Source organism: Melanerpes formicivorus, unplaced genomic scaffold (assembly GCF_026170545.1).
Source record: "Melanerpes formicivorus ecotype bairdi unplaced genomic scaffold, bMelFor1.0.p_v2 SCAF_1, whole genome shotgun sequence".
NCBI lineage: Eukaryota > Metazoa > Chordata > Aves > Piciformes > Picidae > Melanerpes > Melanerpes formicivorus.
In genome coordinates this window covers 15,123,073-15,255,782 of record NW_027142353.1, presented here as the reverse complement: position 1 = coordinate 15,255,782, position 132,710 = coordinate 15,123,073, and the positions used below count along the sequence as shown (strand labels likewise).

The window sequence follows — 132,710 nt, the reverse complement described above, 5'->3', positions numbered from 1 at the left end:
TGGCAAAGTTAATGTGTGTGGGGGTGTAAATTTCAACCCACCACATCTGTACTTGGTGTTTGTCTGCATGATCTGTTGAGCAAGCACTCCTCCTTGAGGAAAAAGCAAGGAGGCAGATGAGTCAAATTTTGACTTTGGGTGATCTGAGTAGGACCTTTCTTCACTTTTAAATAAGACTCCAGAGCCCTTCATTTAATGTATGCTGTGTAATATCAGAAGTAACACAGTATGATTTTTTTTTTTTCATTTTTTTCTAGAAACTTCCTTGCCATAGAGAGTTTTGGCTGCTTTCTGGGTCTCTCCTATGATCTCAAAGACCCATTATGTAGATGAACATAGGTCATTTAGATGCTGTACACTTGCATGAGGAGACAGGTTACAGAGGTATAACTGCAGAGGAAAGGAAATAGAGGCAACAGGGAGACACATCTGGCAGCACTTGATGTGGAAATATGCATCTGACTGCCCAAAGCCACTGGTGAGCCAGATTTTGCCCTTGTATTCACATACTAACAGCAGAAATAATGCAACACTCCCATGGACTTGATTTTTTATTTGTTTGTTTGTTTGTTTTTTACCCAGCCAATTAACTCCTGCTTTATTCTAAAACCATACAATACTGCTCCCCTCATCAAGTTCTGGGAATGTCTCCAGGCCTTCTGTAGTTAATTTTTCAAAGTCTGAAGATACTCACCTGGAAGGGATTGTTTAAATTTGAATTTTCTTGTAAATTTCAGTCCTGCCTTGTGCCTCCTCTGTATTAGGACAGCACTGTTTTTAATAGGAACAGATTTTTCCCTTGATGCCACTTCTTTCTCATCTGCTCATTGACAACACCCTCCTCACTCCTCATCTGGAGGTCATCTGCTGCCTGGTGAAAGCAGTCATTAAAGCTGAACTCTCGCCTGAAGTCTCAAAGCTTGGGAAGAACTTCATCTCTTGCAAAGGAGCCCTCAGTCTCGCCACAGAGTGTTGTCTTACATCCTGTGGTCCCTCTGCCATTTCTAGCTGTCTGTTTAGAGAACTCAATGCCATCTGCTATTTTTTCCTTATGGCAAGGAAAGAGATCTTGAACTAATTCTGTGGAGCTTTTTATAGAGCAAAGAATGTGATGGTCTTAATTTACCGAACTGGAAGTTTTACAGCAGGGCTGCCTTTACTCAATCTGTTTGGGGCTGGTTACTACACAGACAAGTGAGGAACCAACCTAAGATGGTTGTGTTAAGGATGAGCACACCACTCTCAGTGCTACAGGTTTTGGTTTATAGTTGCCACCATTCAGCAAAAAAACTCAGAGGACTTTTTCAATAGATTTGAGGGTTTGTGGGATACTTGGTTATCCCTTGCTGTAATATTATTTGCTTAGGATTAAATTCTGTAAATTCTTGTTCAAGTAAAGCTTCTGATGCCAGGGAGAGTTTTGTCGTGGTGTGGGGTAATTAAATGTTTGGAGCATAAGAATGCAAGATCTGATTAATGGTATCCTGTTGAAGACTCTCCTTGTTTCTGTTCCAGTTGTGGAAAAATGTGGTGTTTCTTTAGAAGCAATTAGTTTTGCAACAGTGAATATTTAGAAATTAGTCTTTGAAGACTGTTATTATAAGTAACTTGACCTTACTGAAAGACATCAGTTGGAAGAGTCTCTAATGACATGCCAGTCACCTTAGAATCACAGAATCGTTTTGATTGACCCTTAAGATCATAGAGTCCAACTGTTAACCTAACCTTCCAAGTCCACCACTAAGCCATGTGGTAGCAAACTTGGTCTTGTACTGAACTTAACTGTACAAACGCAAAGGGCAAAACAAAGTCTGTTTCCTTAACTGTTGTGCATGCAAACAAACAAAAATATAATGAAAAACAGCTCTGTGTCTGAATTAGTCTACAGACTGTTGATGACATTTTTGAAACCGTAGTTAAAAATGTCAGTTGGTGACCACAGGGTAAAATTCTATTTTGTTGGAGTCAGTGGGATTTTACCTTGGACTGTAAGAGATACATTATTTCATCATTTCCTCAGGGCTCTTGTGCACTTGGCATTGTGCTTTTTCTTTTTTAATTTTTTTCTTTCTTTTTTTCTTTTTTGTAATTTACATAATTAATTTGGGTCTGAAAGGGATAGTTTGAAGCCTCCAATTTCACGTGGATCTAATCAGCGTCTGTGTGCTGCAGTATGCAATGGATTTGAAAACTCAGTAGGTTTGTCTAAGCAAGAATTGAACCCTGAGTCACCAGTAGTATGTATTTGTTTAAAAAGATCTATTAAGCTCTTATATTTTCTATCACGTCTTTGTAATTGCTGTCCACAGTTATAAATGGGATGAAAATTCAGTGCCGATGTACCTGTTCTATCTTGCTGTGCACCTGCTTCACAGGCAAATATGTGTTGGCTGTCTCCTAAGCAGAACTAGGATGTTGATTTAGCGCTCCTTTTAGACTTCTATAGAGCAATCTGAATATTTAATAAGCATCTTCTTCTAGTCAAAAGTCACCATTAAGTCCTTCCTAACTCTCTAAAGAAGAAGCTGCTGGCAATGTGCCCCTCATGATTTCTTTAGGACATCAAAAATAGTTCCTGGGTTTGATCTGCAGAAGCATAAACTAGCATTTGCTGTCTTTTGAGGATACAAAGCAAAGTTTGACTCTGAAGGAAGAGTTTTGGCTTCTTTTGTTAGAGGGACACTTAAGTGTGGCACATTTCCTCAGCTTCACTTGCCATATAAGTGTGTTTTGTGGAGGTGAGAGGGGAGAAGTCCCAGGAGCTTGAAGGGAAGTAGACAGTCTTAGCAAACCCTTTGTTGTCCTGCTGCCTCTGCAGTCATGAGTTAGGAATGGCACAGGGGAAGTAGAATTACAATATCTGGAAAGTACCAGTAATGCTTACAGCTATGAATGATTTGCCTGGCAGATTTAAGGCTATTCAGAAAAGATACTTTGTGCTGACTGTTACAACAAAGTTGAAACTATTCCCCACCAGCACCATCAAAAAGAAGAGTCATCATCACTTCATGCATTATAAGCCAGTGGTGGGCCAGGCAAATAGTCTGTTGGACTGCTTCTGTTCAAGGACACAGTCTCAGGTGGAGAGCTGGGGTCTCAGTATTTGACCCTACTTGGGGAAAAAAGAAAATTATTTTTGAAGTTGTTTAAGGATCATGATTGCAGCATTGCAGCTCAGGTGGAAGCTCACAGGACAGATGGCATAGGGTATAGGAAAGCCTCATCAAGTGAAATGTGTGCTGTGAGTAACAGTATCCCGACACAGAGCTTGGGCTAATCCAGCACTACAGCAGTAGCAATCCTGGGTGATTACAGCTGGAGTTACAGTCTAGGTTTTGTGTCTCTTACCCACCTTCTCCTCTGTCCCAGAGCTCTAACCTGCCTGCCTGCAGTCTTGTCGCTGGGAGGCATACTGCCTATATACCCCTGCATGCTTGGGTGGTGGAGAGTGAGGCTCATGCCTGTGTGAATGGAGGTGACATGCTCTAGTGTTACTGCTCCCAGTGATATCTTTTTGCAAGGAAATTATTATTCACCTATTTCCATGAGAACACTGTGCCACTGTATGGAGGCCTTTATGTTATTCCTCTTTCTGGTCAAATCCAGAAATGTATTGCTAAGACTGCAAACAGCCCTCTCCAACTGTTTCACTTGGGAACAGTTATTGTGGCTGCTATATAGTAAAAGTTTTCCTATGCAGTTATTCACACACAAGTTATGAAAATCAATTAGAAAAATAATAGTCTTATTTTGGTTTCAATTACCACCTGTTATGCAATGCAGCTCTCCTAAAGAATGTGGTTAGTGGCAGTACAATGTGAGCTGAGCCATTTTTTTCCTGCAACAACTTTCAAAGACTTAAAAAATAAATAAGAATCGAGCTTTTCAGTATTAGACTCATTTATGTCACATCTTCTTTGGCTCAGGTCCTGGAGCTAAAATTTGAGGAGCTCAAATCACCTTGGTTCAGTTTTCATCAAATTCTGTCTAAAGCATGGTCTAGCCAAAAGGAAAAGATGAGCAGAAATGAGTAAGGAGCAGAGACAGGAGACATCATCTGCTATGAACAAGATTTGTTGTTCTAATTAATGTGGCTTATCTGTTTTCAAAATGTGTAGTTGTTGCTTGCATAACTCTCCTGAGGTGCCATTGTTGCTGCAATATTCATTACAGTGGGTACATCTCATGTCTACGTAAGTTAATGCAGCTGTACTCTCTTCCACTGTAATCTCCTATTGCTCCCAGACTGATTTGTCACTTGAATGCTGGACCCTGCATGTTTCCATCAGTAAAGCTCTTCTTCTGCTGGATGCTGAGACTTTCTCCTGTATCTGTGGGTTTCAGGAGGCAGCAAGAAAATGGGTGTGCCTGCTTGTTGCTGATGGACATTATTCTCTCCCAGCTGTTGGTCCTCCTGCCATGTGCTCACAGATGTGAGGTACTTGTGATGCTTTTTTGCTGACCAGATCCTGCAGTGCCATGCAGATTCTGGGGAGAACAGAAAAGCACAATAACATTCACACCTTGGTGACATTCTGTCAGGTTCACAGTTTGGTGACAAGAGCAGCTGCTTTCCTCCCACCCTCCTGGCAAGGCTTCTTTTTTTTTTTATTGACACTTGTTGGTAAGACATGGGAGGATCTGGATGCTCTTCAGGGAGTACCCTGATTAGCCTCAGAGCAATACATGGTGCTCTCATTTCTTAAACCTATATTTAAGCACCACCAACAAAGAAATTCAATATATTAATGCTGTGAGCAGACTAATCCTGCTGGAAGTCAAGCATGTGCTGAACAGGGGTAGTTCAATGTTGAAGAGCAGTAGAGAGTGCTGGGGAACAAGGATGGTTAGAACTTTTGCCTAGGGCTCTGGAAGCATCTGTGCTGCCCATGTATAAACACTGCCATTCCTCATCTCCTTTCTACAATGTGAAGGGGAGAGAGAGACCTTTACAAGAATTTTTTTGCATAAAGGAGTGGCTACTTCTTTCTTTTCCAACCAGTGATAACTTGTGAATTGGTTCAAGTGAATCCAAGTGCCAGGAAAGGCCAATTTGCTGTCCCGGAAACCTGCATTTATGCAGGGTGTGTCTGTGCTTTTAGCACCCTGGTCTGCTCTAGAACCATTTGAGTCTGGTATTTTTCACAGAATCACAGAATTTCAGGGGCTGGAAGAGACCTCGAAAGATCATCTAGTTCATCCCCCTGCCAGAGCAGGATCACCTGTTCACAGGAACACATCCAGATGGTGTTTGAATATCTCCAGGGAGGGAGACTCCACAACCCCCCTGGGCAGCCTGTTCCAGAGTTCAGTCACCCTCACAGTGAAAAACTTTTCCTCCTGTTTCCCTGGAACTTCCTATGCCTCAACTTCCACCCATTGCCCTTTGTCCTGTAATTGGGCATCACCGAGGAGTGCTTCTGAATTTTGATGCCAGGAAATCCCTTGGCTTATAAACAGTAAGTTGGATTCAGAAGCTGACTACGGGAGAACAGAATTTACCCCCTTAAGTTAAATTATTATTTCAGTGGGAAGGTAAGTTAACATACACCCACAAATATAAAAATGCTCTAGATGTTTATTCCCTGTCCCTGTGCAAACTGCTAATTTAGAGCTTCCATTCTTGAAACAGCTGGGATGGTGTTCAGGTATCTCAAATAGCAGGGTTACCCAAAACCTGTTACTGAGTTCAGGTGTCATCTTTGCTCTCCTGTATTGCTCACTTGGTTGTGTCTGGAGCTGGCAATAGCATCATAGAATCATCAGATCATTTTGGTTGGAAAAGATCTTTAAGATCATAGAGTCCAACTGTCAACCTAACACCACCGTGGCCATTAAATTATGTCCCAAAGCACCATGTCCACATCTTTCTTGAACACCTCCAGGGATAGTGACTCCACCACCTCCCTGGGAAGCCTATTCTAACTCTTGAGCTGTCCTTCACTAAAGAATTATTTCCTAATATCCAAGCTGAACCTCACCTGGCACAATTTCAGCCCGTTTCCTCTCATCTTATCATTTGTTACTAGGGAGAAGACCCACCTTACTGCAATCTCCTTTCAGGGAGGTGTAGAGAGCAATGAGGTCCCCCCTCAGGCTCCCTCCAGATTAAACAATGCCAGTTCTCTCAGCCTCTCCTCATAACACTTGTCCTCCAGACCCTTCACCAGCTTCACTGCCCTTCTCTGGACATGTTCAATTAACTCAGTGTCTTTCTTATAGTGAGGGGCCCAAACCTGAACACAGTATTCAAGGTACAGCCTCACCAGTGCCAAGTACAGGGGTACAATCACTTCCCTGTTCCTGCTGGCCATGCTGTTCCTAATACAGGCCAGGTTGCTGTTGGTCACCTGAGCACACTGCTGGCTCACGTTCAGCAGGCCGTTAGCCAGAAGCGCCAGGTCCTTCTCTGCCAGGTAACTATCCAGCCACTCTGCCCTAAGCCTGTAGCAGTTCCATGGGGTTGTCATGACCCAAGTGCAAGACCCAGCTCTTGACCTTTTTGAACCTTGTACAACTAACATCAGCCTGTCCAGATCCCTCTGCAGAGCCTTCCTACCTTTGAGAAGATCAACTTTCTCATCCAATTTGGTGTCATCTGCAAACTTACTGAGGGGGCACTCAATCCTCTCATCCAAATTGCTGTTTAAGATATCAAACAAGCCTAGCCCCAGTACTGAGCCCAGGGGAATGCCACTTGTGAGTGGCTGCCAACTGGATTGAACTCCATCATCTTGGAACCAAGATTCCCTTTTATCCACATTACTCCTTGCCCAATATGAAATAGCAATGTGTCATTAAGGGCTTATTGGAAGGGAGTGCATTATCCTTACACCTCCTTATTGGGATGAAATAAGAGCTCAGAACTATGTGAATTGCTGTCTAGAAAGGGAAAGACATTCTCACATACAAGAGCACTTAAGAGTACTTATGTGCAAAGACAACTCTGTATATTTGCCAAGTGAGTCTCTTTGTAAAGTCAGAGAAGATACGATAGACACTTAAGCATGAGAGACATCCACACTATTCTCCTGTGCTGGGGATGATCCCCGTTAATTTCTGTAGTCCAGCCTCAGCTGTGGTGGCTCCAGTGCAACTCAAGATTTCTCTGTCTGCTGTCCCTCCCTCTTTGCTACTGTGCACCAAAGCAGAGTAGAATTTGTTCTTGGCTTAAAAGGCCAGCAAAACCTGTGTACTCCAGTGATAAATGTTACTTCAATTATTCAGAGTCTCAGCACACATAGTGCCACTCTGCAAAGTCTATGCCAATCCAAAAAAGAAAATCATTTAAATTCAGTGAATATTGAAACAAAACTCCTAAGTGTCTCTTGAAGAGACTGGGTGTGCAGTGAAAATACAAAATCCTAGCAGTGGAGCTGTAAATAGTAAGAAAGTACTGGGGCACCCAGGATGGGCACTGTTAGTGTGTGAGAGTGAAGCTTGCATTGCTTTGCTAGGGTCACCAGGTTAGAAAACTGTTGTGTAAAATATGGAAATTTTATCATCAACCTCCAGTACACTTGTCAAGCCAGAAAGCAGCATGTAGTGCAAAATTAGCACAGGGTGAATTGGTGATGCCTGTGTGAGCTGATGGTGAAGCCATCACAGCCAATAAATGGGACAAAAATCCTGTGAATAACATCAATGCTCTCCCGTTCTGAGAGGCATTGGAGTGCCTCTGGTACTGACCATAATGGAAACAGTCTCCCAGCCATCTTTAAGACACTGGGCAGGATGCAGTGGCCTAAATATGGGTGCCTAAAGCCCTCTGAGACAGCCCAGTGTGTCCTGGGTAATTCTCTGGGGCTGATAAGACAATACATGGCAATGCTGAGAGACCCCTATCCTCCTGAAGCAGCAACTGGAGCCCAGGTGGGGTACTCAAGATTGTACTAGAAACCCATATATACATCACTTAATCCTGCCAAGGGAGGAGATTCCATTGAAGGTGAGAATACCTAAATCCAGGAGTCAGGGTGGGAGTTCTGTTCCCTCCAGTCCATGGAGATATATTCTGTATGATCCATGAATGTAGAAATAATTACTCTCTCTACAACCAGGACTCAGTTGCCTAAAAGCAGGTGTCTAATGCTATTTTAAGTGTTGTGGAGTATTCCAGTTGGCATCCCATTGCTGCACCAAAAAGAACGTGGGCTTCCTTCATCTTCCATCATGTCTGCCAGCCCCATGCCAATGTCGCATCTGCCCTGGAGTATCAAATAGCAGAAGGAGCCAATGTTAAGTGAACAGAAGACTATCCATGTTGATAGGTCATCCAGATCATCCTCCAGGCTCCCTTTGCATCAGTTAGATCTCTGATGACTATATTAGGAGCCAAGATAAATTTTATGAGAAGATATAAGCCTGACTCCCCAAAATAAAGTTATCTTGCTGATAAAATCACAGGATTTGGGACAGTGAAAGTTCCCTTTTATCTGCATTTGGATAATTTATGGGTGTCTCTGTACCACTTTTCTCTTAACCCCCAAAACAGCAATCCAGCTTACAGGAAGATGGTTGTTTTCCAGTCAGCTTTTCACAGCCCCTCCCATTGTAACTGTATGCCTTGGGCATCCCTTACTAACTAGAGAAGGGTACCATGGCATGCATTCAACCAGGCAGTCAGCTGTAAAGTCTGACATGAGGCAAGGGGTAGGCTTAAACTTCAGTCTTTCCTTTGCAAGGTAAAATAGTTGGGAAAGTGTCTTTTTGTGGAATCCACTTGAACTGCAGCACCTAGATTTGACTAATTGTAAGCATGGCCAGCAGCCGATGAGATGGGGATTTTACCACGGAAACAGAGCTACAGTGTAGATTTCAGCAGAGACACCCAGCAGCTCAAGTGGGATTCACAGGATATACAATTTAGGTGTAGTTGCCAAGTGAGGCTCACAACTGCCATTTGTGATTCAGATTTTGTTCTGCCTGTGTCAGCCCTTGGGACAAATGACAGGTAAAATGGGACAGAAAATATATCTTCTTAGTTACTAAGCTGAAAGGGCTTATCTTCCCAGCAGGTCAATATTCCCTTTCTTCCAATCTTCTCTTCTTGGGGAAGATACCTAGGTAAACTTAGAAAGGTTCAAGTGCAACAGAAAAATCTGCATATTGAATATAATTTTCAATTTGACCACTAACTAGAACCTGTACTTGCCATCCATGTCTAACCATCATGTAGCATAATTTCGTACAAGTCTCAGAAAACTGGGTCGCAGCTGCTTGCAGAAGGATTTGCTATGTCATCCACCAGTGCAGACACTTTTGCTGGCAGAAGAGCACATGGAAGGAAACTTTGCTTTGGTGTGGCTGGTTGTTTGTTTGTTTGTTTTATTCCAAACTGCATCAGCCTGAAGACTGCACAAGAATGTACGCACTCTGCAAGCCTGGAATGAGATCCTGCAAATGAAGCTATATCCAGCAAAGCTTCGTAGCCAAAATTATCTCCAGCATCTCTACAGGAAACATGAGAAAGGACATTCCCTTTCTGTGGTCTGCAATGTTGCTAATGAGGGTAAGGCTGCCTCCACTCCCTCTTGTCAACTCCCCCATGCACACTCAAGCCATTCCATCATTTCAAGCCCTCCCCAAACTGCTAAGCACTCTTTTCTAAAGGCTACCATCTAACAGGCCTTGTGTTCTGTAGTACACCTGTAAAAGCAAGACGACCTTTGTAATAGCATTCCCTGTGGTATCTGCCACTCTCATTCTGTGGAAAGCCAGATCACTGGTTTGTGTGTTGCTGGACTATAAAATAAACTTCCCAACAATTTCTCTGCTGCACTACTGATGGGAGAATTTGGGGCCAGTTAGCCATAGCCTTAGTCCTTGGTGGTAAAATGCATCTTCAATATAGGACTCTGGCATAACTATCTCAAGCATTGCAGCCCAGCTCTTTTCAGCCAGCTGCTAGCTGGGACTAGGAGATAATAGCCAAAACCAGCAGAGTCAACTGAGAGTATACTGAAAAAAGCATAAAACCCCTTAAAAACTACCAATTTCAATGTTTATTTAAAAATGTTTGACAAAAGAAATATAGCCTCAGATGAAGGCAACAATTTCTGCAAACATACTACTTAAGTAAAAGTGTTTGAAAGGTTTACTTCTGCATTTCTAATTCAACATCTGGCTGTGCTGCTCTGAGAAGATCTGCTCCTATGCTGGAAAACTCCTTTAAAAGGGAACTTAGGTTTATTTGGTTTAAATTACAGCTCACAAAACATCAAAATTCTTATCTGCTACTAAGAAATATCTAATAATCAACAGGGGAAAATTATACATCCAGCTCAGCTTGTTGTGTGTAATATTTGTCTTTTTGATTAAATTCACCAGTGAGTGATAGGGACATATTATTTAGGAGAATGCCTTGCCGGTGTTGGCTAATCACTCTTCCTAACTGCAACAGACCTGCATGGTCCAACACACTGTAAGTCAATATCCAGGTTCAGTGCAAGGCAATATCCTGAAAGAAAAACTACTTTGGCAGTTTCTGATCACCAACTTGAATTACAGCCTTGGTGCTCTGAACATCACACCACTTCATTTAAGAAGCATGACCACATGTTTGCAACGTGAGGACAGGTTTTTTATTTCATTGCAGAAGCCAAGTTAGAAACCATAACAGCAGCACGATAGCAACAGCCTGACTCATCCAGAGGAGGAAAATCAGAAACTCTTAAGAGGGAAATAATTTTATATATATATATATATATATAAAATGCTTTATATATCAGATATAATATTAATTATAACATTGGGCTAATGGCTGTTTAATAAGAAGCTTCCGTGCATGTTCCATTGGGCCAGCCTCTAAACACAAATGTGGTGTCCATTTTTTCCATTGTTGAGTACTGATTTGTACCAATTTATTAGAAATATTTAAATGATTGGTGTGTCCTGTCTCCAGAAAGGTCCCTCTGATGTACATTGGGGTCAACATCATTGCTGAAAGATGGAGCAAAGGCCAGGATTCCTCTTGGTTTGTGTCCCTGTTGGTGATATGAAGGAAGAGCCTATGACCCTGCAGGCTTTGCCCTTGCAGCCAGAGCTGACCTTGGCTGAGCCTGTGGGGTTAACCCAAATGATGTTCAGCATGTGCAGGGAAAACCTCCTCTGGTTGTTAATCCAGAGAAACAATGATGGGTGCCAAACAAAAAAGGATGGGCCGTTTGGCAAAGGCAAAATAAATCAGGAAATCCTTCCTCCCTCACCCCTTGGCAGGAAAGGCAGGGTTGGGAAGGGGGACACCTGGATTGCGAACAAGCCAGATAATGCAAACCTCACATCATGTGCCAGGTGAGGAGCTGCTCAATCACAGAGGAAAGCCATCCTGGTCCTAGTCTCCTTCCATACACACCCAGTGCCAGACCTGCTGTCTTCAAGGCATAATTAGCTCAGGATTAGTTTCAAATGAGCCATGAGACCCTAATGAGTGAAGCACCACAATGCTGATCACAGCTGAACAGGTCTGACCTATTTAGCTCCCTGTGGGGCAGGAGAGGACAGCCTGCATGGGCACCCAAGTGGGTTCCCAGCAAGTTCTCCAGGAGTGGGGAGCACCAGCAAGCCAGGAGTTGGGGAGCATGACAGTGAAGCATCCTTCAAGAAGTGGACACCCTCAATAGAACTAGCCAGCAGCTCCCCATCACTGCAAGCAAGGGGTTTTGCTCCCTGTCGCTGTGCCTTTCTCTGCAGCCATCTCCCAGCGTTTAGGTGGCCTGGCACTCTGTGGCCGTGAAACCATTGAACTTTGTAACCCTCACCCCACAGAAGGGGGATTTTCTGACAGAGAAAGTCTGCTTGTGCTACAATGGCCAATCAGCACCCAAGTGAGGGCAAGGAGACAGTGGTACTGTTTGGCAGGAAGCAGTAGGAACGGGAACAGAAGTGAAGGAGAAGGAAGAGTGACATTCTCATTTCCATTCACTGTCCTGTGTCCACACCCTACCAAGAGTCCTGCATTTGACTCATTTAAATCAGCTTTATAGGGTACTCATACTACAGGAATGAAGATTGTGTTTTGAGGGTTTGTCCTCTGCAGGAGTGCTGTAGTCTCTCCTCCAGCCAGAATCAGGGGTACCCAGATCCAGCACATTTGCATTGTATATGGACAGCAACAGAGATGTTGAGAAGTCTCCTCTCTCACTTATTTTACCCCCATCCTTCTCTTTACCCTACTGTATTTCCAGGACACTTTCCTCACTTCATGGCTAAAAAAGTCCACTGACACTGTTTCACATGAGCAAAGACTCCTTCCACAGGAATAGGAGCTTTACTAATCTTGTCCTCTCCATGCTTTAAAGACCTGCACTTAGACTTCTGTCCAGGTGCCTAATTAGTTGTTGTGGCTATTATGACATTTCTAGTTCAAGATAGTGAGTAACACTGCCCTTTTCTCCTGAGAAGCAGTCACACCACCTTACTTAGGCACCTCTGTCAGGTGGCTTAGGAATCCAGGTACCAGGATTCCTACAAAAGGGAACTGTGGTTCCCCGATGGAAAGCCATGACCAAAATTAGCCAAAATGTAATTTAAACACACCTAAAAAGTCTCCAGGTGTACTACGTACAATGTAGCATGGCTTCATCAAACTGGAGGCTCTGGCCCTTCCAAGCCTGCTGCATGGTATCTAAGCCACTGTGTTATTTTCATCTTTCTACTGTCAGCTACTTTCTCTTACCAGCTCAAGCAGTGCTGAGTTTTCCAGGGTAGGGGCCATGCCTATTTGCCTGTAAAGGCACTCAGTATAGCCAGATTTCCATGGACAGGTGTCCTTTCATCCCAAACTTTTGTAGATATCCCCTCAGGACAAGGATTTCACCTCCTTCTTCAGACACAGGGAATAATAGGGAGATGAATCCTTTGAATTACAGACTTCAATATACAGATGCTGTAATGTCTCCGATTCAAAGCTGCTTAGCACAATGGGACATATTTGCGCTGGAATGGAAACAAAGTCCTGTTAGACTAACTTTCTTCACTCCACAGACTAGGCCTTCTAATTCAATGATTTTCTTTCACTAAGCCAGCACCCCAAAATCTAACTCGACAAAGTTAGTGCCCTGCTCTGGGCAAGTAACTCCTGACACACTCAAATAATGGATGTGCTTAAGAGCTTGTTTTACCTTGGCCCCCAGCAGCAAACTCCCTTGGATCTGATGTGGATGTAATGTAGCTGTAAGCAGTCCCCTGTTTGGTTAAATATGGTCTGGAAATCAGCAGCTGTCTAATAAGCTGCAGGTGCACTTAGGGGTCTTCATATTAAAGTTTATTTCTTATTTTAAAAGAGCCTGGGAGTGTTTATTTGCATCCAAGGGTACAATTCTTCACAAGTAATTATTCTTGCACCCTGGAGTTTCCTAGATTCCTTCAGCAACTTTTTCCTTTGACTTTACTGTATAGAAGAATCCTCAAAGTGTTGGGAATAATCTGTTCCCTTACCTCATTGCACTTAAGATGTATAGCCCTCCATGGAATAGCCCCATTATCAAATTTAATGCTCTTGACTATATATACACCTAAGAGAAATTTTCAGCTGGAACACGTATGTCCATATGTGTGCACACAAACTCTACACACATACACGTTTCTTTTTAAAAAGCCCTCACAAAGCTTTCGACATGTATCTGTTTAAAAATGTATAGTTAGCATTTTGAACCCAGATGAAGGTGTCTCACTTCAATCATCCCCAAACTTACCTGGCTTTTGAACTCCACAGCTGGATCCCTGTGGCACAGGGAAATATTCTGAAGCTGGACACCTGACATGTCAGGCCAGCACTGTTACTGATTCTGCTCCCCACATCTCCGAGGAAAGAGGAAATACCCTGGCATAGTCCTGCCCTGGGAAACTGAAACCTGAAGTCAGAAGCATACATTAGAACCCTGCTGTTGCCTCAACTACCAATCCACCGGGATGGTGCCAGAGCGTTGTCTCTGATGTCTGTCATAGTGTCAGAGGTGTTAACATCAGTTGCAGGAAGAAATGAACTCTGCAACCAAGGCAAAACTTGATGCTGTCTTTCTGTAGGCTGGGAGGCTTTTGTTCCTGGGAGAGAGGTATTTTGGTCAGTTATGAAATAAATAAATTCACTGATATGTGTTTCCATTAAACTGGAAGTGGAGGCTTCCTTTAATGTAAAGAACAAGGGCCTTTATACACAGAAATATTTTGCTAATACATGAGAGTGAGCAAATGAAAATCTTTATCAAAGACTAAAGTTATCTTGATCAACATCTGAGAACTCCCTAATTTTGAGAAACATAATTTATCTTTCTCCACTTTTATTCTGTTCATTTTACATGTCCATTGGCATGGGGTTTTTCCTCACATTTTTTTGAGTTTGTGTTGACTGAAACAAAACCAAAACCAGCCATCACCATCCCAGGCAAGGAGGTGCTGCTCTCACCTCCAGGACAACAGCCACACAGATTTTGCCTAAGCTGCACATCTGATGCCTGTTGGAAGCCTGGTGTTCCTTGCACACAAACTTACTTACATATTGTTGACAGATTGACAAAACCACCCAGGGATGTTGGGGGGATATGCAATACCTGGTTTTGCTCTGTAGATGTGCCTTCAAGCTCGTTACCCTAAGCACTGCTGTCTAGCTTCCTGCAGCAGCATGGGGTTGAGTCTAGGCTTCATACCTACCACAAAAATGAAGAAAACAGCTCAAGCTGAAGTCCATGCTGCAATGTTTTATGGGTTTGATGTTACCGACCTAGATGCTATTTTGATGTACTTACACAAAATGAGGGCACTACAGACATGTCTCAAGCTCTTTACACAGCACCACTGCTTTTTCCCTTCTGATGGGTGTTTTGATGGGGATTTCTGCCATCCAGTGAATACCTGGAGAAGAATTTTCTGAAGGCAGCAGCTGACTGGCCAGGGATCCAGCTGCCCTCAAAGCTGTCATGTGAGATTTTTCACAGGATGCCAGAGAGGGCACTGAAATCAGCAAGATCACAGGTTTTCCAGGCATGGGTTCCCAGTCACCCTAACTGTGACTATTAACACAAGCATTACTTCACAGTGAATGAACTCTATTGGTCCGCTTGCAGAAACATGGCATGAGGCAACATTTAATACTACTTAAGCTCTCAAAATAGGGCTTTTACAAGGCTTAAATGCTGGTTTTGTGCTAGACCTTCCAGAGGGAAGCTCATTTTATCCTGCTGGACTAACACTCACAAACTTGAAAGCAGCTGTGGTATAAGTAGGAGGAAAAAAAATGCTCTTTTACATGAGCATAGGGAGATTTGCCTATTTTTGTGGGTATTCCTATGTGCTCATATTTGAAAATGCACTCCATTAAGTTTCTGGCTAAAGTTTAAATGGCATAAATATAAATAAGAGAAGAGCTTGTTTTAATTTCTGCTGTATTTTATTGTCTGCAATAAGCATGACGTTAGCACTGCCACTGAAGAATGTGAAGATTCAAGACAGTGAACACATAGCCCACCAATGTGCCCATATTGTAAGTCTCCATCTGTACCCACACTGCACAGAACAGAAAGCATTACCAGTGATGCCTGTGGCCCCTTGAGGCTCAAGATCCTCTAACTGTGAAGTCTCCATTTCAAGTTCCCCAAAGTCTCTGGGTGTTTGGCCAGTGGGCTAGTGATGAGACCTCTCTGCAAGTTCTGCAAGTCACCACTTGGTTTCACACAGTTATGACTGTATCCAGTAGAATGGGCTGGCAGAAGGGACACTTGGCTGCAGATCGTTTGACTAGCATTTTCACCACTTTGGTAACAATGTTGGGATATATCTCAGAGATGACAGTGTGTCATTTCTGACCACTCTGTTACCCCAAAATGTGGAGGTGGGTCTATAAAAGTCAAAGAATGTTTAGAGTTGCAGAAAAAAATTCTTCTTTACCAAATTCTTCACCAAACCAAATGAGAAAAAGGATAGGGAGACAGACAGAAAGAGGTCAGTCTAGGAAAGAGAATGTCCCAAAATGGCACATCACATCTGACGGACTGAATTTAGTGAGTAGAACCTCAAGCAATGCTCAGCTGATAGAACGAAATGTTTTAGCTCTTGTGGGCCATAAACCCTAGGAACAAACTGCAGCTGTGTAGAGAGAAAAAAAATTTAGCTGATTACCAATGGTCACTGTTACTCAGGGAAGCTACACAACGACTTGAAAATTAGAGCTGGTAAACATTGCAATAGAGTCTTTTGTCTTCTGTCTGAACTTAGATAAGAGATGTGTGATCGTTTGTCTTTTGTCTAACACCTCTCTGAGCCTTGCCAAGGGATGTGTGTTCCCTGGCATTTTCTCGGCGGCCAATCATGAATCTGTAACTGTCACACGGACACATCTAATAACCAATTACTAGCTGCTTTTGATTATGTTAGCCTGTATAAAGAAAAGACTTTGTACAATAAAGTAGACACTTTGCTTGTATCAAGCTTTTGTCCCATCTCTCAACCTTGGTATATTCACCTCTAGTTACCCAAGAGCCCTGGTCACAAGTCAGCACAACCTGCTCAGGCTAGGCTATTCGGGCTGCCCATGAACTGTGCCAGTCTGCAGAAAATGTGCCTGCCCGGCCAAAAAAAAGGAGAAATGTTCTTGAGAGCTGAATAAAGACAATATGAAACTGTAAGTGCAGTTCAGAATTAAACATTATCAGACATTCAGTATAATACAGGAAAGCCATTAAAATAAATATGCACTGACCAGCACTGTGCATGCAAAGAGAAAAGCAATCCATTTCAGAAGATACTTAGTTGATTGCATAGCAAGCCGAGGCAGAGGGGCAAAGGACAAAGATCTGATGTTTATGCTGTTCTTTAATGCAAATATAAGCCTACAGGGAATAATAAGGCTCAAGGGACTAAACAGATTATGCTGTGGTTCTGTACTGTCACAGCATCTTCCCCTATTTGGGGCTGTGTTATTGCTGCCATGATGTGGTCTAAAAAGTTCCTGACAGTGACCACGTTGAATGTCATACAACACAGCATCAGCAGGGACAGGATTAGATTCCATGGGATCCCACTAATATATATTGAAAAAAAAGATTGAAGCATTTTAATAGATCAATTCATTGATGCCAAATTTATGCAAACACGTTTGTTGCTTCCAAATCTTCTTTCACAAATCAACTGGCCAATATCATTGATCAACAGATTTGACCTCCTTTGCTGATACAAATGCATGCCTGACTTTTGGTTTAGATAGGGTACAGACCATACAAGTGCCTATAATCTCAGCCCAGCATTTGAACAAGGCCAAGAGATCAAAGCAAACAGAGCACCCAAGAGAATTACAAGTTTTTGAACACAGTTTGCCGCCACTGGGTCCTAAGACCGATTTGGCCACAGCACAACAATGGGATAAATATGATCTTGATTCAAACTGATTCAATCTGATGTATCTCCCTGGATCTGGAAGTGATCATTTTCTTAAGGGTTAAAATTCTAAACTCGCTGCCCAGAAACTTGGTTGGAAAAAAATAAACCAAACCAACAACCCATAAAACCAATATCAAAAGGAAAACCACAGAACTGAAAGGACTGAAAGCAGCAATTAAACCACAAAACAAATAGCACCATAAATTCAGTTCTGTAGATGACTTTTTCCTAGGTCCCCTTTTCACCACCCCTTTCATTAGCTCTGCCCTTGTCCATCACATTACAAAGTGCAAGGCCAAAACTTGACTATGTGCACCAGTGCAAGCTGGCATAGGCATGATGCAGTTTGCCAAGCCTGCCTCCTTCTGACTTGATTGCCAGCTTGCCTCTTGACTCCAGGGACAGCGTGCCTGATGTCATGGCTCAGATATCCTCATCCTGATTTGTTGCCATTGGCAAAGACCTACAAATTCCTTACAGAAATGAGTCCTCCATCTTTTGAGTGTAATGTTACTATCCTTAGTGTTTTCACAGAAGGGTAAAGAGCAATGAGCTTTTTTGTGTGGTTGATTTTCAGCTAATGGGATTAACTGCAGAACAGACATGTGAGAGACCTGTGATCTTAGATCCAGTCTCCAAAGTAAATGATTCAGCTTTGCTTGTTGAAGTAACCAGGTGATCAAGGCAAGGATGTATGTTCTAAAGTTCAAAGGCTAAAACTGAGATGACCAGTCCCACATAAATAAAAGTTGTGTAATGCTACAGGATCTTTGAAGTACTCACCACGGATGAAGTCTTGTGCTTCATCGTTCTTCTAAACTTATTCATGTCATGTAATCTATTGATTTACAAGTGCTGAGGAAAATAAGTGCCAGACACGTCTGGGGCTAAAAGCTGTCATGTGGACTGCAATAACTTGTTGCTCTTGCAGCATCTCATGTAAGATTTTCCACTCAGCAATAAAGCAGTCCTTGCATATAAGGACAGCAGATTTTGTGACATGCAACCTATAATTTCAGCCTTAACTTCACATTGCAAGAAGATAAGAGAAGTAACAGCTTAGCACACATTTAGTAGTATTTATGAGAAGCTCTTAAGAGGCCCAGATTTATTTAAAATAGGAATTTTAAATGTGGATGTTACAGCCTGCACCATTACCAAATATTCCCTTCCAGCCTATCAAAGTCTTTGCAATCACTGCAAAGAGCCATTCCTGTACCACTTTATAATGGCTTTGATCAACCAATTTTGGTCAGTTACAGCTGACAGACCCCAGCACAAGAAAGAAACAGTATAGGCAGAGCTGGTCCTTCAGCCTTAATCAAAGCGTGCTCATAGTTTACTCACCATTTTTCAAGTTTCTGTGTATGTCTTTCACAAGACTGCAGAGAACAAATGGCTGAGGTAGCTATCACTGCCACCATATTCCTCCATTGCTTTTCAGGTAGCTGTAGAAGATGTGAAGCACACTTTTAAGAACTGAGTTGACAGTACAGGGATTGGAAGGTCCTGAACATTTTTTTCTGGCTGGCCTTTCCTTGGGAGAGATACTGCGGAGGGAGGGTGAATATGGGACAGTTGAAATGGAAGAAATAAAAGTATACAGAAAGCAGGGAGTTACTGCTCGGTTGGAAGAGTATGGATACAATGGTGCAGGCGAAAGACCTAGGGAAAGGCTTTTCAGCTAGTGATGAAGCTGGCAACACAGAAGAGCTGTAAGGCAGCCCTCTGCACTTGACCAAGTATGGTCTTTTTTATTTAAAAGTATATAGCTGGCAGCAAGCTAGATCTGTTGCATACGTAAATTCATGACAACATACAAGTTAAAAGAGGAGAATAAGGTGAAGCCAATAATTAAGCCTTTCAGTTTTACTCCAGTTCCTAGGTGCTATTAAAGCACCTGGTTAAGTTGTCTCAAACCAAATGATTTTTCCTCCTACCTCAGTGTAGCAGATTTAATGAACAGCAGCAGAAGGAACACAAGAATAATAAGAGTTGCATGCACTCCTTTCTGGAACTCACTATGTCTAGAAATATCTTGGATTACAGAATAGATAATGCACTTCTTAAACATACAAATAATGAGAAGCTAAGATGGATTGCAGGAATTTTAGGGGAATGGAATTGGAATGCAAACATTGGCATAAATGATAGAAAGGATCTGGAGGAATTACAATTGAGGAAGGTACAAGAGACATTTGCAGAGCCTCAGGGTTACTCTGCAGTTGCCCATGCTCTGACAATCTATGGATAAACAAAGGACTTCATTTTCTAATTTGTGTGAACCTGTGTGAATTATAGGTAAAGGGAGGTACAATGTCATTTTCTCCATCTTAGAATGAATCAGAAAATGGCCTAGCAGCTTGCAAGAAGATTCAAAATGTACTGAGCTCCTGTATTTAGGGGCTGTAACATAGTGTTTATAATTATAAATAGCAATACTCTCCAGATAAGTAATTCACCTGGATGTCTGATGACATGACTGCAGAGGTTATAAATTTTTGGACTGAGAATTAAATGTTACAGAGCCTCATATCTTAACATGTTGTTCACAATAAAGGCAATCCTGGCAGCAGCAATGACGTTGTTTACCATATCCAGCCATGCTAATCTTTTGAAGAAGCAACAGATAGAAACAGAGTGAAACTTCAGAGTGAAAGTATACAAGGAATTGAGTTCGACATTCAAAGATTGTATGAACCTGCCAAAACCATTAATTCTTCCTTTGCAGCAGTGGAAGCAGAAAGGTTAGTCCCACTGGCTCCTGACCAGGTCAGTACACTGTCAGCCAAGGGGAGACAATAGCCAGAGTGACCTCCTGACAGCAGTCTCCTGTGCAGTATAAACACCCAAATGAACTGCAACAGCTGCCACTGGAATACAAAGTGGTTGCATTTATCAAGAACAATGATGAAATACAAAATCCCTAACAAAGACCCTGAGAAATGTATAGCATCCAAAAGTTGCCATCCAGAAGCACGCATCATGATGACACCTTCCTTAATTAAAGTAAGGACCTTCCATTTAGCCCCACAATTACAAAGCCCAAAGTGTTCACAAAGACACTTGTGCAGTTTGAAAGGGAGAGAAAGTTTTTATGCATTGCATGTTACCTGACCTTATCTGCACTGCAGGAGTATGTACTTGGTGTAATGCTGCGAAAGACACCAGTCCTCTCCACGTCCTAGTTTTGTAAAAATTGGTATCTAACAAATACACAACAGTTAATATGCTGCTGTTACAGTTTGAACAGGCTAACTAATGACAGATGGGCAAAACAAGAAAGCTGAGAGCAAATGAAAAACTAGAATATTAACGATACTGTTATTAATGTCAGATGAGTAAATCGCCCAATAGACACATTTTATCAGACTGAATTATGGAATTACCAATAATAGAAAAGGTTGCAGTTTGGTTTGACCACCTTCTGACTCACCTAAGGTCTCAAAGGAAGTTACAGCCAAGATGATTTCTTACCTCATTGCTGGGCAACATCTGTACCTGCAGAATGTGAGCATCTTCACACTTGCTGGAGAAAGCCATCAGTGCAAATGGTTGAGTTCTTCAGCTTATCATAATGACACAGGGATTTACACACATCACACTAAAATTCTATATTGCTCTGCACATTTTAGTGGTATCACTTCCTCTTTTACAGAGGACCTCAAAATCTTCTCAGACTTTCAAGAAGTATGATACAATAGTTAAAAATTAGTCAGCATTATAAATATCACTATCTTTTAACTCAGTGTCATGGGCTGAATTCAATTTTGCTGCATATTCTCACCCAAAGTGAGATTATTTCATGGCACACAATAAAATTCTCCATCTTCCTGGAGATGGCTTTCTATACTGGCTAGTCAAATAACAGCTTGCAGATCATTTTCAGAAAATTAGTAAAGTGCTTTTGATACCAGTGCACAGAACATGTGCATGTACTGATGTGCATCCACAACCCCAGGAAAAATAAAAATTAAGGGTCTTGGTCAAAAGTCAAGTTTCTAATTTAGAGTGAGAGTAGAACTTTTAAAGCAAACATGTATGTCTCCAGCTTAAAACAAAACAAATTAAAAAATCTCTTTTTTTTTGTTTGTTTAAGAAAAGTAATTATGTTGATGATCCTCCTGCTCTTCAGCTTTTAGTCACTTGGCACTGAAATATAGGATTTTTTAAAATTGTATTTAAATTGATAATTGATTTTAAAAATGTATTTTAAAAATTATTTGTATACATATTTTTTATAAGCAAATTTTTTCCAACACAAGATTAGTGGGAAAGTTCATCTCTGTCGTTCCTATTGCATATATAAATCTAAGTCTCTGGTATGTGTTCATAATCCAAGGAAAAGAACAGGGATTGCCTGATGCGCTACCAAAAATTAACAGGTACCAAGTTTAGACTGGGGATAATGTCATTCTTTGATATACAGCCACTGTTTCTTCAAACCCAGCTGTCTTTGGCTTATCAAATCTGTCAGAGGTGCTTACAGCAGTGCATAGGTTATTATAACACACAACATATATTCTCACTGAGGCATGTGAAATCACACCCCTTTCATAATTTTTACATTTGACGACAAATGTAGACTATTATTGTTTCAAAAACAAATTTATATTTGCAGGAGTGATGCAAGGTTAAAGTTATAAAATTATTCCATGCATCTAAGAAACCATGTTTGCCTAGAGAAGTTGTGGATGCTCCCTTCCTGGAAGTGTTCAAGGTCAGGTTGGATGGGGCTCTGAGCAGCCTGATCTAGTGGATGGTATCCCTGGTCACAGCAGGGGTGTTGGAACCAGATGACATTTAAGGTCCCTTCCAACCCAAACCATTATGATTCTGTGAGTCACACCTTTATTTGCATTTCTTTGGAATCTACCAGGTATTAGCCACCCTACCTTGAACACTGAGCTTATGCAGAGAACAGTTTTAAGCATTGCAAGGAGAATGGGGCTAAGAAAATTAACAGGTAAAACAGGAAGTAAACTGGTAGAAGCTTGCTTTATGCGGAAAATGAAAGGAAATATTTTTCCAGTACAAAGGGGTCACACATGGATAGATTTAATGAGATACATATTCCTCAAGGACTGCTCTGAAAACAGTGTGAATGAAAAAGGAGAAATACAGTAGGTGTACAGAAGAGGGAGGAAAAAGTTATTAAAAAAAAGAGAGAGAGAATTTAAAAATGAGACCAGGAAAGAAGCAAAACAACACTGAAAATATAAACTGTATCAGAGCACAAAAGCATACTTTAAGTACAGAAGAGAAAATAACGAAAGAGAAAAAAACAAGTAAATTAACACAAAGTCTTTCTTAACTCTCTTCTTGCATTCCTGTGTTCCAGATTGAGGTTGAGGTTGTAACTGCTGCAGCATAACAAATCTCAGTTTGCTAAGTATGCAATTTATGAAGGCTTAATTGGTGTTAAGGATTAATTGGAACAGTGTGATCTCCACCCAAGAAAAATCTACCTGGCATTATTCTGAAGCATTTTCTTTCCCCTAGTCTACTGAATTCATCAAATGTGAGCTATGGCTCAAGGAATCACTACCTTAACAACATATGCAGTTCAGCTCCCAGGCTATGCTGGTGCCTTTCACTTGGCTTTATGATGTCCTGAAATCTCATTGTAACATGACATTTTGTAGGCAAGGTAGAAATTTAGACAGACAAGGCTCCCTATGTTTTTCACCTTGATTACTGGACTTCAGCTGAATCTCTCCACTTCTGCTCTTAACACTTAAATTTTACAATAATGCAAAATGCCTGGGCTGGCAATTTGCCTGTAAGGGTGGCATTCCTCAGACAGCAGAAATGACCACCAAGATAATGGGTACATTCCAGCTGCCCTGTCAGGTTCACTTCTCAGAGGGATGCAATATTTTCATCCCAGTGTTTGGCAATATCCAGCCAGTGGAGACACTGGAAGCACAAACCAGAGCTTATCTTCCAGCAGGTGAACACATGAAAAACAAAATTCCACTTGGTAATGGCATGTTCAAACAGTTAAGTAATAGGGCATTCTAACATATACATCAAGAGTTACAGCTGGGCCAGCCACTAGATGAGTGACAGATGCTATTAACCCCTCCTCCCAGAAGATGAAGAAAAAAGGCAGTAAGGGAGAGAGGCTTACGAATTGGAACAGAAAATTAAAACTTCTTTAGTGAATACAGTAACAATAAAATGAAATACACAGTGTCAAACTTAATCCCCTGAAGGCAATTTTGTCACTGTAACCTGTAATGATGTGGGCAGGCACTGAAGAACTCCCAGACTGGACTAAGTGGCAGATGGGAACAGGATTCAGGAGTTGGATTCAGGAACACAAAGTCTAGGGTTGTAGGCAGAATGGACAGAGTCCTCCTCAGCTGCTGGTCACTGAAGAGGGCTTGACCCTCATGATCCCTCAGCTTTACAGTGGATAGGACATATATGGAATATCTTGTTGGTCCATTTTAGGTCACCTCAATTTTCCACTCCTCCCTGCAGGTGCAGCCTTTTTACTGTTGGTATACCCAACATGGCAATAAAGATTTAGCAGTGACCTTGGTCTCCATAAGAGTGAGTATAAGCAGTCCTTGGTAGTAACTATAAACACTAGAAGCAGATGCTCTTTGTGAAAATATGCCATTAACTCCAGAAAGTGAGTTACTTACAAGAAACTGAGCTGACAATCCAAATAGAATTTGTTTTGATCTAACTCAAACCAGGACCATTTTATACACTGATAATAGCAGAAAACGTGATTTCTGACTAAATGCCTTAGCATAGAAGTTCTTAGAATATATTTTTTACTTATTTGTGAAATACCCAATATAAAAATACCACAAGCATTGTATACTACTGGTGCTGTCTTCTACCAGTTTAAGGCTGTGTCTTGAATATATGAACACACTAGGTTTTCTGTTGTACAGTAAAGCACAGCCCAGGAATAGTTGTATGTTTGTACTTAAAATGCCAGCCACATAGTATGTCTCTCCTGTTCGTGAGTGTTATGTAGATACAGTGCACTGACTGCAGCCAGAAAAAACACCTGATGTTGCCCCAGACACCTTAGGTAAGGATCATATCTATACTCCTTGAAGTCAGTGAGAACCTGACTTTGCATGCAATTCCCAAGTAATTGGCTTTATTTCTTCTGATTTATCACTACAGTGTATGTTTCCCATGTATAGGTGAATAAAAACTATTTATAGGGAGTGGTGTAAACTCTCCAGTGTAACTCAGACCTAATTAATTCAGCAACTATGTAACTGTTATACTTTAAAAGCTCTGCAGTTACTATAATTATGGCAACATTTGTTAATAATTTATTAATATTACATGATGAATCTAATGAAGTTCAACAAGGATAAGTGTGGAGTCCTGCACCTGGAGAGGAATAACACCCTGCACCAGTACAGGTTAGGAGTTGACCTGCTACAGAGTAGCTCCACAGAGAAGGACCTTGGAGTCCTGGTTGAAAATAAGTTATTCATGGCACAGCAATGTGCCTTGGTGGCCAAGGTAGCAAATAGTATACTCAGGGGCATTAAGAGAGTCCAGCAGGTCAAGGGAGAGCCTCCTCCCCCTCTACTCAGCCCTAGTTAGCCCGCATACTGGGCTCCCCAGTTCAAGAACAGGGAAATACTGGAGAGAGCTCGACAGAGAGTTATGAGGATGATTCAGGGACTGGAGCATCTCTCTCACACAGAAACTGAGAGACCTGGGGGTTTAGCCTGAAGAACAGAAGACTGAGAGGGAACCTTATCAATGTCTACAAATATCTGAAGGGTGGCTGTCAGGAGGATGGAGCCAGTCTCTTCAGTGATCCTCAGTGATAGGATTTTCTTACTGTGAGGGTGACAGAGCACTGGAACAGACTGCCCAGAGAGGTTGTTAAGTCTCCTCTAGAGAGCTTCAAAACCCACCTGGACGTGTTCCTGTGTGATGTGCCCTAAGTGGTCCAGCTTTGCAGCGGGGGTTGACTTGATCTCTGGAGGTCCCTTCCAACCCCTTAAATTCTATGATTCTGTGATGTTGCTTCATGGTATATCAACAGGTTTTTAAAATACAGTTACTGGTGCCTGATGCTCACACACGTGACTTAACCACATTAGTGGGGAGAAGCTAGTAATTCAGGCACTGTCGACACCCTACACGAGTACCGACTTCATGATCTTTTCCAACCTTAATGATTCTATGATTACAGGTATCAAGAAGTTGCCCAAATGTACCGGCCTATACTAGAGGTGCCTTCTTGCCAAGCTCCACTGTCGGCACCTCCCCACACGCTCAACCTAACCTCCATTCAAAATTCCCTCCTGGCTTACCCCGCTGCGCAACCAGACGCCGCCGGAGCACGTCATTATCTCGCCTCAGAGCTTCCCCGCAAACCGGACTCCCAGTCCCGCCCTCTGAGGCGGGGCCAAGACGTCTGCGGACCAATCACACAGCCCACGGAAAAGCCCTCCCCGAGTGTCGGGGGGGCGATGGGTTGGGGGTGTTACCACTCTTGTGATGTCACAGGGCAGGGGCTGGTATGAGTGCGCCGGGGGAGGTATGGCCGCGCTTTTCTGAAGTCAGTTGATCCAATACTGGGGCCCACCCGTGGGGCGGTTAAAGGTGGCTCTTCTCGGCCGCATTCTGGAGAGGGGTTCACGATGGCCCACGATGGGAAGGAGTCCTGCGGCCTGGGGGGCCAGAGGCCCCACAGTGGTTACCGGTCCTCGGGGTGACCCCGTGCTTCTCTAGGGGGGCCGCAGGTCTGGTTCAGCGGATGCGGCTGGTGGCGGAACAACCGCCTTTAGGGTCAATGCGCCTGTTCTGTGCCTGGATGTGGAAGGGCTTGCCGTCTGTGGCACTGCCGGTCCCCCCTGAGGGGCCCCTAGAGCTGGGAAGGAGGGGGTGGAGTGGGCGTGCTTCCTTGCCAGGAGGGGTGTAAACATGCCTGTTGTCCGTCTGAATCCCGTCTGGCCTGGTTTCTTCTCAATGAGCAAAGGTCCAGTGGTTACGAAGCGGCAGCTCTGGCTGTTCACACTTCTGCCCATCTCTGTGGCTCAGCCTGGCATCCTCCCCTTATTTCGGCTGTGCAGAGATTGCAAAGGTAGCAACTCTGTGAGGCCACTGACCACCTCCTTCCCTGTGCAGTGGTTCTACAGGACCACTGCCAAGAAGAGCCTTTGGCTTGTGGGAGAGCAGCAGTGGTGTGAAACTGTTTCATCGTGGCCCCGGGGTGCTTTCCTTTTTGCTTTCAGAAGTTGTAGTGTGAACGGGGCACGTCTGTTGTCCAGTCCCCATTCATTCAGCTCAGCATCAGCTGGCCTTGCATCTCATTCATCTCCAGACGTCTGTAATGACTAGAGGCTCTCTGCCAGCTTGATAGTGGCTTTGTATGAATGTGTGCTGTGTCTTTCCTGTCCTTGAGGAAGTTCAGTCTTTGACTAGACACACGCTGCTGCTCCACTGCGTGTGTACTGCTGTCTAATTTGTAAATGTTTGCTGGGCTGTGTCTTCGTGTCATATTTCTGTGGGTTTGGCTGCTAGTTAAGAGTATACATGAAATATGTATCTCGTGGTATCTGCCCTCAATTATTACTGAACACAATGAAAAAGGTAGTTCCTGCGGGTGGTTTGTTTTGTTTTGTTACAGTTGTATGTAATACCTAAAAGTACTGTATTCAAATCCATGTTTTCATAATACTCTGTTTTGGCCTTTTCCCTATGAAATAAACTTGTACATGGAAACTACAACTACAGAATTAAACAGCTGCTGCCAGCATGGAGTAGTCTTAATATTCCATATAGGTCTATAGAAGCAAAGTAATTTGATTGTAATAAATGTTTAGGGGCTTCCTTAATTCTGTTTGTAATATCTATGAGTGATGGTAGATAAAAATACCTTTTCTATTATAGGAAAGTATAGTTATAGAAGAGCTTGTTACTTATTTTCAAATCTTATGGAAGATACTATTTGTTTTTCTTACTGTGGAAGACATTCAAGTCAAGTATGGCAGTTAGCTCTTGAATAGCTAGGTTTAGAGATGATAAGAAGCAAGGGGTTCTTCCTTTTCTACTATTGTAAGTAGAAAATGAAATAAAATAGGACAATGAAACAAATAGAATATTTATAAATGAATATGGAATAGAATAAGTCAGTGAAACAACTAGAGCACAGTGTGGTGTGCTAAAATGACTTACCCATTATTGCATGGAATATCACAAGCCCTATGAGGAGAGACTGAGGGAGCTGGGGTTGCTTAGCCTGGAGAAGAGGAGACTCAGGGGTGACCTTATTGCTCTCTACAACTACCTTAAGGGAGGTTGTAGACAGGTGGAGGTTGGTCTCTTCTCCCAGGCAACCAGCACCAGAACAAGAGGACGCAGGTGGTGTTGGATGATAGGTTGGACACGATGACCTTAAGGGCCTCTTCCAACCTGGTCTATTCTATTCTAGTCTATCTTGAGACAGAGGTAGAATTATACATTTAGTATCATAGTATCTTAAAAAGAAGAAGTAGAGGTGTACTTCCAGGTTTCCTTTCTTTCTTAATTGTCAGATTTTTCTTCATCATAATGTGTGCACTGGGAACTGACTTTTTTTTTTTTTTTAAATTATATTTGTTTGTTTCATTTCTAGGTTAAAGTGAAAATACCTTTTGGAAACAAATACCTTGATGCTGTCTTTTCTCTCCCAGAGAAAAAATCAACATATGGGGTGATTCTTACCCATGGTGCTGGAGGAGATATGAATTTCCCTCACTTAGTGTCTTTGGCAGCCTATCTTGCATCCCATGGAGTTCTGTGCCTGCGGTTTACTTGCAAAGGCCTTAACATTGCCTATAGAACTAAGGCCTTCAAAACAGTTGTGGTAAGAAGTGACCAAATTCTGCCAAGTATAGATCTGTGGAGATCTTCTGTGTTTTTTAAATTATACCCAGAGATAAGTCCAGCAACAATGGAAAAATCAGAAGTGATGGTGGTTAGCTAAATGGAGCACTGTTTGTAAAAAGAAACTGCAGGAACAATTTTTATACAAGCAGTAGCTGAAACAGCTGCAGCAACTATGTGGTTTTGAGTTTAGGGAGAGAAAGGCTTGAGGAAAGGATGTGAAGAGCAAAGGTGTTTTGTGGGAAAGCTTCCAGCTGGGAAAAATTATTTAGGATGGAAACAAGATGTAGGTGTTCTGGGAGGGCTTTGTGAGGGGAAGGGGACTAAGGGATACAGCTTTGTAAGAAGTTTTGAGATGAAAGAAGCTGGCTTGAGAATTATGCTAGGTCTCTCAGGGTTAGCAGCTGGGAGAAATAGAATTTGGGGAAAGATTAGGGGACTCTGGGTGGCAGGAGGAGTTGAAGCAAAAGAGATTGGGAGTGGCATATGAGAACCCTAGAAACTAAATATTCTTTGATTTCAAAATCAGTTTAAACTGCTATATGTGTGCTTTTCTCTTTCTGCTGCTATATTATTTAAGCCAGCTTTTCTATACCCAGGTTTTGTTAAAATTAGCAAACTTTTGTTGTAATAGTATCAGCATGGAGTATCTTCCTCTTCTGAAGCATGTAGGAAGGAGGGGAATTTTTTGTCCCAGTTATCTACTTCTACTGCAGCATGGGAAAGCAGCTTGAGTGCTTTGCATCACACATATTTACAAGGGATCTAAATCCAGTTCTTAAGGAATTCATTTGTGTAATGCTATTGTCATAATGTGTACAAAAATTTGAAGTCAGACGTTGCAGCCTGTAATATGGATCTGTCCTCCATTCTTTTTTTTGAAGAAGCATAGTGTGAGTTTAAATTACCTTACACAGTATCATATTAATATAAAGGCCTCTGCTAAGATAGCATGTGATTAGTTATCTGCTAAAAACTGAAAAATTAGTTGCTGAATTTTTTTATGTCAGACATAACTGTGACTTAAACTTTTCATTGTCAGTGACCTCAGCGAAGGGCATTTTTACTAACCGTATTTTCCTTTTGATGGGGTAGGAATATGAATGTGGTCTGTTACTGTAATTAGGTTGATACACAGTAACCATTTATGTTGAGTAACTTGATAGGGCATCTGAAATTTTAGACTTGTTAAGAACTAAAGTGAAATTGCTTATGTTTATTTTGCTGTTGCTGCAAAATGTTATTCATTCATGTGAGAAAACGAGAGCAGCTTGTGTGTTTCTGTTCTTTGTTTAATCTACAGTGCTAAAAGAGACAGTTTGTGTTTGGTAGCTATAAACAATTCCCCAACCCTCATCTGTCTTGATTCTAACTTGTAATGCTTCTCTTTATCTTATTTCTTTAGGAATACTTAAAGCTTTCAGATGATTATAAACTTTCAGGTGTCTTCCTTGCAGGTATTGTTTTTATTATGTATTTTTTTCTCTCTTATATTGCCTCTAATAATAGCAACCTGAAGCTACTCCCTTTCTGAAGTCTATCTCACTTTGGTAAGAAGTGCATGAACATCTGTGGATCAACAGGTTTCAGCTATCTGATGACAGTTGAATGCTCTGTAACCTTCATTATTTGATTAGCAGTCCAGTGACTGCCATGGGAACATAGGTGTCATAGGTTTGCATTTGGGCATCTGAATACTACCAGCCCTGTCTGATGTGCTGCTCAGCTCTCTTGTGGCTGGATTGAGCAGCACTGTGTCTTCAGGTCATAAATGGGAACACCCAGCCTACCACTTTCATTGAATTACTTTAGGAGCACGATTGTCTAGACTATTCACCCTTCTCGTGATGCCACAGGTCTTGATCCAGAAGGAAGACGGAAAAAGTAAGAGACCATGTTTTCCAGATGCCTTGGGACAAAACTTTCTTGTCCCTTGAAAGTGACTGGGCCTGAGTTCTCTAATAATCCATGTGCACTTTTTAACTGCAGGTCTTGAAGAATTCTTGTTACTGCTAAGTAGGAAACTGCTTTCCCAGAACAGGTTTAGGTAGATAAAACCTAGCGGTGGATAAAAATATCAATTGTGTTATGTGAAAAGGGAGGTAGATGAGTGTCACAGTATCACCAAGGTTGGAAGAGACCTCAAAGATCATCAAGTCCAACCTGTCACCACAGACCTCATGACTAGACCATGGCACCAAGTGCCACATCCAATCCCTTCTTGAACCCCTCCGGGGATGGTGACTCCACCACTTCCCTGGGCAGCACATTCCGATGACAAACGACTCTCTCAGTGACTCTTTCTCCTCACCTTGAGCCAAGAGTGATTAGGAATAACTTGATATAGGGAACTCTGGATGTTCTCTGACTAAGTGAAACCAAATCTGTGCTGATGCAATGTAATCCTGCTGTAATCGGCTACTTCCAACACTCGGTTACAGAGCGTTGCCACCTCATTTTTTGCTTCTTTGAGGAGATATTTTGATATCCCCTTGCTGTTACTGACTAACCTCTTGCTACCAGTTGGTGTTTTATTTATTTCTTCTCCTTCTGCTTATGCTATTAGATTAAGTTTGAGGTGTATATAAATGCTTGCTGGGTTGGTTTTGGAAGTAAAGTGCATAAAACTTTAATTTGAGCAGATCTTCAAATTGCATGAAAAAAAATCATACGAGATAACATTGCTATCAAATTTCAAGCATCTGGAGCATAGCAACTGTCCCTTTCTTCCCCCAGGATGGGTTACTATTCCTTACAGTATTGCAAAAGATTCCTCTGTGGGTTTTGGTGGGGTTCCCCTCCCCCCCCCCCCCTTTTTTTTTTTTTAATGGAAATGTAAAATCACAATATAACCAGATAAATATTTTAGCAGAAAATGTTAAAATTAGGATTTTTCATGAAGTAGATTAATAAAAGCATTACTAGTGTTTTGTGCTATTGGTGCACTGAAATGCCCTCAGTTGGATTTGTGTTAGAGGTTGTTTCCTCAGAGTTGGATGAGGTGACAGAGAATATACTTTTTCCTTTAATATGGGAGAAAGGTCGATCCATGGGGTCACGAGCTGCTGCTTCTGTGATACGTCAGCTTAGCCAGGAGGATGATGATGACGACTTCATTCAAGGTCTAGTGTGTTTATCTTACCCATTGCATCGACCAAAACTTCAGTCCAAGCTCCGTGATGAAGATTTGTTATTTGTCAGATGTCCAGTGCTGTTTGTCTCAGGATCCGCAGATGAGATGTGTGAAAAAGTGAGTACCCCTATAAATCGTGCTACAGAGAGGCAGTGTGGCAGAATAGTAATGAGTCTGAGTGACATCTCTACTTACATAGATAGCTGTGATCCTGATTAACAGCCTTCTCTGAATATCTGTATATCTGTCCATCTATATATCTATCTGTATATATCTCTTCTGCAGGAAGCCAAACTGCATTTGACATAAAGAACCCTGATAGCGCTTTCTTTTAGTTGCTTAAAACTTCCAGATCATGCCTGATCATACACTTTAGCAAACTCATCCTTGGGCCACTAAAATACTGCTGATTGAAGTGTTTTGGCTTTTTTCATAAGATTGTACAAGTTAAAAGCAGCCTGTGGAAGGAGCGAGCCATTTGCTAATTTGTTTGAACCATTTCAGATTATAAAGCACACCTTGTGCTGTGCTACTAATTTCTCATTTAGTCACATTTTCATGACAAATTATTCTAGCAAAGTAGTTCTACCTCAAGTCAGACTTCAGTGGCAGAAAGCATGTTTTGTGGAGATTAAGAACAGGTGTGCAGAGGTGAGAACAGAATGGGTTTCTGTATTGTCTTCATGCAAATAGGTATCTGCTGTTCTTGAACAGTTCAGCTTGAATGTGGAAATGTGTGCAATTGCTACTTTCTATGCTTGGAACAGTTTATAAGGAGTCAGGATGCTTTTGAGTTGTCACCAAAGTCAAGACTAGCAACCAGCAGATCCTTGGAGTGCTGTTTTACTGGGGAAATTGTTGAGACTTTCTGAGCTGGTTCTTAGATCTGTTTGTTGAGAAAGCTCAGCACATCAAAACAGCTCTCTAGGGAAATATGTTGCTTCTCTGACACTGCCACTTATTGGTTGTAGTACCCTCTGGCAGCAAAAGTGGCTTCCTTGATCAGCATGGGGAAGGAGCTTCGCACAGTGATGTGACCTTTGCAGGTTTTTTTATTCTGTTTGAGTGAAGACAAACCTTTGAGCAGATTTCAGTACTGAATGCAGTATCATCACACTTTTTCTATCAAGATGTTTTTAATGTTCATGCAGACCCATTTGTTTTTACGAGCTGCCTGTTACAACATTGCATAGACCAACTGGGAGACCTCTAGGAGTTGCACAGTTTGTAGCAGCTGATTCACTAGCTTTTTCATTCTTGTTTTTTTCTGTAGCAATTGCTGGAAGGTGTGGCAAGCAAAATGAAAGCCCCTAAAAAAATCCATTGGATTGATAAAGCAAACCATGGGATGGCAGTCAAAGGACGAACAACAGATGATGTCATGGAAGAAATAAATGCCCAAGTTTTCTCTTGGCTTAGAGAGAACACTGAACAGAAGCAGAAATGATTTACAGTGTTTAAGCAGTATATTCATTTAGCTTTTCATAAATGCAGCAAATCAAAATTTATTATTTTAATGGCTAAGTATAAGTGCAAATAAAACTTTTAGACATACAATAATTGAAAACAATAAAAGAGTTTTTGAAGGAAGGACAGAAAAATTAGAAAATATTTAATACCATGGCAGCATTGTTTTCTGTTTCTATTGAATAGAATTAACCAGGTTGGAAAAGACCTTTGAGATCATTGAATCCAACCTATCATCTAACACTATCTAATCATCTAAACCATGGCACAAAGCACCCCATCCAGTCTCTTCCTAAAGAACTCCAGTGATGGTGACTCCACCACCTCCCTGGGCAGCCCATTCCAATGGCCAATCACTCTTTCTGTGAAGAACTTCTTCCTGACATCCAGCCTAAACTTCCCCTGGTGCAGCTTGAGACTGTCTCTTGTTCTAGTGCTGGTTGCCTGGGAGAAGAGACCACCCCCCACCTGGCTACAACCTCTCTTCAGCTCGTTGTAGACAGCAATAAGGTCTCCTCTGAGCCTCCTCTTCTCCAGGCTAAGCAGCCCCAGCTCCCTCAGCCTCTCCTTGTAGGGCTTGTGCTCCAAACCCATCAGCAGCTTTGTTGCCCATCTCTGGACACGTTCCAGCAACTCAACATCCTTCCTAAACTGAGGGGCCCAGAACTGGACACAGGACTCAAGGTATGGCCTAACCAGTGCTGAGTACAGGGGCAGAATGACCTCCTTGCTCCTGCTCGCCACACTGTTCCTGATCCTGGCCAGGATGCCATTGGCATTCTCAGCCACCTGTGCACACTGCTGGCTCATGTTCAGCCCACTATCAACCAGTACCCCCTGGTTCCCTTCTGTTTGGCAGCTCTCCAGCCACTCTGACCCCAGCCTATAGCACTGTATATAACACTTAGTGACACATTACACTATGAAAATGCTTTTTACTAATACTTGAAGTAATATACTGGAAAATACCTACTTTGACAGGAACTCTTCAGATGTGTTTAGTATCTGAGTGTATTACTGATGCCATACTTGTTTGAAATTAAAACCTGATGATTTGAAGAATGCGTGAACACGTCCCCTGAGGCTGGCCAGGGTGGATTATACTACTCTGCCTGGGTGCTGTGCCCTGCCACTCCAGTGTGCTTCAAAACGTGTGATGCAGAGAGAGGAATCTCTTTTCATTTACAGTGCCACTACCCCAAGTAGCCAAATTCTGTGTCTGTGAGGGGAGGAGGAGGTAATGTAGGCATGGTTGTGCATAAATAGCAAAATACATGGGTCTGTTACGAAAAGTTGTCAGTCTCCAGCAACTTACATTGTGTAAAGGATTGGTCAGAGAGTCCCTCTGAAGAGATGATGACTGTTAAATACAAACTAGTAAAAGATTATGTTTATACTGGAAGAGAAACTCCTAGAGGAGGAAGCAGGTGTGTCTTTTTGCACAAGGCTTTCTGCCTGAAGGGTGCTGAAGAGGTAGGTGGGGCGGCCTGGGCCTTCTTACCCATTACCAGGAGCAACTGGAGTATTGCAGAGTGGATGAAACAGTTCATGTGTACTTGCAGATGCAGCCTTCTCTATTATGGGCTATGAGTAACCTCTCAGTATAGCCAAAGGTTATAGCAAAATTCTAATTGCTTTTAGCCAAGTCAGCAGCAAGTATCGGCTGAATGATGACCCCAGAGATGAAATGGCTGGTTGGTCCTGAGAAAAGCATCTTGACATTTTCTCCTGAGATGCTGGTCTCATCTCCACTGTGAACAGTTCCCCAGAACCTTCTTTGGCCAATTCTGCATCTTTATGGCATGTAGCTTGCTCAACATGAGCAGGCAGAGCTGCTGTGTGTGACAGTTCAGAGCTGCTTAATGTATGTGTTGTCAGCCCTGGTTAACTGAGAGGGTTTCTGATGTTTTGGTCAGGTGCTTAGATCAGCTAGAAGAAAAATCCATTCACTAGATTAGTATAGTTATATATTATTTGCCACATGAGCAAAAGGCTTGCTTTTGCTACAGTAAAAATAATAGGAAGGTCAAAGTAAAAATTGTTAATCGGATACAATATTCTTCTGCTGTTTCTTACAAGATGCCTCAAGAATTCTGATCTCCCAGCAGTAATGAGGTTAAATAACCACAGCAGAAATACAGCTGTACAAGAAAATAGCTATATGGATTTAAAATTGATTGCATTACAGAGAAAATAAATACCCACTTTGGACTGGAAACACAGGTGTTAATTTTAGAATCTGACTGATTTAGACTTTAAAAATCTACCTATGAATCCTTTTCAGATGATGTTGAGTTGCCCAAATGTAACACAATTATGTAGGTATTTTTAAAATAGACTAAACTTTAAAAACAATGATCAGTTTGGTTTCAGTAATCACAGTTCTATGCTACTTATTTTCACATTGCCAAAGAGACTGAGCTTCATAGACAAAGTGTCTGTGAAAAACTGAAACCTAAAACTTTTACCTAATATTCCTAAAGTGTCAATAATACTGTGTTTCTCCTTCAGGTTAAGGAGATATACTATAGACCATACATCACTGTCCTTGAGAATGCTGATTCAGAAGGAACAAAGTTATGGTCTGAAAAAGATGACTTGGGATAGATACATGGTGGGGGGGTGGGTATAAACTGACAATTCCTATTTGTCCTTTAATAGACTTGTGAACAGATTCAGTAAAACAAGTGTGAGTAAAAAGTATCTGCACTTCCGAGGTATCTCAGGACAGTAACACATGGCTGATACAAACATGGATTTTATTAAAATAAAAAAGTTATAAAAATGTTTTTGAACAAGGCTCTTCAACCACTGCATAAGAAGGAAAAAGGGGGTGCCTGGTTTTCTTCCATATGAAGATCATGATACAGTAAACTTCATAATAGTCATTGGCATTATCCATTGATATTTTAATGCATGTCTGTCCTTAAGATGACAGTCTGAATGTAGGTAAATATTCAAAAATTGTTTCCTTCAGAGTTCATCTTTGGCCTGCATTCAAAAAGAAGAAATATTTTTTCAGTTAACTGGCACCTCAATTTTTAACAGCAAATCCTGCAAATACAGTAAGAAACGTTTCTAAATTTGACAGGTGTTAATGGTCTAACCTACTGCCTAATACCACGGTGTACTTAGTGATGCCTGCTCCCATTTGGTTAAGAACTGAGGACATCAGCCCTTTGCATTTAATGCTGTATGTACCATACCTTTTTTCTGTGGCAAGTGCATGGGAACAGGTCATCATCAGGCTGCTGTACTTTCTCCATCCCCTCTCTGATTTTTGGCTCACTCATTTGCAAGCTGGCATATTCCTAGTTTTAAAGAAAAGATTGTATTGTTAATTCATAAACTCATTAGATTGTCTACCCTGACTGTAATGACTGCACTGACTCAGCTGTGCAGTTCTATAGCAATGGGGGCTGCAGAACCCGTGACTCCAAGCTATGTCACAGACTGGGTAAGCAGATACTCAACTGCAGACAGGAACCCCTGTGGGTGTCTCACTGGAGCTTTAGTATCTCAGTGCTAATGCACAGGTATTTCCAGCTGTGGTTCACAGGGTGTGCATCTGATGTGGAATTCTTTGATCATTGTGGGCAACATACTCCTGCATATTAGAACAAGATTTGTGGGATCAAATTGCTTCTCTCAGAACGCCAGTATGGTCTTAAGTGGTTTTGTAGGAAATGATAGCATTCAATATTTGTAAACCAACTGAATTTCTTAATTGCTGCTGCTTGCTTTGTGGCCTTAGTACTAGACTGGCCAATTTCCAGCATTTCCTTTTCCTTGAACTCTTTCTGTGGGATTTGTGTTTTTGTGGTGGAAGCCACTAAAAATATACTAACCTGGAAAAGTTTGAAATAGTAACAAAAAATGTGGTCTCCCATGAGATTGTTTCTTGCAAATTCTTGTCCAGATTTTGCAATGTTTTTTGCCTGTTGAAGAAAATACAAATTATTTTCAAATTCTCAAAACCAGCAGTTATTTCAGGGTGCCAGTATTGCTTGTGGAGTTTTAGTGCTGCCAGTTAAGGATAACTGATTTATGTACGCCTTCTTAATTTTAGAAGTAAGGGAGTCTTATGAAAATAATCTTAATTTTTCCATAGTTCAATTTAATTTCAACTTATGGGCAGTGCTATGTATTTTTTTTAAAGTGCTCTAGAGTTGATGACAGTAACTTTCAAGTCCTTTTAATAGATTGTTTTAAAGAAATGCTCTTCTTGCTCTACTTTGTCTAGAAACTTTTCTGATTACTTCTAAATGTGTATTTACCTCTTCATCATGCTCTTTTGCCCACTGTAGTTTTTCTAGTAGATCACTCAGGTCACTTTTAAATGGAATATAATGTTTCCAAGGCTGCAGCTCATTATAAAAATGCTCATAGTAGATGGAGTCTTGCTTCAGCACCACACTGTTTCCTGCTAGTAGATAAGGCAATCTGTATGCTGCCACTGTGCCATCAATATTAATTTGATATTTATACTGGAAAGGAAATGACCATAAATTATTAACAAACAGAAGACCCAAGGACCTTGGTTAGGTTGTATTATTCTGAGGGCACTGGTATTACTGACTTGCCGATACTGAGAAATGTGGGATTGGCTAGGCAAGCATCAGTGCTTAAGTAGCTTTTATTGTTTAGTTTGGAATTCATCACAGTGCAGGGTACACAGAGATGCCCTCTTCATCAATTAAGTTCTCCAGAAATTCTTAGGCGCTCATCCTGGGATGTGAGGGTAGATGTGTCACTTCATCCACTGATTTTCCCACTATGTTAGTTATGTTAGTAGTCCTGATCGCTGAATCAGGAAAAAGAAATAAAAAGGAACTTGGTATTATATAGATTACACAAGGTTCTACAGAACCTCTAGCTATAAATCAAACATTATTATCCTCAGTGTTAAAGCCACATAGCAGTTAATCCTATGGGAAGGATGCCCATTCATGCGTGTTATTAGCGTGCTAAAAAACTACAAACCTCTTCATTACCAATAATATATACAAAGTTATTTGATAATGGGAAACATTGAGAAGCTAGTTGCCCAAAATTGTTAGTGGCTTACCTTAAAAAAATCAAAAAATGAAATATGCTTGACAATGGGGCCATAGAGACTTTCATCATGTTTAAAAAAAAAAAAGTTTGTGAAAGCAGCATCTATGATCTCTGGATATTTTCTGCTGAGTTTTACAAGTTCAAGCCTCTCTTTGCAACTGTCACGTCCTCTCCAGAATGCTGTGGTATTCTTGTCTTCCCATGATGGGCCAGTATTCGCCTGAACTGACATCATGTCCAGACTGACTCTGGGGGACAAAGAAATGATTTAATAGTGAAGCCTACTGGAAGGCTTTTTAACTGCAATCACTTCAGAGAGTTTACAATACCAACAGGCAAATACCAGGTGTGAAGCTAAGTGGTAAGTACAACTGCATTGTGTCAGTAATTTTGCAGGTAAAAAAGTAGATAAAGAATGTCAAATTCACAGGCCTGTGTCAAGGCAGCAGCAGTCTAATGACAACACTGGAAAGGGTACTTGTCAGTAGTCATGGAAAAAAAATGGTAGATATAAGTGGATATACTTATAAAGGGGTTACCAAACACCTACGTGTAACTACCTTAATACCACATATCTTAATACCACATATACCACATACCTCATAGAACACAAGCCCTATGAGGAAAGACTGAGGGAGCTGGGGTTGGTTAGCCTGGAGAAGAGGAGACTCAGGGGTGACCTTATCACTCTCTACAACTACCTGAAGGGAGGTTGTAGACAGGTGGATGATGGTTTCTTCTCCCAGGCAGCCAGTACCAGAACAAGAGAACACAGTCTCAGGCTGCACCAGGGGAGGTTTAGGTTGGATGTTAGGAAGAAGTTCTCTACAGAGAGGGTGATTGCCCATTGGAATGGGCTGCCTGGGGAGGTGGTGGAGTCACCATCATTGGAGGTGTTCAGGAGGAGACTTGATGGGGTGCTTGGTGCCATGGTTTAGTTGTTTAGGTGGGTTGGATTGGTTGATGGGTTGGACGCCATGATCTTGAAGGTCTCATCCAGCCTGGTTTGGTTTATTCTAAAGTTTATTCTATTTCACCTCCTTATAAACATTGCTAAATTAAAACATGTAATTTGTGGGAGCAAATTTAGGGAAAGTCTTGATAATGAAGACAAGAAACCGAAATAAATGCTGTGAAGTGATAAACAGGTTCACAAAGGATTAGAAAGATCTCTTAGAAGCTAGCTTTGTAAAGTTTCGAGACAGTAACAGAGCAGTTAGCAAGGTCAGTTAGGATCAGCAATCAGAGTGGGAGATGGTAGGTCCTAGGCTGAGAATTCTGGCTGTGTAGGGCTTTAAAAGGTACAGAAGAAGTATTATAGGAAAGTCAGGAAAAAAGAGACCTGGCCAGTTGTCAACATATTCATGGCAGGGAAACACCACAAACAGGCAAAATGCTGAAATACCTTGAAACGCTCACTCTAAGGGCTGTTTTCAGGGACTTGACCATGTTTCGGTTAATTTTGATTTTTTAGAAATAAAACAGTGATGTATTTGAATATATGTCATTTATGTTGTATAATAGATAACTTGGTTGATGTTTGGATATTGATTACATGATTAGGAACTGGCTGGAGGGCCGAACCCAGAGAGTGGTGGTGAATGGTGTCACATCCAGCTGGCAGCCAGTCAGTAGCGGAGTCCCCCAGGGATCAGTGCTGGGCCCCATGCTCTTTAACATCTTTATTGATGATCTGGATGAGGGCATTGAGTCTATCATCAGTAAATTTGCTGATGACACCAAGCTGGGGACAGGAGTTGATCTGCTAGAGGGTAGAGAGGCTTTGCAGAGAGACCTCGACAGGCTGGACAGATGGGCAGAGTCCAACAGCATGAGATTTAACGCATCCAAGTGCCGGGTTCTGCACATTGGCCACAACAACCCCATGCAGTGCTACAGGCTGGGGTCAGAGTGGCTGGAGAGCAGCCAGGCAGAGAGGGACCTGGGGGTGCTGGTTGATGGTAGGATGAACATGAGCCTGCAGTGTGCCCAGGCAGCCAAGAGGGCCAATGGCATCCTGGCCTGCATTAAGAACAGTGTGGCCAGAAAGGAGCAGGGAGGTCATTCTGCCCCTGTACACTGCACTGGTTAGGCCACACCTCGAGTACTGTGTCCAGTTCTGGGCCCCTCAGTTTAGGAAGGATGTTGACTTGCTGGAACGAGTCCAGAGAAGGGCAACGAAGTTAGTGAGGGGCTTGGAAGACAAGCCCTATGAGGAGAGACTGAGGGAGCTGGGGCTGCTTAGCCTGGAGAGGAGGAGACTCAGGGGTGACCTTATTGCTCTCTACAACTACCTGAAGGGGAGTTGTAAACAGGCAGAGGTTGGTCTCTTCTCCCAGGCAACCAGCACCAGAACAAGAGGACACAGTCTCAGGCTGCGCCAGGGGAAGTTCAGGCTGGAGGTCAGGAGGAAGTTTTACACGGAGAGAGTGATTGCCCATTGGAATGGGCTGCCTGGGGAGGTGGTGGAGTCGCCGTCACTGGAGGTGTTCAGGAGGAGACTTGACAGGGTGCTTAGTTACATGGGTTAGTTGATTGGGTGGTGTTGGGTGATAGGTTGGACGCGATGATCTTGAAGGTCTCTTCCAACCTGGTTTATTCTATTCTATTATTGCCTGCCTATAGGGTGCCAGTGTCTCAATGAATAAAACCAGCTCATATACTGTTAATACAAATATCCTTTTGGAAAGTCATTCACTGTGAATTTTGTGGAAATTTCAAGTAATTTCTTACCGTCCCATAGTCTCCAAAACTGAGTCTGTTAAGTCATATGTTGGCATGACAATGTCTTTTGACTCACTGGAACCACACCATGAGAAGATGGGGTGCAGATTCTCTGGAGACTTCTTTTTCTCCAGAGGCCAGTCTCCCAAATTAACAAAAAATTCTACATCTGGCATTTTCACCTAAACAGAAGCAAAGTAAAGACAAATCCATTTTAATAAACCCCAGTATTCTTCTGCTAGCATCTTGCATTTTAAAAACAGCCTCACTAAGGGGAAAAAATAGCCATGTCTTTAATATACTCTATGTACCTGTAATACATTGTTAAAAGCTTAGAAAATGTTAGAAGTACTGAGATGACAGATTAAAGCCTACAAGATAATTTGGGTTTTTTAAAAGATTTGCACAAAGTCACATAAATGCCTTCTTTTCTTTTCCTTTTTGTTTTTTTCTTTTTTCTTTTTTTTTTAAGGGATAGGAACACTCCCGTTTGGAGGATGGTTTCTTTTTATACTTTACATGATTGACCATGCAATTTTTATCCCAAGCTAGCACTGGGATCTGGTAGCACTTGTATAGTTCCCAGGTAAATTGAACCACCGCGTTTACTGTATGGAAAACTGCTGTTGGGTGGTAAATTTTCTGTCACATCAGTGAACTGATTTGTCCTGTGTCTGTGACTAAATTCAACAGAAGTAACAGAAATGAACAGCCATGATGGGAAGACCAGATTTAGTCAGTGCTGGGGTTAATTATTAAACACAACATCCTCACTTACCTGAAACAGTTGGTAGTATGGAGCCGTATCTGAAATCACTGTCACAGCCCCAAACCAAACAAAATACTGTTGATGTATAATGAATGTAACAACATGACAGAAGGCATAATTTTGAAACTTTGATAAAACTTTGATGCACCTTCATCTTGTGCATTGTCTGTGGTTCTGGAATTTGCAAATGAAGTCAGAGAAGGTACAAAGAAAGGCAGCTACTATGCTAGGACCAGCTGTTTTGTGAGGAGAAAGTGATAATGGTAGAACACTTCAGTTTGGAGAGCAGGTGGTGACATATGGTTGAGTTTTACAGAACTCTGAAGGCATGTATAATGTTTTTGCAAAACTGATACTGTATCTGTTTAGTTCACCTTCTCTGTAACATTAACTTTTTAAAAATTACACTACATCATACTTAGATACCTCTTTTAAAGCAAAGAAATCCTAGTTAAATTAGCTTGCCTTTGCATATTCTCAAGCAGACTTCTTGCTGTGTAGTTCTTTTTTGAGCAAGTTAAATGAGAACTGCACTGTGTGCACAAGATTGGCATGTCTCAGGTTTTATACATCTGATTATTATAATGGCATTTTTGTAAAACTGTTGGAAGAACTCCAAGAGTAACTGTCCTGATTACTAACAGAGAATTTAGAGATCATGACTGTGTGTGTGCTATTAGGATGTTTGTTCAAGTGTTACCATCAACATGAGAAACTATCTTCTCTGAAGAAAAAAAAACCCCACAACTATGAATGGTAATAATTTTCAAATTAAATATTCCTATATGTGTAAAAATAGAGTTTCAACATATTGCTGAATCATCATATATATATGCATCAAAGCATTTCTTCTCTTAAATCTCCTTATCTTTCAGATCAGAATAGCTGGGCACAGGGTAACCTTTCAGGAGTCTTCTGTGGCCAAAACAAGCTGCATTAAATTTCTAATTTATTTTTATGGGCAGAGACAGAAATTAGTAATTTGCCAAGTATCAAGCACTCTCCTAAATGGCTGAAAATGTTTTTCTTTAACCTGACAACAAGGAAAAACTTTGGCAGAGACATCCAGAAATTCTGAAGACTAATACCCAAAGCAGTCTTTTTTGTCTTCAGCAGTAAGACTGACAGAGAAGGTTTTACTGTATACCTTGGCTTCAAAGGTGGTTTGGCTACAGTCTAATCTTCAGTGCTAAAATTAGTACAGTGCCACCTAATGGTTATAGTGAACATAGAAAAGCTACAAAATTATTTTGTTTACATCCTCAATGGCAGAATCATTCAGCAACTTAGCTTACTCCCTATGCCACAGAGCAACCTTTTAGATAAATAAAAGCTACATTCATGTCTTCTCTTAGACACTCTTAGGTGAAACAAACCCCACTTTAACGAATCTTGTATGTCCAGTTGTTCTTACCATTCTTCTGTGCGGTATGAGTCATTGATAACTGATTTTTTCTTGAAGCAGATACAGGAACATAACAGACCCATTACTAATCCTGAGTATAGTGGAAAGGTTACTTGTCTGTCTTCTACTTACGTGTGTTTAGCTTTTCACAACATGCTACTACTGAGTCTGTTAAATTTCTGATACTGTAACCTTCACACTTTTCTGCAGAAAATAACCACTCACTCCCTGTCTTAAATAGGTGTCCATACTTATCCAGCTTTTTGTAGTATCCTACCCTTGTCACTTCAGCAATAAAATTATGCTGCACTATGATGTCCTAACAGGTTATGTTTTTTACTGAAAATTCAATAAGCATATGCTCTAATCCACTATTTAGTTACAGTATAACCAAATTATTAAATGGGCACTGAACCTAGGACAGATCTCTGAAGACAAATTGCTTTGTCTTGTTACAGTCAAAAATAGGTGATAACTTGGATATGTTTATATTTCTCTCACTACTCTCTTTATGTAATAATCACCTATTTGTGTGTGTTGAAACTTCAGCCCTGCTATATTCTGTCACTACATATGTAATGTCAGGTTATTCCCCAAAGGTTCCCTAAGAAAGAGTCCATGTGGTGCTTTTTGCTTATATACCACAGGGGTTTCCCCACACACTACCTGTTGGACTCTTGGTACTCTTTCTCGACCTTTTTTTGTCTTGTTTTTTGACACACAGAATTCAACCAAGAACAATATACATTCCCTATTGTTTTGTTGGGTTCCCCCCCATTCTTCCCATAAAATGTACTAGCAGAGACAGGATTTTCTATTAGATGCTGATTTATTTAGTCCACAGAAAAAAACCCTACACTGTCCAAATCCATCACAATCTCCTATAAAAGCTTGCTATTCAATTAACATTTATCTTACTCCATACACTCATCAGATAGCATTCTAGAACATGCCAACTTCAGGCAAGGAAAATCCATCTGATGTTTCCAGTATTGAGCAAAGAGCAAGAAGAGCTTTTTAACACAAATAGCAACAAATATGCTGAAGCTTATTTATTAAGCCCAGGCTTCTGTAAATTAGGACAGACAGAATAAATGACTCAACAGATGTACTCACTTTTCTTGTCAAAGAAAGCAGAATGGCATCCATGAAAATTCTGAAGCCAACGTGTTCCCCATACGTCTTTATATAAACCTAAAATTAAATGAAGATTTTACTTGTCTGGTGTTTTCATTTCACAAAATGATTGCCACAGTTTAGAGCTCTTTTAATCACTTGGTAACTAGTCAGACAGATTCTACAGCTGTAGAAATTTACAAGTCAGCTGGGAAGCTTCAGAAATCTCGTCTAACTTACCACAGAAAAGTGATCAAAAAAACCCAACAAGACAAGCTTTGTTTGCTTTTGCAGACATTTTAGGTCTGTCTTGTGGAAACAAACTGGCTGCCTATATCTGTTGTGTTCCTTTGTTCTCATTTCCATATGAAACTCCACTAAAGTCAGTATGCTTTTGTTTAAAAAAAACCAAGTAGCTCTGAACCTCAGTGGAGATCAAAGCGGTATTTCTTCTACTTCAGAATTATGCACAGAGTAATTTATTGATGCATACTAAATTAGATGATTGTGACACTCCAAAGTAATACTATTTAGAGAACAAGAAATTGAATTAGCTTTTATGAGGCTTGGGTCTGTGCCCAGCAATCATATTGATTGCTTGGAAAGTAATTTGCCTGTACTGTGCTTCAGCTCAACATGGACAAAAGGCACCTTACACAGTAGGATGGATATTTTTGCATTTGTATACAAACTTCAAACTACTAAAAGACATGAAAGCAAGCAGAAGTTTAAAGAACAGACTACAAGAAGCCTTCCAACAGTGAACAGCTGAACAGCCTAGTTGTATGGCTTGCCACCAAATACCTGTGTGGACTTCACATCAACCCATCCCGTACCTCATTATCTTTGATGGTGTAATGACACAAACTCTGTCTTTGTCCAAACCTCTGTGGAATTTCTTTTGCAATCTTATCTGGATCAACAATGCGAAAATTTGCTAGATCTCTTTGAATTTGTGGAATGATTTGAGGGCAGTTCATCACTTCCAGCCAGGCACTGCTCTCCTCCTGAGGGCAGTCACAGTTTTCATGGTAAATAGGCCCTATCAGGAACACAATTATTATTTTAATAAGCCATGCTATTGAGTTGCTGAGATCAGAAAAGAGGGTGAGGCACTGAACATTCATTGCTTAGAGACAAAGCCTCAGCAACTCTATATGAACGTTTGAACTTTTTTTTACTTTAGTGGAGTTGTGACAAGCTACATTAACTTCTGTGTGAGCCCTCAACATGTATTTGCTAGGCAACACTTTTGCAGTATTTGTTTCATTATATTGAATAGTACATGCAGGACACTTATAAAGAAACCATAATTCCAATGGGATTTGATGGGCCAAAGAAGTACCGAAGTTTTGCAGAATCTTATGCTAATCCTAGAAGACATTCTGGCATGCAGTATGTGAGAAAAAGCCATGTGTGTGGTGCTGCTTCTTACCTTCTAAGATATATGGAGATTTTGCAACATGTTTCTGTCCAGTTTTGACTTCTATCTTCAGGTTTTTGTAGCTTGCATACATCCTGTATCTCACAAGGAACGAACCATCTTTCCTGTCTAACACTTGCACACCAACACGAGTGAACTGCTCATCAGGAGCAGTGATCTTCACCTGGAATGCATTTTCACCTGGTGATGAAGTGAACCTACCCAGAGAATAAGTGGGAGCTTAATAAAAAAGGAAATGCACCACAGGTTTTTTAGTCTGATCACTTCCTTTTTGACTTGACAACTTCCAATTCCTTCACTGGGACACATAGGCCATTATGAGCACATCCTTGTATTCACAAGCAATGCATGAGTTTTACAAAGAGAATTTTGTTAAGCTACATAAGATGTCTCATGCTGCTAGAAGCATTAGGTAACAAGAAGGTTCCACTCAGATACTCATGAACATGCCTCCAAAGTCATTTGGTGCCTTACATGAAAGGAGGCGGTAGCAAGGTGGGGGTCAGTCTGTTCTCCTAAGTAACAAATGATAGGACAAGAAAAAACGGTCTTAAGTTGTACCAGGAGAGGTTTAATTTGAGTATTAACAAAAAAATTCTTCACCCAAAGGGTTGATAAAGCACTGGAACAGGCTGCCCAAGGAAGCAGTGGAGTCACCATCCTTGATGGTATTAAAGAGTTGTAGATGTGGTGCTTACATGGTTTAGAGGTGACCTGGCAGTGCTAGGTTAGCAGTTAGACTCCATAATCTTAAAGGTCTCTTCCAATCAAAACAATTTTGTGATTCTGTTCTATGTTGAACAGTTTCAGAAATGTATGGAAACAGAGCACCTTTAAAAATGCAGCACAGCACAATTAGCTCAAGTTGATAATTACTATAAATGGGAACGTTGAGAGCATGCAGATAAATGGATTTTGGTAGGTACATCTCTCTGTCCTGTAAGGGCAGGACAGGGGGCAATGGTTTCAAACTGAAAGAAGGTAGATTTAGATTGGGTATGAGGAAGAAATTCTTTATTGTTAGGGTGGTGAGGCACTAGAACAAGTTGCCCAAAGAAGTTGTGGATGCCCCCTCCCTGGAAGCGTGCAAGGTCAGGTTGGATAGAGCTTTGATAAGCCTGATCTAGTGCAAGGTGTCCCTGTCCACGGCAGGGAACTTGGAATTAGACTGATCTTGGAAAGTCTCTTCCAACCCAAACCATTCTATGATTCTATTTTTAAAAAATATAGAAATAGAACAAGCTTCATTACAGCAGTTTAGCAAGTCTGTTATTTTACATACAGAAGCAAAATGTTTCCAGATGACTCTATTCTCCAGGTATAATTTACGGAAGAACACAGTTAAACTTCTTAATCAATATGGTGGCTCATACAATGGAGGGGAGGGAAAGGGGAAAGAAGTGTTACAAATGCCAGTGTCTTGGTAGGGAGAAAGCATTATAGCAGGACCTTGTAATTCAACACCTACTTATGACAGTTTGCTGAAGTTCACAATATGGTGATCATATAAAATGCTCCATAAAACCAGACAAAATAATTTGAAAACTCATTGTTATCACGTATCGTTGAGATATTAACCAAAGTTGACACAGCCAAAATGCTGCATCTGTCAACTTTGTTCCAACTCTTCCAGCACAGTCCCAAGTTATGTAGGGAGTCTGGGATAGAGTCAGAGGTGATAGAAGCAGCTGGACTAGCACATTATAGCCCAGCGGCCTAGCCAACTTTCCTAAAACCTCTCCAGACATACTAAAGAGCTGCAAGTTCAACTAAATGCTGAAAATACAAGCTGAATTGGCCATCACAGACTTTCACAGGCCATGGCACATCTAATCTAGACAACCTGCATGGAGAAGCACTCTGAGCTGCCTAGCTTGTATGTTCAGGGTTTCTTTCTGTAGGAATGGAAAGCCGAGCATCCTCTCAAAACTAAGCTTACCTATCTCATTCCAATGAACTTTGCCTAATGGCCTACAGAATAATTCCTAAATGACATGTTTAGGAGAAATAATGATGTTCCTAAGAGTCGAAACAATCAGGACACCCGAGTAAATATATCACAAACTTAAAATAGACTCGTTATTGTTACCGTTTTAACAAAGAACAATAAATTATAAGTTGTTGGACTAATGCAAATGTTTTGCTGCTAAACATTTTTCTCTTCTCATCCCCTTATACAATTATTTGACACTACTAAAAAGATTAATTAGCTTTTTCTGTGTGGCAGACAGAAAAAGCCATTACAAGAAAATCCCCAGTAACTTTCTGGCTAAAATTGGCAGGCAAGGTCAGCCTTGCCCAGGATGGAGCACCAGTGCGATTAAAGGAGGGGGTTAGGATGGGACAGTACGCTTCATTCCCTCACAAGGCATCCACAATTACGATTTGGATCCAGGACCCGCAGATATTTAAACGGCTGCGCAACGTGGGTTAAGCCCCACACCCACGTACCCGTGGTGGAGGGGCTGATGCTGGGGATGGGCACGTAGCAAAGCTCTGCCGCTCCCCGTCCGTCTCGTTCCACGGTCCTGACGGAGGGCAAGGAACGTGACTCTTTAACCCACCTCTCAGATATTTTTCCTGCCCACAACCTTCGAGAAAAGCTGCCGCCGTCGGCGCGCTTACCTCTGCCCTTCGGCGTCCACGGCCTGCACGTAAAAATAGCGAGCGGGGAGGACAGCCTCCGCCCGCAGCCCGGGACCCCATACCTCGCTGTGCTCGGGGCTCGGCCGGCCACTCCCGCCCGCCGCCGCCAAGGCTCCCAGAACCACGCAGAGCGGCCACAGGGCACGCATTTAGACCTCTTTCCCTGACGGAGGAACGCCTCCGAGGCGCGGGAGAGAACGCCGCTGGGACCTTCTTCCTTCCCTCACCACGGCACCAGGGAATTCTGTCCTCGGCGAGGCGGCATGAGATGGGGAGGGAGGGAGGACGTTGAAGGGCTTGCAGGGCCGCTGACGCCCTTTCTTTGCACCCTTCTCCCGACCTGACGCCTCAGGGTACCATGCCCACCGCTCCTGAAGGAAGGGAGCAGGGGCAGGACGGGGCTGTCGTTCACCACACCCCCTGCTTCCGCTGAGGTGCGATGGGCGGCGCCGGACTTCCCGCACCGAGAGGCGCTGCTGGGTGAAGCGGGACGGTTGAGGGGCCGGACCGGGTTAACCCAGGGCTGCGGCAGTCCCGCAGCGGCCCCGTGGCTCTGCTGCGACCCACCTCAGAGGAAGGGGACGGAAGAAAGGCAGCTCTGACTTGCGCGTCGGACGTCTCAGTATCATTCTTTTGTCATGAGCTCAAGCTCCACTCGTTCACTCCATTTCCATAACGCGAGGATAAAAAGTAGTTTGCAATCCGGAAAACTAGTTTTCAAAAGCCTCCCCAGAGCACCTGAAGCAAATGTCGCTGTCCTGGATTGCTTAAGTGAAGGGACACCTCACCAACCCAATTGCCCAATGTGCACATTGTGTGATCCCGCAGCCTATTCTGTGTCAATACAACCTGGGATTGCATTGCAGAAAGCTGGTGTGAAATACTAACACTGTGCATAACTACATACAGACCTTTAACATCATTGGGTCTAAACGTAAACCTAACACTGCAAAGCCCATCAGTAAACCATGTCCCTAAGTATCACATCTACACATCTTTTAAACACCTCCAGGGACAGTAACTCAAACACTTCCTTTGGCAGCCTGTTCCAATGCTTGACCTTTTCAGTGAAGACATTTTTCCAAATGTCCAATCTAAACCTCCTCTGGCACAAGTAGAGGCCTTATCCTCTTGCCCTACCACTTGTTAGTTGGGAGAAGAGATTGACACACACCTCACTACCATCTTCTCTCAGGTAGGTTGGACACACACCTATACCCAAATGCTTTTGTCATTTAGTTCCAAGTTTTAAAAGTGTATTTTTTTGTCACCTGCTGTCCTCATTGACATAATTTTTCATGACATTCAGCAGCTAGAAGACTTTCATTTTCCAGTCTAAAAATTAATGCAGGACACTTTTAATATCCATGACTCTTCAGCTCCCCTCCCTCCCCCATCCTTACATTTGTAATGTATTTTACAGCTGAAATCACACTCCTTCTCAGCTTATGTTTTGCTGTGTGATCCAATCTCCTTTACTGCAAGAGAACTATGAAACTTTAAAGTTGTTTTTATTTATAAAGAAACTTCATAGCTATAGAATTCACAGAATGGTCTTCCTTTTGCTATCAGGGTAGCATAAGCACATTAAAAAAAACCTCAGCAGTGATGAAGTAAATGTACCTCATTTCTACCCTCCAGTCATTCTCTCCAGCTTTACATCATAAGCACAGCTCAGGGAATCTGTGTACATATATGCCACTATTTGCCAGCACCCAAACAAGCTGTAAAATAAATCATGCAACCCAACTTCAGCCCTAGCTGGCAAAGCCAACATTGCTGCTATCCTAATGCCTGTAATTTGGCTGAGAAAAATACTTTGGAGGCAAAATTGTTTAATTACTTCAAAGGCTGTTGTGGACTTCCAGCTGGCAAAGGCATAGGGGATGTTCTACACTAGGACAGGCAGATTGTGTCAGGATGAAGCCACATCTAATTCTGAACCTAACCCTGGTCTTGTATCCAGGGCACAAAATCTTGGCTGTAACCACAAACACTAGAGGGCTTTTGAACCTTTGCTCAGCCTAATCACTGAAAAATATCAGTCACATAACTAACACTTGAGAAAATAGTTTTTCCTTTCCATTACTTGCAGCACCTATCACAGAAACTATTGCTAGGTGTAGTGGCTTTGTGGACTGTGGGTGCCATAGCCATCACTCGCATTGAATCTTCAGTCAGCAGGACACTGTGTAACTTTTCCCATTTTCCTCTGTTTTGGTTTATTTTAAATTTTATAGTTGTGGTTTTTTTTTTAATATGAGCCATCATTTAGTAGCAATATTTATAAGTAAATTCTAATTAACTGTGGCAATACTGGTACTGTTACACTCATGCCTTCAGTGCCACCGTTTGCTCATGCTGAAAATATGCTGCCAGCAGTGAAGATGACATGGGAAATATTGTCAGGAGTTCCAGGCGCTGTTCCCGAAATAACCATTTACTCCTGTGTACAGATCTTCCGTCTGTCCCTCGTTCCTCAGGAGGTACTCCGCGGTTAATTTCGTAGTCCTACACCTTTCCTACCCTGAATGGGAGAAGTGCGACATCAAATCTGAGCCAAGACTTGTGAGCAGCGTCAATCGGACACTGACATAACGGCAGATCGGGCAGCTCAGCTGGGAAGCTTGGGCACCCTGCTGCCCTCGGAGCACCGGGGACAGAACAGCGACCTCTGGCCTCGCCACCAGGGAGCACTGGGCATCTGAGGCGTGAGACCCGACCCATAAGCCCGCTGAGAGGGAGGCACCGTGCCCAGGCGCCCGCGTCGGGGGAAGGCAGGCACCACGGGGCACTACTAAGCAGGAGCCCCTGCACCCGAACGGGATGCAGTGCGGGTCAGTGATTATCATCTGATCCAGAGAGAGGCAGCACCAGGCAGCTGCTGCAATAGTGGTGGGCAATTTGTACCAGGATTTTCTGCAACAAGTCAGCAGAGCTTCACTTTCTCAAATGTACTTGGAGCTCCCTGCCCCAAGCAGGCACGGGCCCAGCAGACGAAGCCACCCGTTCGAGCCCCTTCCTCTCCATCAGTTCACATCTCCCTCTCACTCTTCCACTTACGCCTTGCCTCTCTCGAACACCGTTGGAGCACCCAGAGCCTCACCTTGGCGGGCAGGCCAGCGCTCTTCCCTACCCCGCTCAGGCCAGGGAGGAGTGGTGCAGACCGCCAGAAAACAAAAGTGTACGGCTGCTCTCCCTGCGCGGCCCGAACCAACTCGGGGCCCACGCCGAGGCCCTTCGAAGGATACTGTTTCCCGCGACATATCCCCGAACTCCTCCCCCGCCGCCCGGGAAGCAGCAGCGGACGAGACCACGCCAGTGCACGCGGGGGGAGGGACACGGCCAAGGAGATGTCTCTCGCGCCGCCGAGGCGCAATCAAGGCCCAACTTGGAGAAGCTCAGCCGGTTTCTCTGAGACACCGTGAGGGCGTGCGACTGTCGCCACCGCAGCCGAGCGGCTGCGCGCCTTACCCCGGGCGGCTGCGACACTTGGTGCCGGCCACTGGCGGCAGCGCTAGGGAGGCGAGAAGCAGGGGGCGGCGGGGGCGCAGGTGAGCCTGCGGCGCGGCGCCCTCCCCCCACGCGCCGTGTCTGTTTCCGGTGCGCTTGCGTCCTCGCTCCGCCGCGGCTGGGGGCAGGCGAGGCAGGCAGGCGCCGCGCAGGTAACGGGCTGGGAGCGCGGGCTGTGCCGCCGAGCAGCTGCCCTTCCCCCTTTCCCACACTGCTGCCGCACCGCCGGGAGCCCCTCCAGCGCCGGCCTTGCGAAGTGCCGTGGGAAGTTGCGGGCCTACCCTCCGGGTGGGCCCCACTATCGCCGAGCTGCGGCCCCTCCCCCTAAACCGGTGCTGTTCACTCGAACCGATCTGGCGGCAGCGCGGGGCGGGGCCTGAGAGGCGCTCACAGGCCCCGATTGGCGGCACCTCAGATCTCCTGCCCCTCCCCGGTGCTGAGGCCGGGTGCCCCCCTTTCCTTTAGGCAGTTGTGTGGGTGTCCTCGGTGGTTGAGGCTCCAGGGTGTTGGTGAGAGCCGGACACTGTCGGGGCTGCTCGGCAAAACGGGGCTGCGCGCCGCTTGGCTGCGTTCTCTGCAGGCAGCTGCCGAGTATGTGCATGCATTTAGATATTATCTTGTATTCTTTCATGTAAAGCCTTGGGTCTGGGTTGGTTGCACAACCCACCTAGGCTAGAGGAATGGATCGATCTTGCGCCGTTGGTTTAGTTCAGTGCCCGGAAGTCCCTGTCGCTGAAATCTACTCGAGTAGAACTCCGGCCTCCTTCATGCCCGGTTTCCCCTCCATCTGCGGCATGTGCCTTCGCACCGCAGACGTGCGAACTGCTGAGTTGACAGATAACACATGCTGTCAATTTGCTTTTTCAAAAATATTATTAAAAGCAAGCCAGCCTCCTAAATTTGTTTTTGATAATTCTTAGCGACTGTAAACAAAACCTGCTTTTCTTTCTCACATCTTGAAGAACAGGAGGCACATAAAAATAAAAGGGAACCCTTAACAGCCCTATGAGGAAAGCAGTGAAACAGATTGAGGGTTGTATTGTCAACTGACAATCAAGAAGCAACAGATAATGTAATTTTCTGTAAGCTTGAACGTGCAGCAAAAGTGTGCAGGATTCTTCAGAATTAGGTTACTGTTTCTGTAATTTATTGATTTGTATAAATTAATTTTGCACTCCATATATGCAGGATATTGTGACTGTAAGGAATAGAAGTGATCACATGTTTAGGAGGAGACTTTTAATATATTTAATTATTTTTTTTTTTATATATATACATGTGTTTGTTTAGAAGTGTAATTACTTGTGTCATCTTCGTGGTACGGCTGTGGTGTATGCTGTTGGTACTTCAGAAATAATAAACTTGTAGAATTGTAGGGATGCTTAGAAAAGGTGTAATGACGTGGCTTGAAGGGTATGTCAGCTTTTATTGGATATGAGTTCAGAGATAAGCTTTGATACATTTTATGTTGACTATACTAACTTCTCATGTTCTTTCAGGTACCTTGTCGATACCTTGCAAAGGCAATGGAGGCAATGATGCAAACTCTGTTGTAATTAAAACATTAAAAAAAAATTCTTGGGTGACCTATACTCTTTCAGTATCATTCAATGCCTAACATTTCAGAAGATGAAAAAGAGAATGGATCTGGAAATAATGGAAACACTGAAAAGAAACTTGGGAAAGAATCCCCAGATGCTTCTTTTCATGATCCTATGAAGCCATACTGCATGTCAGATGCCTCCACTGCATCCTTGGTGTCTAGGGGAGATGGACATTATCCATGGGGTTGTCCTGTGACTCATACACAAGAGAAGTTTTATACCATCTGCTCAGACTATGCATTTTTAAACAGAGTAACAGCTATTTGTAAAAGCCCAAGTGCTTCAGTTAGTGCCTGTCTGTCAGGCAATGCTGCCTTAAACATTGGAAATAACACATCTAGCTTACTTGGCATTCAAACTGGTGCTTCAGAGATCATCTACAGTGAAGATGCTAACTTGGAAAGCTTGCCTAGTGATCTTGGAAAGCTTCCACTAGCATGGGAAATTGACAAATCAGAGTTCAATGGCATGACCACAAGTCTGAAGAACAAAGCAGGTGAGGTGATAAAGTGACAGGAAAGGTCTTCATGTTTACAAGTCGTTTGTAAGGGGGCTTGTCAGAACATGTCTGTCTTGAGGAAGTGCTACAGAAGAGCCTGTATGTCATTTCAAACCACCTGCTCATCAGGGAAGGGGAGAATGAAATAGGAGGGAAAGTCAAGCATAACTGCCTGGGCAGGTGGCTCTAAAAGAAGACTGGCTTCTGCTTAACTCTGTGTGGTTTCTTTGATTATTGCTTGGAATGGCTTCTGGTTTGGGTTTGATATTTTTTCCTTAGGATTTGGATTTGTTTTCCATTGTTTTAGTAGGACCTGGTGCTTTGTGTGGTGATTACGTTTGCCTGTTAAATACAGGTTTGTCACTTGCAGAAATATTTCAGGGTACTTCAGAGATGTATTTTGAATTTAAAGACCGGAGCGGGGGAATTATGACAAGAAGTTCATTACAGTTACCTAGGAAAGCAGTTGGTATCTGTAACAGACCTGTGTTTATTTGGGTTTGCTGAACAAGTACAGTGTTAGGGAACCCATTTTCTTAAAACTGGCTTCTTTGCTGCCCTCTGTCTTTTTCTGAGTAATAACACATTGCAGCTGTGAATCAAGCACTCCCATATACGCTTGCTGGTTTTGGTCCTGTAGTACCTCTGCTTACCTGGAGTGGACTGTAGATAATTTTTTTAATGACGTGGCTAGCTAGTTAAATTGCAGTTTTCTCTAACAGTATGAAACAAATTTACTAGAACTTAAAAACCTGTTTGATAAGTTGCCATTGCCTTTTTGTGTGTACATGTAGTGTACTTAAAAATAAGAAACAAATTACAATTTGTTAATTGATAATTTGTGCTAAAATTTTTGCTAGCGTGACTTATTTAATTTGGATGTGATGGCTTCAAAATGGGACAGAAATACTCCTTCACTAGCATCTGGCCCAGCTGTTCATTTTCTGCAGCCTCAGTGGCTTAGAAAAAGGAAAATACCTTGGGTGTATACTATTCATAATGGATTTGTATATAGAATCATATAATTGTTTTGGTTGGAAAAGACCTCTTATATTGTTGAGTCCAACCAATGACCTAACACCACCATGGCCATTAAACCATGTCCACATTTTTTGAATACCTCTAGAGATGGTTAGTGCACCACCAAACTGGACAACCTATTCTGATGCTTGATCACACTTTCAGTAAAGAAATTACCCCCCAAAAGTATAGCTGGTTACAGAGCTTGGCTGTGAAAAACTAGAAGTGTTTCATTATATTTTTCTGTGCATTTAATGGTAGGAGATGGGAAGTTCATGTTGGTCTGAGAGTCTATTTCTGGGAGGGCTGATTTAATGCATTAGAATAATCAGATCAACAGTTCCCTTTAAGTAGTCAGGCAGGTCATTGTTAATTCCATTAAGAAAAACATGAGGTAGTTTATGGAGCTAAAGGCAGTTGTACAAACCTGTTGGCAATCTTGATTACGTATTTGAGCTTTTTTTCTTTCAATCAATATTTAGTTCCACTTTGCACTTCCTAACACAACCAGGGTCTCTATTTGAGGTGTATGGTATTGTTAAAAAAAATACTAAGAAGATAAAAAAGGTAAGCTAGGCATTAATTTGTTTCTGAAATTTGTATCACAGGCAACATGAAGAAACAAGTCCCAAAGAAAAAATCAGTAGACAAAAAAACCAAGCAATACAGAGAGTGTTCTCAGCATTCTGCTCTTGAAGATGTGAGGGAGAGGAAAGTGTTGGACCTCCGGAGATGGTATTATTTATGAATTGTATTTAAGATTATCCCCATATAGTTTGTTAGTAAACTGTTGCTGGCTATGTGAGATTTCTTAATAATGTCTTCATACTTCTAAAAGTATAAATAAGGATGTGTTAAGCATAAATACAGTACATCTCATACTTTCCACAAGAAAAGGAGAGCTTCCTTCCCATTTGTTGAAATTTTAAAAAATTTGGCTTTTTAAACACTTTAAGATAAGAAAATAAAAAAAGGGGGGGGGGGGATTAATTGCTAAACAACCCCAAGTTCATTAGCATGCATAGGCAAAGAGTAACCTTAAATGTAATACTGATGGGTCTTATTCCTGTTTTTTCTTTTCAACGGAAAATACTTGATCAGAATCTGTCAGTTCTATACAGCCTGTATTATATGAATGAGTTTACCAAATGCACTTAGTTTAATGAATTCTCACTTGTTAATGTTTCAGGGGAAAAACTCCACAGGACAGAATTTATATTACCCACCCCCTCTCCCCACTCAGGGAAAAGATAGGCAGGGGAAGTAAGGGGTAAACCAAAGGATTTGCACAGAATTGGAAGTTCAAGTAATTTTAACAGATAATAAAAGGTAATAAGGGAAAAAGGGTAACTGAGGGGAGGAATATATACAGATATATACAAAACCCAGTCTCGGATGGTAATGGATTTCCCCACAACACGTGGATGTAGGTATGACCGCGTGGCAGCAGCTCTTAACCAGCAAACAGCTCTCTACTAGGCAGGAAGGCAAAAAGGAAGAGCAAGCTCGCCGGACCTTCCTGTCCCCTTAAATGGAGGATAGGCAGGAAAGGGGAGGGAATAACACCACCCGGTGACCGCACCTGGGATCCTAGGGTCAGCCCTAGGGTCTGCCTGCCCGCCTGTTAATCTTTAAACCACAGTATTAATCCATCCGATTCTTACTGTATGTCTGTGACATTCCCTAGATTTAGCCTAGGGAATCTGACACCCAGAATGACACTCATTAGTAAATTGGTAGAGATGCAGTTCACTTCAAATTCATATGTTAGAACAAACTGGATCAAACTGTACATTTTACTAGTACAGATCCATATTTTCCTGCAGGAATATTTATATAGTCTTCCCATGGGACTGTTAGAAATTTAAATTATTTGTATAAAATATGGTGGTAGTATCTGGCAAACCTAAAGATACTGGCTAACGTATTTGCTCCATTTTTATCTTTAAAGTAGAATAAATAGAATAGAATAGACTAGACTAGACTAGACTAGACCAGGTTGGAAAAGCCCTTCAAGATCATGAAGTCCAACCTATCACCCAACATGATCTAATCAACTAAACCATGGCACCAAGTGCCTCATCCAGTCCCCTCTTAAACACCTCCAATGAGCTCTTTTTTTTAATACAGGCAACATAACTTTTTATGTAACATGGCATTTCAATGGCATGACATACACAAAAATAGTTGAGGTTGCTTCCATAGCTAAATCAGGAATGCTTACTAATGTCTTTGGGTTTTCATTTGTTGTAGGTATTGTGTTAGCCGACCTCAATACAAAACTTCCTGTGGAATTTCATCCTTAGTGTCTTGCTGGAATTTCTTATATAGTACACTAGGAGCTGGAAGGTAAGTCTCACATAGACTACTTTGCCTCCAGAAAGTCTGAAATGTGTTAATTACTTTATTAAGCAATCCTTTGGGTTTTTTGTGTGTTTTTTTGTTGTTGTTTGTTTAGTTTACCGCCTATTACTCAAGAAGAAGCTCTGCATATATTGGGCTTTCAGCCCCCATTTGAGGAGATTAGGTTTGGTCCCTTCACTGGAAATACAACTTTAATGAGGTATGTTTGATTCTTTTGATGCAGCTAAATTGTTAATGTATGCAAAAATAACATGGGTACTCTGACAGTGCCCAAAGGAACCTTTCAGAGTTTTTTGCACTAGCTGTTTTGTATAGTGCAGTGTTGCTACACAGATCAGTGAACATGACATTCTATTTAATTTTTGGTTCTCCTTATTTAATGGTTGTATGATACTCTAATGAATCCAGTTCCCTGCTTAGGAAATTTCACTTCTACCCTCATTTTCTTGTTTTTGTTAATGGTGCTGGAACAGCCTGTAAAAACAGTTGATATACTAGGAGAATTGATAATGAGATAGTGAGTGCTACACCTTTGTTGCAATGGGTCTGTTCAGGAGAAGGGGGGGAAAAACAAAAACCAAACATGGGGTTGTAGTCACAGAGCACTTAAGCCCTTTTTGAAGGCAATATATTAAGTTTGGCATGGACTCTGAGTGCTGGATTTGAAAATGGAAGCAGTCTGTTCTTTAGTGGTAGCATATTGTCTAGATCGTTTGGAACCATCATGGAAACTTCCTTCTCTGCCTTGGAAGACTGATCCAGATTTTGTATCTTCTTTAGGACTATGTCAGGGTATTAAGCTAATAATATGTGCTGTCTATACAGATGAAAATCAAACTTATAATTATTTTTCCTTTTCCCCTGTAAATGCCATATACTATACAGGAAAGCTACCCTTATTAGTTTGTTTCATTTGGTTGGGGTGCTTTTTGTTTGGGATTTTTGTTTTCTGCCTGGGCAAATAATTTTTAAGTACTCAGCATACTGGGAAACAGGAGGGCTGAGAGTCAATTCCATCATCCAGTGAAGCTTTATGACTGAGGTTTTATCTTCAGAGATGTGAATTTGAGAGAAAATGAGACTTCAGAATCTGAGTGTTTTTCTAAAGGCTGAGCCGCTGAAAGTTAAAGGTGACTGGTCAGACCACAACAAGATCAGCATTTCAATCCCAGCCCTTTGGTTATTTTGGATCTGTGCTGGGTCTGAAAAAGCAAACTAAAGGAAAAGGCTTTGAGTGTTTTGTTTACAGCTCCAGATTATACTGAGGTTTGTTTGTATTAGGTCATCTACACTCTGTGTTCTGTTGTGCCTGATACTTTGGAGCATGGTGAGACTTCTTTTCCTATTCTGTTGAGCAGAGAAGAAGTGGGAGGAAACAAAAGTGAACTTAATAACTCTTGAGTTACTACAACCTTTAAGCTTATTCTTTCAGATGGTTTAGGCAAATAAACGATCACTTCCATATCAAGGGATGCTCATATGTTCTGTATAAACCTCATGGGAAGAACAAGACAGCTGGAGAAACTGGTACGTAGCTAATCCTGAAGCATTCATCTCATAATATATAAACTGAAAAATGCTGCAACATGTAGCATTTGGCAGGACAAGCCCTGTAAGTAGCACTTCCAGTTTATGATAAACTATCAGATAGCTCCAGGTTGCTTGATTCTTCTGGGCTTACTTTCTCTCTTACTTTGCTGAAACTTTCATTTGCACTTCTATTTTGCTAAAATATATTCTGCTATCACAAAAGTAGAATTTTAAGGTATTCAGGAAGGCACTACACTTCCAGTTCTGTGTTGGGTGTCCAGGAAGATGGTTTTTTTGCTGTCATACAGTGGAGAAGCAACAGATTTTTATTTTGGCATTTAGAAATCTATGTCATGTAAAAATTTAGAATGTACAACACAGAAGTATTAATGTGCTTTAAAAATCATAAAATCATAGAATCAATAAGGTTGGAAAAGACCTCAATGATCATCAAGTCCAACCTGTCACCCAACACCTCATGAGTACTATACCATGGCATCAAGTGCCACGTCCAGTCCCCTCTTGAACACTTCCAGGGATGGTGACTCCACCACCTCCCTGGGCAGCACATTCCAATGGCTAGCAATGCAGGTTTAAAGTTAGTGAATTCATCCATTCTGCCAGACTTTTGTGAAGATTTGTCTCTAAAACTTTGGTAATTATTCTCAAATAGTTTATGAAGCTGCATTTTTGTGTCTGCTTTTAAGTTGCTACCTAAGGAAAAAAACACACTTTCATGCAGGTTATTTGCCTTTGGTATAGTGTGGATAATCATTGTCTAACTGAAAGCTGATAAATTTTGGGGGAGATTATAAGTGGAAATAATGTTTTTGTTCTTGGCATCCCATAAGAATTCTGTCATGCTTCAGTGCCTTTTCTGGTCTTCTCATGAAACTGAGCACTGCAGTCACAGTACGAAATATTGTATGCTCAACTGCAAAATGTGTTCCTAACACTAGGAAGCTGATGATACCAAAACTTCTTTAAGCTTTCAGATGTTTTGGTAGTATCATTGACATATACTACATCTGACTTTGGACTTGAGGCTGCATTATGTTGCAGTATGTGTTTTCTAGGTTAAGAGATGTTTGATTCTTTTTGAAGAACAAATTTTGATGTATACTAATTTTGATGAATACTAATACTTTACATTGCGTTTTCCTAGTACAGACTGTGTGGCAGATGTTATCTTTTTTTACCTGGAAGGAAATTAAATAAGAAGATTGAAATCAAAACTATTTTGTGCAAGCCTGTCAGGAGATGCCTTCTAATTTAGAGAGCAGTGTAAATATTTTATGTTGTCAAATAGCCTTTTTTTTTTTGCTGAGTATGTTAGACAGAATTCAAAGCACTTGGAACTGTAACCTGATCTTTCTTTGTAGCTGCAGGAGCCCTTGCAAAGCTGACACGCGGACTAAAAGATGAATCAGTGGCCTACATCTACCATTGCCAAAACCATTATTTTTGCCCAATTGGATTTGAAGCGACCCCAGTAAAAGCTAGTAAAGCCTATAGGTAAGATACTGTGTCTATGCTCATTTTAGTGTAGGAAACATACAGTGCAATTTACTGCAAGTTGGTACCATTTTTCTCCATAAATACCATTTTAGTATACGTTGTAAAACGTGTATGTCTGAACTGGCAAAACACTACTCTGATTTGGAAGGACTGAAAACTAAGCAGACTAGATTGAGAAAACTTGAACAGAAAACCATGAATGATTCTAAGAGATTAAGTTTAAAGACATTTTAGCCACGTATAAAGAGGGTTGTTATTTACTTAAAGAACAGATAAAGGTAACTTTTTCAGTAGTCTGAAAAGTAAAACCATATGGGCTGAAAAAAAGCCAGGTATTTTTAAAGGAAAAAAAGAAAAAAGGTAGCTAATTACAGGGAGTCTGTTCCCAGAAAACTTGGGGGAAAACAAAAGAAGTTTGTGGGTGTGCTGGGATTTTTTCTTAAATACTAGAAGCAAAAAGCGTACAGTGATACTAATCCTTAACAAAGTGAATGTGGTAAAATCTGCACTTACAGAAACCAGTGTTTGCTTATGGTTAGAATAGTGGATGTGCAGATATTGCAAGATGGTGGTCATGTACTTTATTTTTTGCATTGTTGACTTATAATAATGATAATAAACAGCCACTACTGGAGTGTAAGACTTAGAAAAGTAATCAGAATAATTTGTTAACAAGAACTGGCAGAAGGAGAGATGCTAGAAGAGATCTCTGCACTATGACAGTATGCTTGGCTTTTAGAAACAACACTTGGAATACTGAAGCATTCCTCAAAGAACAGGGAAAACTTAATACGCTAGTTGTTTTTGAATAAAAATACAGTTACCTGAATAATTTCAGATTTGTCAGGGTGACATTACTCAGGGTAAAATAATGGAATAGTTGATACAGGTTTCAATTCAATACAGAATGTGAAAGTAATAGCATTGATATTAATCCTGGGTTTAGGGAAAGTTGCATTAAAAAAACAAATTTGAAGTTTGAAAAATTTCATGCTGCTCTTTTGATACGCTGAGAGTGGGTTGTTCTACCTCTTTCAGAGAGTCATGAAATTAAACTGTTTTTCCTCTCTCAAAGTACTTGCAAATACAATGTTTTCTGGAGGTTTCTATTGGACTTTCTTAAGGTTCAACTGTTGGTTAGTATTTATTAGTATTACCATTGAGTGTAGGAACACAATCCATGACAAGATTTACAGATAGCAATAGTAGGGAATGCTAAACAATGGCAAGAGTAGGTCACTGGTGTAAGGTGAGCCTCAGTCTTGCACTTTGCTTAGGAAGTAGTGTATCTTTGTGTTGAAGATGTATGGTCACGTCAAGAAATGGAGAATGCTTGCTGTACTTTTTGAAGTTCAAAATGGTAATTATTTTGAGGTAATACGACATAATCATCTGAATCTACTTTGTCCCCAATGTGAGTCTCACCATACAGTTAAGTTTAGCATATGTACACAAGAACACAGAAATTTTTTATTAAGACGCATATGAGTGAGAAGAGTGTGAAAAATACAGCCTAAACAAAAGTCCAACACATCAGTCTGCTTAAGTTCACCAGAGTTATGCTTGCTTACTTGGTCAGTTAGTAAGAACCTGCACAAGAAGTGCACAGTTAAAAAAAACCCTAATTGTTTAGATCAAAAATGCAGTTTGAGAAATAATGTAGTCCAGTGTATGGAAGCTTAACATGCCTTATTTATATTGTTTAGTAACAAACAAACCCAACAATTTCAATACTTTACTCATGGGTGAAATGGGTTTTCAGTCACTAGTGATGTTATTTTTAAGTCAATATTAGATTTTTTTTTTTTTTTTTCTCCCTAACAACAGATCTCTTCTAACAATGTAACATGAAAGAATGAGTTCAAAGAGCATTTATAGCCTTATTTTAGGCTGGAGGTCAGACCATCCTGTTTGTATACTCTGATTAATTTTACTGGATAAAAGAATGTTTAGGTTCCAAAAGCACTGTCAATAGATTCTGCAGCAGTTTTTGTTTACCTGATTTTGCATTCTAGTTAAAAAAGAAAGCTTTTCTTTAAAAATGAAGGTAAAAAACACTAAGTTCCAAAAGAAATGAGAAGACAGACTGCTAGGCTGAGCTTAGAAGATAGTTTTTAGGTCACCCACAGACTTCCTGTATGATCTTAGGTTGCTGGATTTGGACTCGGGAGACCTGGGTTCAGTTCCCAGTTCAACCACAGACTTCCAGTGTGATTTTAGGTAAGTCAATTAATCTATCCTGTGTCTTGGTTTCCCATCTGTATGATGATGGTATACACTTACCTTAGTGGAATTTTTTATAAGGAAACAAATTATTGCAAGCAGTAAGGCCATATACTGTCTAACACTCCAGACAGAAAAAATCTCAGGTTTTGTCACAGTTGAAACTCCTAGTTTTTCATGAGAAAATGATATACAGGAAGTCAGAAAACACTTCTCAGTATCTCATCAGTCTGCCCTGATGTCTGTCACAAATTTTCCCTGACAAAGTTACTGAAGGCTTTAAGTTTTTTGGAAGTTGCTCACAATGTTATTTCAGTATCATCTAAGAGTTTTGTTTTTTAATATGTTTTATTGGATGCTTAGGAGGCAGCAGTTGAAGTTACCTCACAGCTGTTAGTAGCAATGGTCAGCTGGGTTACAGTTTAAAAACAATGAAAGGGGCTTTTTCGTGACTCTACTTGACATCACAGATAGAGAAGAAGATGTTAGTTCACCTTTGTGTGGCTTTCCACTACTCTTACTATATATATAGATGTGTATACTAGACTCTAGCCTTTTATCCAAGTAACACTATTTTTTATGAAGGTCTATCTTTTTTTCCAAATAGCAAGCAGTAACTTCTATTTTGCTTCCAGGCCCTGTGAAACACCAAGCTTTCCTCTGAAATTACAGACACAGCACAGGAGCTGGGTTTTAGCTTGGCTGAAGAAAAAATATTAAATACGAAAAAATCCTAAAAAGAACAAAAGAATGTTCATCTCTCTTTTTATTTTTGGTATGCACAATAAATCTTACTAGGATTGTATCTTCTATTGAACAGAGGGCATGTCTTGCAGCAAGACGTCGAGTATTGGATCTTAATTGGAGAGCCAAGTAGAAAACACCCAACAATACACTGTAAAAGGTATGTTACTTGGTAGGAATATAAAATGTATGTTTCCTTTCAAAACAACTTACATTTCTCTACCAAGGTTTACCAAGTGACTTCTTAGTTCTATTGAATGAACATACTATAGTTCTAACAGAAACAGGCACTTCAGTGAAAAGCTCCATACTTGGACCTCAGGGCTGGCTCTGCAGTTTTATGTCATGTGGCAGGACACACGTGGTCTGCTGAGAGCCAAAGACTCTTTCTCTTGTTTGAGTATGACACAGCTCATGTTAGTCAGGAAGAACGGACAGCTCTCTGAGGTTGTGTCTGCGATTGTCCTTTACAGGATGTATGAACCTTGGAGGAATTTGGCTATGTCTACAGTGTGCATAGGGTGTTACACTGCTACCAAGACCTCTAAGCTTAGGTGCAGGTACAGCTGTAGTCTGTTACATTATTAGATTAGCTGTGCATTAAAGCAATAAATTTATTTACCTGGAGTACTGTGTTCAGCTCTGGGGCTCCCAAGAAGGATGTCAGCCTGTTGGAACAGGTCCAGAGGAGGGCCACAAAGATGATCAGAAGATTGGAGCACCTCCTTTCTGAGGACAGGCTAAAAGAGTTGCTCAGCCTGGAGAAAGGAAAGCTCTAAGGAGACCTTGTATTTGCTTTCCAGTACTTAAAGGTGGGGAGCCTACAGGAAAGATGAGAGGGACTCTCTATCAAGGAGTGTAGTGATAAGATGATGTCTGGTGTTCTCAGACTGAAAGAGGGTAGATTTAGATTAGACATGATGAAGAAATTCTTTAGTGTGAGAGTAGTGAGACACTGGAACAAGTTGCCCAGAGAAGCATCAAAGGCTAGGTTGGATGGAGCTTTGAGCAACCTCATCTAGTACAACCTCCATAGCAGGAGAGTTGGAATTAGGTCCTTTCCAATCCAAACCATTCTATGATTTATGATGATGTCTGGCTTGTACAAAGTTGCTGTCTAAGCTAGTTGTACAGAGTAGGAGAGTTAGAAGGTGCTATGTCAAAATTTCATTAATTAGTTAAATTTGTCATGGTTCATAGAAGAGCTTTCTCAGCTTTACTTAACATACTGGTTTATAATGCTTAATTTCTGAAGTGAGGGAACATGCAATAGAAACCAATTCCATGCCCAAAAATTTTTTACCAAGTAGTTTCTTTGCCATCCCCAAATTAATTATGGCGGGATTTTATGTGATACATTAGGAAAGAAAAGCTGTGGGGGGAAAATCCACAATAATCACACAACTTCTTTGCTTCCTCTTCTTTATTTTCTAATTATTTTCAGAAATTATTTGAAAGTGCTTATCTGACAGTTTCATAGTGAGACAGGTCTAAACCAGTACCTAAAACCCAGATGACTTTTCTTGATATCTGTTGCCAGTGATGTGACTATACCAATAACTGTAAAGAGCTGGATATTTTGGACTAAAGAGATTCAAGTGCAACAAAATGAAAATCACATTATGCATGTGATTGCTGTGCTAAGAAATGGCATATTATTCATCCCACTGACAGAATTTTGTCCTGTGGAATATGAACTACATACAGCACAGGAAAAGGTTTCCAACTATAGAATACAAACCTCTGTAATGGTGTTTTATATTGTAGAGACATTATTACTCCTGCTACAGTTAGCAAAATGTTCTGTGGTTAATGTACAAGGACAAAAGTTGGAGGAGAAATAGATTTTCTGAACTTGCAAGGTGGTGTTAGAGAGAAGCAGGTAATGAGATATTGACAGAAAGGAAAAAGGCAATGTGTAGGCTTAAAGAGGTCTGGAATATGAGGATGTTTGTTTCAGCTGGGCTAGAAGGGAACTATGAAGAGTTGATTGAGTGGGGAATTGATAGTTTATTGCAGACGGGAACTAAGTAAAATGCAGTGAGTTATGCGGTGAGAGCTGTCTGGTCAAAACAGATTTAGTGAGAAAAAACCCCAAATCTTTGAACAAAATAATATAAAAGGGTAAGAGAGGATTAAATAAAATGGAGCTTAATGTTTCTCCTTGCTTAAATTACACTTTGCTATTTCTTATCACAAGTGGATGAATTGGTAAGTGTGAGCAATGCAACTTACGACTTAGAGTGCTCTTACTTATGTTGGAAGGTGTTTCCCAAGAGCAGAAATACTGTAAATGCTTTGATTAAAAGTGATGCTTTTAGACCTAGTTTGATGTCTCTAATATTGAGGTTTTTATATCTTTAAACATTTGTTTATCTTTAAATTACTGGTAAGACTATTTAAAGCTGCAGATCTCTATGTGCATGCGTGTGTACATGAATCTTAATGGTGCTGAGGTTTCATAAATACCAGCTGAATAGTAATAATCTTACTCTGTAGGTGGGCAGATATTGTCACTGACCTAAATACCCAAAATCCAGAATACCTAGATATTCGACACCTAGAGAGAGGATTGCAGCATCGAAAAACAAAAAAGGTAAGGTAAACTTAATAAGAAGGAAGGAAATCAATGGTAGATTTTTTTTTGCCAATCTATTCATACTTCAGCACTTCAGCAGTGTCACATGACTAAGACAATTTTGTTACCAAGTGTTGCTGGAGATAAAAGTCAAATGTGGATACTTACATACCAGAGCCATCTATATTTACTTTTAGGATGAGACACAACACAACAGTAGCTTGGCATGTATGAGAATGAACGAGGATATCTGCTTATACAGTATTTGATCACAGCATTTAACCTGGTTGGCTTAAAATGTAGCAGCGTCAGGTGTAAAACTACTCTACAGCCAAATTACAGACAGATCCTTTTGGTAAATAACCTTCTAGCTACATTTGGGAGAGTAGGATCACTGAGTAGGATCAAACATAGAAGAATGCACGTGTCTCTCTTGGGTGGACTTAGCTGTCCATACATATAACCTTCTTTCCTATAGGTAGGGCTCTGTCTCCTGGATGGAAGATGTATTTTTAATTTTCAGTCTTCTGAAAGTCTATTATAAAGAATAGGCTGAAGAACTTATTTCAAATATGGAGACCCTGTGGAAGACGCTCAGCAAGACGAGAAGAGACCAACACAGATAATTTGTATGAAAGTGGCTGTGGAGCGAAAAAGACTATCAGAAAATAAGCTATACTAGCCCATGTAAGACTAAAAAAACCCAAACAACCAAACAATGAGAAAAGCAGCAGAAATTGAATCTGCAAAACAATCAAAACTGACTGAGCTCAGCTGGTGTTTTATTGTTTGTTTTGGGGTGGGTTTTGTTTATTTGTGGCCTTCTATTTGAGGGTTTTGGGTGGTTGTTTCTGTTTTTTGTTTTAAAGAATTCTATTACCTGCCAAAATGTTAATTTCAAGCATCTGTGTGTTACAAATGTGCCTGTGTGCATTTAACAGAGAATCTTTTCCCTTTGATTAGGTTGGAGGAAATCTTCATTGCATCATTGCCTTTCAGAGACTTAACTGGCAAAGATTTGGTCCTTGGAATTTTCCATTGGGAACTGTTAGACAGGATAAACAATCCCAAACACAAAGACAAGGAATTTCCAAATCTGAGAGCGAAGACAATATCTCTAAGAAACAACATGGACGACTGGGTCGATCTTTCAGTGCTGGCTTTCATCAAGAGTCTACATGGAAGAAATCTAATCTTCGTGAGAGGAGGAACAGTGGGTATCAGAGTTACAATGATTATGATGGAAATGATTAAAATTAACTTTAGATAATACAGTTGATATATTAAAGTTAGTTTTAATCAAGACATTAGGGATCTACTAGTCCTAGAATACATATGAATAGAAATTATGGTATAAGATACAGCTTAATAATTATTAAATAAATCTGATTATATGGTTGCAGTGGACAAGATGTGATGTATAAACTGACAGATAAGCACAGATTATTGTACTTTTGCAATCAAAAGTAAATATGACTGCAAAATCAATCATTTCTTTTGAAACAATTGTACTATGTCCTGATCTGGAAAACAAACAAAAAAAGCAGATTGAAATTAGTCAATGAAGACTTCATTGAAAATATTCAGTATTCAAAAGCATGAAAATTTATGCCAGGACTTTATCAAAAAGGGTTATTCTGAAAATCATGTAAGGATAGAAGTAAACATTTCCTTCCTTTTAAACACTTCATTTTATTAAGGTTGCCCATATCCAGTGAAAAGGAAAAAAAACCCAATCACATAGGTTAGAGAACGGTGTCACATGTACAGTGAATGTACATTCTCCATTTAGTTCCCAGCAGACTTCTGTCAGTCAGATAATCGTATTTTTGTGAGGCAGGTGTCAGTTTATTTTCCATTAGCTGGATGCCTGTTTTAGACTGAGAGGGAATTGTCTTTGGCAGGGAAAGTTCAAGGACAGACCTTCTTTGCTGCTTTTGCTTTGTGGGTACAGCAGCTGAATTCTTATCCTGGAGCGTCTTGAGAGCAGGGATTGGTTTAACACAAGCCTGTGAAATTAAGTATCAAAAAGCTGCAGTTATTATTAGCCAAATGATCTAGCTGAACACCACATTCTGTTGGCAGTTCTTTTCCTTCTTCTGTCTTAAAACCTCTGCGACGTTTCTGCTGCTGTTTCCATTTTGTATGGAGGGCATGCACGTGCTGAAAACTGCTGGCAGCCCTGATGATACTATATACCTCTCAGCCAGCAAACAATTCAAGCTTTTTCATGTGTCCATGTACAGTCTTTTTTTTTTTCTTTCTAATTTGAAATTTTCCCAGTTGTTTGCCCAAACACATCTCAATAATTGTAACTGTCTGCATACAAATGTTGATACCTGTTCAAGGATTCATTTTGTGACATAAACAGATTTGTCATGGAATGCAGGGGTTTTGTAGGTTGCTGCTTTTATTAACCAAAAATGGGAGACTTTTAGACTTTTTGTTCATTCAATAAAAATTGTTTTCTATTTTGTTGTTTGATTTTCATTTGTCTTGGAAATGGTGACCCTATGTTTAATGAAGGTTTTCAGGCAACCAGCACCAGAACAAGGGGACACAGTCTCAAGCTGCGCCAGGGGAGGTTCAGACTCGAGGTGAGGAGGAAGTTCTTCACCGAGCGAGTCATTTGGCATTGGAACCGGTTGCCCAGGGAGGTGGTTGAGTCATTGTCTCTGGAGGCGTTCAAGAGGAGATTGGACATGGCACTTGGTGCCATGGTCTAGTCATGGGGTCTGTGCTGATAGGTTGGACTCGATGATCCTCAAGGTCCTTTCCAACCTAAGTTATACTGTGATAATGTGTAAGTATGTGAAAGATCAGAATTGCAACCACTGCTTAGCAGAGCAACCGTGAAGGGTAGGATCTCTTTGCTCATAAGCCTGTGCAGCCATTTTGACTTCCACCATTTAATTTCCCAAAGTCTGCAGGCTCATAACTGAAGAAAACCCATAGTGTGGCTGAAGACTCAAATTTCTTTAGACTATTTGAACTGTTTTCTTTGTGGTACTTCATGCTTAAAAGTTACATAAGTGTCTAGCCATTTTTTACTTTATATTCTCACTCCAGTAAGGATAGTTGCACTGGGGAACAGTGCTATTCTGCAGCACGTGTGTGAGAAACAAACTCACTGCTGAAAATTTATAACCAGTTTATTATAAAATAAAGGCAACACAGTGCTGGGCGCATAGCGAGTTTGCTAGAGGCGCACCCCAACAACACGAGGTTAACTTAAATAGACAGCAAACATACATACTAATATATTAAAATATACATATTCATATAGTCCCCAACACACTCCCACCCCTCTCCATCAAGACTGAGACAAAACCTGCACTCTTGACCTGGCCAGTCTTCAGACATGTTGGCACCTCACCCTTTTTTCCCGATACCCCAAACAATACAGACCATCAGCCCAACATTCCAGCCCAACGATCCAGGCCAACTATCGAGCCCCACAGTCCCCAGTAATTCCCCTTGCGAAAGCCAAATATCATAACCAGTTTATCACAATCCCTCCCCTTCTTTCTACTACATTTGGCTTGAGCCATAATAACCTAACTTGGCAACAATTCTACAACAAGCAAAATCCAACTTAAAGGGAATGGAGTAACTGATGTTCTGTGCCTAAAATGTTTCCTCTAGGCACCATACACAGGGAGTGGCTACAGTATAACCCTGGGAATTAGGAGTCTGGTTTGACTTGTAACTCCACTCACATGGCCTATGGGGTTGCTGCCCACGGCCATGGTTCTAGATCTTCTTCGTGGCAATTACAGAGGTCCACCCGGTCTTGCCTCCTTCAATCCCATCAATACTCTGCTTGGATTATATCCCCGTGTCCAGGGAGGTTTTATGTTCCCAGGCAAGGACCATTACCACTCCTGCTCTGATACTGGAACTCGTCTGATGACCATCCTTAGGTCCTCCATTTGGGGTACCACAGTCCATTCGCTGGGTGGATCCACAGGTCCTTTAACTCTTGTTGCGTGTGTCCATCCTCTCTCTGCTGTCCGCACTGCAGTCTCTGTAGTAAGCAAGACCTGAAAGGGTCCTTCCCACTGAGGTGTGTTTGTTCTTTCCACATTTTTATCATAACCCAATCTCCTGGTTTAAATTTGTGGATTTGGAAATCCAAAGGAACTGACTGAGATAACATCCCTTGAGCCCGTAAATGTTGTAATGTTCTCCCAATTACCATCACGTAATTTCTAATGTTTTTGTCCCCCAATTCATAATTAGCCATTTCCCTCCCACCTTGTAAATAAGGTAGCCCAAACATCATTTCATAAGGTGATATACCAACATCAGATCTCGGCTGTGTCCTGATCTGGAGCAGGGCCAAGGGTAGGCACTTAACCCATGTCTTCTGGGTCTCAATCATTAATTTGGTAAGGGTTTGTTTCAGTGTTTGGTTCATTCTTTCTACTCTCCCTGAGCTCTGTGGGTGCCAGGGGGTATGAAGTTCCCAATGTATGTCCAAACTGTCCATTAATTGTTGGACCACGATGTAAAATGGACGATGTAAAATGAGTGCCTCGATCAGAATCTATCCGGTGTACCAACCCATACCTGGGGATTATGTCTTCCAATATCACTTTAGTTACTACATTGGCGGTTGCTCTGGAGACCGGCACAGCTTCTACCCAATGTGTCAAATGATCCACTAGAACTAGGAGGTATTTCCATCTGTTTATCTGAGGTAGTTCAGTAAAATCTACTTGAATAGCTTGGAAGGGGCGTAAGGATATGGTACATCCCCCAGATGGAACCTGCCTCATGACTTTCTTGTTTACTTTTTGACATACGAGGCATTTGGTAGTTACCTGCCTAGCTATCTCATAAACTCCAATACAGCCATAATCCCGTAGGAAATGATCACACAGAGCTCTTGTTCCCTAATGGGTGTTAAGGTGTAATCGCTCGAGGATTTTTCGGGCTAAGGCTTTTGAAATCAGTTGTCTCCCATCCTCCCATTTCCAGATCCCTTTTTCATCTTTCCTCCCCCCTATCTTTTCAAGTGCTTGTTCCTCTGTAGGAGTGAATACTGGTGATTCCTCCTGTTCATCTGATGCTGTTACTTGTATATGGAGGACACGCTCCTCTCCTACTTCTGCTACTTGCTTAGCTTCACTGTCAGCTAAGTTGTTCCCTCTAATGATTAACGAAGTTCCCTTTTGATGTCCTTTTACATGAACCACCACTATTTCTTCTGGTAGTTTCAATGCCTCCAAGATTTCCCTGATTAGGGCTTCATGAATCAAATTTTTCCCTTTTGAATTTAACATCCCCCTTTCTTCCCCAATTTTTCCAAATGTATGAACTATTCCAAAAGCATACTTAGAGTCTGTATAAATGGTTCCCACTTTATCCATCACAAGGTGCAAAGCCCGATTCAGTGCATGTAACTCACAGGTCTGAGCTGACCAATGGGAGGGTAATTTCCCTTTTTCAATCGTTTCCAATCTTAGCCCATCAACCACTGCATATCCTGACAAGCGTTTCCCATTTACATACCGAGAGGACCCATCCACAAAATATTTCTCCCCTTCTGGTAATTCCTGTTCAAATAAATCTTCCCTTGTTTTAGTCTGGTATTGAATAACCTCCAGACAGTCGTGTACTAAAGCTTCAGCAGGCTCCCCGTATAAAAATTGAGCTGGATTTAGGCTTTGGCTAGTGGAGATTGTTAGATCTGGACCATCAATCAAGATTGCTTCATATTTTAAAATCCTAGAATCAGTTAGCCATTTTTCTGCTTTTTGGTTCAGTATATTTCTCACTGAATGGGGAGTATATACTTCCAATTTTCCTCCTAGTGTTAATTTTCTACTGTGGCTGCCACTGCTTGAATGCATGCCGGCCAACCTCGACTTACAGGATCTAATAACTTTGATAAGTATGCTACTGGTTTACATGACCCTCCCCATTCTTGAGTCAGAAGTCCATAGGCCACCCCTCCTTCCACATTAACAAAGAGTTGGAATGGCATATCCAGGGAAGGGAGGCTCAAAACTGGAGCAGTAGTCAAAGCCTTTTTAATTGCTTCAAATTTCTCCTCATCTTCCCCTGTCCAAACAAAGTTATCATCTCCTACTAATTTTTCATATAAAAACTTGACTAATTGGCTATATCTCTCAATCCATAATCTACAATATCCTAGTAACCCTAATAATCTTCTGACTTGTTTCTTTGTTTTAGGGGCTTGGAGAGATATAATCCCTTCTACTCTTTCAGGATCTATCTTCCTGGCTCCATTACTTAACCATAGTCCTAAATATTTAACTTCAGGTTCCACAAATTGTAATTTGCTTTTAGATACCCTTAATCCCGAATTTCCCAGGAAATTCAAGAGGTTTATGGTGGTCCTTCTAACTTCAACTGCCCCTTCTCCTGAAATTAATAAATCATCTACATATTGTGTGATTAAAACATCCTTTTCCTGTGGAAATGACAATAACAATTTTTCCAGGTTTTGACCAAACAGATTGGGAGATTCTGTAAAACCTTGAGGCAATCTGGTCCACCTCAATTGTTGCTTTCTCCTAGTGACTGGATCTTCCCATTCAAAGGCAAAGATATCTCTACTGTTTTCAGCTAATGGGCAGGCCCAGAAGGCATCTTTAAGATCTATTACACTATACCATTTATGATTTGGAGGTATGTGACTCAACAATGTGTAAGGATTAGAAACTACAGGAAACCGAGTCACAGTTCTCTTATTGACCTCCCGCAGGTCTTGCACCAACCTGTAAGTTCCATCCTCTTTCTTTACTGGTAGTATGGGGGTGTTATGTGGGGACATACAAGGTTCCAAGGTCCCCTCTTTAAGGAGGCAGTCTGTAACTGGCTTTAATCCCTCTCTCCCTTCTTTAGATATGGGATACTGTTTTACTCTGATAGGACGTTCTGGTTGCTCTATAGTTACTTGTATAGGTTCAATATCTAAGCTCCCTGTACTTACTTCACTGGCCCAGACTTCTGGGTTAATCCCTGCCTCATCCTCAGTGTTTAATTGTAATATTCTGACCCTCTTCTGGAACTACCCCTATGCCCAATTGAACTTGTAAGTCTCTCCCTAGTAAATTACATCCTGTGCTTGGCACTACCAAAATATCTCCTACCCCAATTCTAGCCTCAGTTTCTAATTTAACATCCTTAACTACAGGGACTTTAAACCCTTCCCCCTTTGCCCCTAAAACCTTTACAGTATTTTTGCTCTCCACACACCCTTCAGGAACCTTGGTAACACAAGTACGTTCAGCTCCTGTATCTACTAAAAATTCTAAAATTTCTTCCTGGGGTCCTACTTTTAATTTTATCAAGGGCTCCTGTTGGTATTTTTGCCCCAGGTAAAAGAGCCCCTGACACCCCTATTGCTGATCTTCCTCAAAAACTTTAAGATCTCTCTTCCTCATTTGACAATCTCGTTTAAAATGTCCAATTTTCCCACAATAATAACATTCAGTACCCTTACTTCCAGTTTGAGCATTCCCCAGGTCCCAGTGAGGCCTGGGGGTTTTATCCCTCTTAGGTCGAGGAGGTGGAGGGTGGGAGAATTGTGTTTTCTTCTCAGATTTCCCCACCTGACTTGCTTCCCTCATGCTGGCTACCATAATTTTGGCCTTAGCTTTTGCTTTTTCCTCATCTCTACGCACATACACCTTCTGCGCTTCCCTCAATAACTCTTGAAGTCCTCTATCTTGCTAATCTTCTATTTTTTCCATTTTTTTTCTAATATCTGGCCAGGAATTAATGACAAAATTTACCTTTAACAATATCTGGCCATCTGGACTGCTGGGATCTATTCTTGAATATTGCTGTGTATTTTTCCGTAACCTCTCGAGCCAATCAGTAGGGGTTTCCTCCCTTCCCTGTTGACTATCAAATGCTTTTTTTATATTTTGCCCCCTGGGTATTGCTTCCTTTATGCCTCTAATAACCAAGGTTTGATATTCATTCATGTTTTGTCTGCCCCTATCATCATTATGGTTCCAATTAGGAGAAGCTAGGGGCATCTTTTGATCACCTGGAGGTCCCTGATGATTTTCCCTTTCCCAAATTCTCATTCCAGCTGTTCTAATCATCTGTCTTCCCTCTGAAGTAAAAAGGATTCCCATGATTGATTGCATTTCTTCCCACGTGTAAATATTTGGCCCCAAAAATTGATCAAATTGTTCTGCTACTAAAGTTTCTCACCTCAGTAGAAGTGAGAGGGGTATTTACATATCCAATTCCCCCATTCGCTCCCCCCAGGGGCGCCTCTCTCAAAGGATATAATGGCACTCCTTCATGTGGATTGTCTGAGTCAGTAGACTCTTCCTCTAAAACCATGACATTTGCCTGCCTTTTAGTTTGCCTACCTCCTCTCCTTTGGCGGATGGATTTGCTAGTGTGTCCCTCTGCGGGGGGGCGGGGGCCGTTGCTGCCGAGGGAAGGGGGGCTGCAGGGAGGACGGGGGCTGCAGGTACTGCAGGGTTATAAGGTGGGGGTAAGTGATTCAGTGGTTCCCACTTTTCAGGTTCTGGCTCTTCCTCTTCCTCCACCTTAAAAACCGTTACTGCCGCTGCTGACCAGACGCTGCCTTTCCAGCAAGCGGCATATTCACTCTCCTCCTGATTAAAAGGCTCCTTACTGTTAACATAAAGGTTGAGAGCCTGACAGATCCATCCTTCTGAGGACCCATATTGGGGCCAAAATAAATTGTCTGATCTGATCTTCTCTCTAGCCCATTTCTCCATACAATAATATATCATTGTTCCCTGATCTTTACCCCGCGTATTAGGATTCTCTTCCCAATACGCTAATTGTAACCCCAGAGGGCTGTCCGGGGGCATATCCCTGGGTACCCTTTCGCTCCCATTTTTCCCGGGGCTGGTCTGTTTACCCGACCCCTGCCCCATTTCCCGAGGTCCACGCTCTCCGTCCCCAACCGCTTCGTCCCTTCACTGGCCAAGTCCCTCACGAGAGCTTGGAAACGCAGTTAGAAGGACTCCACTATTACTTCCTGAGACTGGACTGTCCAGCTCACGTCTCATGCACACACTCTCACTGACCTCAATACCCGCCCAACCGGACAATACTTACAGCCCTTTTCTTGCCCGGGTCTCTGTGCACTAGAATTACAGGCAGTCGCGACAGTTGGGAGCTCCTTCCCTTGCCTTTATCTTACAACTTTTGGCTGAATCTACCCGTGTTCTGAGAGGCTTCCAGGATCCTTCTTCCGGGCCGCCGAAATCGGTGGGGGTGCCACCCCTTCCGAAGGGTCCGTGAAGTCGTCGCAGGCAGGGTAATCACGTCAGGGTCACCAAATTGTGAGAAACAAACTCACAGCTGAAAATTTATAACCAGTTTATTATAAAATAAAGGCAACACAGTGCTGGGCGCATAGCGAGTTTGCTAGAGGCGCACCCCAACAACACGAGGTGAACTTAAATAGACAGCAAACATATATATTAATATATTAAAATATACATATTCATATAGTCCCCAACACACTCCCACCCCTCTCCATCAAGACTGAGACAAAACCTGCACTCTTGACCTGGCCAGTCTTCAGACATGTTGGCACCTCACCCTTTTTTCCCGATACCCCATACAATACAGACCATCAGCCCAACATTCCAGCCCAACGATCCAGGCCTGACTTAGAGAATGACACACAAGAGACTCAGTAAGTTTCTTGTATTATGCTTCTATTCTGGCACGCCTGACACAGGTAGAGACCTGTGTGTCTTCAGAGAGTTTTGGGCAAACTTTTATACAAAAAGTTATCTGTCTATAATGGCAGAGGTCCAGATGCTTCCTATCTATACAAAGCTTATCTAGCTAAAAAGAGCAGAAGTATACATATCATGCAGGTGTCCTTTATCTTATACAAAAGATCATCTTGTCCAAGACTAACAGAAGTGAATCACTGAAAAATACTGCTATTCCTTATCTATCCAAAGGCTGTCTGCCAACCCCTCTCCCCCTCCCTGCATTCCAGCATTTCAGCTAACAAGCAGAAAATTCTTATCAACTCTGTTATTCTGTTAATGAGACTTTTCTGTTCATCAGGCCAACTATCGAGCCTCACAGTCCCCAGTAATTCCCCTTGCGAAAGCCAAATATCATAACCAGTTTATCACACCTGTGTTGTGGCAGATTTCTACTTTTACGGTTATTTTGCCTTTTCCATTGGAGCATACCATATTTAATCAATAAGTATGTAATATTTTACACATGAAATAGCTAGTATATTTTATTCTTCCAGCATTGACAGATGTGTGCTCTTGGGGACTTGTTGCTGTGAGCTTTCCTTAGGGTGAGAGGTGGGTGCCGGGAGGGACATGGGCAATGTGGAGTGAGGAAAGGGCAGGCTGCAGCCAGAATCCTGTGTAGGGGCAAGTACAACATGGTTTCCTTTCTGCGACATGGTGTTTGGTACTTGACCAGCCTCCGGTCAGGGGAGGATCCCGCGGGTGGCTTCCGGCCTCCTCGCTGGAGCTCTCTCACTTCGGAGGACAACACGCCGCGACATTCCCTCCGCCTAGGCTTCCCCACAGGTTGCTGCAGCTATGGGGGTCCATCGGCAGGCTAGTGGCAACCTCACGCCTAGGATTACCAGACCAACTCATACCCCGACATGTATGAGAAGAGCAGGAGAGCTGGCAGGCAAAGCGGCAGAAAGGAGCTCCCGGCCGGGCCCGGCTCCGCCCCTGGAGCCATATTTCCCGTCGGGCAGCGGGGCAGGCGCACGCGCATGGAGCAGCTGTAGTGTTGAGGCAACTTCCTGGTCCTCTGGCGCCGGGATCAGGGCCCCGGCCCAGGTGAGCTGCTTTGCGCCCTTCAACAGACACTACCCTCCCCTTTCTCCTTTCCCTCCCTTGGGCCTCTCTGGAGTCGTTGTTAACCCGCAGCGCGCCTTGGCGTATTTTTGGCGCAGGGACGGACGGCTGGGACCGCGGCGAGCTTTGCTGCTGTCCGACCTGCGAGCAGCTCCAGCGCTGTGCTTCACCGGATTATTTAAACGTTTTTCACGCTGCAGGAATCGTTCGAAACCGGCCCGACCGACTGCCGGGGCTCTCTCCCTTCCTCAGTGATAACGTGTACGTATTAATAAAGCATATGTGTACATCATAATTTTGGGACTATTCCGCGCGTTCCTCAGATTCTTCTCTCTTGAAGTAGCTAAGAAGGAAAATGGGAGTTCAAGGACTTTGGAAACTGCTTGAGTGCACTGGGAGACCCATAAACCCAGAAACGCTGGAAGGAAAAATTCTTGCTGTTGGTATCCTTTGAAAGTACAGCTGAGAAACTGTATTTGCAACGAAGATGATTTTGACAGTCTCTCTTATTTATCTATGATTAGAACTTTTAAATTCATGACAGCATTTGCGTATGTAGAGTATTAACTTTTTTCCTTCGCTCTCCTTCCCCCACCTTTTCCCCCGCCCCCCCCCCCCCCCCCCCCCCCCCCCGTGGGTTCCTTAAGGGTCTGGTTATTTGATTTCATACTTTATAAATGTGCTACTTTCAGTAGGACTGTAAGATGAAAAATTTTAAATACCTTTGCATCGACTTTCCTATCGTGTACACTTGGTTAAATGCGGAAAAGTTGTTGAAAGAAGTTACTCTTAATTTGTTTGTAAAAATAGTTAGGATGCACAGTTCTCAAGTATTTGGATACCTTTGAATTTGATAAGCCAAGCCTGGAACAGTGGGCAAAAGCCACTCTGTCAAATATATTCACCTTACAGAAACTGTTAATATGGTGTATGTGTAAGAGAGCACATTTTTTCCTCTTAACTGTTCTTTAAGATATCAGTATTTGGTTGAACCAAGCAATAAAGGGAGCCAGAGATCGTGGTGGTAATTCCATACAAAATGCTCACCTCCTCACTCTGTTTCATCGACTCTGCAAGTTACTGTTTTTCCGAGTTCGGCCTGTCTTTGTTTTTGATGGAGAGGCACCACTCCTGAAGAGACAAACCTTGGTAAGTACTTTTGCTGAGTGATTGCAGTGCCGAGTAGGATGACATCTGCAGATACTAAATAGTAATTTTCCATTTCCTTCTTACAATTCTTTTAATCTGAGCTCTGAGGATGGAGGATTTGGTTAGCTGTTGGAGCATATAGCAACTCCCTTTTCATATATTCAGGTTTCATTTACATAGAAACCAGATTACAGAGAAATAGATGATGGCATAAACCTGGGTCTTGTACCTGAATGTAACTTTTACAAGCATTTATACCCAGAAGCTGAAAATTGTTCTGAGTAACACAGAGGAAATTGACATAGATTTAGAGGATCTGAAGGATATGTCTCCATTGATACAGGACTATACAGGAGTTGCTTGTAGAGTCAGAATACAAAATTATAACATTGATTCGCTGGATATGTATCTTCAGCATCCATCAAAATCTTGTTGGTGTTGATCTTATTTTTACAGGCTAAGCGAAGACAAAGAAAGGAATTTGCTGTCAGTGATTCCAGGAAAACTGCAGAGAAACTCTTGAAAACGTTTTTGAAGAGACAAGTTATAAAAAATGCACTTAGAGGCAAAAGGCAAGAATGATTCCCCCCTCCCCCAGGTTTGTTTATAAGTGGCAAGCAAGTTTTTATGTGGCTATTAATCATGATTGTGGGGTTTGGTTTTTTTCTTTCCCTAAGCAATGAAGCTTTCCCCAGTATTACACAAGTTCGAAGAGAAGAAATAGATGATATCTATGTATTACCTTCTTTAAAGGATGAAGAGAAGAACAGGTAGGTAGAATTAAGAAATATAGCTTAAATGTCTAGAATAACCTTGGATAAAAACATAAGCTGTTTTTTTGACACTGCCAAAAGGCCTTTGACACATAAGACTCCATAATATATGAAATATATTTATTTAATTCATATTTTATTTCAGTTCCTTCTTGGAAAGTTTGGTTTACAGCTCTGGATATAGAAGCCTTCTAGTTATTTTTGGGAGAGTAAAAGAAGAAGCTTTCATCCAGCACAATACATTTCTGCACTGGATTCATGTTTAAGGATGAAAGTGCTACCTCAGTCTCTGTGGCTGTATCTGTATGACTAAACGAAAGATATTGTTCAGGCTTGGGTAGTTGGTGTGTGGCAGCTTTGTGTCCTCTCATTTTCAGTAGAGTAGATATTTAACAGAAGTAGGCTTTGTATGTACTTGTCAAACCTTTATATCTTCTTAAATAACACTAAGTGAAAATGTGGAGTTATCCAGTACATTACTCTTTATACATCTTACATAGAGAATCATAGAATGGTCTGGGTTGGAAGGGACCTCCCAAGGTCATCTAGTCCAATGCCCGCTGCAGTAAGCAGGGGCATCCTCAACTAGATCAGACTGCTTAGAGCCCTGTTGAGCCTCACTTTGAGTATCTCCAGGGATGGGGCCCCAACCACCTACTTGGGCAATCTGTTCCAGTGTTCCACTGTCCTCATAGTAAAGAACATGTTCCTAACATCCAATCTAAATCTTCTCTATCTTGAAGTGATTGCCCCTTGTCCTATCACTACAGGCCTTTGCAAATAGCCTCTCTCCATCATTCTTGTAGGCCCTCTTCAGGGTACTACTAGGTCTCCCTGGAGCCTCCTCTTCTCCAGGCTGAACAACCCCAGCTCCCTCAGCCTGTCCTCATAGCAGAGGTGATCCACTCCCCTGATCATTTTTGTGGCCCCCCTCTGGACCCTCTCCATCAGGTCCATGTTCTTCCTATATTGAAGGCTCCAGACCTGGATGCTGTACTCCAGGTGAGGTCTCACTGAAGCAGAGTAAGTAAAGTGGCAGAGTCACTTCTCTGGATCTACTGGCAGCACATCTTTTGATGCAGCCCAGGATGTGATTTGCCTTCTGGGCTGCAAGTGCACATTGTCTGCTCATGTCCACCTTCTCATCCATCAGCACCCCCTAGTCCTTTTCCACAGGGCTGCTTTCTATCACCTCATTCCCCAGCTTGTATTGATAGTGAGGATTGTTCCAGCCCAGGTGCAGAACTCTGCACTTGCTCTTGTTGAACCTCATGAGGTTCACCTGGGCCCATCTCTCCAGCTTGTCCAGGTCTCTCTGGATGATATTCTATCCCTGTGGTGTGTCAACAACACCACACAGCTTGGTGTCATCTGCAAACTTGCCGATGGTGCACTTGATGCCACTGTCTATACTTTTATGTACTTTAAATGCTGATAAAATAAGAATCAAGTAATGATTTAAACAGCAACAGTTGTCTCAATCTAGTTTTATCTGAGATAAATCTGCCTTTTTGCTTTCTATTCAGATCTTTTTGACTTGTGTGTTTGTATGTATATACAGGAGTACTTTGATGTCTGTGAATTATTGTGCTTATCAGTGAATGAATGACTAATGTCCTTTTGCTTAAAATAGGAACTTTGTTTTCTTAGATAAATACCTACAGGGTTTTTTTTCCTTTGTGATTTTTTAGCTCAGAGGAGGAAGATGAAAAAGAATGGGAAGTGAGAATGAGCCAAAAACAGATGCTGCAGGTAATTGCATCCTGACTGCGCTGCTACTGTGAGCAATTCTCTCACATACATGTATTTGTATAGCCCCAGTGTTTGGCTGTATAGATCTTACTATAGCATTACTTATTGAGCAAACAGGTTCATTTTAAGAACTTCATGAATTCCTACTAGTGAGGGAATATAAATACTATATTCTTCACTAGAATGGAACAGAATAGGAATTCCCTGTGCCACCTTTTGTTTTGTTTTTGTGGACAGCTTTCTGGGGCCATGTGACAAAGAAACTTTTCTTCGTAATGATATAACGATGTTTGTGTTTGAGGACATGTGTGCACATATAAGGCAGCACATTTAACAGAATTCCCGTGCTTCTCCAAATATTAATTGATGCTGAAGCACTTTGGTCCTTGAGTTTCTATGGATAAATTTTGTATTCCCTTCTGATGTGCTGATGCCATGGGAAGAGGAGAAAAGAGGAGGCTCAGGAGAGACCTCATTGCTGTCTACAACTATGTGAAGAGGGGGTTGTAGCCAGGAGGGAGTTGGTCTCTTCTCTCAAGCAACCAGCACCAGAACAAGAGGACACAGTCTCAAGCTGCACCAGGGGAAGTTTAGGCTTGAGGTGAGGAGAAAGTTCTTCACTGAGAGAGTCATTCGCCATTGGAATGGGCTGTCCAGGGAGGTGGTGGAGTCACCATCCCTGGAGGTGTTCAAGAGGGGATTGGACGTGGCACTTGGTGCCATGGTCTGGTCATGAGGTCTGTGGTGACAGGTTGGACTTGATGATCTTTGAGGTCTCTTCCAACCTTGGTGATACTGTGATATAACATCATAAGAAAGCATAATGAAGAATACAGTTACATCTATTTTCATCAAAGTAATCAACCGAAACCAAACAAATAACAAAACCCCAAAAGCTATTGGAAATGCTCTTTAACTTTGACATAGTTCACATTCAGAAAGAGAATCTCTTTGGAAGGATAAAATGAGAATAGCTGAGGCTATGGATCTGCTTCTGTGATTTACACTATATATCTTTTTGTAAAAACAAATTTCTCTGTATAGTTTACTTAAGTAATCATGTACTTTATTAGGTAGTTGCCTTTTTCTGTTCTGAACAGTTTCTTCACAGTATGAAAAGTAGCAACGAATATTTCATGGGGTTTTATTAGCATTTGTAATGATATCTTAAATATTTTATTTTCCCGCTGTTCTGTAATATAAAATATGTCTTTATGCTGCTTTCCATTTGTATAGGAACAGCTGTGTGAAAATCCTCATTCTGTAGATATCGAATCAGAAGATTTCAACAAGCTGCCTCCCGAAATAAAACATGAGATCTTGACTGATATGAAAGAATTTACGAAGCGAAGAAGAACGTTATTTGAAGCAATGCCAGAGGTAATATTTAAAATAGTTTTCAAGCCATCAGAATGGAGCTGTTGCAATTAATGAAGATGGAAACTACAAAGGAGTATTGCATCTAGAGAGCTTTACCCATAGGCTTGTTTAATAAGAGATGTTATGTTGAGGGGGGGTTTAAAAAAAAGAGAGATCATGACTCTTAACAGAGCTCTCCTCTGCATCTATTCAAAGGCTTGCCTCTTGGTTTCCTTAAAATTTGCCTCATCAGCATTATGCCCAAGAATTCATTTGCAAGAACATTCTGCTGGTGTAGATGAACCAGGGAAAACAAACACAGCTTAAGATTCCAAATCCTCAGGTGGTCATAGGAGCTGGCACCTGGGAAATGGCTTTTGTGGTACTGAAGCCTTTCAGAGACAAATGTAGAATCCCGTACTGGCAATTCTACAGTAGGTTTTTGGAGCACAATTAGGGTTTTAAAATTGCTGTGTATACAGTATCAAATACTAGAATTATAGAATACTAGGGGCTGAAGGGGGGGGACCTCTAGAGATCTTTGAGTCCAACCCCCCTGACAAAGTAATGTCAGCTACAGCATGCCACACAGGAACAGATGCAGGCAGTTTTTTAAGGTTTCTAGAGAAAGAGACTCTGCAACCTCTCTGGGCAGCCTGTTCCAGTGCTCTGTCACCCTCACAATAAGTTTCTCCTCATGTTGTGGATGATTTTCCTCTGTTTTGGCTTATACTTGTTGTTCCTTGGCCTATTACGGGGAACCACCAAAAAGTGACCATCACTCACCTTCATCTTGACACCCACTCCTCAGATACTTGTAGACATCAATAAGATCCCCTCTCAGCCTTCTCTATTTAAGACTAAACAGCCCCAGTTGTCTCAGTCTTTCTTCATAAGAGAGATGGTCAGGTCCCTTAATCATCCTCATAGTTCTCTGTTGGACTCTCTCCAGTAGATCCCTGTCTCTTGACCTGGAACATTGTACCAAAACTGGGTACAATGTTCCAGGTGTGGTCTCCCCAGGGCAGAGTAGAGGGGGGGAAGAATCAATTGTAACCATCATCTTAAATGAATCATCATCTTAAAACAATCCACATGTGGATTCTGTTACAATTACATTATTCTTAAGGGGGGAACCAACTCCATCAGCTGGCCACATTTTGTTGGTCACATCATTGTGTTTAGCCAGCATTCAGAAATACTTAATAGCACCCTTTGGAAGTGTTGTATGTTATTAGGCAGTGGTGCTGTCGCTTGGCAGTGCAGCTGTCAGTAAAAGACCTATGTTACCTGCTTAAAGGAAACTATTAAAAGGCTCTCAGAGCATGGTAAATGGTCTTCTTTAAAAGGGATCGGTAGTGTCATTTTATGTAAATTGGCTGACTTAATTATTTGGGGGGTTATTTTTTAATTTTTTTTTTTTTTTTCTTTAAGGAGTCCAATGACTTTTCTCAGTACCAGCTTAGGGGTTTGCTTAAGAAAAGCAGCCTCAATCGGTGCATAGAAACTGTACAAAAAGAACTGAATCAACGGCACTCAGGGGAAATCCAAACACAGTATGAAAATGAAGGTGGTTTTGTGAAAGAAGTGGAATCTAGAAAGGTAGTCTCTGAAGATACTTCTCACTATATCCTAATAAAGGGTATGTCAGATCTTGATTTTGTAAAACCTCTTGTGTGCAGTCTGCAGTTGTTGGTTTTAAACCCTGAATGTTGTTTACAGGTGCATGAAGCTGCCACTTTGTATGAAATGTGCATTACTGTTAGACATAATTAACTGTGATCTGTAAATGTGTAGAAAACTGGTTTATTAATCTCTATATAATGATGCTAAGTATATGGAATGTTAGTATAAAGTAACTTACTTTACTAAAAAATAAACAAAAATCTTTCTTTCAGGTATTCAAGCAAAAGAAGCTGCAAGTAGAGACTTGGAAATTACTGCAGGACCTTCATTAAAAATGCTTGAATGTATTAAATCAGATAAAATCAATGAATCTTCTCCTAATGCAAAATTGGTTGCATCTGCCAAGCTGCAGACAGAGAAAGATAACAATGTGGTGACAGCACCACCCTCTCCTCGGACTTTGCTTGCTATCCAAGCAGCTATGGTAGAAAGCAGCTCAGAAGAAGAACTGGAGAATGAATATACAGGATGTTTGAATGTGGACCAGTCTGTAACAGGGGAAGGCAGTGTGTCTCCAAGAACACTACAAGCAATTCAACAGGCTCTGAGTGGTGATGATAAAAGAGAGGAAGTGGTTACTGTTAGAACTGATGGAGTGCTACGAGAAAGATCAGAAGTGAAGGACTTCCTACTTAGTAGCTCAGATGAGGAAGATCAGATTCCTGAAGTTGAGGGGGGAAAAAAAATACCTGCATCGACAGTTTGTTTATCAAACCAAGTGGTTATGCAAGGTGTTGAATGTGAACAAAAGAGTCAGGAGTTGGAAAAAAATCATATCACACTCAAAGACACCAATATATCCAGAGCTGGAAATTATTCTTGTATTGACAATACTAGTGAAGAAGGCAACGAAGATGTAGATGAAGAAAATGGTTCCAGAATGGACTTAAATTCTTTGAGAGATAAGGAGTTGAACTTGAGCACACAGAAGCCAAGCTGTTCCCCTGTACAAACTAGTGTGGGGTCTTTGAGCCATGCTGAACCAGTAGGCCTTTTTAAACATGACGAAAACTGGAACGTTTCTGAAAATGCAGAGAAAGTAGTTTTGCAAACAGAAGAGAGTGTATCCGAGGTACAAAAGGATAACAGACCTTTTTCAGAAGCTGAATGTCTTGAGGAGGAAAGAGAAGGGATTTCACAATCTGAGGACAGTGATTCTGATGGTATGGGGGTTTTGTAAAAATTGTGAAAAAATAATAGGACCTCTTTGTATTTGTAGTCAGTTGAAGTTAACCTTTCCTCTTGGTAAGAAATGCTTTATAAATATCTGTTCCTATGTGTGTAGCAGGTGGGAAGAAAATCTGAGCTATGTTTTCTCCTTGGTGTTACATTTTATCATTGAAATGAGTATATGGTGCAGAGAGACAGGGGAGCTTGTGGTTGTTTACAGTAAACTTAAATGCTGTATTAATGGTCAACCACTTGGTTTCTGTAGTTTCACAATCCTTATATCAATTTATTGTATATAGGGGAAAAAAATCACTATCCAAGTTAAAATCATGTACAAATATTTGTTTTTAAACAAACAGCAGGAAATTGAAGTCTTTATTGTCCTTTAATAGGAAGCTTTATTGAAGTGGATGCTGAAGTCAGTAAAGAGGATGAATTTCCTACTAAATATGAAGAAAAATTATGTGATGAAGGAACGCATCCAGAAATGGAGAGAGATGGGCATGCTATTGTCACACAGGACTTGCTGAAGGAATCTGAAGTGCAACTGGCAAATAAGGATGTTGAAATAGAAGACGATGGTAAAGATGCAGCAGATGAGTGGCAAGACATCAGTTTGGTAACTTCTTATTTGTTTTGAGCTGCTAATGAAATTCTCTGTCACCAAGTAGCTTTTAAGGAAAACTGTTAAATTGATTTTCATATATGTAGCTAGCTGGTCATATGGTAACTGATTTTTCTTTAAGGATGATGATTGACAATAATCTTTCTGAAATGGGAGGAAAACTTTAACGTCTTAATACTCTAAGGAATAGGCCTATCTCTGGTCTTAAAATTTACTGCATTAGGGAAGCTATGACTACTTCCAAGTGTGAATTAATGGAGCATATGCTACTAGATTAATTATAGTTGCAGTCTTAGTGCTTCACTTAACTAAGTATACCTGAGTTGTTAAAAAAATCTTGTTTTATTTTTCAGGAAGAGTTAGAAGAATTAGAAAATAACCTTTCCTCTGAGCAGAATATGCTTCAGGCTCAAAAACAGCAGCAGGAACGTGTTGCTGCTTCTGTAACGGGACAGATGTTCTTGGAAAGCCAGGTAGTATTTCTTGAATCATTTTGATTTCTTAGAATGGTCTGGGATAGAAAGGACCTCCAAAGGTCATCTAGTCCAACCTCCCTGCAGTCAGCAGGAACATCCTCAACTAGACCAGGTTGCACAGGGCCTTGTCGAGCCTTGCTTTGAACATCTCCGGGAAAGGGGCCTCAACCACCTCCCTGGGCAACCTGTTCCAGTGATCCACCACCCTCATAGTAAAGAACTTATTCCTAACACCCAATCTAAATATGCTCTTCTCTAGTTTGAAGCAATTGCCCCTTATCCTGTCACTGCAGGCCTTTGATTTGGTATAGCATGATGTGGTCCTCCCCTCCACCCCAGTCAAACGTTTTCTTGAAAGCTGTTAATAATCTTGCTTAATTATCGGTCATGTTTTTCCCTCTTAGGATCCCGTTTTCTTCAATCTACTTGATTCAAAATGCTGACAATATTGAGATAATCTTGAGTTCCAGCAATTTTAAGTAACTGCTATAACATTATAAAATGTTAATCAGTTTTTTTTTAAAACAGCAGCTATTTAAAGTTGGGCTGTTTTGATCATTGCTTGTTGTGCTGTAAAAGATAAAAATTGAACAAAAATCCCTAAGAAGTTATATTCAACAGTGCAGTACTGATATTATCTGCATACTAGGTGAATTGTTGTTGGTTTGTGGTTGGTTGTTTTTTTCGGTTGGTTGGTGTTTATTTTCCCCCCCAGGGTATTCAAAGGTAAGATTGTACAAGAAAACAGTTTGGTAAGCCAGGTTTATGCCCTAGGTAACTGATTTGAAAGAATCTCATCCCTTATACCTGCATGAGCCTGCAACTTGTGTTTCAATATTAGTATTTAAAGTTGAATGCAGTCTAATGCAAGAACTGCTTGCAGCAGTACAATGTGTTGTGGTGGACATATCTGTAGTATGGCAGGCTAGTGATAGTATCTACAGTGTAAAAAGGCCAGTAGATTGTGCTTTTATAATATTACAAAGTAGTTGAGTTATGGTTGGACTCAAGTTCTTTTCCGAACAATGATTCTGTGATTAATGCTAGGCATGCTATTATAAAATCAAGCAGAAGATTAATAGAAGTTCATTATTCAGATGTAATATTAACTGTTTTCTCTTCATGCTACAGGAGCTTCTCCGTCTCTTTGGCATTCCATATATTGAAGCTCCAATGGAGGCAGAGGCACAGTGTGCTGTATTGGACCTTACTGATCAGACCTCCGGGACAATCACTGATGACAGTGATGTTTGGTTATTTGGTGCACGACACGTTTATAAAAATTTCTTCAGTCAAAACAAATATGTGGAATATTATCAGTATGTTGATTTTCAGAACCAGTTAGGTAAGCCTCAGGTATTGATTTGTTGTTAATAAGATAACTCTGCCACATACCTTTGGGAGCTGTATTTTCTACAGAATCTTGTGTGTCTGTTATTACAATGGCTGCTCTTTGGAGAATCTCTAAAGACATTCAGTTGAGTTGCTCATCCTACTGCCAGGTGATCTTCCCTGCCCCCTGAATTTGCTGACACCTGTGTTTAATGCACTGAGTTAGTGTCATGATCATAAAGGCTGAGATACAAACTATGGTACCAGTTTATGGGCAAATGTCAGCATGACTTTCCTGACCTGGTGCAAAAGTTATATTTACACGTCCCTGGATTTATAGTCCTCTGGAAAAGGACATAAATTTTGGACAAACTGATGTCTAATGTCTTAGAGCAACTGGCATGTGTATATGCTCTGTAAAAGCTTTTTCATTTAGTTAATGCAGACAGAAGAGCAATCTGAAAGAAGTAAAAGGGTATCAGTTGAATCAAATTGTTGCTAATTACATTGGAACAGCTAAACTTCGCTGTCATGTAATGTATTAAAGAAAATATAAGCCAATTGTAACTTTTTCTTACTTTTTTAAGCAGAACTCTTTTAAAATCAGTTTTGACATTTTCAAAGTTGAGAGAAGCTATAGACTTTGGAATAGTATTTTAATGTCTTCAGCATGTAAAATTCCACAACATTTTTATGTGGTGAAAAACAGGTCTTTGGTGTCTTCTCCCAGCAAACTGAATGGAATGTTTTTCCTCTACGTATACCTGTTTAGGTATGCTGCTGTAGCTGACTTGGAAAAGATTGCTGTAAAAGGATGTGTGAGATTTTTAGCTGTTATCAATGTAATAAACCAAGGCTTTTATGTATTTATTAGGGAAAAATAGTCAGAATTGGTTTTCATGTCTCATTCCTCTGCAGTCTTGTACATTATGTGTTACATAATTCTTTCTTGACAGTTGATGGGTATCCTGGCTAGTATGCCAATGGTCTTGCTTTGTGTGCTTAGACACATGCCTCCTTTTCTCCACTGACCTTTTTATTTTTTGATAAAAAATTGAAATTTATTTTAAAAATCTAGTCTTCTGTGTCTGGTCTCAGTCTGTTTGCCTCAGATCTTGCAGTGTACCAAGTAAGATGTGGTCAGCCGAGTTCTTCATTCTGTATGTTCCGCAGGCTCTTTCACTCTGCTTAGTAACTGCAGCAGCACAGAGCAGAAGGCTTCCAGTTTGGGAACACTTCTAAGAAACAGAGGCTAGAATTCAGATTGAAGGTTTTTATTTCTGAGTTGGGGATTTATTAAATTTAGGTCAGCATTAGATGAAAGCAGGGCAATAACTGGAGACATATGGAAAAGAGTATCTCTTAGCTCATGGAAACCCAGAATTTACTAATCGTCTTGACATTGTAACATTTTAATTTTGGCCATATGCATTTGCCAGGTTAACACAACTAGTAGTGCTTGAGCTAGCAGCAGTGTATTGACACTGCTCTTGAACATAATATTATTTATATATATATAAATCTGATGATGATGATATGTAATTCTGATGTTTAAATGGGTTCCTTTGGGGTTTTGTCTTTCAGATAATATATTAGTTTTTTTATGTGTAAGAGTACAGATCCTGAAGCCACTGTTTGGTTTTTGCATTTTATTTTATAGGATTGGATCGAAGCAAGCTGATTAATTTGGCATACTTGCTTGGAAGCGACTACACTGAGGGCATCCCAAATGTTGGCTTTGTCACGGCAATGGAGATTTTAAATGAATTTCCTGGGCACGGCTTGGAACCTCTCTTAAAATTTGCGTATGCTTCGTTGTATTTTGCTTTTCGCCTCTGCTTATTCGTGAACGCTTTTCTTCTGCTTGAGCATACAAACAAAAGTTACAATCATCACTGACCATCTTTAACTGTAAAATGTGTGGCTTCATTGTATCACCATTTGAAGTGACAAGTAAATAAGGTGACACATTGATACAGCAATTAAAGTGAGACTAATGAACACAATAGAACAGCTGTAGAACTGTGCAACTGCCTCTGAACTCATTGCAGAGCTGGATCCATAGTGGAGTGGAGGTTTATTTTCCTTGAGTTTGTGAGAAGGTGCTGTAGCTTGCTCATAGAGAAAAGAGGCTTGATGAGTGATGGATGACCTGGAAAGAAACAGACAGGTAGGCTGTGGGGAAGAACAGGATTTGAAGAGGGCTGAGACAGTTGTATTGGCAGTGGCAAAGATGGCTAGAGGTGGGTTGGGGTTTTTTCCTCTCCTTTTTGTTTGGATTTTCTTTTTGTGTTACTTTCTTTTCTTGCATACTAAAAATATAAAATGATTGTTCTGTGAAACATCCTCCCCAAGTGAAGCTGAAGCTGTTCAGTATTTTATGAGGATTCCAGGTGATGTTTGCTTCTGTGGCTTAAAATGGCTGCACTTACTGTATCCTTTGCTTTTTAGGGTTATATGTCCCACTGGCTATGTTGAAATTTCCTACCTCATGCAGTAACTGAAGGAGGGAGACGAATAGTGATTCATGATATTTCAAATTATATTTTATGGAGGAAAATTAATACTTTCCTCTGTTTTCCAGGGAGTGGTGGAATGAAGCTCAGAAGAATAAGAAATTGAGACCTAATCCACATGATACCAAAGTCAAGAAGAAACTGCGGGATCTACAGCTTTCTTCAGGTTTCCCAAATCCAGCAGTGGCAGAAGCATACCTGAAGCCTGTGGTGGATGAGTCAAGGGGGTCATTCACCTGGGGGAAGCCCGATGTAGAGCAAATCAGAGAATATCCTTTTGCTATGTGGCTGGACTTCATAGCTGAAAAAGCTCAGATGAAACTTTACAAGGTTTGTTAGTGAGTCAGTGACTGTCAAATTCTTAACTTCTCATTGGTTTGAGGGGCCCCCTGCACCCATCTGCATGGTGGCCTTCTATGAGCAGGTGACAAAATTAATAGATGAGGGGCGAGCAACTGATGTCATTTACCTGGACCTGAGCAAAGCCTTCGACATTGTCCCACACCACATCCTGGTGTCCAAACTGGTGACACATGGGTTTGATGGGTGGACCACTAGATGGATAAGGAACTGGCTTGATGGCCGCACCCAAAGAGTGGCTGTCAATGGCTCCATGTCCCAGTGGAGGCCAGTGACAAGTGGAGTCCCTCAGGGATCAGTCCTGGGACCTGTCTTATTCAACATCTTTGTGGGGGACATGGACAGTGGCATTGAGTGCACCCTCAGCAAGTTTGCTGATGACACCAAGCTGTGTGGTGCAGCAGACACCCTGGAGGGAAGGGAGGCCATCCAGAGGGACCTTGACAGGCTGGAGAGGTGGGCACAGGCCAACCTCATGAAGTTCAATAAGAGCAAGTGCAGGGTCCTGCATCTGGGTCGAGGCAATCCCAGGCACAAATACAGGCTGGGCAGTGACTGGCTGGAGGATAGCCCTGAGGAGAGAGACTTGGGGGTGCTGGTGGACAAAAAGCTCAACATGAGCTCTCAGTGTGCACTTGCAGCCCGCAAAGCCAATCAGATCCTGGGCTGCATCAGGAGAAGTGTGGCTAGCAGGTCGAGGGAGGTGATCCTCCCCCTCTACTCAGCCCTGGTGAGACCCCACCTGGAGTACTGTGTCCAGTTCTGGAGCCCCTATTACAAGAGGGATGTGGAGGTGCTGGAACGTGTCCAGAGAAGGGCCACGAGGATGATCAGAGGGCTGGAGCACCTCTCCTATGAGGACAGACTGAAGGAGTTGGGGCTGTTCAGTCTGCAGAAGAGAAGGCTCCGAGGTGACCTAATTGTGGCCTTCCAGTATCTGAAAGGGGCCTACAGGAAGGCTGGGGAAGGACTTCTCAGGATATCAGGTAGTGATAGGACTAGGGGGAATGGAATGAAGCTGGAGGTGGGGAGATTCAGGCTGGATGTGAGGAGGAGGTTCTTCACCATGAGAGTGGTGAAACCCTGGAATGGGTTGTCCAGGGAGGTGGTCGAGGCCCCGTCCCTGGGGGTGTTTAAGAGCAGGCTGGATGAGGCTCTGTCCAGCCTGATCTAGTGTGGGGTGTCCCTGCCCATGGCAGGGGGGTTGGAACTAGATGATCCTTGTGGTCCCTTCCAACCCTGAATGAAACTATGAAACTATGTGCTCTCCCACAGTGATACCAGCTCTGGAGTGGAAGGGAATGCAATTGTGTGTGGCATTTGGGTCTGTTCTGCTCTGCTTCCCTTTGCGTACAAAGGGAGACCCACAGCTGGCCTGAGTAGTTTGCTGTGATGTTACATTTCTGTAATTGTGCTGTGCCCGTTTCTGGAGCAGGATTGTTTGCACACTCCAGATTTAATTTAGCATCTTTCACAGATAAGTTTCAAAACCTAGTCAGAAGTAGTGATTCAGTCTATGCTTTATCCCTAGTTATTCACTGCATTTCTTGTGATACTATTGTATTTCTTGGATCTGCTGGAGCTTAAGCTGCTGTGAATTGTTGACAGAAAAACATGCAGAGCTAATACTTTTTTAAACAGTAAATGAAGTGTGTTGAAGTATCAAAACAAGTTTTACCTGCAGGTATTTTGTTTTATGGCAGTACCATATAGCAAGAGTGCTGTCTTCACTGACTCACACTTCTGGAAATTCTGATATTAGAGAGAAAGCTCTCTAAGAGAGATGTAAAATGTACAATACAACGTACTTCAATCTAAGTGGGAGAGATACGGATTTGATGGGTGGACTGTCCAGCAGATAAGGAATTGGTTGGATAATTTCATATAAAGGGTAGTGATCAAGGCCTTTATATCCAGATGGAGACAGGTGACATGCAGTGTCCTTCAGGGGTCTGTAGTGGGACCAGTGCTGGTAGTATGTTCATCAGTGACATAGGCAGCGAGATGGAGTGCAGCCTCAGCAAATTTGCAGATGATACTAAGCTGAGTGCTAAAGTTGGTAAGTCTGAAGGATAGGATGCCATCCAGAATGTCCTGGACAGGCTGGAGAAATGAGCTGATTTGAATCTCATGAGGTTGAATAAAGCAAAGGGCAAGGTCCTATACCCAGGCTGTGGCACTGATCGATACCAGTACAGGCTGGAGGATGATGAAATTGAAATCAGCCCTGCAGAAAGGAACTGGTAAGTACTGGTAGCTGAGAAGCTGGACATGAGTCAACAGGGTGCACTTGCAGCCCAGAAGGCCAATCACATCCTGTGCTGCATCAAAAGAAGCAAGGCCAACAGATTGGCAGAGGTGATTCTGTCTCTCTGCTCTGGTGAGACCTCACCTGGAGTACCGTGTCCAGCTCTGGGGCCCCTAGACGAAAAGAGACATGGACCTGCTGGAGTGGGTCAAGAGGAGGGCCACAAAGATAATCAGAGGGCTGGAGTACATCTCCTATGAAGACAGGCTGGAAAAATAGGAGCTTTTCAGCCTGGAGAAGAGAAAGCTCAGAGGAGGCCTTATAACTACATTTCAGTATCTGAAGGGGACCTGCAGAAAGGCTGGGGAAGGACTGTCTGGGGTGGCTTGTAGTGATAGGACAAGGGGCAATGGTTCTAAACTAGCGTGGGGGAGGTTTAAATTGGACATAAAGAAGTTCTTCACTAGAAAATGTTGCCTGGGGATGTGGTTGAGGACCTGTTTCTGGAGACAGTCAAGATCAGACTTGATGTGTCCCTGGGCAGCCTGATCTAGTTGAAGGTGCCTCTGCTCACTGCAGTGGGGTTGGACAAGATGTCCTTTGAGGGTTCCTTCCAACCTGATGCAATCTGTGAGCCTGTAACAGCATGAGAAAGACACAGTATTATACTGTAACCATCCACATTAGTCCATTGTAATAACTTGGAGCATTTTCTCTGGTTTTGTAGTAGAGAAAGCTTCGATGCAGACAATTGTTTATTTGAAGAATTTTCATGTTGTGTGTTTATACAATACTAGTAACAGCCATTTCATAAAGTTCCTTAACGTTACGCACGTTCTGTCGTGATCGGTTTGGCTGGACTAGGACCAAGGTAGATGAAATCCTTTTGCCTGTGATAAAACAACTGAACATGCAGCAGGTAAAGTATAAAACTCTGTATACTGTAAGGATAATAAGAAAATTCTAAGAGAAGCATTTTAAAATGAATGGGTAAAACTTTAGTATGAAATAGAATTTCTCAGAAACTGAGATTTGGTCATATTTTAAAAATCTTTACACACAAATATATATATATAAAAAAAAAAATTAAAATCGTTTGTCCAGACTTCATTTTTCTGTGATTTGGGTGTGCTGTGGGGTACTCTCCGTAACTTCGGTTGTTGGTTTCAAATTTCGTTATCTATCAAGCACCTGTCTTGAGTCCGGGTTGCTCTTTGTTCTGGATGTAGCTGAAACTGGGTACCTCCAGCACCTTTAACGGTTTTAGAGACAGCACACTGTCTTTTAAAATTATTTCCAAAAATGCCCCTGAGGCCTTGGTGAAGTGAGACTGACCATTTGGCACCATCCATATCCTTTGTGGAGAAATGCAGACTGAACCGTGGAGCAAGTGCCCATTGATGATATTACTCCAATTTTCAAGTAAACATTCTGTCAATCTTAATAAAACTTAAAGTCAGTCGCAGTGCATAGTGTGATACTGTGAACATCAGTAACAAAACTGATCACCTAAAGTCAGGTTTTGTTCTCTTTTTGTCATAAGCAAGATAAATACGTAGTTTAAACCAGTGTTTTAGGTTCTCTCAGTCACTCAAAGGAGTGAAAGGTACCCAAACCCCTAGTTAAATCCCTATACTTTCAGGCTGAGTGGAACACCCTTTGGAAGTGCTTGTCTCTTTTGGATAATTTTAGGAAGAATATAGAGAACTAGCTTAGGCTGTACAGCAAGCCACACAGAGTCACACTGACCCCTTGTGTATCTACTTCTGATTCTGCTCTTAAATCTTTATACTGTAGCAGCAAGTGTTAGAATGAACTTGAGTCAGATGTCCGCATTTTGTTGCACTAGCATATGGAAATGTAAAGTGCATTTACAACATTTGCTTAGTAAATAATTCTGTTGTTTAAACAGCTTGAAGCTGTTTAAAGGGTGTGTTTGTAAGGAGGTACTTAAGAGCACTACAGAGATAACTCTGTATTAGGGTTGAAAATAGCAACATATGTCAAATCAGCAGTAGCTCAGTGTTTATGAAACTTCTCTGGAGCTTGCTTATTAGTTTCTGTAAAGGTTCTTACTGCACAATTTATAACAAAAGGTGTTACTATAGTAATGCATCTTATTGTTCACATCTCTTTGCATTAATGTATATTAATTTCATTGATCCTTTATCCTACTTTAATTTGGGATGCTTTACAGTATAGCTGAGATAACTGAATTCTTATCACAAAAACATCTAAAGGTGTTTGTCTGTTTTGTTTTTGATAGACTCAGCTTCGAATTGATTCATTCTTCAGACTAGCACAGCATGAAAAACAAGCTATTAAAAGCCAGAGACTGCGCAGAGCTGTGACTTGTCTAAAGAGAAAGGAAAAAGAAGAAGCTGATGAAATTCAAGAGGCCACTGCTGCTATGGAGGTTGAACTTAGACAGCAGGAAGAAAGGGAAAGGGAAAGTTCTGCAGGCTGTGCAAGTCAAGCTGTGGCAACAGAAGTCCAAAGTGGAAAGAGAAGAAAACATTCGTATTCCAGAAAAGAACATTTATATGGAGGTGGCTTTATTGGGAATTTGCATATTTCAGCAACTTCTAGTGACTCCTCGGGAGAGGAATCGGAAATCAGAGATTTAGGCAAAAAACGGAAGATCTCTGCAAAGGAAACAGCAGACCATAAAGAGAAAAAGGGGTGCAGTAGCTCAAGTGGTGAGGATGAAGACCTGGGAAAAGTAACCATGGTGACTGCCAAACCTGTGTTTGAGGGCAGAAAAAAGAAAGCACAGAGTAAACGAGGAAGGAAAAAGAAAATATCTTAGGGAGAAAGAAGTTTAAAAAAAGCGAGGCTGTGTGTGTGGGGCCTCTTGATTTAAGCTTTGTAAATATTCTAATGAATTTTTGATAAATAATAAATTATCCTTATTTGACAAGTTTTTGTTACGTATTTTGTGTCCAAAATAGGAGGGATTATAAACAAAAAATAATTTTGCACATTTACTTATAAAAACCCAGATTAGACTTGATAGAAGTTCTAGGGTTTGAGATTTTAAATGTAAGCCAAAATGTGAATGCCTATTCATTTGCTTTGTAACTGAGGTGAGGTAGCTGTTAAAAATCACACTCAGTCTGTTGCTTGAGAGAAGAAAAATCAGCTTGGTTTGTTTTGTTTTCCCATTCCCTTCAATATGCTTGCTTTGAAAGTTTTGTGTTCAAACGGGTGTTGCTTATTGAACCATTCATGACACAGTGCAAGGCCTTGTAAAATCTCAGGGAAAAATCGTTGAATAATCTGAAGTGTGACAACTGTTTGTTTTCTGAGTGTAAATATTGTGTTTCTGTATTTGGAGTTAAATGACCATATCCAAAGACACAATTTGTCTTTGAAATTGATGTTCAGAGGTACCCACTGGCTGCAGAGCCCAAGCTGTATTAATCTGTGGGAGAAACTTTTGTGTTTCAGACTTCCCCACAGCTCACCTGTCATTAATTGTAGAAGTTATTTATAGTTCTGTGGATGAAGATCATGGAGTTGTAGAATGATCTTCAAGGCTGCCGTCCAGTCTAATTCATCTTGTCCAAACCCTCTGCAGTGATCAATGACGTCTTTAACTATATCAGATTGCTTAGGGGCGCTTCAAGTTTGAATGTTGCTAGGGGTGGGGTCTCTGACACGTTTCTGGGCCACCTGTTCTGGTTTTTCACTATCCTCACTGTGAAGAAATCTCTTGTCATGTCCCAACCTAAATCTACCCTGCTCCAGTTTAAAACCATTGCCCTTTATCCTATTGCTACAAGCCCTTCTAAACAATCCCTCCCTACCTTTCTTGTAGATCCTCTTCAGATACTAAAATGTTGCTATAAGGTTGGCCTGGAGCCTTCTGTTCTCTAGGCTGAACAACCCAAATTCTTTCAGCCTGTCTTCATAGGAGAGATGCCCCAGCCTGCTGCTATCTTCATAGCCCTCCTCTCTGGACTTGCTTTAGCAGGCCCCTGTCCTTCCTGCATTGAGGACTCCAGAGCTAGATACAGTACTCAGTACTCCAGTAAAGTGTCAGAATCACTTCTGTCAGCCTACTGGCCACATTTCTGGTGCAGCCCAGGATGCAATTTGCCTTCTGGGTTGCAAGTGCACATCACTTACTCATGTTCAGCTTCTCATCCACCAGTACCCCCAAATACTTTTTTGCAGGGTTGCTCTCAATCTCATCATCCCTAGGCCTGTATTGATAATGAGGTCCTCCACTTTGTCTTGTACTTCATAGCTCACCTCACTGAACTCATGAGGCTCTCCTGAGCCTGCTATTCTAATCTGTCTAGGTCCTCTGGATGACATTTCATTTCTCAGTCATGTCAACTGTACCACTCAGCTTGGTATCATCTGCAAATTTGAATGTTGTCACTCATATTTGGGTTCATACATTGCATTTTAGCTCCTTGATTATTTTGTGTTATTTAACATTTCTACCTAATTTATCATTATTTCATTGTTTGAAAGTCCAAGTCTGTACAACTAAGTCTGATATGAAACATGAGCCCCCTCTGAAAGAGTGAAGGGCTGAATTGAACTGGGAAAAATTTGGCCCTTATAATTGCAGAGAATCTAGTACTTCATATACAGTATTTACTGGTAAAGAACAGATCCCTTCTGATACTACTTTTGTAAAAGACTATGTTGTAACCAAATTCTCAGCTTGGAGAGCCAGTTTACAGCAGTGTTTTGTAAAACACTAGTATTACTGAATTTTGCTTTAAAAGTATAGATTGGGCTTGGGTGATGTGTTTAATGGCTTCTACATGTAGAAGAGTGCCTTTTACTTTTTTCTACCAACTACAGTAAAGCACAGAGCTTTATAAAGCTCTCTGTAGGACTCTCTAGGGTTTGTTTAGTATTTTTGTACAATAATATATTTTTTTCAGTGGCATCTAAAAACCCCAGATTAGGGTGAAGTCTAATTTTGCTAAAATCTGGGTAAACTAAGGCAGTTTGTGTCCTGAACCAATTATGGTCTGAATAAGAGAATAGAATTAACCAGGTTGGAAAAGACCTTCGAGATCATCAAGTCCAACCTATCACCCAACACCATCTAATCAACTAAACCATGGCACCAAGCGCCCCATCCAATCTCAAACACTTCCAGTGGTGGTGACTCCACCATCTCCCTGGGCAGCCCATTCCAATGGCCAATCACTCTTTCTGTGAAGAACTTCTTCCTAACATCAAGCCTAAACCTCCTCTGGTGCAGCTTGAGACTGTGTCCTCTTGTTCTTATGCTCATTGCCTGGGAGAAAAGACCAACCCCCACCTGGCTACAGCCTCCCTTCAGCTAATTGTAGAGAGCAATAAGGTCTCCCCTGAGCCTCCTCCAGGCTAAGCAACCTCAGCTCCCTCAGCCTCTCCTCATAGAGCTTGTGCTCCAAACCCATCAGCAGCTTTGTTGCCCTTCTCAGGACATGTTCCAACAAGTCAACATGTTTCCTAAACTGAGGGGGCCAGAACTGGACACAGAACTCAAGGTATGGCCTAACCAGTGCTGAGTACAGGGGCAGAATGACCTCCCTGCTCCTGCTGGCCACACTGTTCCTGATCCTGGCCAGAATGCCATTTGCTGTCTTGGCCATCTGGGCCCACTGCTGGCTCATGTTCAGCCTACTATCAACCCATACCCCCATGTCCCTTTCTGCTTGGCTGCTCTCCAGCCACTCTGACCCCAGCCTGTTAGAGTGGTTGTAGCTAATGTGTAGAACCCGGCATTTAGATGTGTTAAATCTCATGCCGCTGGACTCTGCCCATCTGTCCAGCCTTTCAAGGTCCCTCTGCAGAGATCTCCTATGTCTTATGGATGTCTGTGTATGTTCCCATGGTAAATGGTTAAGATCTGCTGAGAGAATGTACATACTGTGTATGCTGTTGTGCACATATAATGCATGTTGACAGCCATCTCCCAGGGTAAAGCAGGCTAGAATTTCGACAGTAGTGTGCTTTGCTACAGCTCTGTATTCCACTGTGAGCTCGCATTTAAATAGCCCTACCCCAAAAGCATGCCTGTCCCTTTGTAAATTGTGGTCCATGCTTGGAAGACCCCTGTGACTCTGAAGAATGGTATTTACCTCTTTGGTCACTTTTAGCAGCAGTGAGTAGTTACTAACACTGTGTTGCTATCTTTTTTGTGAAAAATACTCTGAAGGTGGTTGCCTTGTTGGTTGGAGTTCCCTTGACTGGGAACTGCTGCAAAATCTTGTTTACTAGGGGGCAGGGTGTGCAGTGCCCACTTTGGTTGTGCTGCAGCTGTCAGGATTTATTACTGCTTCTGGTGTGAGGATGTTGGCAACAAGTGACGTCCTTCAGAGCACACTTCTGCCTGGGACTGCCTGGGAGGGAAACGGCCAGGCAGTTAAGGACTTTTCTGTTTGAATACCATCTCTGGAAAGCTGCAGAAGATCCAGGTAACGTTGGCTGAAATGGATTGGATGCTGGTGACCTTTCACTTGTCTGTGCCATTTGCTCTAAATTACTTTGTACTATATACTTTAAACAGTGTAACCCAGCAACTGAGCTGTTCTGCACTATTTACTTGCTTGTAGAACTCCTGAATTCCTATGTTTAAATCTGGCAGGTTGTTGTGTAGTTCAGTGTACAGCAAAGATATTTCTACAAGGGAAAAAACAAAAAAAAAGGAAAAAAAAAAAGAATGTGGAGGACTACAAAATAAAAAGGTTTTCCCATTAAGAGTGATTTTGGTAGCACAACACTGCTTGTCCTTCAGACTGCAAGGAGACTGATTATTGTTATATTTATCTTCTAATGGGAAGAAAATGTGTCTTTTTCATTCTTCTGAGCTAGGTGACATGCTGATGGATGCATGTAACATTTACTGCTTAATGTTGCAGTAGTTTCTAATGCTGCTTGTTATTCTGAAGGTGCGTACAAAGACTCTGAATCCCATCGAATTTCTTTTCTGTTCCCCACATAATGATGGTACTACTGCTAAGTTCACAGATAAAAATAACAGCTGTACTTTTGTTCTACATGTTACAGTGATTGTGTAAAAGTCCCATAAGCTATTTCTCACCTTCAAATAGGTTAACGGATGCTGGCATTGTGATGATAAGGTTAAACATTAAGCCTGTATGTCTTTTGTAGGGTTAAGCCAGGTGAGTATGATGCATCCTTTTCTAACAGGTCAGGACTGTCCTATACTGTCTTCTTTCATCTGAAACCTTGGGACGAAAACTTTTCTATGTGCAACTTTTACTAACAGGTTTTTTCCTTCCCTTTAAAGTCAATTAATAGACCCTTTTGGTGCATTTCCCCCCTTCTTTTAGACATTTATTGCTGCCTTTCCTTTCAATTGTTTATAAGCCTAACAGCTATGGCTCGAATGGATTCTAATTTAAAAATATCAAAATGGTTTTAAACATTTATCAAAGCTCTTTTAAAAAACAGCTAACCAACCCTCAGCTTGCTTTTTCCTTCTTTGAGAGTAGAACAGTTGAACTGATTTGCTGCTTCTGGTTCTTGTGTTTTGGATACTGTGAATATTTATATATCTATGTGTCTTTATTATCAAGAAAAGTGATTTTTTTTTTTATGTTTTTGGTGAAGTGTTATGTAGGGGAAACTAAATAAAGCCATTTTATTCAGGTGAGCTTATGTTTTTCTGTCCCAGGTTTTGTGGCATAGTATGGATTTGACACCATCAGAACATAATCATCTACAAAATTATATGGTAGGAGAATCGAGAAGACAAGAAGGTAAAATGTTTCTTATTTCACTAATTTTTTTGTCACACAGGAATATGGTTAAGTATAAAGAACAAATTGTGTTGCTGTCAATGAATTATATATATACATATATAATTTTAAAATTTTTTTTTAAGGGTTGTATTTATGGCACTTGTACAGAAAATGCAACAGATAGCGCTGTTGTAGTACTTTAGCTATGCAGTATTTGCTATACTGGCACACTCTGGTCCCAGCAGTTTCCTACCAGTGCCTGGCATCTTGCCTGCAAGTACTTCCAGGGAATGAAGCTGTAACTATGATCAAACTATTCAAGAGTTTGTTTGCAGTGTGTCAGTTAGGGAGAATTGGTTATTACAAGCTTGATTTCTGCTTAGACAACCTCAAGCCTAATCTTCAAATATCTTAAGGGACTGTTGGCAGCTTTTTCTCTTACATGAGTTCGTGGCTGTATGAACTTCAGGATCTTTCAAGAACCTAAATCATCTCAATAAGTCTTTTTTAGAGGTCACCAGGAACATACAAGGTTTTAGGGCAAGTGCAGGTGTTATTTTGGGGTGGGGGCCTAGTTTTTCAAAAGGAGGGTGTTTTCTAAAATTATTTTAATTTTTGTAATATTTTTTGTTTAAACATCTGAGTCTTCATCCATGTAGTCAGGTTTTTGGGCTTCTTTTTTTGAGAGAGCTCAGCATCTGCTTTTGCTTTACCACCTGTTCAGCAAGGCAAAGTGGAGCTTTGGGCATGACTGCAATACTTTTAACAAATTAATTGCTTACTGAAACTAATGATTGTTACTTTACTTTCAAATACTTTTTTTATTTTTTTTTAAGTACCCCAAATTGTTGACCTTCTCTAGAAAGCTGGCACTGCAAAAGAAGACAGCTAACAGGGATCTCTGTAGATTGCTGTTCTACAAAGCACTGCTCAAGTGCCTTAATCTGGAGATCTTCTGTAATGCAATTCTTTCCCTATTGCATAATTCTAACTTGGAGAAAGAGCTCAAGATGATCCCATGCAATGAAGTATGATTGTTGGGGGGGAAATATATCTAGAAGTACAAATATTAAAAGTAGAGCTACTAAAGGCTGAAATGTTGATGGCTACCATTATGTATTCTTCAGTACACAAGGGCTGAGGTAAAGCTTCTGCAGGCTTGTCTCTCTAATGTTGCTATGGCACACAGGAGGGAAGAAGTGAGTCTGCATGTAATATTTTTAGCTATTGAATTATGAAAATAAATTGAGTTCTGGGACATTAGGTCAATGAATAGAAAATTAGTTGGTAGGACAGAATGTTTAAATCAAAGGCAGAAATATATTCCACTTAGCTAACAGAGTAACTGTGTTGATAGCAATAGTGGGCACTTCTCTTGTATGTCTGGAAACACTGGTTTAAGAGGATGAGGAGACATGAATGGCAAATAGGACAGTTTTACAGCTTCATCTAACACCAGACTTTGGCATATTGAATTTCATGCCAGGTTCTAAAGGGGAAGAGTGATGAACCTGCTGCATGGAGACTTTCCTGTTCTATCACCCAACAACCATGTCCTCTTCTTCCAACCTTTTCCCCTCTGACCTTCCCTATTTCCACTTCATTAACTTCACCTACACAGTCTCAATCTCTCTTTCTCATAGTTTTTATTCCAGTTCAGTTTCTCTGCAAGTTCTATTCTGAGCTTTTTAGATTTGATGCCTTTCCCTTTCCTTCTTATTTTGCTTGTCACAAGTTCTGCAGATCAGAACTGGCTAAGCTTTTCTGGGATCAAATTCTGCCAATGCTGTCTTAATTTCTTGGCATACTAAATTACTTTACTACAGTTATAGTTGTATTATTTAAATTCACTCCAGAATAATTTTATCTCTGAGATAGGAGGAGAGCAAGTTTGCAAGGCCTACTTGTCCTCGACACTCTGTCATCTCACTTCACTTGGCCAGGGCTCAGATTTTAATCCATAAATATCTGAGGAAATGCTGACCTGGTAACCTTCACATGTCTCCTGGTGTTTTATAAGAAACACCCTCCTCACCTAGCTTGACAGAGATTCTAACTGATGGCAATTTCTACCATCATTTCAAGTCTTTGGGTGGAATCCAGAAAGATACCTTAAATAGGACACAGTTGGAATGAAGGCAAGTGAGAACCAATCTAACCCTGTAACTTATGGTATTCAGTCAGGAAGAGTGAGTGACTTCTCACTCCCTTTCCCACTGACACTTTTTCCATTGACTTTAAAGTCTTTACTACAAAATGTGAAAAACATCCTGAGACTGAAGCATGGAGCCCAAGTCTGCCTCTTCACCACTGAGTGCAAAATTAATAGTTGGATACAAGAGGCCTGTATCTAGTGGAGTCCCTCAGGGGTCAGTACTGGGACTAATACTATTCAATATATTTATCAATGACCTGGATGAGGGAAGAGAGTGCACTGTCAGCAAGTTTGCTGATGACACTAAACTGGGTGGAGCGGCTGATGCACCAGAAGGTTGTGCTGCCATTTGGTGAGACTTAGGCTGGAAAGTTGAGCAGGGAGAAATTTAATGAAATTCAACAAGGGCTAGTGTAGAGTTTTGCACCTGGGAAAGAACACCACCATGTACCAGTATAGGTTGGTGACTGAGCTGTTGGAAAGCAGTGAAGGGGAAAAGGACCTGGGGGTCCTAGTGGATGGAAGGTTGACCATGAGCCAGCAATGTGCGCTTGTGGCCAAGAAGCCCAATGATATTCTGGGGTGTATTAGAAGGGGTGTGGTTAGTAGGTTGACAGGCTGTTGGCCTTTTATAATATACATTAGAGCATCTAATTTAAGAACACACTATTCTCTTGTAGTCAAAGGAAAATAATTACCTTTAAACATAAATAGTTGCTTACCCTAGACCTGAAAGTGTTTTCAATGACAAACATGATGAAGTAACGAGGGAAGTACTTGACATATTTGAATTCATTATATGTTCATGAGACTACATGGCTAATGACTATACTTCTATTTTCAGCCTTCTAACTGTTTTGGATGACCTCTGAAGGGGATGGGACTGAGACATCAGTGGTGTGAATTGCAGATTAAAGATGTGCCTCTCAAGACTGTGTAAATACACAGACTGCATACTATGAGCATATACCTCTCCTCTTCTTGCCTTCTCATCCTCTGAGCTAAGTGTATCTTGTCCCTTGGCTGAGAAGAGGCTACTCATGGGTAGCAGTTTTGTATTTCTGCATTTCAAAGTATAAAGTTTCAGGCATTATGTTACTCTGATGCAGTATCTCAGATAATCAATATAATGTACCTCATTATTGCCATCACTTCAGAAGGCTGAGCTTGTAATGAATGTACTGGAATGTCTGCCATCACATGATAATTTCCCTTTTTGTAGGTGGGGATGAAGTGAGGAAAATTTGACTGTGTAGTTTAGATAACTATTGGAACAGTACTTTGTTTTATATTCTCACAAAGGTGTGGATTACATCTGACTTCTAGAAAGTCAAGGGCATGATTAGATTTCCCACCTAATCCTTTCCATTAAGGGTCCTTAGGCTGTAATGGAATGAATAAGTGGAATGAAATAAAGATACTAAAGTGATACCACTTGGAATTAGGAGACTATTCTGTGTATGTTTCCATGAAGCCATCTGTAATGCTTGCAAGACCAAGTCTATGATGTCAGTAGCTCAGTAAAAATTATGAGACTACAAACTCTCACAGAATTGGAATCCAGTGTAGATTTGGTGTAAACTTCTGAGCCATTGGAAATACCCAGATAGAGGCTCAGGGCTACCTTCTGATGATACTATCAGTACAGTAATGTAACTGCCCTGGTCATCTCTTGCAGTTACAGAACTGGTTGCAGATTTGTTCCCTTACTGACCTTTCTGCAGGTATCTTCTTGACATTGGGATATGTAGATAGCTGTTTTACACATACATACATATATATACACACACACACACACACATATATAATAGCTGTAATGCATATTACATAATATATATGAAACATATATATGTATATAAAGTTCATATCAACTCTGGTTTTGTGTGTCCACAGTGGGGATATCTAAAGAGCCCTGGCTATCATGAAATCTTAGTACTTTCTCTCACACCTTACTCAATCAGTAACATCAGGACAGATAGTACACCTGTGTACATCAAGCTCAGGGCTAGTTGATGAGAAGTCTTAAAGAAACTGTGTGCATCTTCACAGCTGTTGATTCTTAAAATATTTGTAAGTACAAGTCTGAATGGTAATTTTTCAGTCTAAACACTTCAAATAAGAATATACTGCTTCTGAAGAAGGGAGAGTATGTTGCTGCAGAGCTGAACTTTGTTAGGTCAAGTTCATGCTGAAGGCTTGGATTTCATTCCTTTTGCCAACTGGAGAAGGAGAGGACTGGGTCTTATTTCCTTATTACCTTTGGTTGTGACACCACTTGACCTCAAGAGATTAGGAAGCATAAAGCCAGAACTTAAAAGAGACTAATCTGTGTTTTTCACTGTAGGTTGTTTTGGTGAATTATTGAGTGAAACTATTGTTTCTGAATTAATGCTGTCCTAATTCATTAGCAAAGCACTTGGAATATGTTTTATTACTCTGTGTGCCATTTGTTAATTGGGTCTGAAAATGGAGATACTGACTGATACTATATTCTTCAGAGTTTTTATGTAGAAGGTTTATTTGACTTCATTTTTTAGTCACATTTTGATTCAGATATCTAGACAGTGGTATTCCTTTCAATGTAATTTTAATTAAACCCCATTGTCTTTGCTGCTTTTCCTGCATTTTAAGTGCTGTTTAACAGTGCTTCTTTCTGTTCCCTGGAGAATGAATTAATATAGGCAGTATCATTAGTTGTGCCATGAGAGATTTAGCATACACTATCAGTTAATGGAGATACCCAGCTGAATGTTAAGGTTGTTGTTTTTCTATGGAGCTGTATACTCACAAACATGATTTTGTGTGGCAATTGGTATAAAGGCAACAGCTGATCACTTAGTGTGTTTCTAAACAGGTACTATTTCTATTCATTCTAAGCAAAAAATGAGCAGGTGAAGATAGACTAAGGCCCATTGTGTGATTTTCTTCATTGTTAAAGAAAGTACAGGTTTCATCTTGTTCCATTCTGACCTGGTCTATCTCCTGTTATTTTCCTTCTACTTTCCCTTCTCCACTCGGACTTCTTCAACTCTGTCACAGCAGAACTTGTGTTCTTTTCTTTCTGTATGTTTTGTTCTAATATCATGTGTTTCTCTAACCTGCTGCTGACTTCACAACTTCCATACAATTTAGCATGTCTTTTTGGAAAACTATGTTTGCATTTTAGTTATAATAACAATGGTAGCTTTGCTTTTGACAATGATGTTCAAGCTGTTTTCTTAATGATTTGGTTGATAGAGTGCAAGATGTCAGGGGTATATGACTTTTCTCCCTCAGCCCTGATCAAAGAACGTGATCCAAAGATGTCAGACTTTTATGATTAACAATACTTTCCCTGAAATCTTTCCAAGAACACTGTAAAACATTAACTGATTAGAAAGAAAGTCTTAACAAAATTAAAGACATTCAAATTCTATTTGAAGAAGAATTTAGGCCAGTATTCAAGGACCACCTCCTCTGTGTCCAGGAGCTCTGTGTACCAACAAAGAGAAAAGCAGGTAAGAATGCTAGGAGGCCTGCCTGGATGGGCAAGGAGCTACTGGACACACTATTACTTAAAAGGAAACTCTACAGGAAGTGGAGAGAAGGACAGGTAGAACAGGGGGAATATAAGGAAGCTGCCCGAGCAGCAAGAGTCCTGGTTAGGAAAGCCAAAGCAGAGTTTGAGTTGAATCTAGCCAGGGAGATTAAAGGGAATACTAAGAACTTTTACAGGTATATTAATGGGAAGAAGAAGACTAGGGAAGGTGTGGGCCCCCTCAGAAAGGAAAATGGTGACATGGTCACAAGTGATGAGGAAAAGGCTGAGGTACTTAATAACTTCTTTACCTCAGTCTTCACTGCAAGGGCCTCTAGCCACACTCCTGATGTTATGGAAGTCAAAGCCAGGGACGGGGAGGAAGAACTGCCCATTGTAAGTGCAGATCAGGTTCGTGATCATCTGAAGAACCTGAAAGTGTTCAAGTCCATGGGACCCAATGGGATACACCCACAGTGCTGAGAGAACTGGCAGATGAGGTTGCTAAACCCCTCTCTATTATATTTCAAAAGTCATGGCAATCTGGTGAAGTCCCCACAGACTGGAAAAGGGGAAACATTGCCCCCATTTTCAAAAAGGGTAAGAAGGAGGAACCAGGGAACTACAGGCCAGTCAGTCTCACCTCTGTGCCCGGAAAGATCATGGAACAGATCCTCCTGGAGTCACTACTCGCTCAAAAGAATAGTGAAGAGGTGATTTGGAACAGTCAGCATGGCTTTGCCAAGGGCAAATCCTGCCTGACCAACCTGGTGGCCTTCTATGAGCAGGTGACAAAATTAATAGATGAGGGGCGAGCAACTGATGTTGTTTACCTGGACCTGAGCAAAGCCTTCGACACTGTCCCGCACCACATCCTGCTCTCCAAACTGGTGACACGTGGGTTTGATGGGTGGACCACTAGATGGATAAGGAACTGGCTTGATGGCCGCACCCAAAGAGTGGCTGTCAATGGCTCCATGTCCCAGTGGAGGCCAGTGACAAGCGGAGTCCCTCAGGGATCAGTCCTGGGACCTGTCTTATTCAACATCTTTGTCAGTGCCATGGACAGTGGCATTGAGTGCACCCTCAGCAAGTTTGCTGATGACACCAAGCTGTGTGGTGCAGCAGACACCCTGGAGGGAAGGGAGGCCATCCAGAGGGACCTTGACAGGCTGGAGAGGTGGGCACAGGCCAACCTCATGAAGTTCAATAAGAGCAAGTGCAGGGTCCTGCATCTGGGTCGAGGCAATCCCAGGCACAAATCCAGGCTGGGCAGTGACTGGCTGGAAAGTAGCCCTGAGGAGAGAGACTTGGGGGTGCTGGTGGACAAAAAGCTCCACATGAGCTCTCAGTGTGCACTTGCAGCCCACAAAGCCAATCAGATCCTGGGCTGCATCAAGAGAAGTGTGGCTAGCAGGTCGAGGGAGGTGATCCTCCCCCTCTACTCAGCCCTGGTGAGACCCCACCTGGAGTACTGTGTCCAGTTCTGGAGCCCCTATTACAAGAGGGATGTGGAGGTGCTGGAACGTGTCCAGAGAAGGGCCACGAGGATGATCAGAGGGCTGGAGCACCTCTCCTATGAGGGCAGACTGAAGGAGTTGGGGCTGTTCAGTCTGCAGAAGAGAAGGCTCCGAGGTGACCTAATTGTGGCCTTCCAGTATCTGAAAGGGGCCTACAGGAAGGCTGGGGAAGGACTTCTCAGGATCTCAGGTAGTGATAGGACTAGGGGGAATGGAATGAAGCTGGAGGTGGGGAGATTCAGGCTAGATGTGAGGAGGAGGTTCTTCACCATGAGAGTGGTGAAACCCTGGAATGGGTTGTCCAGGGAGGTGGTCGAGGCCCCGTCCCTGGGGGTGTTTAAGACCAGGCTGGCTGAGGCTCTGTCCAGCCTGATCTAGTGTAGGGTGTCCCTGCCCATGGCAGGGGGGTTGGAACTAGATGATCCTTGTGGTCCCTTCCAACCCTGAATGAAACTATGAAACTATGAAACTATAGATGAGAATTTGTGAACACAGTCTCAAGACCAAAGGAACATTATTTTTTTCACTAAAAATTAATCTTTATTTTACCTGAACAGGATCAAGCTGTCTCATCTTAATGTAAACAAGATTCTTGTTTACATTAAGATTCTTGAAACTCTGGGGATCTCTGTTTATACATGTTCATGCAAAGAGATGAATAGGCTGAAGAAGGTCATATGCCACTATGATGCCTCTCCAAATCACAGAAGAGGTGTGAGGGCAAACATACCCAGTCAAACCCAGGCAAATGAATTTCCCATTAGTTCTATAATTTTTCTATTCTGAATGATCTGATGACAGCTACAGAAAAAAAATAGCTTTTTTCTTTTTGTACAGTCTCACAAAAAGTTCAATTATTCTGAAAGATACAAAGAGGAAAATAGAAAAGTACCTTTTTCAGTATGAAGGGAAACCTGTACGTAAATAAGAAAATCTGGCTCAAAGTCTGAACTCCTTATTTTGTCAGCACTCTTTATAAAGAATCATTAGCATCCTGGTCCTTTTAAAATTTCTCAGTAGTGTTTTGAAACCTCTTTGTCATATGACGTCCCTGATAAAACACATACTCTTTTTGATTCCACACAAGAGTAAGATCTTCTTAAGACAATAATATAAAACTTATACAGACTTCTCTAAATAACCCACCTGCAGGGTTACCAGAGGGATACGATGGCTAAAGATTTAAGTGGTGATATCAATTAGTAGATCTAGGATTTTTCTTTCAGGGGTGTGGAAAGGTTTAGCTCAGGTAGGGAGCAGGGGCTTACAAACTCTGTTCACATAGATGCTATGCAGGCCTTAGGTAGAAAGATTGCTGATAATGTAGGGAATAGGTGGGAAGTGTTGATCACTAGATGGGTAATTGTAATACTGAGAAAGTTGTACAAGTCTTCTGAAAGAAGCTTTGTAAGTTAAAACATAGTAAGTTATGGCTTCTCAGAAAATTGGATCCAAAACAGATGTCAAGAGAAGAAAAAATATCAAGAAAAATGGTTGTAATAGGGAAGTAATAAAAGGAATATATTTTTTTTTCTTCCAAACTAGTACTGATTGCAGAACAAGATCAGACTGCTCTAAGCAATCAGAGGAGATTAAAAACAGGCTATATCTGGTATGCCTGTAAAAAGGATGATATAATAAATATACTTACAATATATGTAATAAGACAGCTTCATAAGAAAAGATTAATTTTGCCCTGGAGCAGCATTTCTCTGACATTTAAGTCATGTTTGTGTAGAGTTGCCTGTTTGCAGGCACAATGATACATATGTTTTCTCTTAACATTATAGGCTTGAAGATGTTTGTGTTTTTAACTTTTAGATTATGCCTGGGTGTCAGCATACTAAGATTGAACATGAAAATTTTTGCCTTTTTTCATCCTTGTTTCTTGCTATTCTCTAGTTTCCTTTAATGATTAGAGTAAATTGTCTTACAAGTTTAAAGCAGTGGCTAAGGATCCTGAGCATCTTCCTGATGTGTTTTGCTTGGTATTGTCTCTTTCTTTGTTCACCCTTGCTTTTGTTCCTTGATCCTTCTATCAGAAGGAAGGGAGACTTTGTTAATAGATTATGGCAATAAAAATGCTGAGGCATATGGCAGAGCAAATGACAACACTTGAGGTCATAAAGTCCTGTTATAGCAGTAATTTGAGGGGGGAAAATGTGAAGAATTTTTGGCAGACAAATATGGTTTATGCTGATGACGAAAACAAAAAATGTTTTTGTTTTTAAGAGACATTGGGCCTGGAGTTTTCTTGCAGATCCTAGTCTTAGTATCTGTGATGGTAACTGCAGGCTTCATGCAGAAACTCAGCTTTGGACAAGATGGCAACCCAAATCTCTAGCATGCTTTCTAGATGTAGCTTGTAAACATGTTTTCCTTTAGCAAATTTGCCAAGAGATCATAGATGTCTGTGAAAGCAAATGTCCTGTGAAAACTTGGAATGATTCTAGGCTTTGCTGAGAAAATACTCTGGACAGATTCACTTTTTCTTTTTTCCTTTTGTAACATTGTGGTGCCAGCTTTGTGTGATGATGGCAAAACTGTAGCTGGCTTGGTATTCAGCTGAAAAAGAATGAATTCTCCCCTGTTAGAAGAGTTATCCAGGATTATGTTAGCTATCATAAACATCCTTCGCTTAGCAACAGCGATGGCATTCAGGGTATCAAGCCAACTGGAAAGAATCCCTGTGACAGGGCTCTGTTGGAGTGGGTGGATAAGCTTTCCTGACAGCACTACTGCTTTCGCTCCTGTCTGTCATAATTTGTGTTGCTAAGATCTGTTTCACAAGTTTTGTGACAGACTTATAAATGATACTGTGGCTTCTTTTGTTTACTGTCAAAAAGAACCATAATATGGGGAAAGGGAACAGTAGAAGGATACGGACAATAATAAAAACACTGGGCAGATAAGACCATGAATGTCTGTACTAGGGCAGCTGCTCTTAAAGGGTGAAAGAAATTAAAAAATTTCCTTTGGATTGCTGAAATGGAAAGTAATATATGTCAATGTTTCAGTTCTTTAGTTTTTATAAGCTTGACTTCTTCTTCAAAACAGGAAAGAAGTTGTTTACTCATAGACTGAAAAAATTAAATTAGAATTCAGGAGACTTCCCATGCACCATGCTAACCATTAATGGTGAAATGTATTTTTATTCACAGGCATAATTCACATTTCAAATCAGATTTTCAATATCAATTGGTAGTTTCATTAGCAGTTCACTCAGTCTGTTTGACCTTTTATATTTTTGCTTCCAGGGGAAGAAGAAGATGAACAGATAGTTGCAGAAATCATGAAAAGGCGCTTTTTTCCTGCTCTTTTAACTCATAAGGCCTGGGAAGGCTTTCACTTTGCTGGCCATGAGATAAGAATTACAGAAGCAACTGATTTTTATGGAGGAGTTGTCTGGCCATCGGTATAATATTTATGCAATATTGTTGATTTTTAAATTTTGGAGTCTTCTAGCAGTTTTGTTTGCATGATAAATATGTGTTTTGCGTGATAAACATGTATTGTAAACCCAAGGAAAAGATTCTGTGCCTTTCTGTCTCCATTCTGCAAGTCTCAAACTTGAATTTAGCCTGATTTCCTATGGATTCCTGTTTCTTGAAGCTTAAATTTCTTGTTTGTGCCCATATGACACAACATGTGATCCTGTGTCTCCTTTTCATCTGTTAGTAACTTTGGACCCCGCTGGCCAGTTACAAGCATATTTTAAAAATACTGACAGTTGTATATCAGGCAGAACCAGGTTGCAGAAATGGCTATGGTAAGAACTCACAAGGTATTAGCATTCACAGAAGCTACTCCACCTACTTATGTGAGAAACAAATTGTAAATAGGGAGACATGGGAGTAGGCTCACCAAGAGTTTCAAGTTTCTTAAATGGCCAAAATACTATTGGGAGAGAACCACTGTCTTTGGCTCTTGATATAAGACCTATCAACATGCTCACCATACAAAGGGCCATCTTCAGGGTTTTGAATCTGTGCAATGCAGCTAACCGATGGTTTTGAAATAATCACCAGTGAAAGAAAGCACTGCAGTCAGAAAGTGCCACGATGCACTATCGACACTTGCAGTATTCAGAGAATATCCCTTAAACAGAACCATCTCCAGGAGGGCAAGAATTAAAACCCAAGAGGCTCCATTTATATTCAGTGGTATCAACCTCCTAGGACTGTGCTATTTTGGAGAAGTATGGCCACAAATCAGATGAAGAGAGTTAGAGTGCTCTGCTGTTTCAAATTCTAGACAATTTTCCTTATCTTAGCAGACCTGGACAAGTCATTTATACTATATCTCTAAGTGGTCTCAGTGCATGTCCTCAAGGAAGGGTTGATTGCCAATTATCCTGATAAAATTGTGGGCTGTACTGAAAAGCTCATGTGGTGTTGGGGTTGGTTTTGTTTGTGGTTTTGTGTGTGGGTTTGTATTGTGGGGTTTCTTTTGGTTTTGTGGGTGTGTTTTGTTTCCCCCCCCACCCCCTTTTTTTCCCTTCTTTTTCTGGAAGTGTTTATACAGTTTCACTGCAGAAGGAAGGCAGCCCTTCTGTCAATGTCTCTTGTCTCTTCATGTTTTCCCTTCTAGTTCCATTCAGCAGTATTTGAATTCTTCAAAAAGAAAAAAGTCAGCCTGATTTTTTATGAGGGCAGAAACTTTAGGGAAAATAAAGTTTTGGCATATTTCATCAAAAAGATGACAGATCTCAAAGTTTCCTTAATGTAACTCACAGAATTTTTGATCCTACCAGCCAGTTTCTACAACAGAATATGGCAAAACTCTGGAGAAAGAAATTACAGGAATATATGGGAATGTTAATATAATGTTTTTTAAATGTCACTCAAACATCATGCAAAGTCTTTGAGAGCCTGGCTTTAATTAGTCATGGTGCTTAGAGACTTATTTTTATGTTTTTATATATATAAATATGTTGATTACAACATATATGTATGTTTGCATAAAAGACCCTAGTCTTTTTGCTTTGAATTAAGAGGTAGAAAGTGAAAACCTTTGAAATTCTAGCATGTTAACATTGGGTCAACAGTCTTCCTATTTCACTAGTCAGTATGAGATGGCGCAGAAGAGCTGACGAAGCTTAATTATCACAATATATAAATGCATGTATAAGGAGTGTATTGTAGTGGGCTTTTTGTAGCTTGGGTTGCTATAAGGGTTTACTAAGCTTAGCAAGGTAAGCACACAGACACCGTAAATAAACTGAACTGGAGGAAAAGGGGGTAAATCTATCCATCCCTTTTTAGTCATTGTGGTAATTAATTATTGTTAGAAATAATGAACTATTGAAGGAGATTAACAAGGGTTGTTGTGGATTTTCTTTCACAAGCAATCCTTATATCAAGATGTCTTTGTGAAGGATACATTTTAACTCAACCAGAAGTAAGTGCAGTTTTAAGCAGGAATTGCTGATTGGAATTTTACACCTCAAGTTATGCAGCGTGACAGATGAGATAATTGCAGTTGTTCCTTCTGGCTATAATTGCTTTGCAAGCCTATACTGAGGCACGTTGTGGCATTTATTTTATCAACCTATAGAGCTCAAAGACCATAGTGAGCTGTGATCCTTTAAAGACAGCACTTGAATGAATATTGCTCATTTAAACAGACATGAATTACTGAATAGACAATTTTTTCTTTGCATGCTTTTAAATGGCAATATATAGTTAGTGAAGGAAAGGATTTATTTCATTTATTTGTTCAGTATGTTCATGGATTCCTCCCCTACAGGCTCTTGTTCTGTGTTATTTTTTGGAAACTAATTCTAAACAATACAATTTGGTTGACAAAAATGTGATTGAAATTGGAGCTGGAACTGGGTTGGTCTCCATAGTAGCCAGTTTACTGGGTGAGTACATATCACTGCTCATGTGCTCTTGGAAACATCTCTCAGATGAGTACTGGAGGACAAAGGAAGTGGCTTAGTTCTCCTAAAAGCTGTGAGTGTACACATGTAGTAAAGCAGGGTGATGATGTCATTAGCAGTGTTAACCAGAGGACCAAAATAAGAAACTGATGGCTTTACAGAATGTCAGTGGCAACCAGATGAAACAGGATGAAGGTACGACCAATGCATTATCTTCCATTGACCAAGCAGCTCTTGGATGCCAGGCCTCTTTCTTTCCATTTGTATTCAGCACTTTTTTTTTTTTTTTTTTTTTTTTTTTTTCCCCCAGGGACTAATTAGCAACTTGCTTTTTCTGCTACAGACATTGTGCTTTCTCTCATAGTAGTCAATTCTTCTTCAAGAGTCATCCAGATTAGCGACTTCTGCATTTTAACAGAATTTTAGCTTTATGTAGTCTGAGAAATCTTCTTCCTGTGTGAAGAAAACCAAGAATCTCAGGCCATGCTTTAAATATCATGTGATTGTCATGGAGTCAGTAACTGGAATTGTTCAATCCTTAGTTGCTCACAGTGGTTTTAACCCACATGATATCAAGATGCAGTAAGTATCTGATTTCTCCCCAGCTGTATTTAGGTGAAAATCTGTGGAGAAGAACTGCTGGGAATGAATATTTTAAGCACAACAGCTAAGAGATATTGGAAGAATTTACATTCTTCTCAGTGAGAGCTACCTGGTAAAATCAATGTCTTTTGTGAAGGGGCTTTTACTGAAGTCTGGAAATATATTCAGAGATTATGTTTGTTTCCTCTCTGTCACAGGAGCACTGGTTACTGCCACAGATTTGCCAGAACTTCTGGGAAACCTTCAACACAATGTTCTCCAAAATACGAAGCTGAAATGCAAGCACCAGCCTTGTGTTAAAGAATTGTCTTGGGGAATTGACTTAGAAAAGAACTTTCCTAAGTCCTCCTGTCACTTTGACTATATTATGGCTGCTGATGTAGTTTACCACCATCCTTTCCTTGATGAACTCCTCGAAACATTTGATCACTTGTGCAAGAAGGACACTGTTATTCTTTGGGCTATGAAATTTAGATTTGACAAAGAAAACCAATTCGTGGGCAGATTTCAGGCACTGTTTGACTTAGAGGTGATTTCTAATTTCCCCAGTTTGAACATAACCTTGTATAAGGCAATGAGGAAGGGTAGAATGAAAGACAGACCTTCCAAATCAGCAGTCTGAAAAAAAGGTACAGAGAGCTGACAGTTTTTGCTCTTCTACAGCTTCTTTCCTTTTGACTAATTTTCATATTAGTAAATGCTAACATCTGCATAAGTTACATTTTTAGAGACATCTGAAACAAAACATAAATTCCCAGTGCACCCCTAACAAATCCCTCAATTCAATTTGCCATTAGTTTTGCACACAAAATAAATTTATCTTTGATGCTTTCTTGACTTTTATGTACTAAGCTGACAATACTAACGACCTACCATTACCCTTACAGGTTGTGTAATGAGTATTTACAACATATTTCAATTGCATCTCTGAAGGTCTTATAAGATCAACTAATCGCTTAAAACTTTAGACTATGATACATCTTTGCATTTAAAATCTGTGGTGCTAAATTTGATCTTTCTCCATTCTCACTGTTGTGTAAATCCTTCCATTGGGAACCTTTATATTAAATTAGATTAAATTAGCTGGCAGCCCTTCTCCCACTCCCCTCACCCCTCTTTGGGAAATATGTTGTCAAATAAGGGGAAAGAATATATTAGTTACCCTTTGATTTAATTGTTATGCTTTCTTTCAATTTAATTTTTTATTTAGATTTAGGGATTCTTCAACAGAAAACTGCACATGGGTCAAGGAGTTAAATGGTTTATTGCTTGAAAAAAATGTTGGATAAAAAGAGTACAGCATATCACTAACTGCCCTTTATAAAGACTTAAAATTCTTGAAAGTTTGCTACTGCAAAAATAAATGGTTATTTAGACCTCATGGAATGATGATGGAAAACTGACAGTGGCCATCAAGAGAGGAGTTTTGTACTGCCGGCTGGTGGTGATGGGCAGCAGAAAACTAAGCCAGTCTGACATGTTGTGGCTGAGGCATGGGCAGGCTTAGGTGTTTTTGTTTGTTTGTTTGCTTGTTTTTTGTAATATGGACAAACAAAATACTTCTGACCACTCAGTACCCTGTGTTCCTATTTACAGTGCTCAGATTAGTATCCTTGAAAGGCTATAAATGAACTATATTTTGAGGAGATTAATAAAATACTCTTTTGCACATCCCATATTTTTTGATTTAATTTGAATGTGAGACTTTCAAGTTCCTTGCAGGCTAGAGAAGAAAATCTGACTCATGTTACTGTCCAGGTAGAGTTTTTTCACCTCTGCTGTAGCAGGCAATAGCTCTAGTAATATGAAGGCTGTAAGGGCTGTCAGTCTTTATCATTTTATCTCCTCTTTGTATTCCCTCCAGGAGTTTTTTTACTTATTGCCAGATCTGATTTTTTATTTTTTTTTTTAATAGTAATGTCCAGAACATTTCAGTTGTTTGTACCTCTTCTTGTGACAGATGCATGTTAGTTATTTGCTCTGATTCTTGGCACAAATACGGGACTATGATAAATGACTGGTATAACTGAAATGTACTCTTACTCCCAGATGAACATTTGGTATTCTTGGGACAAAGGGGCACAGTATAGGAGCTGAAGTATTGCAGAGAGAAGAGTCTGAGCTGCCAAACTTCTCCAGTAGGAGCTGGGCATGCCATGCATGAAAGTAGGTGGTTAAAAGAATTTTGGAGGGAGGACAGATGAGGATGGAAGAGAAAAGGTTATAATGAGAAAGTGAGATGGAGGAAGAGAAAGAGGTGGCAACAGCAAGACCGACTGCAAAAAGTGTTAGGAATCATAGTGCAAGGGTAGACCATCTTTCTGGATACTGATTATAAGGGGAGCATTCCTGGTGGGTCTCGGAGAATGACTCTGTAGTAATACTGGAGCAATCAGTATGTCTTAGCCCAATACAGAAAAATGAGAAAAAAGGATGTCAAGTGCATCAACTGTATTTCCTGACTCTCTTGCTGGGACATCAGACATGAGTCTTGGAGTTTATTAATGAAAATCTTCTATTCTTCATCAGTTGCTTTTCTTTGACAAGATTTCTAGGAAGAGGTAGCATCTTTTATTAGATCAAGCAGTGTAAAGAGAAAATTAGATTCCATGACAGTTGGTATGGAGTATTACCTCTACTTACAGATGTTATTATGCAGCTGTAAAAAACCCCACAGCTACAGAGTAGAAGTATTTTTTTCCACACTGTATAGTTTGGTTTAAGTGAATAAAGAAATAAAAGTGAATCTCTGACATTTCTGGATTTACTCTTGCTGCCTTCCAACCCACTTGCAACCATAAAATTCACTGCAATTGAAATTCTAATCCTTGCATCTCAAAGGGCATTTATGCTTAGAAATGTTTCATGGGTAAATGGATTGATGCTCTGATTAACATGCAATAACAAAAACATCTCATGTACCCCAGACTGATGAAGGCTAAAGAGGAAAAGGAAGACTACATGAAAGCAGTTAAGCGTGATCACTTTCAAATAGCCATTCTGCTGATTAGCCCTCTTGTTTGGGCTTCGGGCTTCAGAATTGGGCCATTTAGCCCCAAGAGATTGTTAATATTTATTGTAACATTGCATTGGTCCTCTTTCTCATAAATGTGTCTAGCACTGCTCTGTGAAGCTTCCCAGGAAAGCTCTAGTGACTGGCTATTCTATTGTACAGCCACCTTTTGTCCTCTGGTATGATGGGCAAGTTATTAGCCATGACCAATGGAGGGTGAGGTAGTATAGGACATTTGTGTATGGAGTATACTTCTCCTCTTTCAGAGCAAGTTTCACATGAATGTCAAGTATTAGTGATTCTGAAAGTCAGTTATAATTCTAATAATCACTTGTTCTTTGCTCTAACATTTCAAATGGAGAATCAAGTTGTCATTCAGTGCATTATGTTGCTAATATACAGCATTTTTATCTGTAGTTTGTAAAAGATGGAGCAAAAAAAAAAGGTCAGTTACATTTGAGTTAAAGAGCTGCACTTACAAGCCATATCAGAGAAGCTGCCTAAGCTGGTATGCTTTTACAGTGTCTTATAGAGTGTTACAGTAATCATAACAGTTGAAGAAAGAAATTGGAAGGTATGGCATAGGTTAAATTAATTGTGTGGATTTTCCATGTTGCAACATAAAAGTATTGTATAGAGCAACAATATTTAAGTAGCTTGATGGCATTTGTTAGATTTTGCACAAAGAATATACTTTTCAAATGTTAATGTTTTCAGGAAGGGTTCTTTACATGTAAAGTATATACACAATTATTGCAGTGATTTATCTTGCTGCATTTTATGTAACATCTCCATCAAGGCTTTTTTATGAATCATTATGTTTTCCTTCTTGGAAATCAAGTAACAAACACTTGTGACATTGCATGGTTTCCATATCCTCATATTGAGCTTTTGGCTCTGTTTCTGTGAATTGTGATATTGCATCTCTGAGTGATTTGGTTTTGTTTGCATTATTAAACCCACTATTTTGAGCTTTTACCTCTTATAACAGCTGTAAGGAAAAGTTATAGCTGGTGAGAGTTTAGAAAATGTATCCAAATGGCAACACAGTTCTACTGTGCATACCTCATTTTTGCTCTGGTGTAACAGATGCCTCACCTGAAAAATATAGCTACTAAAAAATACTTAAATGGCTACCCATGGGGCAAATGACAGTTGAAACATAACTTGTATTGGCTGCTTTACAAGTGCTAGGCAGACTTAGGTAAGCAAAGGCAGCTAGCTGTCACATGTGTCCTCCTTAACCATGATTGACATTAAAAATCTGTTTAGTATGTCAGCAATCATCTGAAGAAATACTACATTTATCAAACAAGAGAGGATCCTGAAACCTGAATGAGTTTGGGAGGCCCAGATTCAGATAACACCCTCTGAACTCTGGAGACATGAAAGGTATAGTATTTTTGCTCACTCATAGCACTGATACTGCACTGGTAAACACGAGGTGACCTCAAATGAGTTTAGTGAGAAAGACAGATGGACAGATGCTGTCAAGATGTCATTGCTCCACAGGTGTACTTCAGAAAATGATACGTTCATTCTTATAATAGCTCTTTGACTCCAGTGAAGTATTATTGGATAGATGTAAAGCAAAGAGGGAACTGAGCTAAATATCAAGTGATTTAACCTCAGTCACAGTAGAGAATCCCATACCAAGGTTCTTTCACAGTAAAAATAACATTTTTTGTGCTGTGTCTTGTTCACATTAAGGAAAAAAATAAATTGTTTTTACTAAATAAAAAAAAAATTCCATGTCACTTCCTAAATAAATTTTAAATCCCCTAAGAATATAAGTGCTCAGCAATAGGAAAGAAAAAAATACCTAATTTCCATTTCACAGTCTTGTGTAAACCAATATTAAAATACACAGACTATGTTGGCTGCTGTAGAATTTCAGAATCATTCAGGTTGGAAGACACATCTGAAGGTTACCTAGTCCTACCTCTTGCTCAAACCTGGGCAAGATTCAAAGTCTGAACAGTTTGCTCAGGTTCTCAATCAGTATATGAAAATCTCCAAGACAGGAGATTCCACAACATATACAAGTGGTGTGTTAAATTCAACTTTTATTTCCTCCCCCCCCCCCCCCATATCTTGCTGAGCATTTGCATTTGCCTTTTTTCATTTTGTAGTGCCTCTCTGGCTTCATCTTCTCTATAACCCTCTAGTTAGGTTGTAGAAGACAGGCATTAGATATAGCCGTAATCTTTCCTTCAGACTGAACAAAACCAGAACTCTCAACCTCTGCTTCCTCCATCCCCGTGACTAGTTTACTCCTCCTCCTATGGAATCTCCCTAGTTTATTAAGATCTGTTTTAGTAGTGGCTCTACAACTGGACACAGTACTGCAGATGGGGCAGCACAATGCAACGTAGAGGGGTGATAATTATTTTGAATGATCTTCTGGCTACACTCTTGCTAATGTGATTAGCTTCCATCAACTGCACCACTACACCACTGTCTTTGTTTCCTTTCCATCAGCACTTTCAAGTCCTCTTCTGCAGAGGTGGTCTCTAGCCAGTTAACTCATGGCCTGTTCCATTGTATGGTGTTATTCTCTTAGATTTTATGCCTAAGTTCCTCTGAGCAGCAGGTCTGCCTTAACTCTAGTTTGGTGTCTTCATTTCAATGTATTTAATCCACTATCCAGGCCACTGATGGAAACTCTTAATGAAATTGGTCCCTGCCTTTACCTAAACTGCATCACTCCTATGAGCTGGTATCTGAGCTTTGAACTTTTGCTCACTACCTTTTGAGTCTAATTTTGTAACCACTTTGTAGTCTTTATAGGAAAAAAAGTGATAAACTATCAAAGAACAAGTAAATCATATCCATTGTGTTCTGCTTAACCACAGGACCAATTATAGACAATGGTTACATTGCTCAGGTCCCTAGCAAAGTAGTATTGTTTATTTGCAAACATATGTGCTTGGAAATGGATTGATCTTCCCGGGCATAGAGATGAAATAGTCTGTACTGTAGTCCTCTTGAGTCTCTATCTAGTGGGCTAATAGCTGCCTTTTCCCTGCCATTGGGAACTGTCTCTGTCACCTCTCAGAGTCTTATACACAGCAATCTAACAGTGGCGTCAGACAGCAACCTTGGCCTCCTCAGAAGTATTCTGCCCAGTCTCATGGTCTTCTGTATACTTGATTTATTTAAGCTGGGCCATAACTTGATTGTTCTACCCAACTACTCCCTCTTTCACAAAACTCTGTCACCAAGCATAGAGATATGGAAATCCTGAGACTTGACCTTCCCAGTAAAGAACAAGGCAAAGCTCAGCCTTTTTCATGTTCCATGTCATTCGATTCCCTGCCCCATTCACCACTGGAATAATATTTTTCACATCTTCCTTTTGCCATTGATGTATCTATGAGACTCATCACATCTTTGTCTTCTAATTAATCTGAACTTTGACTTTTTTAACTCCACCACTGCATGTTTGACCAACAGTTCCATTTTCCTCCTGGGTAGGAAATGCCTTCATTTTCTGGGTACTTCTTTTTTTTTTTTTTCTCCATTTCAGCTCAGTCAGGATGTATCTCTTTTTCATACTATCTCTTTTTCATACTAACTCTATGCAGAGTTTGCTTGACTTTCTACATGGTGGGGTAGGTCAGCCTCCTATGAGGATGCTGTCCCTGAAGATGGGTCAACCTCTTCTTCCCCTTCCTATTCAAGGTAGTCCACAGTGAGCTCTCACCTACTTGTTCCTTGAGCAGTTTGAAGTCTGCTCTCCTGAAATATAAGATCTTTATTTTGCTACCTGTCTCCTGAGGTCTGGAGTTTCGAAGGGGGAAGGGGCTGAAACTAGTCCCCTCAGGCAAGAGTCGGAGGTGAAACCGGCAGCCCAGCTGAAGTGCATGTACACTAATGCACGAAGCATGGGTAACAAACAAGAGGAGCTGGAAGCCGTGTTGCAGCAGGAAAGTTATGATGTAGTTGCCATCACAGAGACGTGATGGGACAACTCACATGACTGGAGCGCTGCAATTGACGGCTACAAGACCTTCAGGAGAGACAGGCAAGGAAGAAGGGGTGGAGGGGTGGCCCTGTACATCAGGAAGGCACTAGATGCCATTGAGATGGAGATTAGGGACGATCGGGTTGAATGCTTGTGGGTAAGAATTAGAGGGAAGACCAGCAGGGCAGACACCCTGGTTGGAGTCTGTTATAGACCACCCAACCAGGAGGAAGATGTTGATGAAGCGTTCTATAGGCAGCTTAGGGCTGTCTCAAGATCTCCAGACCTTGTTCTCATGGGCGACTTCAACCTCTCCTATGAGAACAGGCTGAAAGAGTTGGGGTTGTTCAGTCTGGAGAAGAGAAGGCTCCAAGAAGACCTTATTGTGGCCTTCTAGTATCTGAAGGGGGGCTACGAGAAAGCTAATGAGGGACTTTTTAGGGTATTGGGTAGTGATATGACTAGGAGGAATAGTTCTAAACTAGAGGAGGGTAGATTTGCATTAGATATTAGGAAGATGTTCTTCACTATAAGGCTGGTAAGACACTAGAACAGGTTGCCCAGGGAGGTGGTGGAATTCCCATCCCTGCATGGTTTTAAGGCTAGGCTGGATGTCACTCTGGGCAGCCTGATCTAGTGGAGGGTGTCACTGTCCACGGCAAGGGGGTTGGAACTAGATAATCCTTGGGGTCCTTTCCAACCCTGACAATTCTGTGATTCCCCATTTTTCTCAGGCATCTCAAAGCAGCCTCAGGCTATCATATCCCTGGCTATTATTTATGAGTAGCATATTCAGCAGGGCACTTCTATCTGGCCAGTTTTACTCCAGCATAAAAAAAATGGACCCCAAAGAATTGCTTACAGTCTTGTAAGTTGCCTTTTCTATATACATCAGCATTGGTTTAAGTTCTTCATGCGAACCAGAGGCTACCCTGGTGCCTCTTCAAACTGTTTAAAAAAGGCTTTATCCACTACCTTGTCCATATCAGATGATCTGTAACAGATGTCCACATTGGTCTCCCTTTTGATTGTTCCTCTTGGCTAGTCCATTGCCTCATAGACAGCAGGGTGCCATTCCTGAGGAACCTCTACCTCACTCAGAGTGAAACTGACTCCTCCATATTTGCCCTCTCTTCCTGTCTTAAAGACCTGGGAACTGACAAGTAAACCAGGATTACCTAAGAGATGCTGCAGACTCTTAGGTACTATCCAGACTTGAAGTCTGAATGTACTGAAACCCTGAATGCTCATGTTCTGAGAGGTCCTCAATTTAAAAAAAACACAACTTTCTACAGAACATTATTAATCAGTTGTTAGATATTATTAATCTTTAGGTCAGATTGTTACATTATTGAATTACCCAGAGTATCATTATCAGATTTTTTTTTTTAATTATTATGTATTATCTGCAGGCCATCTGCCTTCTGTGTTATTGACTACTCGCATTCCTTTTAGTCTTGAAAGCAGTTAATGAAAACAGAAAATGTTGCTGCTCTTATGATGCCTGTAATTGTTACACCCATGTGTGCAGCAATGACTGTTGCATGCTGACGTCCTCAGCCTTGGCAGCAGAGTAAAAGGGTCGTTAGATATTGGCTGCATTCCTGACAGGAGTCAATCAGCTTATAGTAGCATTAGCACGCCTCTGTTAATTAGTACAAGTGTATGGACACTCAGAGTAACCAAATGGATTTCTTGACAGTGGAGACCATCTTTGTTGGGAACACATGATTTCTCAGGATTTCTTCTACGAAGCTCTCAAAAGAAAATTTTTATTAATACTCCCCAAGTGGTCTGTAAAATCACAAAAAAGTGGTCCTGAGGCTCTGAGAATGAAATAATGGAATATTTTTCTGTTGTGCTGCTGTAAAATCTAAGAAAGGCATGTGGTTCCATTACAGTTTATTGAATCTTGGACAGGGTTGTTTTGATTTACAAAAGGGAAAGCAAAGATATTGATAGATGGTAAGTCTGGTTTAGAGGACCAGACACTACAGGCAGAAAAAATGCTTCCTTGGCCATTTCTGCCTGATATGGATGACTCTGGAAATATTTTAAAATGCACTCCATAAGTACCATCTGCCACTTTCCAGACTGGAGTGCTTCATCATAGAAAGGAAGCTTTTGTGGAGTGTGTATGTCTGCTCACAGTTTCAGTGTCATCTGCAACTTGATAGGTGACAGTGAATGTTCCAGGAGTCCCATTAGTGCCTTGTCTCCCAAGATAGGTGGTACCCAATGCTGTAGCAGAGGTGCCCTACTTTGACTCAGGCTGCTCGGTGGAGAGAGGCTCTTCAACTGATGAAATGGTTTTCCTAACAGCATAGTAGGTAAATACATTATTTCAAAGTGTGTTTGTTGAAGCTGGTGTGTTGTGCTGTATCTGTAAGGCAACTTTGTCAGCTAGTTCTAATTAGGACAATGCCGTAAGAACAAATCTGTTGAACAAGCTGTGCAGAAGGTTGCAGAGATAAGAAATCATATGGAAATTATCACTAAGCAAAGATAAAATAGCCCATCTTTAGTCAATACTTTTTTCAGTCTAGTGCCCATTTTTCAGTAAACACCCAGCAGATAGCCCATAAGCAGCTGAATAAGATTCACAGGACAGTTAATCTGAGAAAAACTGACACAGCCTGTGAAGAGAAATTGGCCTTTTAATAAATAATTAAGATCCATACTTGTAATCTCATTACTATCTATATAGAACCTCTAGAGGCTATCTGGTGTGTAACTGCAATTTTCTAAGGTCTAGACAGGGAGAGGAAAGACATCAACACCAAACACAGAAATTCTCTGGTTTTACACTTTCTCTATTAGTATAATTGTGTATATATATGTATATATGTATATATATATGTATATATATATGTATATATATATATGTATATATATATATATATATATATATATATATATATATATATATATAAAAATCTCTTTCTCACACACCCTCATGGGTGTGTGCTGCTGGGAGTCATCTATACAACTAATGAAGTTGGAGGAAAGCTCTTAAAACAAAAAGTACTATATACCTCTTTTAAATACATGACTTCGGTAGGTACTTTGATACTTCTCCTATCAAGACCTATAAAGATTTCCTGGAAGTCTGACACTGAGATGGAGAGACACAAAACAACACTGCAGGTATTTCTGTGGAGGTGAATGGAAGCCTGTGCATGTCCCTACAGATACTGCAGAAGAGTTTAAAAAAAAAAAAAGAAAAAAGTGCTCCCACAGCTTGTGACTATGCACGTGAACTCAATAGGACTCCACTGGAAAGATCAGCTAGAGCTGCTTTTCCATTACTTGATCTCATTTTAAACTCTTTTTTTTTTTTTTTTTTTTTTTTTTTTTTCTATTTATGTCTATTAATATTCAGACTAATTACTCTATTGGTACATGCCCTTAAAAGCCTTTAGACTGATTGTATTTCAGTAGCTTAGAAACTATAATGAAGAGTGGCACCTACAAAAATTAATGCTGGGTCAGACTGTAGCTTCCATCTCAAGCCAAGTCTGAAGAGGTTGAGCTTGCTGGCTTGGCAAGATGTGTGCATGTACATGGCAGGGGCTGTTAACACTGTAAGATTAGTAATACTGTAGGTCATGACATCCTTTCTCCCATGAAAGTTCATCAGTCCAGAATGGGCTGAACACAGCTGTTGAAATCATTACAATCTGAAATACACAAAGCTAACGAACTCCATTATCAGAAAGTATTTGGCTGCTTAGTGTACGCTTTTCTGCATTGTTTTTCTGTTACATATTAGTTGCTAATTGTTCTAACTTGAGTTCTGCTTTTCCATATTTTGCAGTATTTGGTGGACTTTTTTACTGATTGTTATGTTTTTCATGTTTGGTAAAGAGATGTTGCCTTCTAGCAACCTATAGGTAAAAAGGCTGTGTTTAATTAAAGGCATACCAGCTAAGAAAATGGTTAGATAATGAATCCTTTAAACTTCTCTCATGTTACTTAATTCAAGATAACATAGTTAGTTAGTCTTCAGCTTTGATCCAGCAGTACATGGCTTCAATTTCTATCTCTGTTTCCTGACCCACCTGTCACATAGAGATAATAACCAGGGATAGTTTTACCTTCCCTAAAAGAAGTTTAGAAGCGTCAAAGGCTGATGTTGGCCAGTAGAGGTCACTGTAGCTCTACAAAAAAAGAAAGGGGAAAAAAAAAAGTTACGCATTGATTAACAAGTGACTGAGAAAAGGTTTAAAGATTGAGCGTTCTGGGACTTTCTGTGTTTATGGTGTGAAAACTGTGGGATATAAACAATAAAAAACCTATTTCAAAAAGTGACATATTTTGGCACTTTTTTTTTTTTTTTTTTTCAAATTGAGCATGTTTAGGATTTATTTTGAGCAAATAGTGTAGGAGTTGACTTCCCACGTGTTCTTTCTTTGCATGTTGTGAAGATTTCAAGGGCTGAGTGTGGGAGAGGAGATGCCAGGCTAGTGCCCATTCTTTCATCTTCACACATAGATAAGTGATTTTCCTATCAAGAAATATTTCCAGCTTCATGTGACCGTTATCTGAAGCCTCTGCTTCCCTTACCTGGCCACCTCTTTGGGACACCTAAACCATAAGGATATAGAAAATATAGATTACTAGTGTTTGTTTGTGGTTTTTTTTTTTTGTTTGGTTGGTTTAATTTTATTTATTTTTAATTTATGGGACTTGCATCTTTGTCTCTCTAGACAGTGAAGTGCAACATCTGCCTTCTAGCAGGCACATGACATACTCGGCCTCAGCAAGCCCTGCTGCAACCCAGGCTCCTGGGGCAGGACCCAAACCCAGCTCTCACTACTCCTGGTTACTGATGCATGAGCAGGCCTGGAAGCTGATTGCAGTTGCTGTCTCTGAGCTTCCTTGACATAAACTTGTCACCTGCTGCATGTATAACAGTGACACCAAGGAAAGCTGTGAAACCTATCTGAAAAGGTAGTTAGACTTTCTGGCCTTTGTCCTGCCCTGAGCTCCTTGCTGCTGCAGCAATACTGCCATCAGCAGTGAGCCATCCATTTTAAAGCCAGCTCGGGAAGGATGACATTTTGGCAGTAATACACAAAGTGCTTTCCTGCAGCAGAGCACTTTAGCATATGCTCATGCTCAGGCATATCTGTGTCTGTGACTTTAAATGGAGCATAAGAATGGGGTTGGAGAATGTAAAAACTTTTAAAAAGATGCAGAATCAGTTCTTGTACTAGAGTGTTTGTGAACCTTCCTGTCTCTTCTTAACAGCTGCTCCTTGGAGATCTCTCATAGGGAGACACAAATCTTGCCCCCCAAAAGCCCTCAGCTAAAGAAAAACAGCATATGAAAAGTACATGTGAGGAAAAGTGAGGTTCCAGCCCAGTAGATCCACATATACTAAAAGCACTGGGGTCAAGGTTTATGCTACCCAAGGTACAAGCCTCAGTTTCCTTTAATAATTTAGCTCAGAGGGGATTCACCCTCTGCCTTCTGTGAACTGTGAAGAAGAAAGCACATGAGTGAGTGAGGGCTAACGCTTCCCCAGTACAGAAGTACCTACCTTTAGGTGACAGTCATGCCCTGTAGTGAGTAAGAAGGAGCTATGCAATCAGCAGAACAAGAGGCGTAATTTGGAATAACCCACCTGTTTCACCAGGAAGAGGCTCATGAGACATTTGGCTAAACAAATGACAGAAAAGGTAACAAATGTCATAAATGTGCTACATTTCACAGAGAAGCCAGGGTTGCTCTCACCTCTTTTTTTGAAGCAGGTGGTAACAAGCCAGATTAATAGATAATTCATGCAGGCTTAAGTGTTGGTTGTTTATATATATGTATCAAGTTCTGATAATTTATGCAAATAATATTCATGTGCATATCTGGATACTGATAATGCAAAATGTGGTTAAGAGGTTTGGAAGACAAGACTGTTGTAGTTTAAGATAAAAGATGGCCAGATCATGGAGTGGAAGCCTCTAGATTCATCTGTCTGCACATATACTTAGCCTGCACGCAGTCAGCATGTCACATGTGTAAGAAGCTCATGCAGAGAACAACAGCCCTGCAAGGTGTGTGCATAATACGTCTGTTAATGCACTGCAGCTGCTGGGATTTATGTCTGTGTAATGATGTATCTTGCCATTTGGCAAGAGAGTGATGGGACCAGGACTGGCAAGCTCGAGCTGATAGGTGCTTTATTTTGATTTCTTTTTGGGGCTTGTTGGGGTGGGAGGACCCCAACAGACAGCAAGGACTGGCAGGGTTGTCCTCTTGCATGCATGCTTGGGAGGGTGATGTCAGCCATGGGAAATTCAAACATGGAGAGAACACAAAGCTGTACAACTGCCATTCAGCAAGAGAGCTGCTGTCTGACTGGATCCCAGCAAGCAGTGTGTGCTGGGCCAGGTGGCAGAGTGCAGAAGCCTCTGTGGCAGCCTGGATAAAACATGGTCAGCCATCAGGTGGAATATGTCTATTAAAAAAATCAACCAACCAACCAACAAAACCCCAAAACCAAAAACCCAACTCCAAACTTATTTGACCAAAGAGATCCAGCCATGGTTACAACTTGGCCAAAGGCTACCAGAAAGGTACCCAGACAGAGCCTGGACACAAGCATTCAGATTTCCAGGCTCCTAGCTGCAAAGAGTGCTGGAGCCTGGCACCTGAAATAGAGGGTGATGGAGACAACATCTGTGGTAGGTACGACCAGGTGAATTATCTGCTTAACCTGGTGGCCAAGCTAAAGGAAGAAGTGGTAAGACTCAGGACTATAAGAGAATGTGAAAGGGAGTTAGACATGGGGGAGCAGGCTTTACAGAACTCCCTAGTCGAGGGAGGTGACCCAGGAAGCAGGGGGGACTGAAAACAGGTCCCTATAAAGGACTCTTCACCTCCCCCATTGCCCTTGCACAATGAGTATACGGCAATGCAAGTTGAGGGCAATGAGAATGAGAAGGCAGAAGAGGAACCATCCAAGGGGATGCCTAAAGCAAATCAGTCCTCAGCTTGCATCAGGACTAGTACCTAAAAAAAAAAAAAAAGAAAAAAGAAAAAAAAAAAAGAGGAGGGTAATTGTTATCAGTAACTCTCTCCTGAGGGGAACAGAGGGACCTATATGTCATCCTGACCCATCCCACAGGGAAGTCTGCTGCCTGCCTGGAGCCCAGGTACAGGACATCACAATACTACGAAAGCTAATCCAGCCCTCTGACTATTGCCCATTGCTGGTAATCCAAGCTGGCAGTGATGAACTTGATAAGAAGGGCACCAGGACAATCAAAAAGGAATTTGAGGCTTTTGGTCGATTGATGGGGTAGGAGTGCATCTGGTGTTCTGCTCAGTTCCCTCAGTGCCAGGGGTGTACACTGAAAGGAACAGGAGACCCCACGCTATTGACAAATGGCTCAAGGGATGGTGCCAGTAGTGGAATTTTGGGTTCTTTGATCAAGGGGCTACTTACACTGCACCTGACCTGCTGGACCTAGATGGGCTGACACTATCTAGAAAGAGCAAGAGAACTCTGGAACAAAAGTTGGCAGGGCTCATTTGAGAGGGCTGAGGGCTTTAAACTAGGTTCAAAAGTGGAGGGTGATGAAACCAGTCTCTCCAGAGAGGAGACAGAGGGAGGTAAACTAGGGTCAGTGGTGAAATTGGCAGCCCAGCTGAAGTGCATGTACACCAATGCACACAGTATGGGTAACAAACAAGAGGAGCTGGAAGCCTTGGTACACCAAGAAAACTATGATGTAGTCACCATTACAGAAATGTGGTGGGATGACTAACATGACTGGGGAACTGCACTGGATGGCTACAAGTTCTCTAGGCAAGACAGGCAAGGGAGAAGAGGAGGAGGGGTGGCCCTGTATATTAGGGAATCTCTTGATGCCACAGAACTTGAGGTTAAGGATGAGTGTACTGAGTGCCTATGGGTAAAAGTCAGAGGAAAGGCTAACAAAACTGACATCCTAGTTGGAGTCTGCTATAGACCACCCAACCAGAATGAAGAGGTAGATAAAGAATTCTACAAACAGCTGGAGATTGTCTTAGGATTGTCAGCCCTTGTTCTTGTGGGTGACTTTATGATTTGATTTGGGTTAAATTAACGAGGAGGGAATTAAAAAAAGATAGTTATCTTTATTTTTCCTGAAAACCCCACCTCAAAATTATGTATAAAACGTATTAAATTATTTACAGGTTCTATTTGCTTGCAAATTCTACCAGGATGCTTATGGACATCTTTAGTAAAATTTACAGAATTCAGAAAATGGGAAACACTAAGCCATAAAATGGCTTTACCCCACTTATAAAATCAGAAGCAAGACAGGACCTTAGGGGAAACTATGAGAACTCTGGCTGTACTCATGAGGCCAGGGTAGGCATTTGGCAACAGTCCCTAGGTCTCTCTTTGGTGGCAGGCTCCAGAACAGCAGGTTTTATAATCCAATTTGTGGATAATGCAGCACAAATCCAAAGGAAGAGGACCTGCCAGAATCAAGGTGTCCATAGACACAGCTGCCATGAGGCAAGACTTGTGCAGCAGCACTGTCTGAGCAGTGCAAGAAAGCTGCAGTTTCACAGCAGGCAGGGAGCAGGACCCCAGGGCAGGCAGGCCTGGGGAGAAGTCAGGTCTGAGAGCTGGTTTCTCCAATTTCACCTCGAATGCAGAGTGAGTCTAAGATGAGAACGGAAAATGGAAATGAACAAAATGAGGGCAAGAGCAGAATATGAGAGCCCTGATCACTTTCTGGTCACTCTGTTTAAGGTGGTTCTAGACAATGTGTCCAGGCCAACGTATAATGGGCATGAAGCACCCCACTTAATCATAGTTTCCAAACTCAGTGGACTTCCCCCACTGGTAAATACTTTGTGAGGGAACTCCACCCTGGCAGAAAGAATGGGCGCTGTTTACCTGTCCTCAGGGGAAGGAGAAGGCAATTTCTCACCTTGGAAGGCAATTTTGTACTTTGGAAGGCAATTTTGTACTTTGGAAGGCAATTTTTTGCCTCTGCCTTTCCCCATTCAAACCTCCGCTGATGGAGATGGGAGAAGGGGGTTGGGAGTTCTCCGCCAGATATCTGCTGGGAAGGTAACACAGCAGAGAGGACGTGGTCCAGAAGGTTCCTAGAGGGTTTGGAGGATAGGTTCTTGATGCAGCTGGTATGTGAGCCTGCCAGGAGTGAGGCCCTGCTTGCCCTGTTCTCAAATAGAGGAGTGCTGGTGGGAGATGTGATATTAGGGGGCTGTTTAGTGTGCAGTGATCATGAAAGAATGGAGTTTTCAATATGCAGGGAAACAAGGAGGAGCAACAACAAACCCCTTACCTTGGACTTCTTGGAGGGCAGAGTTCACCTTATTTAAGCAACTAACCCAGAGAGTACCTTGGGAAGCAGCCCTTAAGAACAAAGGGGTCCAGGATGGTTGGACCTACTTCAAACAGGAACTCTTGAAGGCACAGGAACAAGCTGTCCCAATGTGCTGAAAGATGAGGAAGGTGACCAGCCTGGATGGGCAAGAATCTTTTGAAGGAATTAAGGGGAAAAAAAAGAGGGTGTATTGCCTTTGGAAATAGGGGGAGGTAACTTGAGATATGTTTAAGGACGTTGTTGGATCATGTAGGAGAAAAAGAGGCAAAAGTCCAGTTAGAACTTAAACTGACCACTTCTGTGAAAGATAATAAAAAGCATTTTTATAAATATATTAATGCTAAAAAGAGGGGCAAGAAGAACCTCCAACAGACTTGGAAAGGGCTTGGGATTTTGATGTTTCCTTTTCAAATGATGTGTTACCTCAATTTCCTTCATGAGAGAACATGGAGGAAGAGCCTTTTTCTTAACTGTTAGAGTTGATCAAAATGATTATGAGTGAAGCTTTCATGAGAGTTCCATCAACTCCTCCTTTAGGAGTATTACCACTTAAGCCACATAATTTTAAGGCTAATGTTAAAGATGTTCTGTGTCTTCTTGGACTCACACAGCATCTCTCACTCATCCAAGGAGCTTATTAGGATGTTAACATAGATATGTTTGACTTCACTATGTGTATAAATGTTATCAATACATCATGAGAACTGAGTTCTGAGCTGGAACTTGGAGGAGGGTTGAGAAATGCTATTCCATGACAGTTCATTTCATGAGTTCTAGGCACCAAAGATAGTTAGTATGCTAGTAAGCCTATGAAGACATCTGGGGGAAACAGCACAATATGAAAACAGACTCATGCTGAGTATCATAGCTATGCAATGGTACCACAGGATGTATTCCCCCTCTGGCACAAACGGGTTACTAAATTCTTGCCTGTCACAAGGTTTGTCTTGACAGGATTATTGACAGAAGGGAGAGGCTAGTGCAAAGGACAGTCTATGACAGTCAAGGTGTGAGCTCTGCACCTTCCACCTGGCAGAAACAAGAGAAATTTAAATTGCTGAATTTGAAGTTTGATCTGATTTACTAGCCTTCTAAGTTTATGTCTTTGAAAGTCAAGTGTGAGAAGAGACCTTATCTGGTCCTGCAATTTTGCTTCCACTTGAGTCACATCAGAGCACAGTGGCATGAGGTTTGCCCAGAGAGGCCTGGTGAAGGCTGCCAGGGAAAGGAGTCTGGGTTGGATGGGGAGGGTGGGCTGAGTCTAGATGCTGTACCTGGAGAAGAGGTAAGGAATTCTCCAGGTGCAGTGATGATTCCCACAGCAGGGTGCCTGTGTTTACATGGGTCTGGGGAGCACGTGCAGAAGGGTGAATTCCAAAGGGAGATTGGCACTAGTGCCCCTGCTCATTGTTGAGAAACCTTGTTCATTCCTTTTCAGAGTGAAAATGGAAATCATGCAGTCAAGTTAGCTGTTTTAAAAATATTTTTGTGTTCACATCCTTTATCTACCATTCTATTTCAATATCAGACATGAAGAAGGATTTCAGAGGAAGAGAAAGTAGTTTCCAGGGGATTTTCAACAAGAATGTCATTGTAAGACAACTCCATAAAGGGAATTTTTTTAAAGAAAAGTTAACTTCCTGACCTCCAGTGTAATTTGGAAAATCAGCTCTCTAGCTCCTAGTAAGGAAGTGCAGCTGACAAATCTGTAAAAATGTACTATGCTTTAAACAGGAGACCTGACATCTCAAAGATATTATCCATCAGTCTGCTCTTAACACCATGGCAGCATCTACAGGAGAAGCAGGACCAAACACAGGGTGACATATCTGGAATCCAGCTTTGCTAATTATCTGTAACTGCCTGAGTGATTGTGGGCTAGCCTCTGCACTCCTGCCTGTTTTCCTCTCAGTCAAATGTGGTTTTCCTGCCAAATGCTATGATGTCTGCCTTTTCTTAGAAACCCCTGTATTTCCAGTCTGTTTAACAGTTCCTCCCTCTGTTTTTTCAGGACCATTGTGTGACCTGTTTCCATACACTTGACAGTGATACCTGACAGCCATGACATAAGTTGCCTTCCCCTCCTAGATTTCTCTAAGGAGCCTAAAATGTCTCTCATTCCTCATATGGTTGTGGGGCACCTCCTGCTTCACACAGACCTGTGTCCGCCAGAGATGCATGTCTGAGAACAATAACCAAAACCTGCTGGGTTTGTGTTTCCAACCAGTGCATTGTCTCCTTGTTCTTCCTATCAATATCAATCTTAATGAAACAGCAGTTGTAACTTCCATAGAACATCTAGCTGGTGGGAATGAGCAGATTAAAGCAAGGCATCTTTGTGTACACTTGTGAGCCTGGTTCAGGGCAAAGTTTTTGCTATCCTGGGTCATGAAATATAATGAAGGAGTTGGTAGTGATAACTGGATGTGTCAATCCATGACAACAGTTTCACTAAGTTCTTTCTTGTCTTCTTCATGGCAGATTTCCTTTGAAGGAACAATTCAGTGTCTTGCTTTCTCATCTCCTTTAGTAGGCGCAGTAGGCCAAGTCTTGTAACCGGTTTTGTTTCCTTTTATTCCTCTGAGCTTTCTGAAAGTACAATGTCTCCACTGGGATGATTATGAAGTGCAGTCAGGTTGTGGGAGTGTTGCTGTTGTCCAGAAATTGTGGTCAGAGCCCTGTTCAGCTGCAGGGCTCAGGCACATGAGTCACATGGCCTGCACGAAGTTCTCTTATCAGAACATGTGACCCTTATCTGCTGGCTGCTGCAGATGCTCAAATCATTGCCAGCTGTGTAATGGTTTTTGCCAGGATGCCTCTGTACTAAGAGTGAACCTGTTTCTGTTCTTCATACCCATGCAGAGGTGGAAGGATTGCCCTCACTGTCTATCAGAACAGCTGTAAACAAAAGACAAGAGAAAGGGAAGATGCTTCTGCTCTTCAGGCCTGGACAGACATATCAGGACAGATGGCCGGCCTCCCTGTTCTGCCCTTTCTCCCTGTCTGAAGGTCCAGGATTTTCCCTAGGCAGAAATCTCTCTATGCAGCACTGCTGGAGCATATTTTTACTGGGAGCTCAGACATGTAGCCATCCTCTGTGCAAACATG

General features: G+C 41.2%; 6 protein-coding genes across 11 annotated transcripts; 4 read left to right on the top strand and 2 right to left on the bottom strand.

The window, feature by feature from the left end:
* Positions 1-25,874: 25,874 nt before the first annotated feature.
* Positions 25,875-33,386, top strand: TEX30 (testis expressed 30). The gene is made up of 5 exons (XM_068157559.1): positions 25,875-25,909; positions 27,989-28,219; positions 29,645-29,696; positions 31,281-31,489; positions 32,646-33,386. The coding sequence occupies exons 1-5, from the start codon at positions 25,892-25,894 to the stop codon at positions 32,817-32,819; spliced, it is 684 nt and encodes a 227-aa protein (XP_068013660.1). The 5' UTR covers positions 25,875-25,891; the 3' UTR covers positions 32,820-33,386.
* A 2,193-nt stretch (positions 33,387-35,579) lies between these two features.
* Positions 35,580-48,422, bottom strand: POGLUT2 (protein O-glucosyltransferase 2). Of its 2 annotated transcripts, XM_068162065.1 has the most exons (10): positions 47,981-48,422; positions 45,347-45,552; positions 44,748-44,953; positions 43,912-43,989; positions 40,631-40,803; positions 37,908-38,145; positions 37,117-37,326; positions 36,688-36,777; positions 36,046-36,150; positions 35,580-35,830 (listed from the first exon to the last, which is right to left on the bottom strand). In XM_068162065.1, the coding sequence occupies exons 1-10, from the start codon at positions 48,148-48,150 to the stop codon at positions 35,813-35,815; spliced, it is 1,494 nt and encodes a 497-aa protein (XP_068018166.1). In that variant the 5' UTR covers positions 48,151-48,422; the 3' UTR covers positions 35,580-35,812. The 2 variants fall into 2 exon arrangements, with proteins under 2 accessions (XP_068018166.1, XP_068018254.1); XM_068162153.1 differs by lacking the exons at positions 44,748-44,953; positions 47,981-48,422 and having other exon boundaries at positions 45,347-45,433.
* Positions 48,423-51,371: 2,949 nt separating this feature from the next.
* On the top strand, positions 51,372-68,065 carry BIVM (basic, immunoglobulin-like variable motif containing). Of its 4 annotated transcripts, none has more exons than XM_068161801.1 (11): positions 51,372-51,555; positions 53,014-53,614; positions 55,246-55,372; positions 56,891-56,986; positions 57,096-57,200; positions 58,434-58,528; positions 59,914-60,046; positions 62,198-62,269; positions 63,093-63,176; positions 65,516-65,612; positions 66,558-68,065. In XM_068161801.1, exons 2-11 carry the CDS (start codon positions 53,125-53,127, stop codon positions 66,846-66,848), a joined length of 1,590 nt encoding a protein of 529 aa, XP_068017902.1. In that variant the 5' UTR covers positions 51,372-51,555; positions 53,014-53,124; the 3' UTR covers positions 66,849-68,065. The 4 variants fall into 4 exon arrangements, with proteins under 4 accessions (XP_068017902.1, XP_068017824.1, XP_068018065.1 ...); XM_068161723.1 differs by lacking the exon at positions 51,372-51,555 and adding an exon at positions 51,594-51,666; XM_068161889.1 differs by lacking the exon at positions 51,372-51,555 and adding an exon at positions 52,084-52,105.
* An 878-nt stretch (positions 68,066-68,943) lies between these two features.
* Positions 68,944-74,535, bottom strand: LOC137452706 (uncharacterized). Its single transcript, XM_068161386.1, has 2 exons — positions 73,958-74,535; positions 68,944-69,637 (listed from the first exon to the last, which is right to left on the bottom strand). Exons 1-2 carry the CDS (start codon positions 74,495-74,497, stop codon positions 69,470-69,472), a joined length of 708 nt encoding a protein of 235 aa, XP_068017487.1. The 5' UTR covers positions 74,498-74,535; the 3' UTR covers positions 68,944-69,469.
* Positions 74,536-76,326: 1,791 nt separating this feature from the next.
* Positions 76,327-95,203, top strand: ERCC5 (ERCC excision repair 5, endonuclease). Of its 2 annotated transcripts, none has more exons than XM_068161611.1 (17): positions 76,327-76,405; positions 76,522-76,684; positions 76,767-76,866; positions 77,397-77,572; positions 78,029-78,144; positions 78,250-78,342; positions 80,037-80,097; positions 81,334-81,477; positions 82,891-83,098; positions 83,355-84,305; positions 84,705-84,931; positions 85,291-85,410; positions 86,545-86,758; positions 88,406-88,550; positions 89,330-89,530; positions 92,704-92,788; positions 94,136-95,203. In XM_068161611.1, exons 3-17 carry the CDS (start codon positions 76,779-76,781, stop codon positions 94,676-94,678), a joined length of 3,372 nt encoding a protein of 1,123 aa, XP_068017712.1. In that variant the 5' UTR covers positions 76,327-76,405; positions 76,522-76,684; positions 76,767-76,778; the 3' UTR covers positions 94,679-95,203. The 2 variants fall into 2 exon arrangements, with proteins under 2 accessions (XP_068017712.1, XP_068017625.1); XM_068161524.1 differs by having other exon boundaries at positions 76,764-76,866.
* Positions 95,204-98,150: 2,947 nt separating this feature from the next.
* On the top strand, positions 98,151-116,020 carry LOC137452648 (protein-lysine methyltransferase METTL21E-like). Its single transcript, XM_068161294.1, is given in 5 exon segments — positions 98,151-98,303; positions 99,502-99,611; positions 110,043-110,200; positions 112,534-112,651; positions 113,470-116,020. Coding segments are annotated over 5 exon segments (936 nt in total). The 5' UTR covers positions 98,151-98,178; the 3' UTR covers positions 113,895-116,020.
* The last annotated feature ends 16,690 nt before the right edge of the window (positions 116,021-132,710 follow it).

Coding starts and splice junctions, on each gene's coding strand:
- TEX30 (XM_068157559.1), top strand. Junction 28,220..29,644: donor AGGCCTTCAAAACAGTTGTG/GTAAGAAGTGAC, acceptor TTATTTCTTTAG/GAATACTTAAAGCTTTCAGA. Junction 31,490..32,645: donor CAGATGAGATGTGTGAAAAA/GTGAGTACCCCT, acceptor TTTTTTCTGTAG/CAATTGCTGGAAGGTGTGGC.
- POGLUT2 (XM_068162065.1), bottom strand. CDS start 48,150: ATGCGTGCCCTGTGGCCGCTCTGCGTGGTTCTGGGAGCCTTGGCGGCG. Junction 44,954..45,346: donor ATCTCCATATATCTTAGAAG/GTAAGAAGCAGC, acceptor TGTTCCTGATAG/GGCCTATTTACCATGAAAAC. Junction 37,327..37,907: donor CATTTTTTGATTTTTTTAAG/GTAAGCCACTAA, acceptor TTTCCTTTCCAG/TATAAATATCAAATTAATAT.
- BIVM (XM_068161801.1), top strand. CDS start 53,125: ATGCCTAACATTTCAGAAGATGAAAAAGAGAATGGATCTGGAAATAAT. Junction 57,201..58,433: donor GGAAATACAACTTTAATGAG/GTATGTTTGATT, acceptor TTATTCTTTCAG/ATGGTTTAGGCAAATAAACG. Junction 60,047..62,197: donor AAAGCTAGTAAAGCCTATAG/GTAAGATACTGT, acceptor GTATGATCTTAG/GTTGCTGGATTTGGACTCGG.
- LOC137452706 (XM_068161386.1), bottom strand. CDS start 74,497: ATGGGGCAGGGGTCGGGTAAACAGACCAGCCCCGGGAAAAATGGGAGC. Junction 69,638..73,957: donor CATCCGCCAAAGGAGAGGAG/GTAGGCAAACTA, acceptor GGACCCTTTCAG/GTCTTGCTTACTACAGAGAC.
- ERCC5 (XM_068161611.1), top strand. CDS start 76,779: ATGGGAGTTCAAGGACTTTGGAAACTGCTTGAGTGCACTGGGAGACCC. Junction 77,573..78,028: donor TCCTGAAGAGACAAACCTTG/GTAAGTACTTTT, acceptor TTATTTTTACAG/GCTAAGCGAAGACAAAGAAA. Junction 86,759..88,405: donor TGATTTTCAGAACCAGTTAG/GTAAGCCTCAGG, acceptor TTTATTTTATAG/GATTGGATCGAAGCAAGCTG.